Source organism: Aythya ferina (assembly GCF_964211825.1).
Source record: "Aythya ferina genome assembly, chromosome: 13".
In the NCBI taxonomy this organism is placed as follows: Eukaryota; Metazoa; Chordata; class Aves; order Anseriformes; family Anatidae; genus Aythya; species Aythya ferina.
Genome location: NC_140311.1, coordinates 6,527 through 145,474, shown reverse-complemented (window position 1 = coordinate 145,474; position 138,948 = coordinate 6,527). Strand labels below are relative to the sequence as shown.

At 41.8% G+C, this 138,948-nt stretch overlaps 4 protein-coding genes, 4 long non-coding RNA genes and 1 pseudogene across 20 annotated transcripts; 3 read left to right on the top strand and 6 right to left on the bottom strand.

The window, feature by feature from the left end:
• Positions 1-18,618: 18,618 nt before the first annotated feature.
• On the bottom strand, positions 18,619-24,694 carry LOC311444206. Its single transcript, XR_014697727.1, has 3 exons — positions 24,599-24,694; positions 22,984-23,193; positions 18,619-19,617 (listed from the first exon to the last, which is right to left on the bottom strand). It is a non-coding gene; the product is annotated as an uncharacterized lncRNA (long non-coding RNA).
• LOC311443665 (voltage-gated potassium channel KCNC1-like) lies at positions 21,806-22,763 on the bottom strand (annotated as a pseudogene). Its single transcript has 2 exons — positions 22,701-22,763; positions 21,806-22,606 (listed from the first exon to the last, which is right to left on the bottom strand). The product of its transcript is annotated as a voltage-gated potassium channel KCNC1-like (transcript).
• Positions 24,695-24,924: 230 nt separating the features above from the next.
• Positions 24,925-26,618, bottom strand: LOC311443668. Its single transcript, XR_014697391.1, has 2 exons — positions 25,647-26,618; positions 24,925-25,239 (listed from the first exon to the last, which is right to left on the bottom strand). It is a non-coding gene; the product is annotated as an uncharacterized lncRNA (long non-coding RNA).
• A 10-nt stretch (positions 26,619-26,628) lies between these two features.
• Positions 26,629-55,837, top strand: LAS1L (LAS1 like ribosome biogenesis factor). Its single transcript, XM_084533998.1, has 13 exons — positions 26,629-26,786; positions 27,428-27,553; positions 27,740-27,809; positions 28,909-28,990; positions 30,206-30,421; positions 31,483-31,529; positions 33,083-33,192; positions 39,862-39,947; positions 40,868-41,083; positions 42,241-42,376; positions 43,375-43,754; positions 46,650-46,791; positions 55,431-55,837. The coding sequence occupies exons 1-13, from the start codon at positions 26,713-26,715 to the stop codon at positions 55,519-55,521; spliced, it is 1,776 nt and encodes a 591-aa protein (XP_084390124.1). The 5' UTR covers positions 26,629-26,712; the 3' UTR covers positions 55,522-55,837.
• A 1,741-nt stretch (positions 55,838-57,578) lies between these two features.
• On the bottom strand, positions 57,579-89,708 carry ZC3H12B (zinc finger CCCH-type containing 12B). Of its 7 annotated transcripts, XM_084533994.1 has the most exons (9): positions 85,687-85,772; positions 85,137-85,431; positions 83,885-83,958; positions 82,038-82,121; positions 70,769-71,543; positions 66,588-66,727; positions 65,603-65,837; positions 65,405-65,511; positions 57,579-64,864 (listed from the first exon to the last, which is right to left on the bottom strand). In XM_084533994.1, the coding sequence occupies exons 5-9, from the start codon at positions 71,377-71,379 to the stop codon at positions 63,444-63,446; spliced, it is 2,514 nt and encodes an 837-aa protein (XP_084390120.1). In that variant the 5' UTR covers positions 71,380-71,543; positions 82,038-82,121; positions 83,885-83,958; positions 85,137-85,431; positions 85,687-85,772; the 3' UTR covers positions 57,579-63,443. The 7 variants fall into 7 exon arrangements, with proteins under 7 accessions (XP_084390120.1, XP_084390117.1, XP_084390121.1 ...); XM_084533991.1 differs by having other exon boundaries at positions 83,885-85,431; XM_084533995.1 differs by lacking the exon at positions 82,038-82,121.
• Positions 89,709-94,399: 4,691 nt separating this feature from the next.
• On the top strand, positions 94,400-104,310 carry ZC4H2 (zinc finger C4H2-type containing). Of its 2 annotated transcripts, none has more exons than XM_084534339.1 (5): positions 94,400-94,621; positions 99,757-99,928; positions 100,533-100,705; positions 101,873-102,035; positions 103,175-104,310. In XM_084534339.1, exons 1-5 carry the CDS (start codon positions 94,569-94,571, stop codon positions 103,286-103,288), a joined length of 675 nt encoding a protein of 224 aa, XP_084390465.1. In that variant the 5' UTR covers positions 94,400-94,568; the 3' UTR covers positions 103,289-104,310. The 2 variants fall into 2 exon arrangements, with proteins under 2 accessions (XP_084390465.1, XP_084390466.1); XM_084534340.1 differs by lacking the exon at positions 94,400-94,621 and adding an exon at positions 97,677-98,153.
• On the bottom strand, positions 103,177-110,256 carry LOC311443824. Its single transcript, XR_014697522.1, has 2 exons — positions 109,924-110,256; positions 103,177-109,829 (listed from the first exon to the last, which is right to left on the bottom strand). It is a non-coding gene; the product is annotated as an uncharacterized lncRNA (long non-coding RNA).
• Positions 110,257-111,720: 1,464 nt separating this feature from the next.
• Positions 111,721-114,768, bottom strand: LOC311443823. Its single transcript, XR_014697521.1, has 2 exons — positions 114,643-114,768; positions 111,721-112,996 (listed from the first exon to the last, which is right to left on the bottom strand). It is a non-coding gene; the product is annotated as an uncharacterized lncRNA (long non-coding RNA).
• Positions 114,769-115,992: 1,224 nt separating this feature from the next.
• Positions 115,993-135,558, top strand: LOC311443857 (uncharacterized protein). 5 transcript variants are annotated; one of them, XM_084534412.1, is made up of 30 exons: positions 115,993-116,321; positions 116,495-116,735; positions 116,876-116,930; positions 117,281-117,335; positions 118,603-118,668; positions 118,834-118,883; positions 118,983-119,035; positions 119,269-119,362; positions 120,098-120,140; positions 123,398-123,458; positions 123,619-123,669; positions 123,801-123,877; positions 124,423-124,488; positions 124,577-125,838; positions 126,003-126,050; positions 126,150-126,202; positions 126,442-126,535; positions 127,214-127,306; positions 128,694-128,888; positions 131,878-131,988; positions 132,438-132,498; positions 132,659-132,709; positions 132,841-132,917; positions 133,158-133,198; positions 133,463-133,516; positions 133,617-133,660; positions 134,810-134,875; positions 135,040-135,087; positions 135,187-135,255; positions 135,481-135,558. In XM_084534412.1, exons 2-11 carry the CDS (start codon positions 116,521-116,523, stop codon positions 123,629-123,631), a joined length of 705 nt encoding a protein of 234 aa, XP_084390538.1. In that variant the 5' UTR covers positions 115,993-116,321; positions 116,495-116,520; the 3' UTR covers positions 123,632-123,669; positions 123,801-123,877; positions 124,423-124,488; positions 124,577-125,838; positions 126,003-126,050; positions 126,150-126,202; positions 126,442-126,535; positions 127,214-127,306; positions 128,694-128,888; positions 131,878-131,988; positions 132,438-132,498; positions 132,659-132,709; positions 132,841-132,917; positions 133,158-133,198; positions 133,463-133,516; positions 133,617-133,660; positions 134,810-134,875; positions 135,040-135,087; positions 135,187-135,255; positions 135,481-135,558. The 5 variants fall into 5 exon arrangements, with proteins under 5 accessions (XP_084390538.1, XP_084390539.1, XP_084390541.1 ...); XM_084534413.1 differs by lacking the exons at positions 123,398-123,458; positions 123,619-123,669; positions 123,801-123,877; ... (16 more) ...; positions 135,187-135,255; positions 135,481-135,558 and adding an exon at positions 119,472-119,607 and having other exon boundaries at positions 120,092-120,141; XM_084534415.1 differs by lacking the exons at positions 118,834-118,883; positions 120,098-120,140; positions 123,398-123,458; ... (18 more) ...; positions 135,187-135,255; positions 135,481-135,558 and adding an exon at positions 120,049-120,081 and having other exon boundaries at positions 118,603-118,705; positions 118,983-119,049; positions 119,134-119,362.
• The last annotated feature ends 3,390 nt before the right edge of the window (positions 135,559-138,948 follow it).

Sequence of the window (138,948 nt, the reverse complement as noted above, 5' to 3'; positions counted from 1 at the left end):
ACCATTGGAAAGACACACTTCTCACATCTCTGTTCACCTTCTATAACCTATTTTTCTTGCCTGTCCCTTCTTCACAGATGCACATATTTTTGTTACAGAATTGAGTTTAAACTGGATCTAACTTTAACACCAGCCAGGAACATGATACATAGAGATGAGCAAATCACCAAGTGACTTCCTCAGAAAAGCTTCCTGGAGGAGTTAAAACGGATCTAACTGAACACAAGCGCACATTCAATGCTGGTGCAGGGAAAGAAAAATCTACTGACTCAGCATGGTTCATATTCTCACTTTCACTGTCTTCACATTAGAGTGATTATTAAAACTTACTTGCAATTGACTTGAAGTATGGAGACTGTCACCAATCAGTTAGGTAGCAAAACAGCTACACTGAAATGGCAGTAAAATGGATTCTGTCTTGAGGTTGATGTCTATTCCAAAGAACATGTTATGAAAGAAGAAGCAATTAAAACAAATCATTCCTAACCCTCTTTTTTTTTTTTTTTTTTTCTTTTTTCCCAATCAAATAAAATTCTGGATTCTGGCATTCTCCTAAACCTCATTAAAGATTTCCCTGAGCATTGTACCAACATCCATTAAAGTGTCTTCAAAAATCATATGAAGGAGAGTCTCTGGCCAGTAAGTCACTCTATGTTGCTGTAGACAATAAAGGAGAAAAGGATGGGTGGACAATTAATTTAAGATCCTGTTTTATGGGGATAGAAAAGAAAAACGAACAGGTAAATGAGAGCTCTGCAGGGATGGCAATAACAAACGTCATTTCTTAAGAAAACTTGACACTGCCACCAACACAGGACCTGCCTATACTGTTCAAACACCAAGGTTTCTTTTTTCATACAAAAATGACAAATTTGCCTCTCCCCAAGTAAAGTAAAAGTATCTGAGGTACTTAAAATTCACAACTTCCAGTATAAGAAAAATGAGGTTGTTGAAGTATTGTCCTATGGATTAGAGACGGAGACTAGAAGATAACTCTCCTCAGTTCTATGAGCTATGCCAGTCCCTACTGGATGATTTCTTGTTCTTTTTGATTAACCTGTCTATAAAACTTATATAATAATATTGTTTATCTTAGAGGGGCAGACAAAATTGTCTTCAGGTTTTGGTCAAGAGTGCAGATGCTGTACTTTGTGTTAATTATTTTTTAATAGATGTTTGTACATAATGGCTACATTCTGAATCTAAAATAATTAGTTCCTGAATATTTTTGAAAATAATTATTTCTCCAGAATCATCTATCATAAGTAGAAGTTATCTGCCCTGAAGCAGTAGCCAGCAAATAAGCTACATGCTAACACTCAGGCAGCCCTGCTTCTGAAGTTGTTGGTGGTTTGGGCTGTTATGCATTCAGCTGCAGGCCAATGTGGTATTCAGGATGTATTAAGAAGTTGGATTAAGAAGTTTTCTCCCCTCCTATCATCACTACATATAACTCTCCTGGAAATTAACAGTTCCTCAGGCAACAAGACTGTGTTGGTAAACTGCATCTACACCAGCCTTTTAGTTCAGATCAGGAGTTCGTTTTTGAAGTGAATTTCCTATTCACTGCACTTTGTTTCCCATCATGGTGTAGTCTCAAACCTGGTGAACTGAATTCCATTTGGATGAAAATAAGGCAGAAGATGCTCTTCAGGAGTACACCTAGAGTATTCCAGCTATTGGACAGCATTTGGTTAACAGGACCAGAATAGAGCAAGTGCAAAATAAGCTCCCTCTAAAACACGTTTCATGTGAATGTTCAATATTCAGCAGCAGCTGTTTTGTTTTCCATATCTGCTCCTATTATACCACACTACTTGTTAATGTTGACACACTGACCTGTCAAAATGATCCCTGCTTGCTTATGGGTCTATTGAACCTGTTCAAGCATTTTTAGCAGGACAGATTTTAGCTTGGATCAGAGCTGGAAGAACTAAGCTAGGGAGCAAGGACACGTAGATTTACTGGCACCTCTGTGGGGACAGTAACCTCCAAGGTAGCCAGTCTCGAATGGAGACAGAATAGCACCTTCAGTCTCAGGCCAGCTGAGACATAGCTGGGCACCAGGCTAGCCCATGGCTCACTTACCACCAAACTGAATGGAGGTGGCACCTAAATTCTCCTTTCCTCTACAGAATGGCACAGGCTCACCTATGGACTCAGGCTTCACTAACTGAAGTCAAATTCCTCCTGGAACACCAGTGTGCACTTTCCCAGAGGTCTTACCCTTCAGTTAGCCTTAGCTCCCTCTCATTTGATCTTTTTCTCTTGCCTGCTGTTGTGATTTGAAAGCCTTCTCTCCCTCACTCACAGAGTAGCTGCTTGTAATCCAACTTCCCTCTGCTTCTCCAGGGCTCCACATTAACTCACTGCTCCAGGCATTCCAGCTCTCACAGCACAGGAGCAGAGCAGGAGGGAACTCTCAGTCTCTCCACTAACATTAAGTCAATTCTCCCCACTGTACTGGAACTTTGTCAAGTGAATCGATGCACTGGAACATAGGTCTTAGCCATAATGAGGAGAAAGAAAACTGGCCCATGTTTCCAGGTAGTGGTGTATAATGTGGATGATGATCTCAGCACTAACTGTTTCAGGCAAACCACCCTTTACTAGTTCTTTCCATCCAAGTCTTGGCTCCATTCATTTTGCCTGAGATTTAGATCTATTTTTGGAAGTGTTAAAAATATACAGGGAGTTGCCAGACATTTTTATTCTAGTGCAGGAACATTATATACTGAAGACAGTAGTCTTGTCTCCTGCTTGAATTGCTTTTTTTTTTCCAGATGAGCACCAAACCCTGACACATAACAGTGTTGTTTAGGTAAGTGTAGGTAAGCTGTTTCTACGCTAGGACATGGAGTAGACTCAAAACCCAAACCAAACCAAAAAAAAAACAACAACCACCCACAAAATCCAGAGCACTATTTTGCAGGAGATGCCAAGGTCTGAAGTATAATCTGGAAATGTTTTTGTTACCTCTCCCACCCAACTGATTCACTCACAAGTGAAGGGAACTCCCTCCCACCCTGTTAACACTACAAGGTGTGATCTACAGTCAGGGTTGCATGGCTGTGGCAAGCAGCCCCTGGGCAACACTAATTCCCCCCCACATTCTGCAGTCAGTTCTTCTCTTTCCCACAGTTGAACACAATGACGTACCACATAGCACACACACGGACATGACAGATGGCATAATTTATTTTTCCTAGGTTTTTACTAAATATTCCCTTGCCATTGCATCTCTGATCCTAAAATGCAGAGAATTAAGGCATTTGGGATATTTGTTCCAGAAAAGTGAATAGGTAATAAAAAAGAGGAATGGATAGGTTGGATAAATAGATAGATAGGTGAATAGCAGATGGATAGGTAGGTAGATGCATAAATACATACATATGTACACAAACAGTTCTTAGCTATTCTCCTCTGTCCCAGAAGTGGCTGCCATTCAGTAACGGACATAAGGAGAATAGTCCTGATTTGACTGCTCTCTTTCATGGTAATTCTTCTCTCTTCATAGGGAACACAGACTTAACTTTTTAAAATCCAGCCATAACATTTTTTCTTTGTCTTGCAATTTTTCTCTCACTCAACCCACTTCTGATTTGGAGGTTTCTGTTTGTTTGCTTGAGTGATTGATTTTAAGAAAAGAAAATCCCCTGAGTTAAAATGACAAGGAAAAAAGCCCCCAGAGTCAAAACTAGTCTCCCAAGCCCAAACATATTTTGAGATGATCCCCAAGCCCAAGGTTGTCTTTTCCCACCCCCACCAGAAACCTTCACCCTCAGCAGCGCTGGAGGTAGGGAGGAATAGCTGGTGTTTGTACAGTGCTTTGAAAACACATAAATCCTCTGGATAATTCTCTTTTAGAAACCACACAGCCATCAGGATACCAAAGTTCCTCCCAGTGAAAGGCTAGTGCACAGCTAATCATTAAGCAAAATGGATGGCTCCTCAAGAGCACATGAAATATCGGAAGTCCTCACTGCTGCCAAGGAGCTAGATGGTCTGTTTGAGGTCTGAGTCACAACATATCAAATTTGTGTTTGTGCATGGGTCTTCTGACTTTCTGTGATAATCTCAGCGAGAAGCAGGGGCTGAGTCAGGCTACCTCTTCCCTGAATCACAGCACAAGGCTCCACTAACAGGTCAGCAACTCTCCCTGGGCTCAAAGTGCAGCATCCTTTCAGAGGGATGGCAGGGAAAACAGAGCATGCTGCTGCTCCCTACAGCACCAGTTACTGGCGTATTGGTGCAGGGTGCGGAAGGGAAGGGAAGGGAAGGGAAGGGAAGGGAAGGGAAGGGAAGGGAAGGGAAGGGAAGGGAAGGGAAGGGAAGGGAAGGGAAGGGAAGGGAAGGGAAGGGAAGGGAAGGGAAGGGAAGGGAAGGGAAGGGAAGGGAAGGGAAGGGAAGGGAAGGGAAGGGAAGGGAAGGGAAGGGAAGGGAAGGGAAGGGAAGGGAAGGGAAGGGAAGGGAAGGGAAGGGAAGGGAAGGGAAGGGAAGGGAAGATATGATATCCACATGTAACCAGTTCCAGGAGCTCAGGTTCATAAAAAAATGCTGAGGATATTAAAAACTCAAGATTAAATCCTAAAAGCTGGTAATATTTCTTCACTATAACCTAATGAATACCAAATTCTTTACTGGTACAGTTCCAGAGTTAAAATAACAGAAATTTTGGCTCCACGTCTCTGAAAGTGTTTAAACTACCATTAAACTCTAAAGGAAGCTTTGGTTCTAAACTTTATGCTATATTGGATATTCTCACTGAAGCACTGGTCCACACTACTGATGGTATTCAGTACTTTAAAACTACAAGCCAGTCTCTAGTAAACAATTAGGTATTTCATAAATCATGAGGTTTGGCTTTTTAAATAATTTTGTCATTTAATAGTTGTTTTTTTTTCTCCCTTGTATGTGACATATATCAACATTATAAAGAAAAAACATATTTTTTTCAGAAGTGAAGCTGAGATTCTAAGCTGGTCATAGTAGTCTAATGGGTAGATTTCTATTTCAAGTAAAGATTTTTATTTTAGATAAAAGCAGCAGAAAAAATGAGAAATTTGTCTCCAGCTCTCCAAGTTATTAATCAGAAGTTTTTTACTGTGTTCACTAGGAGTTGAGGAATGATGTAGCAGTAGCTTGTTGGGTTGATACTCCTCCACTGTGACATTTATTTATAATGGTGGACTTGGCAGTGCTAGGTTAAAGGCTGGACCAGATGATCTTAGAGGTCTTTTCTAACCTAAATGATTCTCTGATCCTATGATATTTCCACCTTCTGCTAAAGCTGATACCCGAAGAGCTAACAAACTTTCATAGGCCTTGTTTGCCTTTGGCAGCAATGAAACCCTAATGCAGCTGTAATGGTAGGGTTTCCTTCAGTTCACACCCAGGCTGCTTGTTTCCTCAGGGGATTCACACCAACAAGATTAAAATTGCACAGCTGAAATATACAAAAATCATTTTTTTTCTCTTTTTGGCTAGGAAAAATCAACAATAAGGAGAGCAGAAACCACAGCCCATTAGCTCTTTCTTTGCTTACTGGCATTCACCCACATGGTTGTGTTTGCCTTAGATTATTCTGCAATAGGAGCTGCTGACAATACAGGTGGAAGCACAATGGGCTGCCCCACAGTGCTCCTGAGGTGAAAATAAAAACAGAGTATTGCCTGTGTTCCCAGTGAAGACTTACAAAGTTACCTGCTTTGATCACTGATGCATGGAAGATCTGTTTATTATGGAAGTAAATAATTTTCTTTCACCTCCATACCTGTAGGAAGTAGCTTTATTTTTGCACTTGCAGTCATGTGAAGAGAAAGTAGGATTGTGAGGGGCCTCAAAATATCATCCAGCAGTACCTGATCCTTGTTTTGTGGACCACTGGTGGACTGCAGAACATCAGACATGCACACGTTGTTTCACACAAAAGCAGACAAATTACAAGCAATATGGGAATGTTCACAGTTGAGCCAAACTGGTACTTCGCCTTTGAATGAAAAAATAAAAATAATAAATGTAAAATAAATAAATAATGACAACACAGCAAGAAAGGATATAGGATTCTTTTACCCTTTGATTAAAACAATTGAGATAAACTGATCAAATCCAGTTCTGTGCACTATGGTGGGATTAACTACCTACCCAAATCGTTGAGAAATCTAGTACTGACCCAAGGCTTCACAGAAGTGTTGCCAAAACAGATTATTCCAGCCTTAAGGAGTTATTTTGCCTACATCCTGTGAAAGGCAACATGATATAGTGAGGGGCTGTGGGGAGGAAGAGAGAAGGTTAAAGATGGTGAGGAGGTCATAGATGTAATTACTGGAGACTGAGGAGGCTGAGCTTCAAAAGCCTTTCAGGGGAACTTGAGGTGGAAGACTGAAAAGTGTGATTTATCAGACAGCCTCACGGGGATCGTCGTTCTTTTCTTCGTTCCTAGGACTGCCTCCTCTTTTCTTTCATTCATTCCTTTTTCCTGCACTGTCACCCTTTATGAAGCCTTATAGACCACTCATACTGTGCCTTTGAAAGCTGTTGTTCTACAGGCAACAGAGGCAGTTCTGCATAGGATCTTCATCTTTCAGAAATCTGAGGATTCAGGAAGGTTTTAAAGAAATTTGGTTTGAATATTTTCAGTTTAAGGAAAGAAAAAAGAAGTATAGTGAGAAAGTCCATTGCACACTTAAGGGCAGGCTGGTCAATGAGGAGGTGCTAGAGGGCTACAGGTTTGGCTATGGGCACAGTTTCTCTCTCTCTTTCACTGTCTGAATGTCAGCATATTTCCACATGCATTGTTTTGTGAAGAAAAATGATGTAGTGAGAGAAGGAGAGGGCATTCCCTGCACTTTCCTGAAGGTAAAGCCTCTGCACATTGTGTGAACGCAACTGATTTGCTCCAGATAGTTTTTCAGTTCTATACTGAAACTGGGGCATGCCCCAGTCCCAGACTTGGCATGCAGATCCTGGTACTGCCACCAAAGGGAAGGGAGGACTGTGTTAAAAACTGAACTCACTTTGCCAAAGAGCTCCTAGGTCTTCCACTGTTCACTGCAGGGCCTTACTATTTCATTGCCTGCAAAGTGGTCAGCACTGTCAGAAAGATTGAAGTAGGATAGTTGAGCTTGCCTTACAGGTAGTAATATGTAGTAGGTAGTTTTCTGAGAGTCCATTCATGTTTTTTATTTTTCCTATTACTTGATGCATTTGTAGTAGCTGAATGCCTTTCAGAGGAAGTATAGGACTAGGATAGCACAGGGTAGAACAGAATAGCTTGGAACAGCACAGAAATAAGCCTGCTCTTATCAGTGGTCATCATGTCCTCATGCATTCATATTTGCAATGTCAACATAGTAAAGATTTCAGGCAATGTCATTTCAGTAGGGATTTGATTTCAGCAACACAAATACACTAATAGAGCCATTCCCACAACAACCAACACAGGATCTGAGGGTACCAGCATAGCCTGCCTAGATAATTTGAGCTTTCTTGGAACATAAATATAAACCCTGCATTGCCCCACTACAACATGCAAAAACAGCGAAGCGCATCACTGCATCACACTGTGTTTCATTAACCTACTCCTGAGCTGACGCCTTCCCTCTGAGGACAACAGATTGCTTTGAAAGAGTACTTCATTAATTAGGATTACTGCAATTCTTCCTGCCTTGCTTCAGTTTCCCAATTAATGCTTAATTACTGGGATGCTAACAGTCCTAATTAGCAATTGCAATGTACTCTGAGGGCCAAGAGTGGGAAGAAAAAAAAAAAAAGAAAAAAAAAAAGAAAAAATATGATGGCATTATTCAGCTTCCCAGAATTCATTTGTTATTGTGAGTATTCTGAGGGATTGATAGGGAGCAACAGCTGCATTTCCTTATACAGAACTAATTTATATCTTATTAATCAAACCACTGGTCCCTGGGGAATCCTCTGAGCATGTGGAATCTTATGGTGGGAGAGCATTAAAAGCACTGTTAGAAACACTAAGGACTTATAGTAATCACAAAAGGTTTAACACTCAGGTTTCTGCCCAAAATCCTGGATGCAGGGTGCCGATCCACTCCCTTTGTTCCAGCACTGCTGCTTGTGGTAAATAAACAGGGAACATAAAGCCTAGTTTCTCTGGACAAATAAAAATCAACAAGAAGAAAACAGATACTGATTACAAGTGGCTGGCTGACAAACACTGAGTAGCTGACAAACACTTTAAATTTCAGAACAAAGATGGCAAAGGTGTATGCTACTTTAACTGCACGTTTCTGCACAGGTGATGCTCAGTCCACATGTCTGATGGCTGGTGTCAATATTGTGCAACACAACAAGGAAGTTTCAAAGTGATTATATGCTCATCATGTGTGAAATTCATCCCATCTGGAGACTTCGGAGCCTGACTTTTGGGACCTTTTATTTTTGGCCAGAAGAGGCTGTTCCTTAGATATATACAAAACATGCCAAAAAAACAGTGCCTTCCTACTTTTCTGGAGTGCTGAACAGCTGATCTCTCAAGATATTCCTTGGTCTTGGAAAACCTGACCCATTTCTCCCCTAGATATAAACATAGACACTGACTTACACAAACGCTCTTGGCTTCTGACACCCACTTCAAACAGAACAAAATCAAGAAGCTGCTTTGGCCACCACACATGACCACAGAAAACTCTTTCTTTCCCATTTTTTTCCCTGCTTTCCATGAAGATGCACATAATTTTGTATTAATTTAAATGGTATATGTCTCAGCGTTCAGAGTTTCTATGCCACACGATACAACATATATCCTGGCTTGTCAACTTGAAAATATTAGATAACCCCTTCCAGCCCCCAAGACCCAGACCTGCATGATCTAACATAATTTATTAGTCCTACAACCATACCCTGCCATACTTGTTCACTCTCTTCCCTAGGCCTCTGCAAGCCTGCAGCAGATCAAAACACAAATACACTCGTAAACTACAAAGACTGAAAAGCCAACACTTTCCCTTTCTTCAACACTAACACTTTCTTTCAGATTACTTCTTGAGATTCATTTCTTGAACATAGACATTAATTTTATACCTATCCACTTGTCAAGTGAATCTTGCCCAAGGACTTTGGGACACCTAAAAGATTATGTGTGATAACTGAATCTACATGTATGTTCAAATTACCTGAATCTTCTTCCAAGTCCCATGAAAATGGCCTTAATCAGGCACGTTGATCTTCTGTTATCTCTCTGCTTGAATTTTGCTACTCACTTGTGTTCACATACCTAGATGCAGAGTGCCTTTGGGTCTCAGGGAGTCACAGTTACTTAACATGCTTATTCAGAGAAAGACACTGATCTGTACAGCCACACCAACCAACCAGAGTCCAAGGGCTTTCTTCTTAGGTAACAAGTGACTTTCTTTTCCCTTGTCTGTGATACCATTCAAGGACATTCACCATTTTGGATGCTAAGAACAAAATACAGAGAAAGTGTCCTGCTTCCCGCTAAGAAATGTGAAAGCCAGAGACACAAGAATCCAGCTTAGTGAACTCTTTTAGTGAATATACAATACAGAGGTATAAAATCTTAAAATAGGCTCTTTGGTAATATTTTTTCTTCTTCTAAGTTAGCAGATAGATGATGAAACAGCTTGAGAATGTTTTGCAGTTCCCTATTGTGACCTTTAATAATGTCAAACCAGCATTTACAACATTGTCTGGAGAAGTTCAACCAAGAAATCTTGGCTAGCTTCTTCAACACAGCCTAAACCTTCTGGTTTGTGCGACATTCATTCAAATGGATTTTTAGTCAGCTTTTTCAGAGTCATACTTCCTATCTTCATTGATAGCTATGGGATTGTCCCTGGAAGGAGGTATATTTGAGGTATTGATCCCAAATCTGCCCTAATGTGAAGAACTAATATGTCTTTTTCATGTCTCAGTGACTACATCATCAACACTGGGGCAATGGTTTTCACTGTGAGACTTAGGGCTTCAGGTAAAAATGTACATTGAATGTTGAACAACGCCCAGACAAGCTGTGGATGCCCCATCCCTAGAGGCATTCAAGGACAGGTTGGATGGGGCTTTGAGCAACCTGGTCTGGTGGGAGGTGTCCCTGCCTGTGGCAGTGGGTTGGAACTAGATGATCTTTAAGATCCCTTCCAACCCAAATCATACTACATGTATGATTCTATTCTCTAGTACATTCTGGTTTGCCAAACCATATATGTAAAGTGTGTCAGTTTCTCTCTGTTGCATTTTCTTGCAGTTTCTACTTTACAGTATTTAGAGGAAGTAGACTAACAAAATATATAGGGCATTTATTTCTTTTCTGAGGACTTCCTTGAACACAGGCTAGGTTTCTGTGAACACTAATACCAGATCCACACAGTTCTGGATCACTGACAGTAAACCTTTCATCTGGAGCAGGCAAAGATATGTCTGCATGATTAGCCAGGTCATTTTGAGTTTTGCTGACTTCATGCTTTTATGCTAGCACTCTTCAGCAGAGATTATCCAACATAAATCTACAGGTGGACAGATGATGTTTGATCCATTTCCCTGGGACAAACAAATTCAGCAATGTTTTGTTGTTGTTGTTTTAAATAAATTTGAACCAGATGAAAGACCCTCATCTTGTCTCTCTCTTTGTATCACTAGGCCGAGGTGTTTCCAGTCAGATATTATAGCCTTAAAACTGGATTTCCTGCACTGATGAATGACTGCTTTTACCGATTCTCTTCCACTTTGTTTTTGCCTGGCTTTCCACAATAAATGGAGTCAAACTTTCCAGGATGATTCACTGTGGATACGAGCAGACATTATCCCGTACAAATCATTGGGAATCAAGCATACGTTGCTGTTCTCCCACCCTGGTCCTCATAGTACAAACTACTATCACTTCTACTTTGTCATTGTTACTAATCTGCTCTCTATGCTACTTTTTATTTGTCAAAAAGGATCAAGTATTTTCATAAAGTCACCATGATATTACAGCACATTACTCTGCCATTTTTATCTTTGTCATACCCAGGAAACATGGCATCGTGCCATAAAGCTGAAACAGGAAGTATTTGTCATCAAAGTCTAGCTGTGTCAAAAACCTTGTGACACTAATCTGCCCTGCAGAGAATGTAAGTAGCCTGCAGTGAATACATACAAAGTGAAGAGCAACGTTGTGTAAAGCAAGTCATTCCTGTGCTGTGGGGATAAAATGAGAGAGAACCAGCCTGAATCTTTTCCTACATGAGAAGAGATTGATATCCTAGAAAAACACAACATGACATCTTAGATGAACATTCACACCACACCAAACCCAGCAGCTACCGTCATACTGCAATCATCTGTCTATCATCAGGTACGCATCCCTGCTTCTTGTTCCTCTGCCATGTGGCAGGCTGCATGTTTTCATATGACTCGGCAAAAATCGCCGAGCCAAAACTAATGCATGCTAGATCTGGTAAATTCAATGCTTAGAAGAAGCATCTTCTCCTCCCCTCCATTGCCAAGCCAACATGACAACCTCAGCCCTCAGATGAGGTACAGAATAATAGAAGTAAATTCAGGGCCTCAGTGCCCCACAGCTATCACAGTGGTATCAGAACAATTTGCTCTTCTGGTGCCATGCTTCTGGGTTCCTAGCTCTTGATTTCAGTGGACACAGGGTCCTGTCATAGCTGTGCATAATCTTAAGTTCACTTAAGTTCGCAGCGCTGCACCCTGCGGTATTGGCAATGAATAGTAAACTACTTAATGAGTGATAGTCATCTTGTATATATAGCTTTGAAAGGAGCTCAGCATGGTAAAGAAATGAATAGCTTGGTTCTCCTATCCAAAAATAGAGCATGTGGGACAACCCACTTTGTATTCCAGTAAGTCCAAGCTAGAGTAATAACAACAGAATTTATACACTGTTTTTATATTTACCCAGTAAACTGCAAGATCGTTCTGTTTCTTTTTAATGTCAGTCCCAAGCATGCTTTATTTACTAGACTTGCTTTTATCATTCTTCTCTTGGCTGACTTGCTCCAGATTTTTAAAATATTCTTCATGGTAAAACAAATATAATTTGCTGATCATATTTGGCAGTATGGAATTAGTATAAAACCACAATAAGAGAAAACATTCTATTCTGTAAGGTAGTGTTTCATTTAATCTCAGTGCTTCCATTTGTTTACATATAAAGTGAAAATAGTCATTTCTCCTGTTTCAAGAACAAAAGTTACACTATAATTATTGATGTTTGCAAAGCATTTGGCAGATTTCAAGGGAGGGTATGAGTCTAAATGATTACAATTATAGTACTGTGATTCTGAATTTTATTACCCTGCTTATGAAAATACAAATTTTGCAGATATCTCACTGTGGTCTTCCTGAAAGGCTGGCCACAGAAACTGTGGCTGAAGGGTGTGGTGTGGAATCAGCCTAATTATTATCCCTCTCAGAAAAGCTGTGAGAACCCATCACTGTGAACCTGATCTGTTCTTCCTCACAGTGGTGCAGACTGAGAACAGTGATTCAGGATTAACAGTAACTGAGACAAAAATCTGCCCCTTTGAGTCAAATTCCAGGATAGTTCATGTATCCAGGCTCAAAATAGCTTGGCTCTTCATTTTTCAGACAAATGCCTCTTGATGTAATGCACAGGAAAGGAGGAAGAACATTTCACTGGCAATATCTGCTATATTCAGGGTTAGCTTCACCTTTCAAAGTGATCAAATTTATTCCAGATTGGTCTGTTTCATATAATCCACAGTTTTTGACTTAACTATCCTGTCTGTAGAGTGGAAGTAGAGGTGGGTAGCATAAAAAGTGGATGCCCAGAACAATGAGCTGGCATGACTGTGGTGAGGGTGTCTGTGGAGGGGGATTTACCTCCACTTGTCCTCAGCAGAAAACATTTATTATATTTCAGCTCTGCTTCTCAAGCAGAGCCAGTTCCAGGCATCAATATGCCATGAGGCATAAACAGTTCCCTTGTAGGAAAAGTAAAAGCAGTTTTTCCTGTTTGTGAAATCCCCACATTGCCAAGAAAAAGAAAGCTTTCGAAACTCTATCTTTGCTGCTCACAGGGCTTCACTGCCTTATAGGGTCTGAATTCCCTGGATTCACACTGGGGGCGGGCTGGGAATGCTGGCTTTTCCTCCTTCTGGGTGATTCTGGGAGGCCCGCAAATGATGTCATGGTACATTTTAGGCTACAATAACAGGAAATCATCAAGTGTTTATACTGGCAGACTGGGCTGTGATGTGATTTTCCTCCTGTTCCCCCCTCCCTGCCTTGCCCCCACCATTGACTTCCTTGGTATAACTGTTTCCTACAATTAAAATACTACAACACTAAAGAGGAAAAGGAAAGTGGGGGAGGGAGATGGGAAGGCATATATTGAAAGGATGGTTCCCCCAGTATCACACACAGAGCATTCCCCCACACACACATGCACACACTGTGTTAGTACAGCAGCCCCTCCACAAGTCAGAAACAGCCCACTGAGGCACTAGAGGATACACCTATTCCAAGTTGCAGACACGAAACTCTCCCTTCCCTAGCACAGATGAGTCACTGAAGAGATCTCCTTGGCAAAATTTTGGTTCTGCATTTCTCTGTGGTGAGGGAAACTGTGCCACACAGACACAACTGAAAGTATATAGCACAGCCTGATGGACTCTGAGGAGGAGGAGGCTATATTTTCAGGGCGTGAGTCAGAGGAAGGATGCAAATGACCAGTACCCAGAGGCCATACCACAGCATGAGGCCCACATCAGTTTTAGTCAGAGGTGCTTGAAGGTGATGGTTTCAGGCACTGCGTGGGCCAGGGATGCACAGCGTAAATGTTACATGTTCTTTTCTTCCCAGCTTGCTAAGACAGAGAAGAATTAGGAAGGTAAAAGGAAATTTCCAAAAGACTAGGGATCCCTGTAAGGAAAAAGAGGATCACTTCTAGCACTGGCTTTGAGGCAGTTCAAGTTTCCCCAAAGGATATGACATGAATATATCCTTTCAAATCATTTTTACTGCAGTGGACTAGCAGAGCTCACACAAACAGCTCTAAACTGGTGGAGTAGGTAAGGGTGGTTGCCTCTAACGCATATATCAGGATGGCTGGAGCTGAAGGAGGATCTATGAAGAGACAGGTCATTTACAGCAATGTGAAAGAAAGTCTGAGGTGAGAAAGGTGGCAAATATAAAAGATGTTTCTTGTAAAGGAAGATGTGTACAAGAAGCATATCTCAAGATAAGACTGTATGCAAACTTACCCTTCTGCAAGGAAATGCTATAGACATGCAGGAGCCTTGCTTGAGCTCTCCTATCCCTTGGTTTTCCATAACATGGGAATTTCATAGCTCGCAATCATATGAAGGTCCTAGTGTGAGTCTTACATCTAGCCACCCTTGTGGCTAAAAGTCTTTTCTGAAACCTTCAGCAACTGTTGTAGATTTGCACAGGGTTTGCTTTCTGTTCTAAAATCCTAATTTTCTGTGTATGTTTTTTATTTTTATATTTTTTTCTTTTTAGTGTGTATTTGCTGTGAGCTTGTATGACTACAGCCAAGGCAGCAGAAAAGGCATCCCCTGAAACCATATGAGTGTCCTCTCCATGAAACCCTCTGCTAGAGCCTAACTATGTACTTCCTAGAAACAGGCTCAGGTAAGTTGGGGGACATGAAAGTGGGACTTGCAAAGTCCCACTTGACATGCAAGTAGGAAATTGCCTCCTGACTGAGGAGTGCATGACATCCATCTCCTAGCTTCTGTCCCATGGTAGGGTTTGCTGTCTTAATCCTGGCATGAATTCTACTCATCCCAAAAAAATTTTTTTTGAGTTCGCTTGGTCATAAAGTGGCACATCTGTTTATCCTTGCTGAGACTCTAAGTGGTTAACCAGGCCTCAGGCACAGCTGATAAAAATGAAGACAGAAAATGAACAGCCTATCTGAGGCCACACTTGTCCCAGTTGATGGAGGTCATGGTATCTTGGTTGATGCAATTGTGTTCTTCCCTTTTCTTCTGCATCTCCCACTCCTTTCTTGTCTCATTCTGCAAGGTCTAGACATGAATAGGGCAGAAAGGGAGAGGGTATCAGATTAAACAATTTCATTTCTATTGTTTCTTTCTTTCCATTCATGCAACATCAGCAACACTGGAAGCTTTAAATCAGGCCAAGAAGTCACCCAGGTGGAAAAGCAAAAAGGCTGAGACAATCACTCAGCAAAACTAGCCTAGGCTGCAGGGTCTGTCTTAGAGAACCATGGCTCTGTTTAGAGCACTAAGAAGGCGTAGATCTTCAGTTCACAAAACTCGAGAATAGAAAGACAGTAATACCTTTCAGAAAAAAAAAAAAAAAAAAAAAAAAAAAAAAAAAAAAAAAGAGAAATATATACAGTCCTTGTCACTGACACTGCAAGTGTAAGTGTGGTTGACAGCAGTGAGTGGAAGGAACAGGCACCATGAAGATGTGACTTCACTGTTAAGTTATTCAGATACTTAACTGTGATCAGTGGTAGGATGATACAGCCAGCAGTAAAGCCCATGGTGCTGTGTCCCCATTAATGTTATTACCTGAGGCAGCTAATTAGAGATGTGAGGGAAAGACCATCCTAGCAATGCTCACGCATTCGTTATCCTCCAGCATGGTCCTATCCTGCTCTGTAATAAATAGGAAGCTTTTGCCCCAGGCAGACAGCTGGGATCTCAAGCCCACTTAAACATTTACTTCAGACCCAAAATTGCTTACAAATAAGCATGACTTCAAATGCTTTTTTGGTGAGGGATCAAGTCTTTCCTCTTTAGCTAGCCCAAAGACAAATTGCAGTGGTCTGCAACTGGCAAGTTGTATGGACTAATTAGCTTAACTTTAGGAAATGTTTTAAAGATGACACCAAGCTGAATGGTGCAGGTGATACCAAAGGAAGAGATGCCATTCAAAGGGACCTGGACAGGCTGGAGAAGTGGGCCCATGTGAACCACATGAGGTTCAACAAGTCCAAGTGCAAGGTGCTGCACCTGAGCTGGGGCAATCCCAGACAGGGGATTGGAGGCTTGGAGAAGAACTCATGGAGAGCAGCCCTGCGGAGAAGGACTTGGGGGTTCTGGTGGACAAACAGCTTGACGTGAGCCAGCAGAGCATGCTTGCAGCCCAGAAGGCCAACTGCATCCTGGGCTGCATCAAGAGAGGTGTGACCAGCAGGAGAGGTAGGGGATTGTCTCCCTCTACTCTGCCCTTGTGGGACTCACCTGGTCTGGGGCCCTCAGCATAAGAAAGATGTGGAGCTGTTAGAGTGGGTCCAGAGGAGGACTACAAAGATGATGGGGGGCTGGAGCACCTCTCCTATGAAGAAAGTCTGAGAAAGCTGGGGATGTTCAGCCTGAAGAAGAGAAGGCTCCAGGGTGAACTCATTGCAGCCTTTCAATACTTAAAGGGATCTTATAAAAAGGATGGAGAGCAACTCTTTACCTGGGCAGGTAATGATAGGATATGGGGGAATAGTCTTAAACTAAAAGACCATTTTAAATCTTAAATTTGCACAATAAGCTTTCACCAGTGATGCTGCTGGCAATATTCAGGGTAGCTGAGAACATGACTTGTTCCTCTGAAAGTGTTCTGAGCTGTCTGAGGCCCCTTTCATCCATTTCATAGGTAAAGTCTGATGGCTTATCCCTCCTGTGAACTGCATCATACTCTAAAAAAGCCTTTTAATGGCCTTTGCAGGGGAAGAGAGAGAAGTAGATGGGGTTTTGACCTTCTTGTCATGAAGCACTTCACTCAGAAATGTCTTGCAAGGGACTTGTGACTACTTTGTCTAAGCCTTGGGGCAGTTTGGGTCCAATAACTACACCGTGTTCAAAGCACAGAGTTGCTACATCCCCAGAACATTCAGCAGCTTGGAGTATTTGGGGATGCCATGAAGTTAACATGGCTAAAAACACCAGAAATTCTGCCCATGAGGTGCAGACAATATTCAGAAACCGTTTATGGGATTAGGAGACAGAGAAAAGAGGGATGGGAACATTGAGCTTTTAACTGCTTTCCAGCTGTCAGTCTGGGGTGAAGGTAGGCATTAATATCATATGATAGTGTTGAATGGCCGCTGTGTAGCAAGCAGTCCTCTGAAGTTTGGATCCCATTCATCTCGCAACTTCTGCAACTGTCTCAGAAGACATAAGATCAAATTGCATCAGCTAACTTGCTGCCACTCTGTGGTGAAAGGGGTGGGGAGGTGTAGCATGAAATCATCTGGAAACTGATGTAAGAAAAGGGTGTGGGACATAACATGCTTGCCTGCCTTGGTCAGGCTACCAGCTGCAGCTTCAGCAGAGCCTCACTTTGTTGTTCCCTCTCAAAGGCTGACTTGAGCAAGAAAACTGGTAACCAGGATGGCTCATTTTGCCTTGGTGCAGAAGGCTTTATTCTTCTTTTCTCTGTTGCTCCTGATGAGTGGACAACACTAAGCTTGAAGTGGTTGGCTGGAACATGAAGCAGCCACAAAACACAAACTGTTACAAAACCAGTTTGGAAATCAGGATCAGATGAAAGTGTCAAAGGATGGGGGAGTCTAGAAGACCTTATGACTATGAATTTATTTATTGTGCATGCCATCATAAACACCTTGGTCCTTAGCCCACTGTAAGACAATTTAGGTTATATATATATATATATTTAAGTGAAAGAGGAAAGAGTTTTGAAATAGGATAAGAAAGCAAGCACTGGGGATGAATGTGGCAACCTAGGAAGACAGTGACTTCTAAATGCAGAGTGCATGGCATGGCTGGTTAAGGAAATCACCCACCTAAAAATAATGTCAGGGAGTCCACTACAGTCCATTGCCATCCAGACATGCCCATTGCACTGAGAATGATCACATTGCGTACCTAGTATGTACATCCATGTGATAGTCTGAAGGTAAGGTAAGGGAAAAACAGACCTTGTGGACGTTCAAAGTTCTTTGTAGTTCAGTTTTATTCTCCTCCCATTGCTCCCATCTACTTCTAGATCACCTGTGGCCTGAGATGTGACATCCCACTCCCATCTAAGCACCACAAATGAGATTACAAACCTGATCAGAGATTAAAAGCTGAACAGCTTCCCAGCATGGCCAGAGGGTAGACCATAGAGGTGGCTGAGCCTCAGTACTTTTCCTTTGTTGGACTAAGAAGCCATTCAGGGAATTGTCTCACAGACTGCCCTTATGGTGGATGACAACAGCAGGCACCTTACCAGTCAAACACAACTGCTCACAGTGCAACTAAGAAGTTCCACGAGAGAGAGGAGCATAGTCTACAGAGGGGAAGAGTCATCTGCTTTAGCAAATCTGTATTGCCAACAGCTAGCCATTTTTTCCCATCACCTTTGCACTGCCTGTAGCTGGTGTTGATGAGTTTCTCAGTAACAGGCAACTCCTCATCTTTCCATGCTGAGGAGCAGTGGGGACATGAAAGGAGAAGGAGCTGTATCTATTTCATGCTCAGCACAAGTTAGCAACACTGGTCAGCATGTGAAAGGGAATTTTCTACTGTGAAATCCAACACCAGGTTGTTTTGAAGGAACATGCTGTTTCTACTGATATTCTCCCCTCTCACCCTCCCAAAATATATATTATTTTTCTGATCAATAAATATGGACGGGTTTTGATGAGCCCAAAATGCCTCATTACACTTTTCTTATTTGGAATATCATGTCTTTATTAATATATTATTGTATTTGTATGTTAACAACATGTGAGCATTTCCTCTTGTTTTGCCTTTATTGCAATCAAGTGGCTTTACCTAATCAAAATTAGAAAAATAGATACTATCAAAGTGAAATGTTTTATGGTTTATATATTAGTAATATATAGAAACCTGCTTTTTCAAATTATCTGCTGATTGGACAAACCTCAAAAGAGACAACTCCAGCTTGTAGCCAAGATGATTATTTCTGTGTTTGTCACTTTGTAAATTGTCTAGATGATTATTCTCTGAAATTAACTACATAATTCATTGCACTGTTCTCTATGTTAATCATATTTTTAAGTCATTGTTTTTCTTATATACATAGTGCTTCAACTCTAAGATAATGAGATACTTTCCTCAAGGACACCATAATACCTACATTACTAAGATCATGAACAAGGCACTGAAATCTAACTAAAACTTGGCAGCTTAATAAATGACAATTTTCTGTATTCTTCTCTTTAACTGAAGAACAAATACCGATGAAGCAACTCTGCTTGCCACCAACAGCATGCAGGTTTTTTGAGCTATTCTTAAAATACATATTCTTCCTCAGTTAAACCAGCGCTAAATTCTCTGCAGGGATAGATCCAGGGGAACTACAGTGATCTCTATGTAGCTATCACATTGACTTTGACTTAACATTGCTGCTGTAAACTCCTGTTTTTATGACAAATAGGAGTAGACACTAACTGATGTGACAGGAAAGTACATTAGAACCTAAGTGGTGTTGTGTTACAGAGTGGTGAAATGCCCCATTCCGATGTGATGTTCGCATTGTGCTTCCTGTGCAGAAATGGGTCTGCAGTACATGTTTTGAGAGCACCCTCTCCTGGGGGCAGCGGTGAAAGCAGCTCTTCTCAGTTGTAGAAAATCTCTCATGTGAAGCGTCTGTTAAAAGATGCATGTACACCAGGAGGAGCAGGACAAACTCAGATCAGCACTGCACAAAACAAACCAAAAACAAACAAACAAACAAACAAAACAAAATACTGCAGCACTCTGAACCACCTCCTAAATTTGCACCCAGTACAGTGTAACTGTCCCAGTGGATTAGACTTGGATCCTTAAAATGGGGTCATTGCCTATGTTTATACCATGGATCATTTCCCAGACTGCAGAGAGCTCAAGATTAGGCTTGGTAAACCTCTGCTAAACTTTCGCTATTAATGTGAATTTCTAAGAAGACAACATGTGTCCATAGAAAACGGAACACCATTTTGATCCAATTAAGAATAATTCCTATGCAGCCGTACGCGTGACTTTGTCCTGTTGGCCCTCTCTAGTTGGTGCACAGCAGAGGTGAGTGGAGAACACCTAGAACTTCCTTCCGTTTCCAAGGTGTTTTCAGCTTCTCACGTGCTTCATGTTTAAATGCTTACAGTGTTTTTTCATTTTCTTTAGAAGAAAACTAATTCATTTTAATTGGATTGGAATAGGGGGAAATTACCTAGTGTTTCAATTAAAAAAAAATAAATATTTAAAATGTTATCCTGAACAGAAAAATCATACTATCAGAAAAAAAAAATAAAATATTGCAATTAAAATACAGCCTAAATGAAATTTAAACACAAAACTTATTGTACATAGCAGTTTTTACTTAACAAACAAAATAATCTTAACACTTCACCCTGCTGTATAAACAATGTGATGTAGGCTCTTTTCCATACCTCAACAATATTTGTTATTTCAAAACAAAACCTAGGTAACACTATCCAGTTAAAAGATAAAAATTAATAATTTATAGCTATGCCTTTATAAGGTAAATGACATTAAAACTGTACTGAGTACTGAAGATTATGTTCTTCTTCTTGAACAGGAAAAAAATATATATTTATATATCCACAGATATTTTGGTTAACAGCTCAGAGATTTTGTTACATTAAAAATCAAGTACTGAAATGAGTTGATCCACTGGAAATGGCCAATGAAATTTTGATCTCACTAAGGCCAAGAAAATGTTGCTATTGACTTCAGCTGAGCCAAAAATTTCTGCTGTTGGAGGGCTCCCTTGCTGCTACTCAAAAGCCACAGCATTTCCTGTGAGTGTGCAAAGCACATTATTGAACAGTGCTGGCTTTCAGGACCAAAGTCAGTTCAGCCTACTCCCTTCTTTACAATGGTGTGTGAGTGCAGGCAAATCAGATGTACTGGCTTCTTTACTACAAGGTAAAATGAGGAAACAGAACACTTAAAAAAAAAATAACCCCCCCAACCTCCTCCTCACTGTTAGAGCAGGACCCTTCACAGACCTTTTCAGCATGCAAAATGAGATTATGGCCTGTCAGGCAATGGAGAATACAGGTAGCATCAGGGGTTACATGCCAGCTGAGAGACTATGCTGTGGCCCCACATTATGGGACCGGGCTGTGTGAAGCACATTCAAGCTGTAGTGCAGCATCACAGCTTCTCCCCTCACAGCTAGATGAGAGAGTGCAACTGTGGCAGATAAAAGAGCATGTGATACACTACTGTATGGGAAAAACACATGGGATTCAACAGGTCTGATCAGCTGTGCATCATGTACTACAAAGTGATGCTTCACCCGTGGTTTGAAAATATGCTAAGGCAGCAACTAAGTGCAGTAAGAACTATACGCTCTCCCTTCCCACTAAAGTGAATAAGCTGTTGGGAATTGGCATACAGGACGTGGACATGTGCCCGTGGAACAATTGTTCGATTTGAGCTTGCCTTAAGCAACCAGAAGCAGGCCTTAGAAAATCTCAGGGCCTGCTGTAGTTGAGCAAACCAAGCTGCCAGAGTAACAGTGAGAAGCTCCCACGGCAATACTTCCCACATCGCCCAATTAAGGTGATAACAAAAATATTGTTACCAGCAGCTGGCCTCAAAGACTAGGTCTACGTGACCGCTAATCACAAGGGGGGTTGTTTTCTTGCAGGTGGGGTTGTTTTCTTATAGTTGTTTGTCTGAGTGCTTTTGACCAATAATCTTGTGTGGAACACTGTCCGCCCCTGTCAAGTTCACTATAAAAGTTAGGCTATTGGGGCAATAAAATGGAGCAGCATGATCTGACTCAACTGGTGTCTGTCGTGCTTTCGGCCATGCTTCGCAACAATAAGCCATGCTGAATCTTTATTGTTCCACGGCAAAGGGGAACAGAGGTTGTGATGTCAGTGGTGTTGATGCTTCTTGATTCTTTTCAGGTTCCGTTTGAAGATAGCAATGTCGTAAGAGTTTTTAAACTTCACCAGGAAAATGGGGATTGAATGATGATAGTTAACATGACAAATACTGCAGCTAAGGCTGCTGTCACTTGGCCAGCTGTGGTGAGAGGGATGACATCTCCATAGTCCACTGTAGTGAGTGTGATCAGTGCCCACCAGAAGCAACAATGAATGTCAGTGAAATGCAGCTTCTTTTTGTTTGATGGCTACCCAGCAACTCCCCATAGAAAAAGAGAGAGATAAAGAAGAGTGTCTGAAAGATCAAAATCATCAGCAGGATTCAAATCTCTCTGAGAATAGACTTGAGGGTGTAGCACAGAACTCTGAAGATCAATGCTGTTTCTATCAGGTTTGGTATCTCAGGAGTCTGAAGAAATGGACAATGCAAGCAAAGCCCAATCAAAACACCAGGCTTGTCATTCTCTGAATTTGCCCATCCACAAAGAGTTCAGTATAAACGGGGAAGAGGGAGAGGAAGTCAACCACATTCAAGAGATTTTGGAAGAACTTCCCGTCTGGACAGAAACAAAATTGCACAGAGAACTCAAAAGTAAACCAGAGGACACAGAAAAGCTCCAGATGAATGAAGTAGGCAGCCTGGTGGTAACAGGGCTCATAGTAGTTGTGGGAGACCTCAGCACTGCTAACAAAGGTGAAGTTAGCAGTAAAGAACTCAAATTGTGCCTTGGTCTCCTCACAGAATATGAGAATTCCAAAGATGAACAGCAGAGAAACAAAAGCCAGGCTCTGCAGAAGGAGGAAAGGGCATATGTACAATTAGTCCTACAAACAGTTATCGCGTAACTTCACAGCTCCACCACAACCCCATGATCCCCTCTACAGGCACAGTACAATTCCAGACAATCTTTTTCAAATCACCTGCTCGGCACTGTTTTGCACACATGAAATGTATTTTCTCCTTTCAAATTTGAAAAACCACAGAGAGGATTGGGTTCAAAGAAAAAATATACTTAACTCCTGTATCTGAATTTTGCACTGAGCAACCTTATGGCCAGACATCATAAACAAAGCAATAGCACAAGCATAATTCCCCTTTGATTCAGACTCTGAAAGCACATGAAGCATGTGAAATCTGTGCTAGTTCGGCCCTTCCTTCCATTTACCTCTATTACAGCCATCAAATTCTTCACATCTTTCTTGCTGTCCAGAGAGAGTAAGAATGAAAAACTCCTTTAAATTTAATCTCTGATACATCTCTGAGGATACGGAAGCAGGAACAGGTAGTCTGATCAAGTTTGATGCATCCTATCTGTTCCACAGCATTGCAGTATTTGGCTTTTACAGGCTTTGCATTGCAGTTGACTTCTGAAACCCTAAAAGAATTTGGAAAGAAAATGACACGATGTTCCTGTACTCTGTATAAGACCCCTTGATTGCAGTAAACAGCTTGTGATTTCAGAACATCCTTTATGCCAATGAAAAGTGCTACTCCATTTCCAGAGAATAGGGCCCTGCTCCAACTTCTGTCCCTGCCTCATACCTTCTGAGAGTTCACTTTCACTGCATGAGACACTGCAGGAGTTTGGCAACAAATGTCAAATCTGTTCCCTCAGCCTTACAGTTCTTCCGAGTAATGAAACTTCTGTTTCATTTTGACCTACCGAAGAACACAGCAGACTTTTGGGGGTGTGGGCATGAGGCTGAACTGACGTATTATTCAAAGATGGTATTTTAACAGAACTCATTCAGCTTTGCTGGACACTGAACTGCTTCAAATGCTGATGACTAAATCCATACACTAATGAAGTCTGAGCAACCTTCTTATTTTCCAGTTCCAGAATTTCTGTAGCACTTCTGTCCCATAATCTTCTATATTTAACAAATATTTTGTAATGGGCAGAATTTCTAGATTTTTTTTTCTATTGACTCACCTGGAGAAGCACATTCTGAACTATGCAATCAGGTATACTCATGTTAGTCCAAAATAGCATAGGCTTCATTAACTGCACTTGTGCTAGAATATAAAAGGAATTTTAGCTATCCAGTATAAGCAGAGAATGCTCATAAAAACCTGTTGAGGATGATTAACAATTCTGCAAACACGAACTTGCTTCTGAATATTGAATAAAAAGATTAAGCTACCCTAAAATCCAGACAGTCTTGGGGAAAGACAGAACCAATCTACAGAAGGGCCTGTAGCTACTCAAAACAATCCTCAGTACTGTTGAAAACAAGGGTCTGAAAGACACCTCATTTGGAAGAAAAGTCCGTTTGAGTATTTGTAACAAGCATATCCACCCAGTTTCTTTGGCGTCAGACATTCATTAAGCAAAACTGTTGATGGAAATTGCCTGTCCTCTTTCTCTTTCAACTTACTAACAGGTATTTAAACTCAAGAGGGTCACTGTTATTCAATATTTTCCTAGATATGGACTCCATACACTAAAGAACAATGGAGCAAGTAATCCTGGAAATCACTTCCATGCACGTGAGGGACAAGAAAGTCATCTGATGTTTTTGCTTCTCCTTCTGACTGACAAAAAAACAGGCAGACTTCACACCTCCTCAGCCTTCAAGCTAGGTAGCTGATTCCTGCAGAGAAAGACAGACTGTTCTTTTGATTTGTGGGATATTTTCTTGTAAAGAAATAAGATATCCAGAAGTCTGACCTGCATGGTTTAGCAGCTTCAACAAGTTTTGGCATTACCTGCTTGTATTCCATACGTTATATACGAAATGGGTGAATAGGCTAAAATCAGGATTACACATTACACTTACCTTTTCTGAATGTCAGGCTAGGTAAAAGTGTCCTTTTGTACATTGCTGTATGTTCTTCCTCAACAAGATAACATGCAAGAAGCTGAGGCACTAACTACAACATCAGTTTGCTCAGGATCATAAGGCCAGTTACATCCAGCAACAAAATCTAAGTCTACCCTTTCATCAGATCACAAAAGTTAAACATTTACATTCAAATAGAATGTTGTATTGTCACCCTTCACAATCATTTTTTACCTCTATATAGGCAGAAAATAGTTCTTTCAATTTTCTGCACAACTTGGTCTTATGTCAATGGGCAACATAAATATACAATAAAGCAAATATTTTCTTAGTACTTTTTAATTTCTGTGCTGCTAAAAATTACAGATTCAGCCATTCCCCAACTTAACCTCTCAAATACATTTAGAGAAGAGAAACAATGCAGCAGACAATGAAAAATTACCTACAAACTGTTTTTCAAAGAAAACGGTACACTGCAGAATTTTATATAAGTGCAGCCATAAAATCAAAGCTTTTACTAAAGAAGGGGGAGGTGAGTGGTCATCCCCTTATTTTGGAAAATCTATGCGTCTGTAGCCCATCCGTACAATGATGATTTTGACCTCCTGATGTACTCAGCTTAAGAAAGGGAAGTAAGTCTGGAAAAAAACCACAGGTGGATACATTAATCCAGGTTACATTACATAAACCATGACCTTTGATCAAACTCCAGAACACATCTAAAACCTGTATTTATAACACACACTATACAATTTATTATGGACCAATGCAGGAAAGAAGCTGTACTGCAATTAGAATTTTACTGTATCAGCACATGCCTTTGTTTATTACTGTCTCTGAGGAGCACTATCTTAAGAGTTCCCTATCTGCTTGTTTGGATGCAGGTCCCTATTCCCCAGGCATGCAAAATGATTTTCCAAAGTGCCAATTTTTCAAGTTACAGCTGCATGAAGAAGGCAAGGTGGCACTCTCAGGAAGGTACTATCTGAAAGAAAATATTAACAGAAATACTTTTTCTGTGATCTCATTTACAAAGCTTATTTACCACAGTAGTAGAAGGATTGGATTTTGGTCAATTTCTGCTGTAGCTCAACTTAATTTTTATCCACTTCTTTTGCTTAGGGTCTTTATTCTCCTTAGTAACAGAAAAAGAATCAATCTAACAAACAAACAAAAAAGGTCCTTTTTTATTATGATTACTAATTTAAAAAATGTTAAATTTAAATGACATCTAATATGATTTGACTCAGATCACACACCAAGCTCCTGGTAGGGCTGAAACCCCCCACATCTTGTGTGTAATACTCTGTATTTTCCAACGGGTCTTCCTAAGTAACCAGAACCTAAAGCTTAGCTTTGCTGCTGGCAACGTCGCTGCGATCAGCTCCCATGGGCTTCCAGTTCCAGCACGTTTTTCCCATCCCACCTTGCAGTTCTGTCTTCTCCTGACCTCTAACATAAGCGCGTTCCTGGGATGGCACAAACTGACCGACAAGAATCATAGAATAACAGAATTATAGAAGATCCTGAGTCCTGAGTTGGAAGGGACCCACAAGGACCATCGAGTCCAACTCCCGGCACCACACAGGTCTACCCAAAATTCAGACCATGTGACCAAGTGCACAGTCCAAACGCTTCCTAAACTCCGACAGGCTTCGTGCAGTGCCTGCTTCCCTGGGGAGACCGTTCCAGTGCGCAACAACCCTCTCGGTGAAGAACCTCTTCCTGATGTCCAGCCTGAACCTCCCCTGCCTCAGCTTGACACCATTCCCGCGGGTCCTATATCTGGTGACTAAGGAGAACAGATCGGCGTCACTGGTGCCTAGAGAGAACAGATCGGCGAGAGAAGAGGCGATTGAAAAAAAAAAAAACAAAACAACAAAAACAAACAAACAAACAAAACACGCCACACGACCCAGCGCCCGCCCGCCCGCAGCCCCCGGGCAGCCGGAAGCGGCGCGCCCCGCCCCGGGCCGGGGCGGCCGGAAGGCGGGCGGGGGGCGGGCGGCGGCATGGCGGGCGGGCGGTCGTGGCTGTCCGGGCCTCGCAGGCGGCTGAAGCCGCTGCGGACGGTGGTGGCGTGGAGGGGCAGGGCGGAGTGGGACCAGGTGATGGTGGGGCTGTACTGCGGGGACGGCCGCCTGCAGCAGGAGGCGCTGGACCGGGTCTCGGCCTGGAAGAGCCGGTACGGGCCGCGCGCCGGCGGGGAGCGGGAGCGGGGAGCCGTCGCTGCCTCCCGGGCCGCCCCCCGCGGTCCCTGAAGCGGCCGTGCGGGGCTGCGCGCCCCGGGCTGCTTCGGCACGGCCTGGCGGGGCCGGCCGAGGCGGCGTGCGCAACCGCGGGCGCCTCGTCCTGCGGGGCCCCTTCTCTGGCAGTCGCCTTCGGACACGCGGGTGGCGCCGGTAATAGCGCGGGGCCGCGGGCGCCGGGGAAGGCAGGAGCCCTGCGTGCCCGCAGCCTCCCGGACTCGTTCTGCTCGGGACGGCGCGCCGCGCTGAGCGCGTCCGGGGCCCCCGCGTCGTCTTAACTGTGCGTTGCCTCTGCTGCACCGTAAAGGAAGCCGGTCCAGTTACAGCGACTCGTGCTGTATGAGTGCCATGAGTGCTGATGTTTGGCACGTCAGTAGGTACTCATTTGACCTGCCTAGGAGCAGCTGTGTGATCGCTGTTCCAAATAAAAGTCTTCTGGAAGAAGCCTTAGTGTCTTTCTGCATACCTGTTCTCAGGCTGCTTAGTACCACAAAGCACAAAAAGTATTGTGAAGACTACCCTTTTTGTAGGGGGAGTGTATTCTTGCGAGGCTGCTCATCATTTCTTTAATTTCTAGGTATGGCCCCAAAATGCCTCTTGCAGTGGATTGTACTGCCGAACTGATTCGTTGCAAGGTTCTGGATTCATCTGGCAGACTGAGGTCACACGAGCTCATCCTGTCCTATGGTCTGGCCCTTGTAAGGTAGGACTCTGAAGGCCTACAAGGAAAAGAGAGATCTGGACAGAGAGCATTATTCAGCTGTCTCATTCCACTTTAGGTCTTTGGGACTCCATTGTTGTACAGTTTCTGGGGGATTTGACTCTGGGGTTCCAAGTTTCTTTGCAGCTTTTGATAAAGTTATTTATCTTTTCTGTAACCTGCATGCAGATTTGTCAACCTGATCACAGAAAGGAAACAGAAAATGGTCAGCATTCCGCTGAGACAATTAGCCATAGAGGTAAATATTCAATAAAAGTTAACCAATAACTTCTGTATATACAGGGAGCGTGGATGTTGGCTATTAATAACATCGGGAGGAGTTGTCAGGGTCATTCTTTCATAAGCAAAATAATGGATACAGATGCCTGTACTCTCCAACTGCAAAGCTCTGAAGGTGCTTGATGTTCTTTAAAGTCACATTAGGAGTAACAAAGGCTGGTGATGTTCACTAAAACATTTTGAATCCTGTGTGATTGAATTTTTACATGCAAATAGTCCCACTTGACGTATATGCCACCTATTTTTATTACTGAGAGATGGAAAAAGAGCTAAGTCTATAGTTTATAAATTCAACTCTTTGAGAACCAAGATAATGCATTAAAAGCACTTAGTTATATTTTCAGGCATTTTCATCTTGTTATTCTCAATTGTTTAAGGTGAGTTTCTGTTTGGAGGATGGAAGATTCAGGGTGTAGTGGTAACTTGAGTTCTTTTTCTGTCAGGTGCACTGAGCATCGTTTCTGGGTTTGAACAGCAAATATTGACAGGGATGAGCAGATAGTATTTGAGACTCCTAGATATGCAGCCTTGTCCAATGACTCTATATGCGAAAGGAGATTTTTTTTTTATTTGTTTTTTTAAAAAGGTGCTGCTACTCACTTCTTAACACTGATCAAACTTGCAAATAGAGACTTTAATTATTAAAAGTCAGTTATCCATGGGAAAAATGCAAATACAACTCACAGTGTATATGATCTGAGTATTTCATATGATGTGATCATATCTTCATTACAAACTGTCATCCAGCATGTTTCATCAGTTGAAATACAGTTTAACTGATTGATACATCGAGTTACACATAGTGCTTCTGACTGAAAAGACAGCTGTTGTTGCAAGAAAAGTTGAAAAATTTAAACCGCAAAATCCAGCGTTTGTATGGATGCTAGGCCCCAGGAGGACCGGGGTCAGAGAGGAGGGGTCTCAGCCCACCCTTGAAAGGGGAAGCTGAAGAAGTTGTTCTCACTCGGGAAGAGGTTGTCTGCAGCTTTGCAGAGCTGTGTATGGTTAGGCCCAATGCCATGGGAGTTGTGTGGTGATGCCTGTAGCTGCTTTTGCAGGTGGATATCCCCATCTGGGTCGTGGATCTGCGCCATGAGCTGACCCATGGGAAGCTGCCCCGCCTGGCTCTGTGCCGCAAGGGTGAGTGCCACTGTTGGAAGGTGTGGGAGGGCCTCGCCTGCAGTGCACTTAGGCAGCAGTGTCCCCTCAGGACGCATCACAGCTGGTACAGAGCCCTGAGGGAAGCAGCCCTCCCTACTGGGACCCTGCTGAGCAGGCTGCGGACTCATCCTTATGGGGAGCATTGTGGTGTGAAACACCTATGAGGGTGTGCTGCAGCCTTGTGGGGGTAGCTGAAGCGTGCCCATTGAGGAACGTGCAGAAGAGGAGGGGAAACCAAGGCCATGGAGGGGATGTTGCTCTTCACTTTCCCATGCCTTCTGTTGTTGGGAGAGGTGGGGCAGAATCCCAGTTTTTGGGAAGGGGAAAGTGCAACTGGATGTAGCCAATGTTAGGCTTTCAAAAAGGACTGGAGATTCTCTAACTCTGTTGGAAGGAATGACCTTCCATTTGATGGGGCAGGTGTTCAGAGATTTTCTCTTTCCCCTGAAAAAAATACTGGAAACAGTAGTTCAGCCCTAATGTTTCTTTACAGCACATAAAGTTCACATCAGGGAAGGAGGTGAATGCTTTTCCCGATGGTTTCAATGTACCCGAGACTGTTTTTAAAAAAAAAAAAAAAAAGCATTTTAGGGGGAGATGCAGTAGGTAACACAACCCTGAGTAAATGACCAGCTCATAGTCTATGAAGAAATTCCTGGGAATTTGGGGTTAAACACTGAGGAGGCAGAGAAATAACCTTCGGCAGGGTCCTAAATTGAATTTGGTAGCGAAATAGTGATGGGATTTTCTTTCTTTTAAGGGGTTTTTCTTTCCATTCTATCTAAGGTATGCCTACTGTAGTCTGCACCAAAAAAATACATTTTTGCTTTAGACGTTGTGTTGATAGCAGACCTATAAAAGAATTGACTTGTTTTCTCAGTAGAGTGCAACTGCTGGGACTTCGTTTCCACTTAAATGTGGTGTAGCTTCAGTAAGGAGTGTCCAATCTTTTTTGTTGCCAAAAAAGCAGTGGGTAGGTGTTACCAGGGCTGCAATACTGGATTGTGTGGGTTTTTGTTTTGGTTTGGTTTTCTAAACTCACTCACCTTTTCATTAATAGAATAGTATGTGATTTCAGGGTTTGTTAATGGTGTTCCTTTTCGCAATGCAAGTTAGCAATATGCCACCTGCGTTTTTTTGTTAAATGGGAAAGTAAACCTCACTGAGAAGAGAGTGTTTTATATTCTCCGTTAGGTTGTGATGTTGTGCTGGACTGGCTACGAAAGACATATTGGAGCCGTCAGTTGGGCAATAATTTGTGTGAAGAAAGTGAGGAGGAGGAGGAGGAAGAGGAAGAGGAGGAGGAAGAGGAGCAGGAAGCGATGGGAGCAAACACAGAATTGGACAATGACACATGGGAGGTTCAAACCCCACAGCATGAGGCCTGTCAGAAGCACAAGGAATTCCATGGTAGGTGTCCCTGGAACAATAGCAGATAAAAAGAATTAGATCTGTCCCATCCTAGCAAAACAGTGTCATCTTTGATCCCTGACAATGGATAAAGGTATACCTTCAGCTCACATTTTAGGATTGTTTTATGGATCTTGATGGATTCTGGGGTAACTGACTTTTCTGACCTAAGTTCACTGAATTAGTCACATAAAATCTTTTACTTTATTGAATATACAGTATTGTAATCAGTAACAGTAGTGACACAGGGATGGTTTAAGACCAAGCATTGTGAAAGTTAATTCTAGTGTCGTGACAGACATAATTTTGGGATTGAGATGGCTACCAAAAAAGTAGACTATGTGCCTTTTACAGACCTCAAAACATTATCAGATCATAACTTGAGCAGGAGCAGAATAAAGACAGTTCAGCTAGTTTCTATGTACTTAGCATGTAGGCAGGAAATCACTAGATGCCAGTAGTATGTTAAAAACAACAATAACAACAACAACAAACAACACACACACAAAAAACACAGGTTACTCAACCAGAACATAAGCTGGTAAGACATAAAGTGCAAAAACAATGGCAGAAGTTTGGTAAACTGTTTCACTGGTTGCTTTTTCATCGCCAGAGGTCTCTGAACCCCACAATCAGGAGCTTTACTCAACAGATTTGATTGACTTACTGGAGGAAGACTTGTAGTCTGTTTCAAGAGATTTTAGAGTAGCCTCTCTCAGGCTGAGAGAGTTGGGTTTGTTCAGCCTGGAGAAGAGAAATCTCAAGGGAGACATTATGGTGGCCTATTTATGTTTTTTTTTGAGCTGTCTGCATTTATCCAACTTGTCTTTGTCCACTGCTAGTGATAAAATACTGAACCCCTAGTTCAACACCACTTGATAAGATTTCCATTGCCAGAAAAATTGGGAAGTTGCAGGAGTCTTCAGAGTATTGTCTGACTAAGACAGAACTGCAGCTCACAGCTGTAGAACTGCAGAACTAAGCAGCTTGCCTATATACAAGAAAACATTGCACAGTTAATCTATTCCCTGCTTAAACTATGTATTTATGCTTATTTCTAGAAAAAGTCAGAGATGTGCTGATATCCTACAAAGATGAGCAATTTCGGGTAAGTATAGTCTGACCTTTTCCCTCTGCAGAGACAGAATTCTGTTTTACAGGTGCTATTTTGTAGAATCATAGAATATCCTGAGTTGGAAGGGACCCCATTAAGATCATTGAGTCCAACTTCTGGATTATGTCCAAATTATGTCCAACGTTCATCACTTAAAATTGCATTTAGAAGAATTTACAGTGTTGGTAGGTAGGTTGTTGATAGAATACAAACATCAGAAAAAAAAATCCTCTAAAGGATAAATTCAAGGCCTGAAGTCACTGAAGAAATAACTCTAGCTTTCAATTCATTTCTCGCCTGCTTTTTGAATACTTGAGTGTAGGATTCTGATGGGATTCTAGCGGTTGCATTATTCAGCCGTCCCACCATCACCAGCACCACCGGTTGTTTTGTCTTTAAAGAGTCTCAAATATTCCATTTTCACACTGTCAAGTCAGAATGGAGAGTGTTATACATGTATTTGCTTGCAGTTTAAGTGTGCTTTAAAGTAACTGTTCATAGCCAAACACCTGTTAGATGTACAATTCTTTTCCTTGCCTTCTGAAAACATATGGGGAGATATGAGAGAATTATTTTCAATCTGTACAGCTCTTTGGTATGGAGGGCTTGTCTTTTTCATTCATGCTTTCTTACTGCAAAGACATTTAATAAAGTATAACATAGCACAGTTCAACAGTAAAATGACTAGGCATGCATTAGGCCTTTCCTGTCATCTTAGAGGAAAAAGTGAGAATTTCATTACTGTTCCTGAGCAGAAAAACTAATTACTATTTCCATAAATTCAAGGGTGGTTTTTTTTGGATTTGTATTTTTTGGTCATTTTCCCAGGATTACTTTGTTTTGAGGGTAATGCAAAGTAGGGGAGTAGGAAGAAAGATTGTGTAGAAGGAGAAAACCTGGGCTTTGCTTTATTCTTAAAACTTCAAATGATAAAAGTTCCTGCATTCTTTCTTCCCATACTAGCTTTTCCTTCATTCTTTCCACAGTTCTGGGTAGGTTAAGACATTTATAGGAAAAACACAATTGTAATCAAAATTAAGTTTGTTTTCATCTCCTGGCAATCATGGGAGCATTTAATGACTAAGGCTTAATGACGTAATTCTATCTGCAGTCGAGGGGTTTATATATGCCAGTCTCTCTATCCCATTAACAGCTGTTAATGAAAGCACAGTACCCTAAGACGACCTCAGTTTGAACCATGTAATCTTGATTTCTAGGCGCCTGCTTTATTCTCTAATCCATATTTATTAGATGCAGCCAGATAGCCTTCCTTTTATACTGCTACTGCATTATATTCAAGGATGTAATACGTTGCTTATTTTTAGAGACTCCTTGGTCCTACCACCTTTTCAATGCAGTTTTTTTCTGAGTATGACATGACTTATATTAATTTCTAATATACCCCTAGGAAAGGGAACTTTGTGAGTCTTTTTCAAGTGCTCTTTATGAAGTACATATCACATGGGCATCTGGTTTTCATAGCAGCGCCTTTCTGTTGATCACTGGAGTATATTTTTTGTTAACACTTGGATTTTTCCTTCACTCAGGTTATGCAGACAGTCCAGTCTGTTTCAAAGTCTCGAGAATTGTGGTCTAATTCTTCTTCAGAGGTGGACTGGATTTTGGCTCAGATCAAAGACTTGATGCAAGAGAACAGGTACATCTCTGATAAGGAACTGAGGTGAAAGGTACAGTGCAGAGCTGAGCCTGTACACCTGTTGCACTACCTTTTCACTGTGTGTTGTTTAGCTGATCCTGGAAAAGGCAATAGGTTGATTTCCTCAACATCTTTGAGCACTGAGTTGTTAATCTCTGTTAATGAATAATGTTTCTCATGCCAGATGGTGTCCCAAGTGTGGGGTGCTGTCTCTCTTTTTACTCTGCTGACCCTTAGGCATGTCAACATCTTCAGTGTCTTCAAAAGCTCTCCCAAGAACCTTGGATAGACTTTGATTTCATAGTAACCTTTAGAATTTTTCAAAATTGTAGGGCGATAGTTGGCCTCTTCTATATTTCATATCCTTCTACTGCTACAGGGATACTGCTGGATCCTATTGGACCTAGCGTGCTGACACTTTGTTATTGTTGTATAAATTTGCATAAAGACCCTGTCCCACTCCGACAATCGTAATCAGTGTAACTAGAGGGGAGAGACAATCAAATTATAAACTTGAGCCATATCTTATGACGTTTTGAATATAAATATATATATGTCATGCAAGCTGCCAATTAGCTTAAGCAGTTATCAGATCTTGTGCCAAAACAAAACACTGAGAAAGAGACTTGCACCTTGCCCATCAGTGGCTGAGCATGGACAAATGAGCAAGAAGGCATGAAGTTTCTATATCAAGAAGCATACTTATTGAACACGGGAATTCTATAACAAACTGTTGCTAGAAGGTTGGAAGGTATTGGTGGAAGCAAGCAATTGCACCTATTTCTGATTCTGATACCCTTTCTCTAAGCATTCTCTCTGTTGGCCACTCTCAGGACACTGATGGACTAAAGTCTGGTCCAGTGGAGCTGCTTTTATAAAGATATTTGGGCCTGGCATCAATTACATGATAGAGAGGAAACAGATTGCCACAGTACAAAACAAGAGTTGTGAAAGGTCTGAGTGAGAACAAGAGACTTCAATCTTACGTGAAATGGATTTGATGGGGTATGTTCAAGCAAGGGGTATAATGTCTTGGTAACAGTTAAAAGATCTTAGAAGTACCCTTTTCATATAATGAAACTGAAGTGGTAAAGATCTTAAGGTAGTCATGTAGTTGGGGTCTTTCCACTGTTGCCTTGCTGGCATGCTCTCCTATTACTTTATGTCTGCAAGGCTTAATTGTCATGACAGTACTGTCCTAAAAGTATGTGATCAAGACAAATAGTTAATTTGGAAAATGCCACGCTTTTGATTTACTTGCTGTGCGCTGATTCTCAAAGATATGTTTTTGGTATCCTGTGAAAGTGCACTGAATCACATCCTAGCAGTTCTGGTCATTAACTTTGTATGAACCACTTGTTGCATCAGCTCTTGCTATTTGTCCCACGCAGCTGCACAAGCTGTATCCAGCCCCGATTGTGTGGATTTCCAGAAGAATCAAGAATGTGCTTCAACTATCAAATTAAATCTTCCCCCAGAATACTCAGAATCTAGATGCTTTTGACTCCATTTGTGGCCTTTGAGGCACCTGTGCTTCCAAGTTGTCCTAATTTAGCTGCGAAATACCATGTGCTATTAGATGAAGAGAGGGGTTGTGGTAGCTTCGTTTTTGAAACCTTTGGAACTGATGTAATATGTGAGGCTAGAAGCAATTGGAATACCCAGCCACTTTCCAGGGCTCTCCAGTACTTGTTCTTTACTACCTGCATAGCCAAACCATGATAACATTTTTCCCTTTCAGTAATTTCAATTTTCTGTGTCAAGTACCTCACACGCTACATCTTGCTTTGAATTTCACAGGTGATTCTCAGAACTCTTTAGGCTGAATTCACCATCTCATCTGTTCTTAAACTGTTAGAATGGACAGCTAGTGAATGGGATGGGATTCTGAGGCAGGGCTATTGATTAAAACTTCACTAGTGGCTGGGTACTATCAGGAGGGCAAGGATGTGAGGAAGCTGCTTTTGAGTTTGTTCAGTGAAAGGATAATGGTATATGTGAGTATTATGACATAAGATCCTAATATGGAGATACTGTTCACCCCAAATGTGTAGTAAAAAGAGGAATTTCTCTTTGGAAAGACTCGGAGTATTTATCTTTGGAAATATTAACTTTAATAAAAAACACCAACAACGACAACAAGCTAATATAAATAGCCAATTTTCTGCTTTGCAGTAGACTGAGTATCTCTAGAGTGTTTTCTAACTCTTAAGATACTGGTAGCAGTCTGACTGGAGGTGGTACTTGTGTACAGCATCAACAGTTATCACAGCTTGTGGTAAGTAGCTTCTCTGCTGATAAGGTTGGTTGTACTTTCCCCTCACTTCTGAAGGGTACTCTCGAGCAAATAGCAAATACTCTGAGAGCAGTATGGCAGGAGGATCCCATGTTAGCCTGCTTGTGCAAGAGTTTGTTTTCCTGCGATTAGTGTGGCACCTCTGCAACAATTTAACAGGCTTGAATTCAAGTGTGGCTTTAAGCTGTTTTAATCTACTTCTGTGGACTCCCGTTCTATTCAGCGTGATGTAACCAGAACATATGCATGTATATAGCAGCGTTTTTTGCATGACCGTAGAAAATACTCTGGTCTGGCAGATGTAGAGAAGACTTGTAAAGTAATCATCCCAACCCCAACTGCACCTCTAGCTTGGATGGAATATGTGCATTGTCATGTGCTGATGAGCAGCTTCTGTTTATATGCTCCAAAAGTGCATGCACATAAATCTGTTCTTCTAAAAAGCTGTTACTCTGGCTGAGTAGTTAAGATACCTCAGTGTTGGTGTTGTGATAGGTAGGCCTGTGTCTTTCCATGTTGGTAGGTCAAATGGAAGGGTTAGATTTTTCATCTTTAAAAAAGACCTACTTGTGGAAATATTCGGGATAGCTGTAAATTATAAATGAAACATTTAATTACTATACAATGTGTTGTGAATTGCACTACTTTGCGTTCATTTCTTGAGAAGTTAAAGTGATATTAGGATTAAATTGTTTCTACATCCTTCTTGCTTCAGGTGAATGTGATATCATGGATTACAGGGCAGCAGTAAATTGTCGTGCTTAGGAGAAGATGCGTCCAAAATTACAGCAGTTAGAAAATTTGTCGTCTGCTTGTGAAACTCTTAGCTATGCCTCAACAACTTAATTCTATTTTCCACTGACCGTTCTCATACCAAAGACTTACTTTATCTGTTCTCAATCTCTGTTTTTGCTTCAAGTAGGCCTGGTGCTGCCATGCTTCACCTTATTTAAGCCTTTTTTATGCCTACTTCTCCCATTTTAATTTTACAAGATGAAAGTTATTTGCATGAATTTATTTTTTTTCCCTGCAATGAGAATGTGCACCTGTTATATAGCAAAGACTGAATCTTGTAATGCAGTGAGATCGCTACCTCAATTACGCTTTTAAAAATACCTGTAAATGGGCTGTGTGTCAAAGCTGAGCTTGCATGGGAGAGTGGAGGGTGGATCCTGCTAACTGGTTGTCTCTTGCCATCTTGGCAGCCTGCTGTTGGAACTATGATGACTTATTCAAGTTTTGGAGTTTCTTTCATGCAGCAGGGTCATTGTCTCAAAAACACAGCTTGCAATGTTCTCCTGTCTGGATGCTTAAGGAAGAATCTTTATATGATATGACTGTTTGTTTTGCAACATGCATGTGCTTTAACAAAGAAGCCAGCGCCAGGCTGTATGCTGGTTTGCATTAGAAAGTTGCTTGAATGATATGTTTCCGCTTGAGAGAGAAACTGATTTTTCAATTAATCTGCATTTTCTAATGAAGACCTCACCTGTTGGAAGAGTTGCACTGTGCTGCGTATTTCAGAGTAGTAACAGTTGAAAGGCCCCACTGCATCTGAACAAAGCATTTATATGCTACACTAGCTTACATAAAGATGTCATTACCAACAAGTGCTAAATCCCAGTAAGAACAAGTTGAGCTTGTTGAACATGACATAAAATCAACCAAATCACAAGTACATTCCTCTTATAGAGGGCGAGACAGAGGCTGATTGGAAGCCTCAGAATGGTAGAGCAAACTCTAGGATTTGTCACTCACTCCCCTACTTCACTCCTGAGCACCTACTTCATCTCATGCTATTTTATTTTAGCATCCAGCTGCAACTTTTAAAGAACACAAGCTGTTACATTTATAGTTAATGGAAGGCTGTGCCTATATCCATTGTTTTAACCACCTACACGTTTTCTTTAAGAGCCTGGAATTATTAAAAGTAGTTCCCAGAAAGGATTCATACATGTGCCTTCTGCTTATTAATCATAGCACGTTAACTGTATTGAAAATGAGACCCTGTCACACTGGTTTCCGTCAACCTTCATATTGCAACATAAATACAATATTATGTCATGGGGTTTCTCTTAAGTGCAGATTCATCTTACTCTAGAGGTAATTCTCCATTAAACGTTCTTATGGGAATGGTCACAGATTCGCTTAGTCCTTCTGAAACTGAATAAAAGCTCTGCTTCTGTAGAGCCCTTTGCTACAAGTCCGTTCTCCATTTTTTGCCACATGACACTGTTGTTTGAGCAGATGAATAGTGTTATGCTACCAAAGCAACAATGAGTGGGCAAGTATGTATAATCAAGTCACTTTTTACTTAATAAAAAAGAAACTCCACAAGCTCTCAGCATGTGTTTCTGCGTATATTTTTATATAAATGAGCACAGTGGTTTTTAGAAATTATTTATGAATACTGTTGTGGTAATTGCATCTGCTTTGCTTCAACTCTGCACTGAAATGCTGCAGTTGTTTTATTCATTCTGTCACACAGAGTCTGTCATGTGTCACGAATGCAGCTGGGTTTGTGGTTCCTCAGTGGACTCTGTGAAGATGGTTTTCTGGAGAACTGACTGGTGGTGCTTTCCTTCTCAGCTGAAGATGGAGTTGTTCCAGCAGTCTCTTGTATTTCTGAAGATGTTTAAATTAAAGACCCTGAGAGCTTTTTGCTTTCATTTAGGAGAGATTTTTTTTTTTCTTTTGATATTTCACTCATGGGAAATAAACTAGCTGAGGAGGGAGGAAGGCTGATGTGGAATGTATTGACAATTTTGTGACTTCATTAGGTTTGGAGACCTGGATTATGGATTCGGCGATAACAGAGTTTATGAGTTCTCTTGAATATGTCAAGCGACTTACAAAAATAGTTTTCTAATTTCGAATACCTATGCATTTGCAGATAAAACCTTTTGTTTCCGCTATCAACATAAACTGTAATTTTGTACTGTTCAGAGGGCAGAAGATTCCTGTGACACTAAAGCACCATGAGCTAACTGCAAAGAATCCTCTGCTGTCTGCTTCAGAGAACTTACCCAGTGGACCTTTCTTAGTCATGTTATTCTACTTAGATGGCTCTCTACTGAAGCTACTGTCTGCATGGATATAGCCTTAAATAGTTGGTGATGAGCCGTCATTACATGTAGGAATAATGGTAATCATCCTGGAACAGTTTCCAGAAAAGAGAAGGATTAATTCTTGAGTTTGTTCTCAGAAACAAATTACATTCTGCTGCCTGCCTTCTGATCTCCCAGCACATTATCTACTAGTGACAAAGTGGCATAGTGTGTGTGTGTTTTCTTCTGCACTCAGAGCTCTTCAGCTCCTGTTTGTACCTATAAAAACATACATTGTATCTAAGTCATACCTGCATGTTTAGATTTGTAAATCATCCCTTTTGGAGAAAACAAATTTTCTCACCCATTCTATACCAAAATACGCCATGTTTGACATGGATACTACCATTCCAAATCCAATGATGCTAATGGTTTCAGCAGTTGTTTCTGTGTAATTTGTTCAGTGCCTGAAAATGGCCATGTTTATTTTTATTCTGAGAAGTGTTTATTTTAGCACTGTATGTTTGCTTGGATAGAAAAGTTCATGGATAGAAGATGGAAACATGAACGGAATAACTCAAGCACATGGCTGTATATGGAGGCAGTGGGAATTTTGATTTTGTCCATTTTGTTGTTTTACTTTCAAGCATCAGTTCAGCTTACCTGGGTGGGTGCCCTCAATTTCTCTCTTGTGTTAAGCCAACCTAGTGGTTAGATGGGTCCTTTAGCTAGAGAATTCAATGTTGTCAGGCCAACTGTAGTTCAAAGAATAGCTGTAATGGCAGGAGACGTTCAAAAAAGAGTTATAGTTGCCATAGGTAAGAATAATTGTGACCCTACTGTAGTGAATCTGCTGAACAACTGTGAATAGGGTGTTAAGAAGTGCCCTGCCAGCAAGCCAGCAGGGTTGGTTTTTCCACTTAAATTTAATCTAGCTCTTGGTCCTTGGATCTTGACTGATCTGTTGGCTGGCAACTTGAATCATGCTTAAAATCATAGGTATTTCAGTATGATAAATGGTTTATGACAAACATTCCTGGACTATTTTTAAAATACCAATGGCAGGTATTTCCCTCTGCACCTCAAGCAGAAGTGTTTTCTTCAGGGTTCTGGTTCTGCTCCACTTGGTGTAGTTGCATATTCACTCCAAGTCTAATTGGGATGTATGCAGCCCAAAACAGACATAAGGTTTTAGTGCCTTACAAGAAGCTACATCACCTCCACACAGCTCTAGTTGACTCACAAACATGTTTCAGAACTAGTGTAAGTGGTGTTTTGATATGGATGGGACTAAGTGGCATTAATAAGATTCTGTGATTGCTCTAGGGAGACAGTGGCTGAAGTTCTTCTCAGTGATGGTTTTCTCATCCCAACAGTTGATTGCCTGAAGATGTTAAATATCAAGTATGAAGGTTAGTGTGTTGGGTACCACATAGCTTACATAAAAAGTGTGTAGCCAATGTTATGTCCAGTTTTGTTCTTTTTTCCTCATTATATTGAAATCTCTAATTTGCTATATAATTTCTTTTATTTGTCTGGGTCCTTGAACAATCTACTGCTCCCTAGGCCCTGTTATGGACATGCTTAGTTATTGCTTTTGTATAAATCTCTTACTATGGAAGGATAGCTCTTCCACACTGAATGCTACTTGGCCAAAATGTCTTTCAAAGCTTGCATCTCTGCCCATATCCGTAATTGTTACCGAGTTAATGAACTCTCTCTAGTTTCTTTTCCACAATGAAGATAGCAAACAAATGTAAGTGGTGGCATTCTGAGCCTTAGTCACTAGTTGCATCTGAATTCCATGCTGCTGACCAATTGTGCATGGAGTTTCTGAAAGAGAATTAGTTAGGTAGAGACAATGAAGAGTAACTGTTTATCTACCTGAGAGCATTTAGGAAAAATAGCTAAACAGCTTTCTGAGAATGATCCTCAAATTTCTGTGCATATATTACAGTTGTAAAGTTCTAGAAGCTTTTTGATTCTTTGTTGCTTTGCTCAATGTGCCTTCCCTTTGCAAGAGAAAGATACAGGATAGCTCTTCATTATGTGTGAAATAAACTAGAACTGGCTTGGAATTAGTAAAGCAGAGTGAGGTTTTCCTGTGGTTTACTATGTGATTAGATGTAGGCATTGTATTTTTTGCTTTCGTTGGGCTATTGTATTTATTGTTGATTTGCTGCTTCTCTTAATATCTTAACATAAGAAAATAATGACTCCACATTCAAGGGTGATCACAGTGCAAACTACTGAGAACAAGCAGCACACCAGTGGTACACAAAAAAATTACTTAACAGTGATTTTTGGCTTCTCTTTTTCCTAATTATTGCAGCAAATAAAGCAGTATGGCAATTCAGAATTCCTCAGACGTTATACTGCTTCTGGCAGCCCTTGCTGACAGGCCTCCTTTCCCGAAGTTTTACACAGACCCTAATAGACAAAATGTTTATGAAGTTAAAGGAATGTTCTGATTCTTCAGAACTCCGTCCTCAGTTCCTGATCAACTGGATTTCTGAGATGCTGACTAGCATTGCCAGAGTTAACAGTGGTGAGTGTGTAATTTCTGTGTGGGGAAAAAAAAAAAAGTAGGAGTCTCTTCTGTACCATTGCAGGAATGGGGAGGGTGGTGGGTACTTTAGATTAAGTGCAATAAAATGATTAGTACATTTTGTCATGTTAACTTAGAGCTTTAATCGTTGCATTTCTACACTTTTTATGCTGCAGCTTATGTATGTTATGCATTTCTTAGCAACATTTTGAAATTACTATTTCTTTGGCAACTTGCTGTGGCTTCCTCAAGATACAAAAAGCTAATCTCTCCCATGAAAGACCAGTCCAGTACTTTCAGGAAATAACAGTAACAGAAAACAAATAAACATGTTATGTGCAAATTATTATGAGTTCCTTGTTCCCAGTTCTTTCCTCACTTAACATAACCCTAGCTTTACAATATACTTAGGTAGTCTTTCTGTCCTCCTTCAGTCCCATCTATGGATTTGTCATGCCTTTAAACTTACACAGAAGTAAAATTAATATTTTGTTTTTTGTGCCTAACTCCTTAGAAATGTTTAAATTGGTAAACTGTATGTTTAACTCCAGAGAGTGGCACAGAAGAGCTTTGATTATTTGAAGTGTGTCATAAGAATTCTGTTAACAGGACTTTTGTACTGTGATATAGTATATACCTGAAGGAGATTTCCTGCTGGTTAATTTTGCTACCTCCTCTGCTGGTCTGGCTAGGTTTTGCCATTATCTGTGGTAATTGGAGGTTCATGTTAGATGCTTTCAGCCAACACTGAGCATGTCTGTTACGCACCAAGATACTGAGCATTAGCAGTCCACAGCTGTTAATTCTACTTACTGCAGAGCTATCTGGAATGATCTCAGATCCCAGAAACAGTATACTGCATTTACTAGAGACAATACTGTACAAACACAGCCCTGTGGCTTTCCTGTATGGGATGCACAGAACAAGCTTGGGAAACTGCATCTCACTGTTGTCATATTTTGTGAAGCTAATTTAGCTGTTAGTGCATTGGCAAGTCCCTTTTAATGAGTTTGACATATTTAGTCAGTGTATCTGGTCTTGGACTTGGTTTGGAATGCCAGCTTGTGTAAGGATAAGAGCTCCAGTAAAAATGCAAAGGGACGAAGTGTGTACTTTTATGTATTTTGAGCACCTTGTTTTTGTTACCTTCTTTGAAGGGAAGAAAAGACGCCGCTGTAACAGACGTGTGTATGTGAAGGAGCTGTTCCTCCACAAAGTTCCTTTGCAGTGGATAAGACTAACTGAAAATTGCTTGGAAGCTCCTTGCTGGGCAACCCCACACCTTCTTCAGTTGTAAGTTTGATCCTGTGACCTAGAAAAAGGACAGTGAACAATGTTCTCTAACAGCTTTGGCAGCTTCCCTGTGATACGCTAGAAATTATGGCAGGTGTGTACTTGAAGCATTGCATCCAGGTCTGGGGCCCCCAGCACAGGACTGGAGCACCTCTCCTACAAAGAAAGACTGAGAGAGCTGGGGATGTTCAGCCTGAAAAATAGAAGGCTCCAGGGTGACCTCACTGCAGCTTTTAAATGCTTAAAGGGGGCTTGTAAAAAAAAAAAAAAAAAAAAAAAAAAAAAAACCACACTGAGCGACTCTGCTCAGATAATGACAGGACAAGGGTAGGGGAAGGGTATTTAGATTAGATGTTAGGAAGAAATTATTCATTCATAGGGTGGTGAGGCACTGGAACAAGTTGCCCAGGGCTCGTGTATGCCCTATCCTTGCAATTGTTTAAGACCAGGTTAGATGAGGCCCTGGTCAACCTGATCTAGTGGGTAGCAGCCCTGCCCATATCAGGGGGGTTGGACCTAGGTGATCTTTAAGGTCCCTTCCAACCTGAGCCATTCTGTGATTCTAGGTGTGTATAAAACTGTGTTTGTTGCTGCTCATCTTCCTATTGATTCTACAAGAAGGAGGAGAACTTAAAAGAATTGCTCCTTTGGAATGAAATTGGAAATTATCTGTGGATTTATTAAGAAAGCAACTTAGAAGAAAAGTGATGTAGTAGCAGAGATGTAATTGCTCATGCGGGTGATATGGGTTTAGCACAGGTGGCACCTTTTTCACATAAAAATAGCAAAGCACAAATTCAGTTAGAAGTATCCCACATCCTTAATTTTAATCACAAAGAAGGAGTATTCCAGCAGTCACTACTTAGGAATAATCAAACTTGCCTTTTAGTGGAGATACATGAGGAAGCTCGCACTTAAAAGGCTGCTCAGCTTGATAAACCTTCATTTAGAATCTCTTTTTGCTTTTAAAACTTTTACATTGCCCTTTTCCTTTCTAGGATCCTCACAAGCATGAGACCTCGTTTGCCACGTTCTTCACGGAAGAACCTTCTCTATCTCACATCCATTTACACGGAAGGAGGTGGTCCATTGTCCAGCCCAGGCCACTTGTCAAACTACAGTGAACAGCCAATTTACACTATAGAGAGCTTACAGTGGAGGGTGAGGCAAGAAAATCAGGTTAAAAATGAAGGGCAGGCTGCAGAGAATCAAGAAGATGTGCTGGAGAAAGATGATGGTGTAGAGGAAGTAGAGGAGGAGGAAGAAGAGATGGTAACTGAAACAAATCATTTGGAAGGACTTGCTCATTCTGATAACATGGTGGCTATTGCTGAGAAAAAGGCAGCACTACAAGGGTCTGCATGGCAGATCATTGCAGGTAAAAACAGTTTTTATAAAATTTAATGTTTACAAGTGGTTAAGATGGTCTAAGTGAAATGCAGAGGCATGTCAGCCCTCTGGGCCTGACCAGAACTGAATTGTGCTTCAAAATAATTTAAATGCCAAATCTCTGAAAACTGCTTTTTTCCAGTCTTCTGTTTATGTGCAAATGTCATGTCTCCCTAAAAGCTCTTAAAACACTGTGTTTTTTTCCAAGAGCACATTGTTACTTCTTCCTTAACTTTTTTATCAGGGGTCTCTAATCTCAGTGTTTAAAACTTCACCATATCCAGTTGATGGGACAGTGTATATGCCAGCTGTAAATGGCAAAGACAACAAAGATATTTCTTAACCTTTATTTGTCAGAATTAGGGATATCTGAAAGCACAGTTGGACTGCATTTGAAAGCACCAGTCAGGTTCTCAGAAGTTCCAAGCCCCAGGCAAACTGCAATCATGACATGGTAGCAAGCAAGAGTTGGAAGCAGGGCAAGAAGTTTGTAGAGTGAATAATGATTTATCCAGTGTTCTCTTAGCTTCCATACGATAGCTAAACTTTCATTGGGATGTAGGATTCAACAGCTAAGAAAATTTTTGGGTGAGTGGTTTCTGGAGGGACTTAAAGGCAAGAAAATGAGATGTGTAGAGGAGTTAGAGGCAAAGTGGTGTTTAAAGAAAGAAGAAAAATGCAGCCATTGGAAGACAATGAACTCTCATACCCCACTCACAGAGAAGATTTCCCAAGTTTAAAAAAAAAAAAAAAAAGGAGGGTAAGATCTGCCTAAACAATTCAGCTTAGTTATGCTTATGTGAACAGCTTGTTAGAGGTGGATGTTTTGAGAACAGAAGCAAAATTGTCCTCTACATCAGTGACTTTGGTTCTGAGCAAGCAGATCTTTTGCCAAAGGAACACACATTGTGTCTTGAACCACAAGCTTTTCATGAAGATTGTGTTTATGTAGTTGGTTGTGGGTAAATTTAATTTCTGTTTGAATAACACCAAGGATGTGTAGTTACCATCCTTAAACAAATTGAAAACTAAAACTACTGTAATGACATGTGATACATCAGCTATTTACTAGGTTGCTCTCTGAAGAGAAGGCTCAGCCTGTTCATTGTATATAACTGTAATTTGCCTTACAGTTGAGTTGGATGTTATAGAATCATAGAATATCCTGAGTTGGAAGGGACCCTTAAGGATCATCAAGTCCAACTCTTGACACCGCACAGGTCTACCCAAAAGTTCAGACCATGTGACTAAGTGCACAGTCCAATCTCTTCTTAAATTCAGACAGGCTCGGTGCAGTGACCACTTCCCTGGGGAGCCTGTTCAGTGTGCAACCACCCTCTCTGTGAAGAACCCCCTCCTGACGTCAAGCCTAAATTTCCCCTGCCTCAGCTTAACCCCGTTCCCGCGGGTCCTGTCACTGGTGTTAATGGAGAAAAGGTCTCCTGCCTCTCGACACCCCCTTACGAGGAAGTTGTAGACTGTGATGAGGTCTCCCCTCAGCCTCCTCTTCTCCAGGCTGAACAGGCCCAGTGACCTCAGCTGTTCTTCGTACGTCTTCCCCTCCAGGCCTTTCACCATCTTCGTAGCCCTCCTCTGGACACTTTCCAACAGTTTCATGTCCTTTTTATGCTGTGGTGCCCAGAACTGCACACAGTACTCGAGGTGAGACCGCACCAGCGCAGAGTAGAGCGGGACAATCACCTCCCTTGACCTACTAGCGATGCCGTGCTTGATGCACCCCAGGACACGGTTGGCCCTCCTGGCTGCCAGGGCACACTGCTGGCTCATATTCAACTTGCTGTCTACCACGACCCCCAGATCCCTCTCTTCTAGGCTGCTCTCCAGCGTCTCATCGCCCAGTCTGTACGTGCAGCCAGGGTTTCCCCGTCCCAGGTGCAGGACCCGGCACTTGCTCTTATTGAACTTCATGCGGTTGGTGATCGCCCAGCTCTCCAACCTATCCAGATCCCTCTGCAAGGCCTTTACACCCTCATTCGAGTCCACAACTCCTCCAAGTTTGGTGTCATCAGCAAACTTGCTCAAAATACCTTCTATTCCTACATCCAGATCATTTATAAAAATATTGAAAAGTACCGGCCCTAAAATGGAGCCTTGAGGGACCCCACTGGTGACCGCCCGCCAGCCTGACACAGCCACATTTATCAAATACTATTTCTGCACTTTTCAAATTGTGAAATTATAACGTTTAGAAACCACCGTTATATGTCAGGAGGTTTAGTTCTATTAAATGCCCAGGAAAGACGTAAAAGAAAAAAAAAAAAAAAAAGAATAAATCTGCTGGTACTTTAAGGCAAAGTCTGGGTTTCTGGACAGATGTCAGTTAACCAAAACAAATCGTTTTTGGTATTATATAGTGCAAAGGTGCTGTTTTGTATCTTCATGTGTGTGATAATTGCTTATTCCATTTACAGGAGTATGCAGAGTGAATATTTGTATAAACCTTTTCAAAGTGAATTTTAAATTATCATATAGTAATCAGTACATCAGTTTCATACAAAAGTATGCTTTAATGACAGAGGTAAGTATTAAGGGTTGCTCTAGAATAGTGGGAGGTTTCTTTCAATGGACATTGCCTCACAGTGGTTTGGATAAGCTGTACTGTGTAGACAGCATGATCATGCCTGACTCCAGATGTGTTCCTATTGTCTCACAAGGTGTAGAGACTTCCTTTGAAAGAGCTAATAAGGTTAGAAAGAAAGTTACTTAAAACTATAGCTCAGTCTTATTTTTGCTGAGTACCTGAGGTTGCTCGTGTTTGCTGAGTTGCATGAGATAGTATTTTTGGCTCTGGGGGGAGTCTTGCTTTTTGAAAATCTCTCTGGTGAGCTCGGACTTCTTGTTTATGTACTGTGTTTTTACCCAGATGAAATACAATGGAAAGACTTTCCTCTTGGGAAACTCCCAGGTCAGACAGATGACCCTGATGGTCTCATGTTGGATAATTATTCCATGATGTCTCTGCTTGATCAGCCAGTGAGAGATGAGTGGAAGTCTCCTAGTACAAAGTGAGTAATATGGGCAAGACTTTGTCCCTGAACTATGAAATTGATTTATTTCTATGTGCCTTGTGCTGTGATGTGAAAAATTCAGGACTAGTTTTCAACCTGTTATTTGTGTGATAGCTTGACCAAAATATCTACCAATATTTGTAATATCTACTAACTGCGCTTCTCTCATGCATTTTTAAAGTAATGTGTGTGTTTTGAAGAACCTTTGTAGTGTTGATGTAATAACATAATAGTCTACTCTTCAAACTGTTTCAACTTTCACTGTTGTCTGATACTGTTAGTAAGATACAGTATGCTGATCCTCACGAGTTACTAACACGCAAGTACAGAGTTTTTAAAACAAGCTACTAAGAGCTGGTGCAGAGTCTGCCTAGTGATACACTGGGATGAGTAAGTTTAATAGGAAGAACTGTAGCCTTGCAATTAAAGCATTCAGGACTGGAAGCCAGGAGATGCAGCTAAGAATGTTAGCTCCCCAGCATTCTTACAGCCTGACCTTGGAGAAGTCATGTAGCCTCCCCCAATGTCAGTCTTCCCAGACTAGCTAATCTTGTACAGGAAGGGAGAGTCATTTTAAAATGTACAGTGGTCTGATGAAGCACTTTGAGGTGCAGTAGTGGGAAAGCTTAAGTGCAAGCTGCTGCACCTGAGCTGGGGCAATCCCAGACAGGAGTACAGACTCGGAGAAGAACTCATGGAGAGCAGCCCTGCGGAGAAGGACTTGGGGGTTCTGGTGGACAAACAGCTTGACGTGAGCCAGCAGAGCACGCTTGCAGCCCAGAAGGCCAACTGCATCCTAAGCTGCATCAAGAGAGGTGTGACCAGCAGGTCAAGGGAGGAGATTGTCCCACTGTGTGAGGCCCCACCTGGAATACTGCATCCAGGTCTGGGGCCCCCAGCACTAGAAGGATGTGGATCTGTTAGAACAGGTCCAGAGGAGGACTACACAGATGATCAAGGGGCTGGAGCACCTCTCCTATGAAGAAAGGCCGAGAGAGCTGGGGATGTTCAGCCTGAAGAAGAGAAGGCTCCAGGGTGACCTCACTGCAGCTTTTAAATACTTAAAGGGGGCTTGTAAAAAAGATGGAGAGTGACTCTTTGCTCAATCAGATAATGACAGGACAAGGAGAGATGATTTTAAACTAAAAGAGGGGAGATTTAGATTAGATGTTTGGAGGAAATTCTTCACAGTGAGGGTGGTGAAGGCACTGGAACAGGTTGCCCAGAGAGGTTGTGGATGCCTTATCCCTTGGACAACCTGATGTAGTGGGTGGCATCCCTGCCCATAGCATGGATGGGTTGGAATTACGTGATTCTGTGTGCTTGAAGTGAATACTGTAGTCCACTGTCCTGACTACATTTTATGTCACTGCAGTCCCGATTATTCACTTTATTAACCCAACATGAAACAAACTCTCTTCTCCTCACCCTCCTCCATTGAAGTAAGAAACTGTTTTGCTTGTTTTTGCCCTGTTAGCCTGACACTGGACTTGTATTGTTGATGGACACAGTGAGACTGAAATAGCTACTGTGACAACTCACCAGTGTGGTAGGAAGTTACTTTATGAAGGTGTAACAGTCATCCTTCTGACCTGAGGGAACACACACAGTACAGAACTCTGCATTCGTCTCCTTCATTTTTTACTCATCAAATCTGAGAGCTGCTTATTATAATTACTGCTGTTCTCTTTCTCTTCTGGGAATGTACTTTTGTTCTGCAGTCCTGGGGCCTTTTACACTAACTGAAAGTGAAATACAAGTGACATCAGTGGCAATCAAAAGGTGATTTCCATCTTATATTTTGTGGAAGCCTGCTTATGTTATCTTCTTTCCTGGTCTTTCTACAGGAAACCGTTGGTAGGATTATGAGATACTGCTGCTTAGCAGTTTGGAAGTTATTAACACAGACTCAGCAGGCGTCAAAACTCTCTTAATGGGGACTCAGGTCCTCAACCACAGTATGTTGCCATTGCCCAGTGACCTTTTCAGAGCTCCAGCCAATAATTTAAGTTGCAGACCTGACCTCACTGAAGAAAGTCAGGTTGCCATGGAAATAATGGTAGCATTCTATAAGGCTTTCATTAGATCATCTCTGTTACTAAGTGACACATGTCCAGTTAAACAGTTCCATTGAAGATGTTTTCACAGGGTCATTATTTCACTCTTAGAAGTCAAAGGATCTTGAACGTTGTTAGCTTTCAAATAAGTTTAATCACATACCCTGTGTGGGATTGGCCGTACATGTAGTTTAATTTTAAACCAAGGAATGCTTCAGAATATAAATGGATAGCAGTTATTTTCTTAAACATTTGATGGCTTAACTTCTAAATCAGTGATTCTTTCCCTGTAGTAGATGGGCCCAGTCTACTAGCTTCCAAAACAAATGAGAATAATAATCACAGTTACACAGTTTTCCCACTGCAAGGTTGTGCAGTGGGAAAAGCTACTACATGTATTCATGTTTTCACATATTCTGAGTTGTCTTCAGATTAGTTTCCAGTTCTGAAGAGCACGGTTTCCATTCTGACTCCATTCTCTTCATCATCTTCCCCAGAACTAGTCTACTCTTTTGTCAGCTCAGGCCTGAAGTGTAGGGGTAGGCTGCTGAGAGAGTATTGTTTGTATTTGATGGATCCAATCAAAATGTAGAATTAAAATCTTGTAGATTGCTACATAATAAAAAAAGATATCCTTTTCCGGTGCTCCTCTTTCTGACAGTCCAAATAGTTCGTGAACTGCTTGGTTCTAACACCTCTACAAGAGACAGCACCGAATCTGTCTTTCTGCATATCAGGAGGTTAAATGAGTCATCCTTTCTGAGTCCTTTTGAACAGTGTTCATCACTGACCCATACTTGGAGCACTACATGAATTTCCTGTCAGGCTTTAAAGAGAGTAGGTAACCATTTATCTCCTGATAGTTTATCATCCCCCAAAGAAGAGTAAATTTATAGTAGATACAAACAGGAAAAAAAATAATTGATTCAGCAGAACCTTTTGATGTCAGTCAGCCATGAGTCATGTTGCTTGCAACATGTTCCACATTGGGAATTACGACAAATTCCTGGAACTTGCAGATCTGCTTCTAGTCTGCAGAGCCCTGGCACTTTCACTGTAGGCAGAAATGACAGAGTACTTGATCTCAGAGACTTTAAACATAAGCTGTTTGGTATCCAGCCAGGAGGCTCTGACAGGAGATGGGGTTTCTGTATTTGTTCCTCGTTGGCTCAGTTGATTTTGCTGTGCACAATAGATGGAATCATCATTACGGAGGCTGTAATGAAGTGTATATGGAGTAGTATGATTCACTATTCTTGTTTGTAAGCTGCTACTTGAATCCAGCTGTAGCAAGTTCCCTTTCTGTCCTGGCTGTTGTAGGAGTCAAGTGTTTGTAATCCCACTATATTTCTTGGAGTGGTCCCTAGAGTAATAGAAATTAAAAACAAACAAACAAACAAAACAAAACAAAACAAAAAACACCTAATGATTCCAGGTGCTGCTCTACAAGCAAAGGAATTCTTCCAGATGTAATCTTTGTCATACCACTGGTTTAGATGTAGATGCTAGAACTTAGCCATGCTACTGTCTGAAAATCCACAGCACATATTAGTCAGTTAATTTGTTAATAAAAAATCACTAAAATTACGAATACATGTTTTTTTTTGTTTTTTTTTTCCATCCTGCAATGGACATGAAGTAAATCCTTGCTAGTGTCAGTTCATAACAACTGGAAAGCAGAATGATAAAGTAAGAACCATGAACGTAAGTGCACCTGGTCGTGCTGAAGTTTCAGTATTAGGTTCCTTTCTCTTTCTAGTTAGACTTTGATGCTTGCAGCTACTTTTGTGATGCTTGTTGTTGTAGGGAATCATATGAAGCAGTTCAAGTGTTGGCAGTTTTACAGTACTGGCAAGCAGTATTTCAGTGTTATGATTCAGTGGTGACTTGGTAAGGTTTTCAGTCTGTCCTTGACATAGGCTGATGAAACATCACAAATGACTTTAGAATAAATGTAATTTAATTCTTTGGATTTGGAGGACATATAATGGAAGTAGGAAAAAGAAGTTTGAGGGTAAAACTTGTTAGGATTTTTGCAAATCCATTAAATGTGCAAAATTAGAAAGATGTTACTTATTTTCTAAAACTTGCTTTCCTTGATATGCTTGAAGAGCAAAGCATTGCAGAGTCATTAACATGGAAGGTGGAAATGCAGTGCTGGGGGTTAAAATGTTTGTAAAGATTCTTTGAGATCCTTGCCTGAGCCATCTGCAAAGATACATATTTAAAGAATCTAAAAAAAAACAAACACAAAACAAAACAAAAAAACACACACCCACATGTCAACAAAGACATCTCAACACTTCGCCTCAGCAAGTTTCTGATTCACAAACTACTGGGAGGTAGGAGAGTAATAGGGGGAAGACTGTTCTCTTGTGCTCATATGCTCACTTATGCATTAGCTTTTGAACATAGTTGGAGACTGGCCATTCAGACCTTTAATTTCAACTAGTCCAAACACTTGTGTGTGCTAGAACTGAAGTGCAGTTAAATCTGTGAACCTAACAGCATGAGGCACTCTCTGGAATATCTCATAGGGATGCATTCAATCTCCCTTCTTCGTGAATGTTAGTAGTCTAGGAAATATGCATGGCTGTTATTTAAAAAGGCCTTTTCCTCATAATCAACTTGGGGTGTTCTCTTGGCTCCATAGTGTAAAAAGCATTGGAAGATCAGATTTGTACTTGGTTATAAATAGCCTGCAACATGCAGACTTAAAAAATGCATAGCTGTAGAGTTGCACTAGTTTTAAGGATGAGAAAAAGACTCATACTGCTAATTAGATGCTGAAACGGATTCTCATGCTTAAAAATAAAGAAAATGGTTAATTTATAAGCTGTTCTTTGAAACAGCTTCTTTTGTACTATTCAGTGATTTTTCACAGCAGGTGAAACACCATTTATCCATATTTCAGGTAATATTCTCTAGGTTTTACTTCCTAGGACTTATGATTCCATTGCTTGCTACAAATTAGAAGGACTCCTTCCTTTCTGGGTCATAAAAGCAAGTGGCGAGACACACAGAACAGCCATGGTTACAGGGAAATGCTCGGTCTACCTGTCTGTACACAGAGGAGCAAATTATGTTGCAGTAGGATAGAAAAAACTGTCAGGCAGTTGAAAATTTCTAAAGAGGTTCCTGACCTCAAGGCTTATCTGAAGTATATAAATTTCAACTTGACTTTGGACCCTTCCTCGATTTGGAGAATGCTCTGCCTGTAGCCAGAACAGAAATGCATGCCCAGGCACACAGTTCTGTTCCTGGAACAGACAAACCTGATTTGCATTATAAATTCTTGCTCACATATGCCAAAATATTTCTCTTGGGATCTGCAAATGGACAGCTGAAAGGACCTTTTTTTTTTTTCTTTCTTTTTCATTTTCTTGGGGTTTATTTTGTAGGTAGATCAATTATTATTTCCTTCCCTTATCAGTCACACTAGATTTCTTTGGGGGATGATGCCTGGACTGCCTTTTGAAGTATGATTTAGTCATGGTAAGAACCCAGTGTATATTAATTGCAAACCAAAGTGTTACAAGTTAGGTATGTACGTCTCAGTGCTACATTATACAGACTCAGATAAGCAAAGCAGGCATTGCTTTCCCCTGTGCCATTAATAATTGCTTTCCCTGTCACCTAAGATGCTGAGAGGAACAATTGCAAAAGCTTTTTCTATACTCAGCCAAGAAGGTGGTTTTCTTTTTCTCCTCGTATGCAGCTTCTGTTTGGCTGCTTTTTGAACTAGTGGTGAGTGTATAGTGTCACACAGCTTCTATGATTAGAAAATAACCATGTAGAAAATGAAAATGCACATATCAGACTAAAAATAGTAAGTGTTTCTCCATTCATCTGTGTAGGTGAAAAGGAGCAGAGTTTCTGGTACTCAAATCACAACCTGGCAGGAAAGGAAGAAGCTCAGAAAGATGAGGAAAAACTGATCTGTTTCTGTAGCTGGGCCTGGAACTAATCTTTAGTTTTATCGGGAGTGCTATAACTTGCTCATTCCTCTTATTTCTCTTCCATTGTAGCTTCTCCTTTTGCCAAAATCATCCGGAAGGTTTTCTTGACTTGCCCAGAGGAAGAGGGGGAGCAGAGTTTCTTGGTTACTTCTCATGTATTCTTCTGTTTGGAAACTTCATTCACTGCCTTGCAGCTACATGAGTTTTCAGCTTCCCCTTCAAATGAGTGGTATATATGGCATGTTGCAGAAGGGGTGTTTGCTGTTTGCTAACTCCTGGTAGTGGTCTCCAACTTCTCTGTAGAGAGCTTTTCTGACAAGCTCAGTGTTGTCATCATACTCACAGTATGGTATGAGAAACTGTGAAAATGTGATGGTGTACTTTGGAAATATCTATAAGATGCTTGGAAAAAAGCATCTGCAACATAGGCAGTGGGACACAGTCTTTGTAAAAGCTACGGCTATCTTTAACTTTCTATTTGGCTCCCCAGACTTATGGCAAATCAAAGTAATGAACTACATTAAGGGTTTCCTGAAAAATCTGGAAAAAGGACTCTGAACGAGTCACGTAGTAGAAGCATGACCTTTTGCTGCAGCCCTAATTCACCAGGTCAACAGATGAGAATGGAGCAGTACATTTAAGGCAGCAAATTATGTCAGTGTCTGTCCCCAGAGTCTCTGTCCTGGGAATGAGTGAAGTCATGAGTAATGAACAGTTAGCATCACAAAGAAGGAAGAATTATCTCATTAGCAGGCTGAATTCTGGGTAGTTTCCAACAGACAGAGAAAGAACATCAGATCATTACTGCTGGGTGCGATACCTGTGATGTTTCTGTGTTGACTTTTTTTACAAGGTCCCTGGCAGTGTTTCATCTGTGGAGGGGGTGTCTAGGGAGGTGTTCTGACACTAAAGGAAAAATTGTGTGTCCCTGAGGAGCTCTGAGCAGCAGCCTCTGCTATATTCCAGTTATTCCAGTACCAATCATTTGGAAAAGGCATTGAGTTTTTCAGTGTATAGCTTTTAAGTTGCTGTATAAATAAAGCTTCCCAAACATCTCCATCTTGTTTACAGAAATGGTTCTGGTTTAATGTGAGACATAAGTTCCTGTGATGCTTAGATGCATTGGAAAATCTTGTAGAAATCTTGTAGAATCCTTCCTCCCTGGTCCCAAAAGATAGTGTTCTTCTGTGGGTTTTCTGGTGTGTGCTTTGCTGTTATCAAAGTTTGTCCTTAGGGTTTGCTGCAGCAACCTCAGAAGCTTTGAATAGCTGCTGTCATCCTCAGGCAGACGTTTTGTTTTTGTGGTAAGCATATGTGCCTTTTGTTTACTCCCAGTGTTAGTTTTATGTGACAGCTGGGACAAAGTGGCAGTTGGCAATGACAGAGAGTTTCCTGAGAGTAGAGCTGCTACCTGCAATTGCTTTAGGGATTGTATTGAGATTTTCACTGACATTTCAGAAATGGCATTCATCGTTCAATGGTCATGGATAACGGCTGGATTTTTTGTCCTTAGAATGAGATGCATAAGCAGGTGGGTGAAAGAGGGAAATAAGGTGCTGAAAGGTAAAGACCTTAAAGTAGACAGGTAACATATTCATATCCTGGGGGATGCTAGGTTGTAGCTGGGACTGCATGAACTCTCCTTGAGCGTACATGAAAAACACGCAGATGCCGACCAGGTTTTCCCTTTTTCTTCTTCACAGTGTCAGATAGCAGGTTTCAACTGGCTCATTTATAAACATCTTATTTTTAAAATATAGCTTTTAACTTCCTATTCTCATAAAAATGAATTAAAGTGTTAAACCCTAGTCTGGCCTACCTAACAACTCAGTAGTTTTTTAAGTTTCTTCACATAGTACAGCTTTGGATAGGGAATGGTTTACCTATGTTCTTCAACTGCTCTTTGAACCTTGAGCTTAAGGGTGCCTTATGTCTGAGAACACTGAGAAAAAAGAAAAAAAAAAAAAGTATTTTTTTCTTTTATGTGCTGTGTTAGTGAGTCATGGGGGACTCAGCCCTAACTGGGTAACTTCTGCAAGGAAAAGAGATTTTACGCCTGTTTGAGACTAAGCCACTTTCTGCAGTTAGAAATGACTTAGCATGCCGCCAGTGAGACCAAATAACTTCCTTTAAACTTTTTGTAAATGCTCTAGATTCTGTGACTTCTGTGTCAAGCCATAGGAAGGGCTTGTTTCTGTGTGCAGACATACAAGCTTTCTAACATTTATAACAGATTGTTTTTATGTTGACTTCTTGCTGCATTAAAGTTTCACGTGATTACCTTGTATTGTTAGCTGCAAAGGACAGATGAGACAAGAATTGTTGTGTGGTTGGTTGTTTCTGGAGTCATGTCTCCCTTGCAATTGTTAGCAGCTGGTAATCTTTCCATTGGTTTGTGTTTTGGTACCGTTGGTACTCAGACTGTTCCCTCTCATGAATGAACTGATTAAAAATTAAGGGCATTCCATCAGTTAAACGATCAGAGCTAGAAATGAGAAATAACATTTTAGTTTGGAAGTAAAACTTCTTAAAAGTTTAACATGCTAAGAAATTTGCTTTGGTGATGTGAGCTTCTAAGTCAGCTCAGTGCTTATGTGGTTTATTTCTCATCCTCTTGCAGCTCTGCAGAATTGAATATTCCTGTGACAGGAGGATTGCTATGGACCCAGAATGACTTCCATAAAATAAAAAGTGGCCTTCAGCTTTTCTAAGACAGCAAAGTGCTCTGCAGCTTTCAGCATTGCACAAGATAAGTGACACGGAGGAACTAGTAATGGTGATATGGAAATAGCCACTCCAGGATTTTTTTTTTTTTTTTCATGAGGACTTACTACTTTTGACCATGTAAAATCAGTGTTTTATCAAAGTGTTATAAGTTCCATGTATAGCAGCTATTGTCTGCTTAACTACTGTCATGGGCTTCTAACTCTAGCTGATGTTTATGAAATATAGTTAGTATACTTCAGAATCCCTCACTATTCCTTAATTTTTTTTTGTGGTTAATAAAGGTCACCAACTGAAGGCAAACCTTTCTTTTCTTCCTTTTTTTTTTTTTTTTTTTCTTCTTCCTTTTCCATCTGTCCTTACTGGCCAGACTATTAAACCCTTTCATTTTCAGTGACATTAATATTGTCATGTATGAGTTGAAATTATTTTGCCAGGATAAGACTGTGTTACAATTTTAATCTAGCAAGGATTTCACATGAAGCTCCAGGAATCAAGTGAATTACAGCATGGCAGAATGCACTTCAGTGCATAAACATCTTCAGCTTTTTTCTTCTCATAAGTTTTTTCAAGTGGTGCTCTTGAGGTTATGATTTTGCTGAGGTTGATAAATAATACTTTGGCCCTTGCTGGAAGCTATCATGATTACTGTAGAAATGGATTTGATTGTCATGCTAGAAAGTTGGTGAGAGCAAGGACAGCTATTTGTCTAAATTCATCTTTCTTTACTTGTATTTAAGGTTCTTGGAACTTAGAAGCTTCTACAATAACCTGTCGACATGTTAAGAGTTTAAGCATTTTTATTTCAAGACTTCTCAGTAATTATCTGTTGGATTATATCTGCTAAAGGATAAAAAGAGCCTTTCTCTGAGTCAGTCTAGTAATTGGCAGTATTTAAAAAATACACAGAAGTAGGAAAATGTCAGTGCAATGTCGTGAAATGGCATCATTTTAGTTTCTTGGCATTACTGTTCTCATTATATCCTAATAATCCATTTAAAGAGACACAAAAAGGGACATACAACTTTAGCAGTATATCGGACAAGATAGAACTACAAGTTTAGAACAGCAAATACGTGGATGCCTTGGGCTGGCTATCAAGTAAAGGCTTTCCTAAGTGTCCATAATGTATTTTTTCTTTTCTATTTTTTTTTGTCATCCTGTCCTACTCCAGTTAGTCTTCCACCAGACAGCCAACAATTATTTAGAATGGAAGATATGTCGTACATTTCTTTCTCTAAAAACAAGCAGTACTGGTTTCACACAAAGCAAAAGAAAGCAAACTTCTTTTTCTGTTATGGGGGATTTCTCCTGTAAGCCTCTCCTCTTTTTAGTATTTTAAGTTACTTCTTTTACTCAGTAGTTCCTCAAGCTTATTTAGGAAATATTCAGTGAAAAGGATTTGTGCTTTTATTACTGTACAAAGTGGAGTATTAAATTTCTTAAAGTACCGTGTTTGGTACTTCTGAGACCTGTCAGTGCAAGCATAACAGTTCAAAAAGGAAGGTGCAGTGCTGGCAAATACTGTGCTGTACGTGACCTTTTTCCCCTTTGGTAAAGGTTTACTCAGTAAAATCACGTCCTATTATAGTTTCTTTGTCAGCTGTAGTTACTGCCTTTTCTATCTGCCATCACCCCCACATAATGAATTACAGAATAAAGGTCCTGGGTTTCATCTAATTGCAGAGTCAAACAAAATAGCTAAATCCAGTGCTGTGAATAATTGTAGAAAAGAACAAAACTGCTAGCTGATATACACACACACACACACACACATATACCATATATATATGTGTATATATATACATATATATATATGTGTGTGTGTATATATATATATAAAGACTTAAGGAGAAGCTGTAGTAATGGCATGAATTTTAAACAGCGTTACTGATGGGAAAGGTGGGGGAGCAGGCATAGAACAATGGGGAAAAAAAAAGAAGTTGTGAATGGCTGGAGAAAAGAAACATAAGTGTTTCAACTTCTATAAAGAAACAATAGTGTAACACCTAAATAATTAAATGACAAAATTAGTATTAATAGCATATAATAAAATGCACAGATAATCTTAATATTTAAAGCTGACCGGTTCAAGTGACATAAAAAGCAAGTAATGTAACAGTTAGTGTATTTGGTACTCAGAAGTCAATGCAAACAACAGTATGAAAAGCGAAGTATGATGCTGGCAAATACTGTGCCATATGTCACTTTTTCCCTCCTTTGAAAAAGGCTCTAAGTAAATTTTCTTTTTCGGCCTGCTGTTTATTTTCATTACTAGAAACATGTTCTGAATGGGGACAAGAAAGGTGGTGTTTATGTATTCCTGAAATACTTTATGTTTTCCTTTGCATTGGGCAGGATTGCTTGAGACTGCCTTCTCCATGTAAATTAACCTTTCCAGACAGGTTTTTATTGTCCGGTGAAAAACAAACAAACAAACCACCAAACAAACGAAAAACCTCCAAAGAGAAGGTACAGAAGGGATTGGAAATAAAGTTCCATCTCCTATGGAAGACTGCTAGGATAAACTAAGAAAATAGGAATTGCTGAAGGACGAAGTTAGGGCCTTGGGACTGCCACATTCACAACCTCTGATCCCTCTTGTCCCTTGCCATCTTTTGAATTTGTTTTCAATGTAAGTAACTGGATGGAATAGTGGAAACATTAGGATAATTTATTCCTGGCTCTTCAAGTCTTTAATATTTTGTTTTGTGAATCCTAAAGGCAGCCACTCTCCAATTGACTTCACTAGTACAAAGGGTTACAGCTAGCTGGCCATTGTGGGAACAAACATGGTGAGATGTTCAAGCAAACTCAGATACAGATAAAGATCATTTTACATCATTTTCCTTCCACTTCCTTTAATTTTTTCACCAAACAATTTAAAGCAATTTTGAGTGAAAGCAGTTGCACATTGTATCACCTGCTACCCAGTAAAGGAAATTATTAGGTGTTTAAATGGCCGAAGAAAATTTGTTTAATACAGAAATTGACAAGCGAATGGGATCTAAATAGTATGGAGAGGGCTCTCCTCTGCTGTAAAGTGGATACCTTTATTCTTGTCCTTTTCCTACACAGATTCAAATGCAGACAGAAAATCTAAGCATTATGTATGATTTCAGAATCTGGGTATTTTTCCTGTAAATCATCTACAAAAAAAGAGAAATAATTTGGACAGACTGTGACAGTTGTTTTGGGCAAAACAGTTCTTCAGGGCTCTCTCCTAAAAAGGGTTGAAAAATAAAAAGCTAGAAACAAATAAACCAGTGGCTCTCAGTTTTATTAAATAAGCAGGTTTATATGTATATATATATAAAGTATAACGTATTTCATATATATTCAATAGTTGTGCAAACCTTTTACACAGAGCAGGGAGGTACAGGTTACAGCCTATATTTCTTTTGGATTCCTCTCAATAATTTCAATATGTTTACATAAATACCAAAGACCAAAATCATAGATATTGTATAAGGGCTCTTCAAAGGCTAAGCAAACACTGGCATGAGAGTAATTTAAGTAACAGTGCACTTGTATTTTTCTAGTTGAAATATTGCAAGAAATACAGTTAATAGCGCTCTGTCACACAGACTGCTATGGGGTACATAAGAAGGGTATTAAAGCTGAACACTTACCATAGTAATAATAATGAGATTTGACTATTCAAGTCTCACGATCTGACTAATATGAGTCTGGTATTAGTAGTGTTTCGGGTAAACCTTTGGCAAGTCAAGAAAAAGTAGTATTTCTGTGGAGCAAAGTGTCACAGAAATGATGTCTGTCCCTTCTTTTTTTTAGAATGGATTTTTTTTTTAAATTACTGTAGTCAAAATATATCCCCTGAAATGTTCCCGATTCTAGTTTGGTATAAGTCACATGTATACATGTATGCCACCAACCAAGTATTTTCTTAGACTTACTTGAATGGATTTATTGTTTGCATTTTCTGGCTTTATCATTAAGAATTCCAAAATGCCATAATTCAGAGTTTGAGGCAAATTGGCTTTAAAAGTATGTATGGAGGACGTGTCTAAATAGATGCTTTTGTGTTTTGTTACTTTTTAATGGAGAATTTTTCTGCTTGTTCTAAGCAACCATATGCCCACTATTTTCAAGTGTTTAAAATTTAAAACATTTTTACAAAAAGCTGAACATAAACAGACTCATGCTAGTGAATGAAATACATGCAGCTGCAGCTAGAGCATTGCACACTTACTACAGTGTTTTAGAAATACCACATAACTGGTTTAACACCCATTTTTCACTCATTTTGTCATTGAGACTTACATTATATTTGGGTCAACCAAAGCAACCCAAAGAGATTTATAAAATTTTACAACAATTAAACCATAACGTTTAATTCTACAGATGAATAAAGCCCACTACTGTAGCTCAATAAGACAACAACAGGACTAACGTTAGTCAAATATACTGTATGTACAACTGAATATATCACTAACATGTAATTCTTACAAAAACACATAAAATAACTTAGGCTGACATCTCATAAAGCATTTGATTTTTGAATCATGAATTTAACATTGTGAACTTAAGTGATAAATTATGTGAAAATGATATAGCTAAAGATTAAAGATCAGTAATTCAGAACTCCCGAAGTGTGCCCTGGCCCTGCTAAAGTCTACTGCTTAACTCTTGCTGATTGAAACAGGCCAGGATTTCACCTTTCCACTTTCTTTTTTCCCAGTTTCTCATCTAGGATTTTGTTAATTCTATGGATTTTATTAAAACATAGTTTCTAGAACTGTTCTCTTACAGTTTTAAAAACATTTAAATACCATGCTCTCAAAAAGAGCATTTATACAAAGTCTTATATTTACAATATAGACAGTTATGGTCATGTATTAATAAGATCAACTCTTCCATGTAAGAAGAAATCTAAGCTTACGCACTGAAGGTTAATTAATGTGTCAGTGTTATGAATTGGCTTGTAAACATATCTCAGAACAGATGTGGATGGCAAAATTATCACTTAAACTAGTTGATTAGGAAAGACTACGTCACATATAAAAGTTTCATTACCTCTAAGGAAGACTAAACAAGCACAAGATTTGCAAATTATTTCCACAAGGCTACACTGCCCAGTCTATAACTCTACGCAGGATGGATGCAAATAGCTTCTTAGAAAAAGACAATTTTGCCTTGAAGTGCCTTTGGGAAATGGTATGCTGGGTTTGCAGTAGCATAGCATTCCCGTTGTTCAGAATAATTCCTTTTTACCAGTAAGACCAAAGTTAGTGAAAATTAAAATAACTAGACAAGTCCTACAAAAACGAGTTTCTCCAGAAACCACCCACAACTTCATACAGTAACTTCTGCTTAGGCTTCCACATCTGAAAGCATCAAAAACACCTACCAAACCCTCTTAAGATAGCTTATCTTTATAATTGGAGAAAAAGGGAACAAACATTTTTCTACATACAAGTATTTAATTCCATGCAAGATGGAAAACGTGAGTGCACAATAAACTTCATTTTAAACCTAAATAATTTATAAATGAATCTGTTAAGAATAAAGCAGTGTCTACAGCAATTATATTGTTACATTTTAAACACATGCAGATGAGCTAACAGCAAGATTTTTACATAAAGTTTAGTGCAAGAATGTATCTGCTTAATAGACTAAAGATAATCATGTAATGCTTTGAGGTGTACACACAGTTTCTGTGCACATATTAAACTGGTTCTGAAAAGTTGTCCTTGTTTGTCTATAAACTACAAGTGCCCATTTTAAATAAAAAAGATTCATAATTACTCATGGGCTACTTCCCTGTGACACACAGTGTCACAAACATTGTGGTGAATATGTAATACTGAAGTTTATCTAGAGGTTTATGGGTTGTGGGTTTTTTTTGGTGTGTTTTTTTTTTTTTTTTTTTTAAAACAGTTTTTATACAATCAAGAAAAAGAGATACAATTTGTATCAACAAACAAAAGGTCATTTCTGGTTATTTGAGGCACTGCTCTCAGCTGCTTATACCATGCAAGAGAAGAGAATAAGAATTAATTGCAAATTAAAAACAGAAAATGCTGGTTCCTAAGAAACATATTTGAATATTGGTCAAGAATTTTCTGTTTTCTCCAACTATTATAAGTGTCCAAAGTCTTATTTTTCCCATTAACCAACTAATTAAAACTTACTTGTTTTCAAACATCAAGTGTAAATACAAAAATCACCTGCAAGTTAATTAAATTGAAATACATAATGACATAGTCATTATATATGTTACCTGTTCCAATGGAAGAATATTTATCATGTGTGAAACGGTACAGTTATCAATTATCCGTATGTTAATTGTCATTGCACATGTTAATTGTTTTCTTTGCTGTTGGTTTGGTTGTTTTTTTTTGACCTGACAGGAACACATGATAAATAGCCTGCAAGATATTGTGAATCAAACCAACCATTATTACAGTAACACAAATGGAGGAAATAATGTTTTGTTCCTCAGACAAACAGAGAACTAGAAAGCAGCATGCAAGCCATTATCAAAACACCAGAAACAACCCTGACTGCAGCCTCACGTTCCGTGTGTTTCACAGTAAGAAACATTTAGGCAGTGTCACACCTTCTCATGAAGAAACAAAAGGCCATAAAACCAGGCCTTCTCAACTTTCATGAAAAAAACTACAGTAGAAGTCAACAAGTCCTAGCTCGAGACATATCGAGTTAGTAATGGTTCAAAATGTTGAAATATACAATGGATTCAAAAAAGGGCGTTCAGTCAGTGCAGCTTAAAAAACAATAAACGCCTCTTTTGGAGACATTTAGCTACAAAGGTTCCCACCCTGAGCAAAATACCAGTTGCGCAAGCAATGCCACACAAAATTATCTCACCTGTTGAAACAGGACTCTAGAAACCATCATGAGGCAAATGCACACCTTTGCGTGGAGCTGAAGAGCAAAACGAGGCCAACCTTGCTACAAGCCCAAACTGTAGCATCTCTTTTCAGGAAACAGCCTCTCACACTCCCTTCTCAAGATCTTGCATGTTAGTTTCATCCAAATACCATCCTTGCCTCCAGAAGGGCTTAGTTACTGATAAGCTTCCACGTTAACATTCAGTTCCTGTTGCTTGAGTCTGAGTAATCCAATTTACATAAAACTGACAATTTTCTTTTGTCTTCTCTAATCATCTAGAACAGCAGCTGTTCACTGCACAGTTGACAGGCAATTCTGAAGAGGGAAGCTACAGTTAAACATCTTTTTGTTTACTGAATGGTGCTCACACCTTCATACTCCTTAATGGTTTGGTCCTAATTTAATAAAGTATTTGGCTTCTGTTGGATTGAACTAACATACTGGACAATAAACTCTTGGGGAACAGTTTTGAAATTTAAGAAGTACCAACAATACTGACATTCAAAAGCTGAAAGAGATTCAACCAGTTTATCCTTCTACAAATTGAGTAATTTTTTTCAAGTTTATTTTTCCGCTATTTGATGTACCAATAGGCAGTGTCAAGCGGCAAAGCTGAAACCCTAAAAGTCATCTGGGACTGTATAGAGCATGCTTTGAAAGGCCAATTAGGTATTTAGAATCAAATTGAAAGTGTACACTAATACATGCAATATAATTTCTAACAATAATTTTGTATTAAAAGCTTTGAGACACTGAACGTGACATTGTAGTTCTTAATGAGCTATCCATGCAGCAAGGTATGCATTTCCTGTAAAACACTATTAAAAATCCCTATATTTAAAATCTTAAAATTTACAATATAATCAACTCTTATATAGTGCCTCTATCTATATATATGATTGCTAGTGTGTACAGGACTTTATACTAACTTATTAGAAAATATTTACAGTAGACTGGCCCACTCCCGTCTTCATTTTAATTCCAGTTCCTATGCACTGTATAGTTTCATTTATCCAAAAGAGGCTAAAGTAATTTAACGCCCTGTTCTTAATTTGGCAACAATCATAGCTGCCAGCTGTTGTGCATCTGTCATGTGGGGATTCTTTTCCATCACAGAAAGGACAATGCTTGGTGGAAATATATTGCAGAGGTTCTTGTATGTTTGATACTGATGTTCTGGAATGATATGTGGTTCCCGTGGCTCACCACATATCCCAATCCATGGATTCCTCCAGAGTTGCTCCATCTTCTCAGGCATGCTTCTTACCATTACAGGTTCATAACATGGCTGCATGAGGTTGTTACTCAATGGATACGAGTGGTAAGTGTAAGAGTCTGATGCACATGGTAACGGATCCCAGCTAGCATGCTGTTCTCGACAGAGAGGTGGTCTTCTCTGCCGTGCAGGATTACTTTCATAAAGCCGTGAGTCAGAAATGCTGTCCATTCTTGTCATGACCAAGGCACGGCTTGGTTGTGCAGTTGATGGATGAATATTTTGAGGCACAGGGTATTCTCCTGGACAACTGGACCGTGCTCCAACAACTGAATGCTGGGCATGCAGGCCTAAGTGGGAAACTGACTGTTTGCGAAGGGATTGCTTAGGCTCTTCAGTTCCGTAACTCTGAACTCTATTTAAGGCTTCATGGTAACCATGGGAAAAAGTCTGAAGACGATTTTGCGATGGCAGTCTATGGATCTTCACATTGTCTTCTGGACTGGCATCTGCTACACCCAGATACAAGTCATTGTAAGAGGAATAAGAATCATTACTTGTATGGCTTAAGCAATTGTCAGGACAGGGGCTTGAGTTTCTAGAATACATCCCCTGGTCCGTATCAGCCCCGTAATAATCTGTGTTATGCATACTACTTACGCTCAAGTTGGAGAAATCACTGAGTAAGGAGTAATAGCCATGGTCCCCTAACGATTCGTATTTGGGATACTGGTCAGTGTAACTAACTGAGGTGCCATGGCTATTGGTGACTAGTATAGGAGGATATTGCACACTGGACATGTGTTCCAGTGAGGATTTCTGATGCGTGAACTGTGAGGAACCTGGCACCGGACTGCTTGCAGAACGAGTATTTAATGCACCAGCTGCATGGCTTTTTGGTGGAGGGAGCGTTGGTACACTTAATGCAGAAACCAGAGACGGGACAGAGCTGGCCTCGGACTTGCGGGCTACTGTTAACTTTTCCTCAGGCTCCACAGCTACTGATCTAATGCTTGGATCTGACTGGCGTTTGGGGGCAATGCGTTTCACTTCAGAACTGATCTCTCCTTTGGAGCTGGATGGCCCTGTGCCACATTTGGCCAAGGCTCCCTCACTCATAGTTTTCACAGCAGATAATTTGGCACTTATCCGAAGCTCATCCGCTACTGACCTTTGAGGTTGGTTTGCCCGTTCTGGGTGGTAATATTTACATTTGTGCCCATAGGTGCACTTCTTACCTGTAAGAAAAGTATTCGCAAGATAAATAAACCAAAGGTTAATTGACACTACTATCTTTCTCTTTAACTGTTTCTTACTTGTAATGTTTCTTTACTATAACTGTAAGGAATAATTATATAAACAAGTAGTCAAACTCTGTTATTACCTATAGCCAGGTATATCACTGTCTCAAGGGCAAGACACATAACTTTTCTTTCTACTGTTCATGATTTCAATACTGACACCATAATCAATGCTATACAAAACAAACAGCACTCTAACATGGTCTGTATGGTTATGAATCTCCTTCCTTGAATAAAAAACAGAAAAAAAAATAGCAAAAAGCTGTGATATACACAAGCTATATCTGGTTGGCCTTAATTTTCTGCTATATTGTTTTTATTAATATTGGCATGACGGGTATAAAAAATAAATACAGTGCTTGGATGACAACAAGAAAAATAAGTTGTTTCTTTTTTTAAAGTAAAGAGATTATGTTAATTAATTGCTTGCTTCACCTACCTTCAAATACAGCAAATCAATCTGACTTAGGCACTTACCGTAAGGACACGGTTGTTTTTTATGTTCAGGAATAACTGGCCTTTTCCTTAAGAAATTTTCAAGGCTTGGACCATGGCGTCCTAAAGGATCATCAGGAGGCATAAATCTGATGCAAAATAAATGAAATGTGAAATTCAGCTTTTAACAAGGATTCTGAATTGGCAAATTTGGCTAACTTATGAAGAAAAAAAACATACTTGTCATTCACAAAAGAATACATTAGCAGTCGCTCCTCTATGAACTTCTTCCATTCTGGTTTTTCGTTCTGAAGATCCCTATAGTTGTCATTTGATACAATGATGCCATCTGAGTCAAAAGCAAGTTTTACTATGAATCGGTCATCATAGCAAACTACTCTTCTTCCTTGAACTCTTCGAGATGGGGTGAAAACAAGAATTTTTTCTTTCTCCAATTTACGTAAGATTTCTTGATCTGTAAAATAAGTTTAGTCAAGAAGCTTCTTTAAAGTCCTTTTTTTTTTTTTTTTTTTTAATGCAGCTTTTATTTCTCTTCCTCTTTTCTGAAGTGGTATTTTGTAACTATGTGCATATATGGTCCTCATTATCATTTTAAAAAAAAAGAGCATGCCACTTTTTTTTCTGAGCTTTCAAAGCAATAGATAAATATTCAACATTTAACCTTCATAACTGCTCTGCTCCTGTGTAAACAACTATGTTCAGAAAGAGGGAGAAAACATACATGTCAAGAATTCAGTTGTTACTGTCTTAAAATATCTTTCTTGTTAGCCTAGAATAAAATTTAAGTACTGTCTATAGGTCAAAGCACATTCTGCTTCTTCAGTGTTCAAGATAACACTATTAAATTAGTCCCTGCCCTTATACAGCTTATTTTTATACTAGCCCAGCAACTAAGAATCAGTTCCTGTATACTAAACAATGTTTGCTAGTGGAAAAATTAGGAATACCTCACTCAACAGCATTGACATGATCCATAAATACTACAAAACCTACCATTTTTTGCAGATGCAAATACCAAATGTGTTCTTCACCGGTGAAATTGTCATATTTTCAAACGAACAATTGAGTTGTTGGGGCTCAACCCAGTTGAGTATTGTCCACAATCCAGTATGTAGTACCCATTAGAAGGATGACGCAGTTCTGTTTTACTACACCACATTTATTTATTTAAACCAAGGGGTCAAAAAAAATCTTGATCCATTACCTGTAATTGGTGCATCAGGTCGAGACTGTTCTTTTCTCCATGCAGGTACAAACACAGTGATATCTTTATGTCCTTTTTCCAGAAACCAATCAACAGCTAGTTGAATTCCCCGACAGGAAAATCCTTCTTTATTTCCATGGCTGAAAAAAATGCAGAAGTCTTAGAAACAGCAAAGACAAAAGATACATTTGACTTTGGGTTTTGTTGTTCTTTTCCTTTCAAAGCTGCTGTGGTCTATGGATATAAAGGAAACAGAGTTTGTAAAGACAAGTAAATCTTTTTATTAAACCAGCTTATATAGCTGGAAAATGACAGTTGTCCAGAGCTATTTAATCATCAGATTACAATGCTGATACTCAGGCATTAGAAATGGTGACATTTGACTGCTTTTTCTGCTGGTGAAATTTCTGCTTTTTCATTCTATTAGGTGACCTGATGAAAAATTATTACCTCCCCCAACAAATTAAGCTTACCTTAAGTAGCACCATAAAAAGATAGTTATAATAGAAAAGAAAGAAACTAACCATGCTTGCTGTCATGGGTAATATAGTTGCTTTTAAACATCTAGATTAAAAAAAAAGAAAAAAGTTTACAAAAGTTTAATAAACATTCTGCTTTTTTCATTACTTTATATATTGATTTATTTCTCTTTCTTAGACAGAAATAATTAAGTTGTTGGAGCTCCTTCCTTTCTTCCCACCAAAATCAACAATTTGTTTTCTGAAACAAACTGGAGTCTCTGAAACTGCAACTAAGTGAGAAAAGGGGGGTTTAAAGTAGCTTTACATCACTTCATTTTCAAAGTATATTTAGAGGCTTGGTAGAATCTAGTTAAAATTTTATTTACGAATCTCATTCAGTCTACCTCACAGGTGTACCTGTCTTGATTTGCTAAACATAAAACCTGATTCTTCAGTTCATTGTAAATCCTCTCGGGAAATAGTTCAGGAATACCTGAATAATACATGTACATGAGTACGTATATTAAGCATTACATCCTTAGTATTTGGCCTCCGAGGAGGGCCAACCACATCCTAGGGTGCATCAAGCAGAGCACTGCTAGCCCGTCGAAGGAAGCAATTGTCCCACCCTACTCTGTGCTGGTGCAGTGTCACCTCAAGTACCGTGTCCAGATTTGGGCACCACAATATAAAGGACACAAAACTAATAGAGATTGTCCAAAGGAGTGCAACAAAAGTAGTGAAGGCTCTAGAGAGCAAGACGCATGAGGAGCAGTTGAGGAGGCCCTTCGGTTTGTTCAGCCCAGAGCAGAGCAGGCCGAGGGTAGGCCTCATGGTGACCTTCAGCTGCCTCACGAGGGGAGTGGAGGGGCAGGCGCTGAGCTCTGCTCTCTGGGGCTAGCAACAGGACCCAAGGGACCAGCATGGGGCTGGGACAGCGGAATAGGGGAGGGTCAGGCTGGGTGTTTGAGCGGGTTCTGCACCAAGGGTGGTTGGGCACTGGAACGGGCTCCCCAGGGCAGTGGTCACTGCACCAAGCCTGACATAGTTCAAGAAGTACTTGGACAACACTCTCAAGACACATGGTCTGATTTTTGGGTGGTCCTTTTGGGAACCCAGGGTTTGGACTCGATGGTCCTGGTGGGCTCCTTCCAACTCAGGATATTTTATGATTCTACTTATTCTACACAGGTAAGAAAGACATACAGATTGCCTTATGTCTGGATTTCATATTTAGAATCAAGCCTGTTTTCTTTACCCAAAAAATAGTGTAAAAGTAGAGTAGGCTGTATGGCCCGGCCCAGGAGGCTCCCAGAACACTGGAAGGGCCATGTGCAGTGATGACACCCCTCACCAGAAATAACCAGAGGCCTAGCTAGCAGTGTGAAATACAGGAGATGACTCCTCTATAGCAGCCCCACAGCATGTGGGTAGTCCAAGCAGTTGGCTGTAATTAAGGAGGCTCTGTGGCTCTATACAATGCCATGAATGCCTCCCACTACTTAAAGCAGTTGGCACTGGCTGTACACAAAGTGGCATCCAGTTGCTGTACCATCCTGTTCTAAGCTGCCCCCAAAACCGGGCAAGAAAATTCCTATACTGGAAATGGAAATGGTTCTTTCTAGACACCTTTCAGATACAATATATATAATTTACCTTCAAGGCAAGGTTGCCATTTACATCACCAACGACTGCACTATTTATAAACATAAGAAGTATATTACCTTTTTCAGGTATTCTCAGCCTGTAGAGCAATGCTGCATAATTAAGAGATTTGCATGTTATTGAAATTCTCTTTAGTATCATTCTATAGATAATCACTCAAATTTTACTTTAATAATCTCATTATTATTATTGGAAAAAAATCACAGATTACCAGAGTGTAGCAGGATATGTGCTCTTCTTGGCTCAAAATGTCATACAAAGTAACACTGAAATAGACTAAAGGCAGACAGGTATCTAATATCTATGGTATAACTAAGGCCTATGGTTCACCAGCATTTTCCAAATCCTTGCAACTTAAATTAATAATTTGTACAACAGCAACAATGTTACTAAAACAATTTTCTTTAGATGTTGTACATTTCAGATTTTACAGAATTTAATATTCTTGTAAATTTTCATACGCTTTTTTTTTCAGAAACAGAGTGTCAGTGCTAAGCTATGCAATCAGAGTACATGCACACACTTTCCTTTAGCTGCTGTCAGGAGTAATTCAAGCAGTACAGAGGTTGAAAATAAAACAAACAGAAAAAGAAAAAGAAAAAAAAAAGTTAAGAAAACTGGTATTGGTGATGTTGCTTTACAGAGACATCTTTTGGATGGTGTTGTAGTTTAATACTGATAGGCAGCTAAGTACCACATAGCTGCTCTCTCACTCCCCCTCCTTAGCAGGACAGAGAAAATGAGATGGAGGAATAAAAACCATGCAGGTTTGAGACAGGAGAAGTTTAATGAAAGAAAAGCAGAGGAAGCATAGAAGCAAAAGAAGGAAAAAAAAAATCGCATCAGCAAGTGATGTTCAGCCACTTCTTAGGAAGCAGGGCCTCAATACATGCCACGGTTGCTCAGGAAGACAAATGCGTACATAATGAGAGACACAGAATCACAGAACAGCTTGGGATGGAAGGGACCTTCAAGATCATCCAGTACCACCCCCCTATCACAAGCAGGGACACCTCCCATCACACCAGGTTTCCTAAAGCCCCATCCAGCCTGGCCTTGAGCACTTTCAGGGATGGGACATCCACAGCTTCTCTGGACAGTCTGTGCCAGTGTCTGTACCTGTGCCTTCAACACCCTCCAAGTAAAGAATTTCTTCCTTGTATTTCCTCTACACTCTTTCAGTTTAAAACTACTACACCATAAAAACTCAATACACCTATAAAAATTTGAATTTTCTTAATACGTAGAAAAAGAATCTTAACACAAATTCTTTTAGAGCAAAAAGCTGATACTAAAGGACATCTTCATAAAAAAAGAACCTCAAAAATCTTAATACCACTGATCACCAGACAGTTTAAACAACTCCCTTATAGAAAAATATACTTTCCTCAATGAAAAGCAAAAGCATTGTCTAGCTAACTGTGTGTTCTACAGACATGCTCCTACGTGGCATGGGACAGAACTCTCCTGAGCTAGTGTTTACCCAAACAGCCATGTGCATGTGTCCACACGTGTCTGAATTTACAAGCACCATAGGTGTGTGAGTCAGCATGTTCAGCTCATGCACAGCCCTGTACTGACACTGCTAAATCGCCCTGAATTCCAAGCAAGCTTGATCAGCAATAGTTCAACTTCCCTGAAGTCCACTGCATATCATCAGCATATACTACATGTCATTTTTGAAAGAACAAGGTTTTCCTCTCCTATTCGGTTACTTCTGGGTAATAAAGAGGAATAATTTGAAACATCGTTCAAGGACTTAAAAAGGAATTAAACCCATCCACTCAAAAGCACAGCATAGTTAAATTGCTGGAACAACAGATTTGAGGGGAGAAGTTGGTTTAAAGAGGGGGTAGGGGGAACAGGGATATAAAGGAGTGACATACAAAGGAGTGACATCATATTTAAAAGCCTGGAGTAAAGACTCCATAAGGAAAATTTGCTCTCAGTGTAAATATACTATACAACTTAAAATGACTTTACAGTCAATATCAATTCTACTCAAAAATATTTTTGTGATTTATTATTTTCAAATGTTGTGACAGGGAGACCCACCTCATAGCCACATTGCTTCCATCAATGACGATTGGCCTCAAGTTATCACTGTTATCCACAACTTCATCTTCAAGTGACAATTCAGGGCTTGCTATTTCCTTTGGACAAGGGCCTCTTGGCACCAGAGTACTAGTGGTACTGCTGGCACTGTTCTGTCCTTCTGATTCGCTTTTGTTGCCAAGTCTCACAAGTTCAGCCAGAACATCATTGATGAGCGCATCTGCTCCCAGTTTATTCAGTACAGCCTGGATCTGATCTCCTGCATACCCAAGTTTTAAAGCAAAATCCATTTTAGCTTGGTATTCCTTGTCCAAACTCGTTTTGCATTCATCTAGCTTCAGGTCTTGTGTTATACTGCTCTGTGAAAAACTTGGGCGATCCAAACAAGGGGAGCGACAGAGTGGCCGATGTGGTTTAGTGGAAACCTCCTTTTCTCTCCACTGAATATTGCTACAGCTGCTTCTGAAGTATGGTTGCTCAGGTTCACTTTCTGAACTCGTCCATTCCTCGGATTCAGCACTGCATTCCCCAGCATCTTGTTCCACGTTTCTGTCTTCTCTGGAGTGCCTCTTCTCCATTTTCAGCTTCCCTACCATGGACCAGGCCGTCATCACGTTCAGCCTCCAGCCAGAGAGCTCAGAACTTCTCTTTCATTTCCAGAGCAACCTGGAATTCATACTCAATTGCATCGTGTTGGCTAGATAAAAGTTTACACAAGTCTGGAGCTATGCCTTGCTTACTATGTTCTGGCATAAACAACGCCAACATGAAGTTCCTTTAAAAAATAAAAAGATAAAAATTAGCTTTCGTTGAATTCTGCAAAATACTTCACTATGCTAACTTTGTTTACAAGTCAATAGAGGTCCCTAGTCATTCAGATTTCCACATGAAGATTGATCATATAAAGCACATAATTTTGTTGTCTCTTTACACATGAAAAATTTACTTTCCTCAGTATTAATTACAGCTGTAATTACTGGAGTATCTTATTAATACTTACAGAAAAAAAAAATGAAAAGGGTGACCCATGACTTTCACTAGAAAGCTGTCTTTACAGCCTTCTACTGCAGAAACAGTTTGTACACTTCAGCAACAATTGTGTGGAGTTCCAGTACACGTAAGTTCTACCATAAGCCATTTCAGTCTCTTTCAGTAAGGTTTTACAATCAGAGTTGACAAGCCAAACTTTCTTAAGTTTAGTGTAAACTGGCTGCTAGACATGCAAAGGTAAATACAAACATGCAAAAAGGTTCTACACAACAATAATCTTGCGTTTTTTGTTTACTGTACCTACTACACTGAAAATTCCAAAATCAAGGATGGGTACTACATTTTGTCAAAAAGTCAGGATACATGCTTGTAATTCATGTCTTATACCAGAAGAAAAAATGTTCAAGGAATCCTGTTGATAGGTCTGCAAAAGTAGAAGGTCAAGGTGACTTATGAAGTGCTGAACTGACGTCATGGAGACTTTGAAAAATATTTTTTTAAAAAGAATTGCAAAACATGTTTTAGAGAAAAGGGTCATCTCAGACCTATAGATAAATACAGGTAGCTGGAGAAAACTAATGGAGAAACATGGAATAATAAAAGGAATTAATAAATTAGCACTAAAGGCATAAAAGGGATTTCAGCTTCAACCAGCAACATTGACAAGCTGATGAAAGTAATTAACAAGATGCCTTCTTTCAGACAGTTGCAAGCCCCACTCCTCTTTGTAAAACAGCAGACTGAGAAAACAGAATTCAGTGTGAGTAATGAAAAATAATGATTTAATTGTCATGATGAAGGCATTTATTTTAAATCCGGTTCCTCATTTTAATACATTTTGCTTCTGTTAAAGTAATCTCCTTAGGTAGCTACAGACAAAAATAAGAAAGAGTGAAAGAGAAAATGAAAAGGTACCCAAGTCTCAAAAGAGCATAAACTGTTTTAAAGCTACACCTGTAGTAGAGACTTCTGTCAGCAAATATGTAGTCTGAAGAAGCATGAGGAACATGATCCTGCATTTAAACAGCAATCACAAATGAAACCGTAGTACTGACCTCAGTTTTCAAATATACTTCTGCCTGTTACCTTTGTGTTCTGCAGAATTCTGTAAATGTAAGCTGTGGACACATTAAAAGGTCTTTCCCAGGATTGTTATGATAATTTTTGTGATACAAAATAAGCATGACTTCGGCACTGGAACACAGATCAGCCAAAGATGTCCTCCTCTAATAATGCACCTCACTGATGTAACTAAGAATAAATTTACATCTCTGTCATGCACTTTTTTCGTTTCCTCTCACATCTCTTCCACTCCTTCAGGATTTAAGCTAGCATTAAAAGACAACGAAGCTTTCCTCCAAAAAGTACTCAAAAAAGCATGTGAATCATTTATATGCAAGATGTTACCAAATACACTTGTATTCAAAAGCTTTTAAAAAATCTCATTCCCATCTTCCCAAGAGACCAAAGTGGCCCTTACTTAGTTACTGCAGTCTACCAAAACAGAAAGCAACAGGAGAAATACTCTGTTAATGTACGTCAAAGGAGTTACTGTGCTGTACAGCATTGCTAAACCTAAGGTATGAAAACAAGTACTGGAGTCTGCATTGGAAGGGAAAAGGTGCATCTAGCATGGCTAAAATAAAACCTCTGACACTATTCATTTTATTATTTATTTGATTTTCTTCCTAAAAACAGAATCTTAGATTGTTCCACAGAGCAAAAATCGTTAGATGTTTAAATCAAGAGACTAATAATGGAAACGCTGACATGCACTAACATTTTAATTTGCTGAGATAGATATATATCTATATAAAAAAAATATCTTGCACACAAGGTATTTTTAAATGAAAAAATGGTTTCTACTTTTTGCTGAAAAACGAGGACTGTTTACAAAGCATTATAAGACACAAAGAAAATGAAAGAACCAGCAGCGTGCACATAAGGCAGAGATTGTTCATCCTTAGTTTCATATCCTTTCACTTTTAGGTGATAAGATGCTGAAAGTCACAGCCCCCTAATATACCACCCATCTCAAAAGGCTTTCCTCCTTCGCTACTTCTCTACACTAAATGGTGTTTTTCTGTTGCTTATGAGAAAATTTCAGAGAAAAACAATTTTAGAAGAGTGATAAAATTTGATGATCAAACCCACTAAAATGTCAAAGCATTTCCAAGACAGATCCTTATTGGCTTTAAACTGTTTCAAGGTGAAAAAATATTATTTGTCTATGGAATGCTTACATGGTAATTTTTAATTACCATAAACAGGCCAAGCAGTAAAAATCTACAAGACTGCACTCTAATTTACGCTCTTCAGTTATACATTTCACTTAGCTGTGGTAAATTTACACGCTGGTAGAGATGGGAGATATTTACCCAGAATACAATGAGCTTCAACCAACACTTCCAGTGATACTACCTAACGTCTCAAAACACATATCTACCTACAGACATTCTAGTTGTGATTTTAGACCTGAAAGGTAGGAGGTATTAAAGAAAATCTGTGTTTACTAATGAGCAATTACAGGCAAGTATCTTAGATTAAAATTTTATGATTGTGTGCTTTGTTTGCTTTGAGGAAAAAGTCTTTCATATTTTATTCAATTCACTGGTGACCTTGTAAAGTGGTTAAGAGGGAATTACTCCAATCATCAACCGTGAAATGAAAATAAGGTTAAGAAGAAGAAAAAAAAAAAAAAAAAAAAAAAGCACCTTCTAAAAATATAGTCCTAGTTCTCATATCATGCAGAGTGGCTAGCTTGACTAATGACCATTAGCAATCTCAAAATTACTCCAAATAGTGACAAATGTAACAACTCTCACTCATTCATGCCCTTTTTGTGATGCACATATACATACAATAATCCACTTAAACTAATTTTTACAGGACCAAATTTACATTTTCTTACAAGTGCTTAGATAACACTTTAAGCTGCAAGCGAAATATGTTCCCACCCAACTGGAAGTGAAATCAACTGGATCCACTTTAAAACAGACCATGATTTTTTTACAGTCAAAAAATAATCTGTTTAGGATTGTCACTATCACTTATGACTATTTATTCCACATTTAGATTTTTCAACTTTTCTTTTTTTTAAAGGCAACTGTAAATGTTTGTTTGTTTGTTTGTTTTCCCTCTTTCTTAGCTGGAAAACAGTATCTCTTATTTGCACATATCACCATTTTGTTGCATTCTCCCAGTTAGATATACATATATTTAGTTTTCTGTTATTTAACATCATATAAGCACTTTATCAAAAATTTTATTTTTCCTTCCCTGAAAGTAAGCTCCTATTTTAACAAGAAGTCAACAGTTAGATCATAGTTAGACCTAAGTAATCCTGAATTCAAAAATAATTTAAAATATAAACACACAGGAAAAAAAAAAAAAAAAAGTATGTAGGCATCGTAGCCTCAGGAAAAGCCACAAGGTTTTCTCATTTTCTTTGAACAACCAGCACGCAAAGCTGTTTTCACAACATGCAATTTTTTCAAATAGTTTAGGTAACCTGTTCTAGCATCAACTGCCATGTTACCAGAAAATGAGGGAAGCAGTCTCCAGAGCGCATGTTTACAAACTTACGCACTTTTGTACAGAGAGCTCCTACAAAACCAGTCATTACCTCTCCACCTACAGCATCAGCATGGCAAGCATTTAGTATATTATCCCTTCTTATTGGACCACATGCTTCTCCTTAAAAAAAAAAGGAGTCATCTATTATGTTGGCCCATCAGGAAAATTATTTTCTCTTTTCTCAGTACCTTCAAACACTTAAGCACAGGGTGTCTTGAATTCACCACTTATGTCCATTGTACAACTGCTTCCTTTGCAACAGCCAAACTAAAGAAATTTCTGATTAAAAACAGTAAGTAGGAACTTACAAAATTGCTTTAACAGAAGCTTGATGCTGAGAGGAAATAGAATCATAGGATCATTTAGGTTGGAAAGTACTCCTAAGAGCATCAGGTCCACCCATCACCTAACACTGCAAGTCCACTGCTAAGCCCTGTAGCTAGCCGCCACACCCACGTCTCTTAAATACCTCCAGGGATGGCGACTCCACCACTTCCCTGGGCAAACTGTTCCAATGCCCAGCCACCCTTCCCGCATAGAAATTCTACCTGACATCTAAACTAATCCTCCTGTAGTGCAAATTGAAGCTGTTTCCTTGTGTCCTAATAAATAAATAAAGTGATAACATTTTCAATCTCACTACTTCAAGTCCAAGAACCCAGAGAAGAGTCATGGCCACCGCCGTTTATACCTTCTCGCAGGAAAGGTGAAATGGTGTTAAGCAAACAGAAGATTAACATTTTATCTTGACATTAAGTCAAGTATAAGTCCTCCAATTTTTTTTTACTGCTTTTACAATTTGTTTTGGATATTTTTATTAAGCTTTTCATAATTAGCTTACTACCCCTCACTACCCCCTCACTACCTCGTCAACTGAGATTCTTGTTTCATCATGTTTGCACTTATTGCCATTGAAGCCTAACTTAATAATTTTAAGGCACTTTTATAGTTGCTAATGTTGTTTCTTGCTTCTCATGCTGCTTACAGGCTCCTAAATATCACTTGTCAAAAACACACTATATACTGTACCGAGTAACCATGGTTTCTGTTCAGAAAACACTGAGCTGCTCCATAGCCCCAGCTCCAACCAGTAGCAAGGCTGATCACATAATCCTAGTAAGCGAAGAGAGCAGAGCACAGATCTGCACAGGCAGGAACATGCAGCACTCTCACAAACAGCACCAAGGGCTTTCCCTCTTGTTGCCTTTCCTGTCTGATGCCCATTAAGGTTCATTAAAGGGAAATGCATACAAACATACAATGCAAAATACTTTTTGCATTTATTTGCCCCTTTAGAACTCTGCCCCTTTAGAACTTTGCTTTATTTGTTAAAATATATGTATTTACATACATATAAAATATCATTTGCTAGTTCACATTATCCACATCCATAAAAAAAACATTTCCTGGCTGTTAATCTTCCTGCTTCTTGCTTTAAATGACAAAGTTCAGCATTTTTTGACACGTGGCACTGAATGTAGTTGTTTTCACATCTTTGACAGAGCTTCCAATCAGCAGCAATGTATGTATGCAATCAACTTACTGGCATTTAGACTAAAAACTGAATGCTGTAATAATACATAGATATATAAATATATATATATATTTTTTTTTTTTCTACACTGCACTTTTCAGTAATTCAAATACATAATCTTATAGTGGAATACTGACAATATTATTTTATTTCTGATTCATATTATCTGTTGGGGGTAGTACAGACTTATCTAGGGACCTCAGTCAGTTCCTATTCTATTCTAACCATATAGTCCCTTCTCAGATAAAACATAATCTAGAATTATGATGACAAATTACAAATGAATTAAACAAGCGATAATTTGAACAGAAGAAAAACTACAAGGATCATTTTGGTATTGTTGTGGGTGAGTTTTTCCAGGCAGCTTTAGTAGTAGTACTGTGTGCACTTCTGGGCACCACAGTACAAAAAGGACGTGAAACTGTTGGAGAGTGTCCAGAGAAGGGCTACAAAGATGGTGAAGGGCCTGGAGGGGAAGACGTACGACGAGTGGTTGAGGTCACTTGGCCTGTTCAGCCTGGAAAAGAGTAGGCTGAGGAGAGACCTCATCACAGTCCACAACTTCCTCACGACAGGGAGAGGGGGGCAGACACCAATCTTCTCTTTAGCGACCAGCAATACATGTAGGACCCGAGGGAATGGTGTCCAGCTTCAACAGCGGAGGTTCTGGCTGGATATCAGGAAGAGGTTCTTCAGTGAGAGGGTTGTTGCATGCTGGAACAGGCCCCTAAGGACATAGTCATGACACCAAGCCTGTCAAGAGTTTAAGAAGCATTTGGACTGTGCTCTTTGTCATACGGTCTGAATTTTTGGGTAGACAAGTGTGGAGCTAGGAGTTGGACTTGATGATCCTCGTCGGTCCCTTCCAACTTGGGATATTCTGTGATTCTATGACTTTGCAGGGACGCCAAAGGAGTCTAAAGGAAGGTTCTAAAGGGGCAAGTGAAAAGAAAGCATGTTTCTAACACACTTGTTTTGCAGAGACACATATGCACATCAAAACAAGCAGCTTAGGGCAAAATGTCAATATGAATTCAGAGCCTGGATAAACAATTTGGTGGATTAACAGGAATGGAGGACTCAATCTCAGCCATCTCCCTGACCGTAACACTGGGAAATCTTAGACCCACGCAGCCAGACTACTTCTAAGATAGACTAAGAAGTCTAAGGGGGCTCCTAGATTTCAAGCCCACATATCTAGGAGAAATGAAAGCACTATTTCAGCCAATTTCACTTTATGTTAGCGGCTGAACGTTTATGAAGATTATCAAATTCTCCACAAGCCACAAGTTTGAGAAAAGGGAGAGATCTGTAGAAGAGAAAGCTATGAATCAAAGAAACAGTTCAAACCATTTGAATTAACTCCCCAGTAACAGGGTACAGAATAAAAACTGAAATCAAACTGTGATGAGACAAGATGAGACAAGAAAGTGAAGAGATAAAGTGGTGTCATCTCAGTGCTGTATATAAAGCCTGCAAACACGATACATCTCTATCAGGACAGTATCAGACTCTGAACAGTAGAAGAGCGAACTGTTGATTACAATTAATCTAGTGTAAGCAATTCATGCATCACGTAGAATGAAATGGCAGGTTTCAGGCAGTCTTTGGCCAAGCATATGTAAGCTGTGTTCTGTTTCTGGTAGCAATAGGTGCTTTGCTGAGAGTTCTCTGCTGTCTTACTGCCTTTATGCTCACTTTGTCCTTACCCACATAGAAAGAAGTTACTGGAAAAAACATTAGTCTTCTGCCTGTGAAACTCACCTTGTAGTTAATTTTCTACTTTTTTGTTTTGTTATGGCTTATACTGTAAACTTAGCACAATTAGGTTAAACTGTAAAGTCAGCGCAGATGTATTAAGGAGTAGATTTAAATCTACACGAGGTAGATTTAAAAATAAATATTCTACTTACAGGTTAAGACAGAACAAATATTACACAAATAATTTGAACAACACTTGATTTTGCTGATAATTACTAAATTGAGAAAAGCCTGTGTGCCTCAAAATTTTCTCAAAGATGGAATAAAAGCTCGTATGGATCATAAACAAGAATATTAAACAAACTGAAATTTTAGTGGTTATTTAGTACAAGTTACATTCTCTCCAAGACAGCAAAATAAGCACAAACACTTAAGGAGAGAAACAAAAGATACTCCAAGTTTCTTATCAGAGTATATTTTAACTATATATTAGAAAAGTATATTCTGCAGCTTTAAAAATCTGAGTCTCTTGATGGTCATTGCTAAGCAACCAAGTTTTCTTTCCTAAACACTTCTTTCAGCACAGTCACGACCAACTAGTAGAATTGGTAATGTGATTCAGAGGACCAGTCAGGCAAAAGCATCTCCATATTTTGTTCATAAAGCACCAAAATGTAAGCATCCATTTAACTTTGATGGTAATAAAACATAAGGAAAACGTCTGCTAGGTAATGAAGTATTGAAATGTTTATGAAAAACATTTGAGAATTACTTAACAATTACTATTCAAATGACAATGACTATGAAAGACCTTGTGCTAGAAATAGCTCTACTCAAAGCCTGCTGATTTCAGCAGAACCAAAGGAAACAGAATACAGGGTGAAATAATGAACTGATTTTTTTTTCATCCTTTATGAAACTGTATCTTTCTATCACCTCTGTGCTCTGAACCACAACCTTCAAAACCAAAGGGACAATTACATGATGCACACATCTAATATGAGGAACAACTTTTAAATGAAAAAAAATATGTATTTCATTAACTTATTTAATCAACTTTAAAGCAGGTTTGCCTACTGTCTGTCATTGTAGATAGTAAAAAGCAGGGTTACAAAAACACAACCTGAGTATTTTCTCAAATTCTCTCACCTGGAAAAAAAGTACAGATTACAATGATTCTGTAATATTTATTTTAATTAGGGAGAGCAATGTGTGTTTGTTTCTTGTATATTTTGAAATATATGCAGTTAATAAATTATTTCTTATGGTAGTTTGTGAAAAAATAAAAAAAAAAAAGTAACCACATAGTAACCATGTAAAACAGTAACATCTAGGGAAGTTCTATATGCACAGTGAGGAATAAATATCACAAATTTCTCCTTTTATATTTCTTAAACTGTCAAACATCTTCACAAGAAAAAAAATATGTAAATCATTAAAAATGAAGCTATTCCCTCCATTGCTTCATGATGAATTCTAATGTCTTAGTTTCTCTCTTCATTCTTCATCTCATTCTGCTATCGTTAGTGTGCTACTCTGTGCAGATTCGTCCCTGTAACACAGGCCTACAAGGAAGAGGCATCCTTCTCGAAGTCAGCCATTCTAAACAACAGCCAAGTCTTCAGTTACTGTGAATATTTTCAGATTATCAGAAAGTGACTGAACTATACAAAGACATAAATCCAAACTGAACATAATAACATGAACTTCAAAAGACAGTATAAACCTAGCACAATCGCAGGTTATTTATTCTACTGTGAATGACTGAAAACCCTCCTACAGTCTTCACAACTAAACGACAGGTAAGGCAGGCATACTATCCATTTACTGCAACCTCACCTCGTGATTACAGAATAGATGTCGCATAAGCCTGCTAACATAAAAACTTCCTGGTTACACACATACCAACTCCAGTAAAGTAAGAGACTAAAACCATGGAAACAATACGAGTAGAGGTAAAAAGAAAGAGAAGCGTTTAATTACGATTCAGTGTTCAGAGACACTAAATCCAACACGCTCTTCAATGCTACGGAATGCTACAGCACGGACTAGCGGTTACTAGAAAGAAATGCTGCCAGAGCACACTTGGGTCGTTTTCCCTAACACCTGACTAATTGCCATTTTGAAGACACTACAATCTGGGTCTGAAACACAAAACAAACAAACAAACCAAATAGAAACACTGGAACCAAAACGCTGGCACAGGTTGCCCAGAGAGGCTGTGGATGCCCCATTCCTGGAGGTGTTCAAGGCCAGGTTAGATGAGGTCCTGGGCAGCCTCATCTAGTGGGTGGCAGCTCTGCCCGTGGCAGGGTGGTTGGAGCTAGATGACGTTTAAGGGCCCTTCTAACCCGAGCCATTCTAAGATGCTATCAAATGCATTAAACAACAGTCTTCAAGAGTATGACAGAACAGTACTTATTATACAGTAGTGATCGTCAGAGGACATCTGAACTTGGAATTAGCTCTTTATTTTGAAAAATGCATTTTTACAATGCTCATGAAAAAGTGACAAAACTCAACACTGGTGTTTTCATGACAGTGAAGAAACAACCTCCTTGTAATCTTACTTCAGCAGTGTAAAAATATTACTCATCACTTATTGTTGCTTTTATTATTTTTGGAGGTAGTAGATTATTGTATCTACTGATACAGACTTCATTGTCAGCTTTAAGCCACAAATAAAAAAAGAGCTTTTTCGCATTCTGGGTATATACTTTTACTCATCTGCTGGGAAAGATTCACAACTGAACAAGATCTTAGAATATTCTAAAAGTAATGTTTTGGTATTTCAGAATGTATTTTTAAAAATGTAAAGAGCTGCACTGTGTGCACTGTGTGTGCACTTTTGGGTGCCACAATATAAGGGCAATTACCAGAGAGCATCCAAAGGAGCACTATAAAGATGGTGAAGGAAGGGTCTAGAGGGAAGATGTATGAGGAACAGCTGAGGTCCCTGGGTTTGTTCAGCCCAGAGCAGGGGAGACTGTGGGGAGGCCTCACGGCAGCCTGAAGCTCTCTCATTAGAGGGGAGCAGAGGGGCAGGCGCTGAGCTCTGCTCTCTGGGGGCAGCGACAGGACCCGAGGTGACAGCATGGAGCTGGGACAGGGGAGGGTCAGGCTGGGGGCTAGGGAAAGGTTCTGCACCCAGAGGTGGTCAGGCATTGGAATGGTCTCCGAAGGAACATGGTCACAACACCGAGTTTGGACAATGCTCTCAGACATAGGGTCTGATTTTTGGGTGGTCCTGTGTGGAGCCAGGAGTTGTGACTCAAACCTTGTAGGTCCCTTCCAATTCGGGATATTCTGTGATTCTACATTATGTGGAATTCTTTTGTCCCTGCTAAAATGAAAAAGGTGGGATGTGTTTTGCTTGTGTGTTTATACACCTTGACCATACTAGATTTCCATATCGTCCTTATTTTAAAAAGAGATGATAAGGATATATTACAGTTTACACACACTTACCATAATGCATATGCTGTAATTCAGCAGGAATTAATCATTTTCACCAATTTATTTTTTGAATATTAGTAATGAATTATTTTCAGCCTGAAACAAACATGGTAGGTTTAACATAGTTAATTTTCATCCACTCTGCCAAGTGATGCAAGACTGTAGAAAAACAGGACAAAATAGATTTTGTATAAAAACTACCAAATCATATTGGCCATTTTGAAATTAAAGTGACTACAAAATGCAATGCTTTTGCAAAAATGGAATCTTTGATAATTTATAGTACAGTTTGAAGTGTAGCTCTAGGTAACGTCAACAAGATCACATGTCTAAGCACTCTGAATTTATCTAGCAGGATTCTGCTTTTTATTCTTTTTAAAACTTTGTTTTTCACATTTTTTCTTGAGACTGTCTTTAGAGCTTTTGTAGTTAGCAAACAACACTTGTATAAACATCAAGCCATTCAAAGATGTATAGCACATATATTCTGATACAGCTTCCTTAAAAAGACTAAAATACATAGGCATGAGTTAGTAAAGGAAGATCATTATGCCAGGCTTTAACCAAGGTAAAAACATCTGTCTTTTGCCAGCATCAGCATTACTTACAGTACCTTCTCCAACAAGGAGTGAGGAACCTTTGTTATTTAAAAGGAGCAGTCTTACTGTAAAATACTTTAAATGAACACAAGTTCAAATACTTAGTCTAATAAAGTACACCAACTCACTCATCCATGAGAAGATATGGTAAAACATAGAAGAGATGGTCTAAACTGAAGACCTGAGCAGAGAACCACAGCTCATTTACATATTTAGAGACATGTGTAATCAATATTCCCAGAGCATGCACTAAGTCAAACTGCATTTGTAACAGAAGTATTAAAATGGCAGATTGGTTTTCAGTCCTGCAATAATTACAGCCATATAAATGACAGCACTTTGATTCAGTTTAATGGATTTTTTTTTCTTAACTTACTATGCAATGTCAGTCTCAACACATTAATGGGAAGTTTCAACACTGTCATTTTGATGGAGAGAGAAACAAAGTTGCATGAATCAAAAGCCTAAAACAGTACGGTCCTTTATCAAGCAAACTGAGAACAACAGCAAGAAGCATGTTTTACTTTTTGTATTCAGTATGATTTCTCTGAAATAAAACACTATACTATATTACATAATATATTACATAGTATATTACATATACTATATGATACTCATCATCTAAAATAAAGTACTAACATGTAACAACAACAGCAAATGTCCTTAAAAACTATATTGAAACTATAGGTGAAAAACAGCCTGCTGGCTATGGATAAAAATAATATTTTTAGAAGCTTATTCCTTTCTGAATCAATTCAGATATAGTATTAAAAAAAAAAAAAGAAGAAGAAGAAAAAGGCAAGTTTGCATTTCTGTTTCACATTCCACATGAGGAATGTGGCTTAGCACACTTGTGTTAGAGGCAAAAAGTAAGATTTTCAGTGTTGATTCACCAGTTAAGATGTACATAATTATCATTACCACCCAACCTTTAATATTCTTTCTTAACAATGCTGAGGGAACCCTGGCAATGGTACAAGAGGTTCAGCTGTGCATACAGGACCATCCATTTCACCATTGCTGAATGCAAGAAAGAGACTGGTCTTTTGAGCAAGGCATTGGAGTGACAATTTCATTCAGCACTGAATGAAATTCAGCCAGACACTCAGATGAGTATCTGAGAGCCACTACTTTCTTCCTAATCTGTGAAAGTTAATGAACACAACCCTGAGTCTTTATTGGTCTTTTTTATTTTGTCCAAAATTAGATGAAATGCCACAATTCTAGTGACCAAGCCTAAAAACAAAGAATTTTCCGTACCTATTACTGAGTTTCAGTGGGTTCAACGATTCAGATCTTTTCTAGCTGACGTTGATGAAAACTTCCTTGTCCAGCTTTGAGGAAAGGGTAACGAGTTACAATTCTGCTCAACCACTCCATAGCAAGCAAGACACTAAACAGAACAGCACAATGCTCCTCCTCTGCATCAAAAATATTATCTCAAAGAAGATGCTCAGAATTTCATTTTTCTGCCTTTGATTATGTATCTACCTGGCAAGTTTTTCTGAAAAAATTAAAGCATATGAATGAACATCTGTAGCTTTTTTCCATAGCTAAGCTTTCATAAACGATTCAGAAATTAATCTAGAGGCAATGCCAGTAAAAGGAAAACATTACCCAGTTAACAAACAACAGGGAAATGAGTAAAACCATTTTGATTAGCTAGAATTTTGAGAAACAATGGCCACTTCTGAAATCCAGAGTAAAACCTCTTTAACAGGTCATGGCAGATTTGGAATACTAAATAAAACAAGGTATTCTTTGCTGCACAGATATGCAATGAATCCCAAGGCCCCAAAGATGTTACTTTGCTTTGGTGAAGATTACAGGATTTAATTCAAAACACAGGATAGAAACAATGCAGTAGAAAAGAAAACCTGTGTTAGAAGTTTATCCCTCTTCACATCACTCTTAGCATATTGTCGAGTTTTGTTAAACTGAAAAACAATAATATCACTATAAACTACGCCTCATTGCAATGTCTAAGATATTTCAAATTTATTTCAGTAAATACTTCAAATAATCACGGATCCCAGTATTAGAGTATACATAAAAGCAAGCTGTGTGTAGCACTACACATAAAAAGAGGATTTCAAATTGCTTAAGAAGAAGGAATACACCACAAATCAAGTTGGAACTAAGAGACACAAAGTCAGGGTAGAATTTAAGCCTTATACCCCAGACTTCATTCATTTTGTGACACTCCTAAGTATGAATTTAAAGGGGTAGGATGGACATAGTTGGAAATATAAATACAGGAAGTGGCTTTTTTCCATCTGTTTCTTAAGATATGTGATTTGTGCATGAAGTCAACCAACTTCTTCACCTAGGTAGTGCTGAGCACAAGACAAGTATTAAGTACAGGCCTGACTTCTGGAGGGAAGGAAAGGGAGCATTTCTTTTGCACCGGGTATTGCATTTGACTTCTTAAGACAAAGAAAAGAAGACAGAAAAAAAACACCACACCCTAGACAGTAAACATGCGTTCAAAAAAAGGGAGTCAGAACAATACCTGGTACCTCTTTCCACCAATCTTCTCTTTCCAATAATTTTAAGTAATTATGGCTAGCATATTTGCCACTGAAAAAGTCTGTTGTCCCTACCAAGGCAACATTTATGCTTCAGTTGACATCCTCACGTAAAATACGAGCACGTAATAACCTCTCAAAAGAGCAGTTGTTAGTAGTTCCATATGAACTGAAATCATGGACTGAAACCTAAAACCAAAGCAATACTATGCTCATTCTTCCAATCCACATTCAGATAGGAGGCTGTTACCCTGCAGATCCATATGATTCATTAATGCTCTAGGAAGGAAAAGAAAACATAACATTGTAAGTGCAGCTAAGTCAAAGACACATCAAACATGTGATGCATTTTATCATTTTAACTTATACTGACTGTAATTTTGTAACTGAATATTTATAACTCTACTTTGCTAGACTAAACCAACTCTTCCTTTAACCAAAAATCTCATTTAGTAACAAAGCAATCTTTGAGAAACCTGAAAAACAAAGTGCATTCGGTTTCTAAAGGCCTCAATACATTAAGTGGACCCCTACCTGCTATGCCATCCAACAGGAAGTGGGATGAACTCAGCAGCTAGCATATATGCTTCCTGATACACAACCAGCCTCTTCAGAAGCTACTAAAAGAAAGCATCGGAACCAGAAAGACACCTCATTGAGTTAGCATCAGCGTACCTTTATGGAAAGCAGTAAGAAGGGTTTAAAAGTGACTTGTGGCTGGAGATTTTCAGACTTGCTACGCTGCTTTTGCAAAAACAAGGTCAGTCACTAATTAGGTCTGCTTTAAGCAGAGTGTTGGACTAGATTACCTCCAGAAGTCCATTCCAACCTAAATTATTCTTTTTTTCTAAGACTCCTTCATTCCTAATATGACAACACGGTTCATTTCCAAGGCAAAAAAGCCTGAAAATAATTTTCAAGAAGACTACAGGAAAAGCCTACTGTTCTGCTTTCAAAAATTAAAACAGCAGATCCCTATGCTCTGGCAACTGTATCTTACTCTTTAAAGAGAGACGATCTACATGTGGACTAGGCCTGAGAGAGAGGAAGATTCCCCCCCAGTCAGGACAATCTATAAATCAGAAAAAAAAAAAAAAAAAAAGACTTGGCAAAGAGTCTAAAATTAGTGTTTGAACTTAAGAAAAAGGAAAGAAGGAAAGAAAAGAGGGAAGAGAGAGGGTTGATCTCATGGTTTTTAGTTTAAAATTCTGACTTTGACTTTGTATGATTTGGCTGAGGTGTCTGTGGTCTCATTAAAGGCGCAAATACATCAAATTTCTTGCGGATGCCCTTACTAAAAATAATTTTAGTTTGATTCTTTGGTTTTAGCCTAAGGTTTAATATTCTGACTGTATTACAGCATTGCCCCCTAGAAAAATGAACAAGTAGACTCAGCTAATCAGAATTGATATTAATCTTGATGAGAGGACTCTCTCCAGATGAACTGAATGTGGAAAACGAACTCTTATATTTCAGCTAGGTTACCAACAAGTACCTTGGCCAAAGCTAGGATTTGTAAAAGCTTCAGTATAGTGTACTGTTATAGCCTAATGAAATTCCAGAGGAAGCCCACAACAAACGATATAAAGTCTAGATTTTACTTTGACATGGTGATTCAACCTGGTTTGCTAGCAAGCAAAGTCAAAAATAACTCAAGTAAGAATACGAAATACAACAGCTTCCTTTAAAACTGAAAGATACTTAGCTAAAGTACCATTTTAAATATAGAAAGAATATATATATTTGAGTTGAGACTGACAGCTAATGAAGAGTTTCTCTTATTATGGCCAATTTCATGAACAAGTTGCTCACCTCAGAACAATAAAGCTACATCTTAGGGGATCCTATACTGATTAGCTCTGCACTTCCACACGTGTTTCCTAAATCTGAAACATATCAAACAATGCTACATGTCATGGAACCAGTAAGCCTAGATTTTCAAAGCTGGCCATGGTATTCTTACTTCTAGATTAATTTTCTATGTTACCATAAAATACATCACATCAAAGATGGCTTATAAAAAGAAAAAAAAAAAAAAAAAAAAAAAAGTAGGGGAAAAAAAGAAGAGCTCCAGTGCTTATGCCCTTGATGTAAATAGTAACAGAGAGCAAGTGACAAAAGCAATTTGTTTTATTTCTATTATTTGCAGATCTATAATAGAAATACAAACGTTTAACAAAATGACATCTCAGTTGCAACCTGTAAAGTGGTTAGGAAAGCCAAAAACAGTAGATGACTACAATCGAATAATTTGCATTGGAAAAGGCATCCCAAAAGATCAAAGAACAGAAAGATGGAACTTACTCACCACAATTGATGGTAAGAATTGACTTTCCTACTAGTTCATCCGCACATAGTGTCACTGATACCCATTCACCCTCTTAACGTCTTTTGTTTCCATTCTTTTATTAGTGACTTTGGGTGCTGTTAGATTTTTGAAATACATCTTTAAGGGATTATTCACATGAAATTTAATAGCTTTACAGAAGCTTTAAAGAGGACTTCTGTTAAAACTCAGTAACCATTAGAACATTTTAGAAGACAGGTCCAGAAAATATCAGTAGCTACAGGACCAATATACAGGTAACGTGACAGTCAAGAAAGGAATAACACGTTCCAACCACGTTGAATTGTTCTAAATGTGAAAATGACCTTGACATCCCCACTAACCCACTTTTCCATCTAGACACAAAGATCATTTTGTAAGCAATGTTAGCTACACTTGTAAAATGTATCTTTCAGTTCTACATACCATAGTCCATTTACAGAGTCTGGCAAGTAAAAGACACATTTCTTTAACAAAGGGTGCTTCCTGTACAAAAGCAACTACTTCATAGACAACTATTTAAATGAACAAACGAGCTGAACATATGAAATCAGATAAATCCGGACTGCTGCACATTCCCAGGCACACCAAACTACTGATATGCTCAGCAGAAGTTCATAAACAAGCGGTACTTTCATTTTCCTTCTATTCCTCCTTCCAATTTATGACAATACCTGCCTATCACTGAAATACAAGACTTAAAAAAAAAAAAAGACAGTATACCACATGGAGGTCATTAAGCAACCAGAATATCCACATTTGTCAACTTAAGAAGACACAGTATAGCTTTTGCATTTCATTTGACTGCTTTGTTACTTGGGAAGGAAATATACAGGTCTTGTGAAACACAGCCTCAAAACAGAAAAGCAGAGAGCTACGAAAACCAACATTTTTAAATGAGCTCGTGAGAAAGCTGCCTTAAACCTCACCTATCCTGCCGCAAGTCACCACCTCTCATTGACACTTGCGCTACAAAGAGAAACGGAAGGCTGTGAGCAGCGACCATCGGACACCCTCTACAGAAGTAATTTCCTCATTGGATCACCTTGCTTTTATAACGCACGTTTCTCGCTCCCCGCCTTATGCCCGGGCGCAGAGCACCTCCCTGAGCAGCGCACTGCCGCAGCCTTGCGCTTGGCATCGCTAAACGGCACCGCGCGCGTCTCCCGGTCCCGCAGCCCCCGCCCAGGCCCCTTCCGCCGCCAGGTCACGCCGGGCTCCAGGGCCCCGCCCGCACTCCGCGGAGTGCAGGGCGCCGGCAGAGCACCGGCGCCCGCTCCAGGCCCCGCGCCCCCCGCCCGGGCACGCACCCGGCTCGGGCCGCGCGTGCGGACAGAGGAGGAGGTGGAGAAAGGAGGAAGAGGCCGCGCTCGGCCGCGGCCCGGCCCGGAGAGCACCCGTCAGGCGGCAGGGGGCGTCCCGCCGGCCTCGCGGGTCACGCAGAGCGGAGCATCCCCCCCCCCCCCCCCCCTTTTCTCCCCCCTCGCCGCGCCGCCGCGGGGAAGCGGTGCCCGGCGCCTGCTGCCGCCCCGCGCCCACCCCTGCCCGCAGCCGGGGCCTCACCCGCTGTTGTCGCTGCAGACGCCGCCCGCGGCTCCCTGCGGCGGCTGGCGGCGGAGAGTCGAGGGGCGGCGGGGCTCGGTGCGGCCGCGGCACGGGCCCCACTCCGGCCGCTCCCGCCGCATGGAGGGGGGAGGGCAGGCTGGAGCGAGGGGAGAGGAGCGGGGGGAGCGGGCAGCGAGGCCCGGGCGGGACGGGGCGGGAGGGGGCTCAGCGGCGGCGGCAGCGCGGGGGCCGCTGCCTCCGCCTCATCCCTGCCCGCGCCTCCGCCGGGCCAACGCCGCTGCCCGGGCGCCGTCGCCTAGCAACCGCGCCCAGCCCCCGCCGCTGCGGGCGCCCGGCTCCTCGCGGCGCCCCGCGCGCTCCCGGCGGCAGCGCACGCGCCGTCGACGCGCGGCCGCGCGCACCGGCCTTCCGCTCCCGCCCGGCGCCAGGGTGCTGCCGGCGCGTGCCCGGCCCCGGGCCCCGCCCGCGGCGCAGGAGCAGAGCCGGGCCGCGCGGGGAGCGAACGCCTGGAGGGCTGACGAAGACGGGGTGCTCTTAGGAGCCGGGGGCTGGCGTGTGGCTGCCGAATTTGGAGCGAATGCCGTACCTCGGGATGCGCCATTTTGACTCCTGCTTTCTGAGGCCTGGCAGCGCCGCTCCCCGTGGTGCTCGCGGCAACACGCCCCCAGCCCCGCGGCACGCCGGCCCGCGGCCGGTCCTGCTGCGTGCTGGCGGGGGGGGGCTTTTCCATCAGCCTGCCAGCGTGCTGTACCAGGCTTTCTGCTAGCGCAACTGCAATTCCTGGGTATGCCATTTCTTTCACAAAACGTGTTACACACTTTTTTTTTAATGTCAGTCCGCACAAATTCTCACCTGCCCTCACATCTCCCAAGTTTCCCCTGGCAGCTGGACGACCTTATAAAATACTAACTGTCTTAACAACAAAAAAAAAAAAATCAAAACAAAACAAAAAAAACACTACATCTTCCAGCTTGGCTGCTTTAACTCACTGATATTTGTCTAGAAAGATGTTTCAGATGCTCTGATGAAGATACAGAAAAGCTGACAAAATGTACAATATTACTGTATATGTCACTTGTTACATAAATGAATCTATCACAGTGGCTCATTTTATAGAACTTAAAAGTTTATCAAGGCATTCTTTATAACGCAAAAACTTTTCTGTAATAATGAGCAATGTACACAGAATTTAATGGTATTTTTTAAACAGTTAAAAATAGTTTATGAAGAAAATATATATATACATATGGTAATGTGTTAAATCCAGCACATGCTGAGAAAATAAGAAAAAAATATATATATCTTTATGTCCAGCTTTGTAGAATTGATTGTTCCAGGAGGGATGATTACCTAGGGGGGGAAAAAGTCGTTCTTGCAGTTGGAACTGTTGTGTATCAGACTTCTTGTCACAGTGGTATCAGTGTATGGAATTAATTTATACTAAATAGAAGTGTCTAATCTTTTTAAATGCAACAAAATTCAAACTGGTGCTCAATGGGTAGGGTAGTACTTAGGCATTGAGTTCGGTCTGCATACTACTAAAACTTGTTTTGAAATGTATCTGCCTATTAGCTCTTGGTTTAAAAAGGATCAAATAGGAACAAGGATGAATTTTTCAGGAACAGATGACTGGGAGTTTTTTTTCAATGGCAGTTGTTTGCTTTAGTCCCACATCTCCCACTGAAAAAATCTTACCTGTGTGCTGGGAGAAAACTGATCGTTATTTATATCCGACACATCAAAGTTTATACGTAGCAGCAGAGTAGATGTGAAACATCAGTGCAGTGATTTCTGATAATTTAAAGAACTGTCAGACCTATTTTGTATACAACAAAAAGTGAAACACAGAGAGATTAAGACACTTGCCCAAACCTACTAAGAAAAAAGTTGAACGCCACCTTTTGAATGTGCTTGGACTGCCAGTATTAGCATCAGAGCTGAAAGAGTAATCCAGATGGACAAAACCTGGCCTTCTGCTCTGCCCATAAAACAGCATGCCTCATGACATACCGATTCTTCACTTTACAATCTGGAACAGGATTTTTCATCTCTATCTCTAGAAACAGTAGGGATCTCAGAGTGCACAATCAGGATACTGACCTATCTCTCAAGGGTACAATGCGCCTTTTGCTCACCTTGTTACCTCTGATAGCAGTGGTGAAAGTACATATTCTCCTCTTCCTCTTTTGTCACTTTGCTGAAAGTTTACACTGAAAAAGTCGTTCAGAAATTTGGCAGCAATAGCAGAAGCCTCATTTAAAGGACTGTATTCTTCATCAACGAAAAGAAAAATGCCACCGCATTTCAAAAAAACAGTGTGAGCTGAGAGGCTAGAAAATGCCAAGCAGATTCACTGTACTTCAAAGGCAGCATAGGGAAGAGGGCACAGGATGACAGCCATGCTGATTCCACAATCGAGGAAAGAGGAGGATATCTTACTGCAGCAGGCACTGATTTCACGCGGATGCTGAACTCAAGATAAATGCATGCTCCAAAAGACTACTTACTATTTATCTAGAGTCTGACTTACGACCTAGTGAAAGCAATGGGAATTTGCCTACTGATATGAAATGGTTTTCCTCAGGCTTTCATTTCTTTTGAATACTTCTGAGGATTGTTTCTTCACTTTGTTATTCTGCAGAGGTTTTTAGTTTTGCACAAATGGTAAAGTTAACAAATTCCTACCATCATGTGTATAGCACACCTATATTTTTAATTGCTTAAAATGAGACCTAACATACCTCACGCTCACATGGTTGACTTTTGTGTGTTGAGTACAAGTGGTATTTCTTTGACCTTGCTTTTATATAAACAGATTTGTGTAAATAAAGTAAGAAGAAAAAAATTTAAAATAAGCTATATAAAAAAGTTAAAGTCTCACTCTTCTGGGAAAATGAAGGAGAGAGAACAACTTGCATAAAGCATGTGCTAGTCCCAGGAGATTGTCTCAAAAATGCTCCAATAATGTTTTAACGGGCAGAGTATTAAACAAGAATAGCACAGACAGAAAAGTGATCTGAATTTTAACACTGGAGAGGTGGATTAAAGATTCTGTCCTGGAGGTAAGGAAGAAAGGGTAGAAAGAATTGTTTCTCATATATTGTTTATCTAACATCAAAAGTATCCCTACATTATTAAAAGTATTCTATCCCTACATTATTAAAAGTATTATCAAATCCACATAAATTCTTAAATCCACACTGTAAGTATCAACCTTTGTGACCACTTTGAAGTAAGTTAGAGCTGCTATTTATTCATTACGGGTTCCAGAACTATGTCTGCAAGAATACATTTACAAAAATTGGACTTGTATAATGCATATAAATCCTCAAATCATTAATTGGAAGATTCATAAGAGAATCTGAAATATGTTTTTTATAATGTTTGAAATTTTCAATATATTTCTTAATTTATTGTCTAGTGGAATTGTTAGAAAAAGAATGTAGATGTTTTGTGCAAGTCATCCTGAGTTTTTAACTCTCTTTAACTATTGATTATTAATTATTAATTATTATTAGTGATAAACAGATCCATAATCTTTTGTCTGAGAAGACTGACCACAGCTGCCAGTTGCTCAGGCACGAGGTGAACCTCAACCAGTGCTCATCGTGATGGCTAGTGCTCTGTGGCACATAAAGAGATTCTAAGATCAATTTTTAGCTCGGAACCAGCTATTTTACTTGGACTGTCTGAGTTCAGTTAGCAACTACTGCAATAATGCATGACATTCTGAGCTTTGTGTTGTTTTTATGACTTCATGCAAATTGATATTACTTCACAGGTGAGTATAAAAATGGGGTCTCTGCTCCAAAGCAGTGTAAATAGAAGCAGCAGCAAAATCACTCAGAGAAAACATACTGTCATAGAGAACAAGAGAATGTTAAAGACCAAGTCACAGAACGCAGGTAAACCAAAGAGAAAAAAAAATGTTCTGCTTACCTGTGCTTAATGAAAAACGATAATTTTTGCTATTTTTAAATAAATGGAGATGTGAAACTGGAGTCTTTGGTCATTCCAAATTCCCATTTACTTCACTAGAAACTAAAAGCATTTAAAAAGATGACTAGATATATTATGAAAAAAATAAGCAGGAAGCTGCAGTGCACTGGTGCTGATATCATCCATGAGTTCTGAAGTTTTCGTGACTGACTTGATTTGCTGGATTGCTCATTCCCACTGATCAGTGAAAGCAGGAAGAAAAAAAAAAAAAAAAAAAAAAAAAAAAAAAAGGCCAAACTGCAGCTCCTGTGAAGAGAGTTAGCTTCTCAGCTTCTCACACTGCCTGAAACAGGGTCTGATCTGCATCACACAACATTGATTATTCAATGTAATTTGCATAAGAAGAAAAAAATCCCACTGACAAACATTTGCTGCCTCAGTTACAAAAGGTTTGCTTAAACATCTTTGTTAAGCAGGGCAGGGCAGGGGAGGTATATACTAGCATAAATTCTTTGGAGACTGGCTGAGTAGCAGAATTCAGGAATTTAAGCCTATTCTTCCTTCCCGACAAGAACTCAGAAGAAGGTAGAGGGAATGTTAGTCTGTCACATTCCCTTCTACAAACCTCCATCTCTTTTGTAATACAGAACATTTTGCAGTTTTATTGTTTGCTTTCATTTTCATGGCTGCTTTCTCATCAGATTCTCTGTATTTATTTCAGACAATGAACATCATTTCCAAAGGTAGCAAGCGCTATTTCTTTTAACCTTCCAAAGTGTTGAGATATAACTGGTATCTTCATACCTTAAAAAATAATTATTAATACACTGTAGAAGCTGAAGAAAAATAATTGCCTATCTGAGGAATGACTGACTCTATTCACCAACATGTGAAAAAGCAAAGTGCTTTGATATTCGTGGCTAGAATGTCCTTAGAATGGCAAATGGTCACTTTTCTCAATTTAGCTGTTTTATTTGCATTGTTATTCTTTTCAAAACTAAGACTGCTATGTGTAGTGGCAGAAATAAAAAAGAAAATCCTAAAGAACAAAATGTATCTGTTCTGAACTCCACATGCACTCATCATCACTCAGAGTACCTACAAGAAAACAGCATGGTAGTAGTAATGGCTACAGCATGTTTTTATGTTTTACGTCAAAATTACAAACACATCCAACGATTGTAGTGCTTATTCCATAATTCCAATGATTTAATTAAATGTTAATTATTGCATAGACCTCAGGAAGTCACCTTTTACTCTCTTTGCACTACTAACAACCTTTGACATAAGGTGTGACAAATTGATTCCAAATGTAGTTGCAGGAAAAAGGGCAGGAAAGCTCTGCTTTGCCTTGTGGGTGTTGTAGTCTTTCTGCTGACTATCTGCCTAGTCAGAAATAGGAAGCTGGACTCTAAGTCCCATAGCTCCCACTAGAGCCTACTGCACAGGCTCAGAGACCATATGCTCCGAGGGGGTGACTACATTGTGTCTATTGTATGGTTGTTGTTTTTTTTTTGTTGTTGTTGTTTTTCCTTGGCATTTTGTACGTTTCACAGGAGGTTTAAATCGGGAGGTTTAAATCGGCATGGCAGATGAGCAAGAAATTATGTGCAAACTCGAGAGCATCAAGGAGATCAGGTACGTTTGCTTTGTGCCGCATCAGTTACATGAAACGGCTTTCTCAGGGGAGTGGAGGAGTTGCATCGATCTGAAAGTACCTATTGTGCCCCCGAGGGAAAGCAAACCACCCCTGGGCTTTATGATAAGAGATGAAATTACATTTTTCTAAATAGGGAAGGAGCATCTGCAACCGGGAAGTGGCAGCAGAAGGTGCAGCAAAGGGCAATGATGGTCATACATTTCCAGAGAATTAGCTCAGTGACACCGTAACACGAGAGGGAAGAGTGTGGGAGTGGTGTTGGGCTGCAGGTGTTTTCTTTTAAGCGTTTTGAAGTATTATTTCACATTCCTGAGTCGCTCTGTCATAAATCTATTATTTTGCCTTGCCCACTCCCATCATTCCCTGGCAGGAGCCTTAACAAGCTGGGAAAGGAAGGGCAGAAAGCAAACAGAGCATGACAGCAAAAGACAAGGATGGATGTGCCCCTGAGAGTGGCATGTTTAAGTGTCTGAGCAGGACATGTATGTCTGTGCACAGCCAGGCAGAGACCAGTGGGAGGATGTGTGGCTGCTCAACTGTCAGGGTGGCCGATCTCCCTGGGCAGTCAGTGCAGGAGGTCAGCTTTAGCTGGGATTGCGGCCTGCGAGGGAGTGTGGAATTTGTGTGTGTGCTAGGAGGGGGGAGCATCTGAGCCTGTGAAGCAGCCAGTGTTTACCTGGTTTCTTTCTACTCTCCCTTTCCTGTGCAGAGATGTGGCCCTCTACCCAGAAGCAGAGAGATGGCTAAGGTGGGCAGGGAGAGCAAGAAGTCTTCCTACCTGCTGTTTCTGGCCACCACCCTGATGTGGTGAGCAGGGCCACATGTACTGGGGTGACAGAGTGCCATGGTGGTGATGGATGAGGACACGACAGCATGGGCTTTCTCTGCCATCATCTTGAGAATCTGCCACAAGGCAGGCAGCTGTCTCTCTCTGCTTTTCTGTGCAACAAGACACATGAAGAATTTGTACATAGTGTTCTTTGTATGGTGAATTGCAGAATGCCTTGAAGAAGGGGGGGAGTCATGAACAATGAACAGCACCATATGTGCCCATGTTGGATGTATGTATTTTTCTGAGCTTTAGGTAGGACATTTTCACTCTTTGACACAGGACACTGATATTCAGGATAGGGCCTGAGCTGTCTATATTTAGCAGGAATTCATGCACCCAAAAGCCAGAATGCATTACAAAGAAAGTGATTTGGTATGTAGCCAGGAGCTGAAAGGTGAGGTGGTGGTGGGTAACCCCAGAGTGGAAGGAAGTGTTTTGGGGCATGACAACTGAAGACAGGCTATCAGTGGGGATATTTGCGAGAGAAGCAGGGGACAAAGGTGCTGCTGCCTGGCCCTGCACGCACATGGCTGCAGAGACATCTTTCTGGCTGTTAACAGCACCTCTAGCAAGCACACTTCACCTGTGAAAAGAGGTGAATTAGGCAGCAATGTATGGGCCTCGGCCTTCTTCACTTGATACCATGAAGATGAACCAAGATCAGGCAAAAATTTTTATCTAACATCCCAAAACTACATGTAGAAAGAGATGGCATAACACATGCTTTTCAGAAAAAGAACAACACTTTTCTACGTAACTGTTATTGGACGGGCTCCTTTAAAATACAGATCTAAATATGGCCTATTACTGTTTGAGGTACAAATATTCTAACACTGGCTTTAAATATCTAATTAAATTATCTTTCCAGACAAAGTGGTATCCTGTATTTGGAAATTTATGGTGCATTCAATTTTATGACAGTATATTCAAATGGGACATTTAAACTGTAATTAAGACATTTTTTATATTAGTTTATGGTATAAGGTACTGTAAAGCTGACATTACTACCTTTATTGTACAATGAGGTATCAAGAAATTTGCTTGAATATATTTTAATTTAAAAAATCAAAAACAAATCCTACCTGCAGCATTCTTGTCAATTTTGAGTCTCCTTTCACAAAATGTGTTCAAATAAGCTACCTATTTAAAATGTCTTCTCATTCTGTGAAAAAAAAAAAAAAAAAAACATTCAAAATTGCTATAAGAAACTCTTATCTTTACAAAGCAAACACAACTTTTGATGGATTTGGCAGGCTTTATTTTAATTTGCATTCCATGTACTATTCTATAGATAAAGGAAAAAAACAAACAAACAAAAAAGTCCTCACAATTAAAATCAAAGAAATTGCCAATTTCTGTAGCTGCACTCTATCATTTATTAAAGGCAGCTCAGCTGGGTTTTTGATGGAATTCTGGAAAAAAAAACACACTATATTCTCAAAACCTGTATACATAGATTCAAAAAAAGACATAATTTGCTGGAATTGCTGTTGTCAGTAAATGTATATATGTGCCACCAATCCAAACGTATCTGCACATGCTTATTGATATGCATTGAGTAGTTTCACAGAACTAACCCTAGTTGTAAAATTAAGCAAATACAGAAAGGCTGGACCTCAGTGTTCTGACTGGGAGGAGATCAAAGAGAATGAGAGCGAATTTACCCATCACAAATGCTATTTTCACTGTTCAATGCCCTACTGTGGCATTAAGTAGTCATTTAGCGACTACCATTACCATTGCAATCTAAGAACTTAAATAGAAGGGCAAAGAACACGAGAGAGCAGAATTCATTAGGCAGTGTAGAAATCACAACCACAGTTTTTGTCCCAAAACATCACAGCATTTTGCCTGATGCTAACAGAGTTCTAATTTGTATGCACTTTTTCTTTCCTATACCAAAAGCTAATCATTTGGTCTGAAACAATCTCCTGCAATGCATTTGTTGTGGCAGTTTGGCAGAGCACAGAGGCCAGTGACTAGTAACAGTGAGGAAAGTGATCAATTTCCATTTTCTCGGGTGAATGCATTCCATAAATACAAGAGAGGAAACAGGGATAAAACTGGGGACAAGTACTCCCAGTTTCAGTAATCAAAGCTGGTATTGCTAAGTATATGGAAACAATGAGGCTGAATGAAAACAGGAGTAGATGGTTGGAGGATACTTTTTAGTGGGATATTGCCACATTTAAAATAGAAGACAGAGATGATCTCTTTTACTGGTGTAAATCCAATATTCATGTTCAGACTAGTAAATACTCTTCAGACTAGTGAGTACTGAGATTGAGGGACTACCTCATTGCAGCCTACAGCTTCTTCTCAAGGGGAGCAGAGGGGCAGGCGCTGATCTCTTCTCTCTGGTGACAGTGACAGGACCTGAGGAAAGGGCATGGAGCTGGAACAGGGCCAGTTCTGGTTGGGTATTAGGAAAGCCTGCCTGAGTTCAAGAAGCGTTTGGCCAACACTCACAAACATACAGTCTGATTTTTAGCTGGTCCTGTTTGGAGCCAGGAGTTGGGCTCAATGATCCTTGTGGGTTCCTTCCATCTGGGGATATTCTGTGATTCTAGGACATTCCAGCTAACTTTGATAACTTTTGTGGTCCTCTTCTGGTCTGGCTTTAACAGGTCCACATCTTTCTCGTGCTGAGGGCTCCAGAGCTGGATGCTGTACTGCAGGTGGGGTCTCACAGGGTCAGAATAGAGGGGGAGAACCAACTCCCTCTTAGTTCTGAATATGTTTCGAAGAAGTTATTTATGATACTGTTTTTATTTCTTGTAGCTTTATAAGCTCCTGAAGTGAGAGAGAGAACAACTTTGGCTATAATTCTTGAAATAGATAACGAGAATTAGTTGTCCCAGGGACTGACCCAGCTTTCTGCTATTCTCTAAAGCAAATGGTGGAAGACTGTTGTGCCAGTTCCCTATGCCAGTTATGTCTGAGGCAGTCAGTAAAAGGATTAACAAAACTCGGGGCATAAGTGTTTACTGTACTCATTGAGACTGATTGGGAGAACAGGAACAAAGGATTCAAAGGCACATGTGAGTCTTCCCAAGAGGGAGGGTGACAGGCGAGATCTGGTAGGAATAGTCAGAAGCAAGAATAGAATCTATACAGACACTTTCCATATACTTTAAAGAAGAGTCCTCAGGCTAGCTCTAAAATTTCTTTTGGAATCTTGGTTGGAGCAGGAGAAAACAGTAACTCTGTTAAAGACAAGGATAACAAGGAAGGTCAGAGGTGGTACTGTACAATTACCTGAAATGTGACATTGCAGGTTCTTGTTATAAACATTTAAGTGTTGTTGACACCTGGGTTATGGCATATCATATTCTAACCTAAAGTACAGGAAAAATAACTAAGGTTTCTTGGTTAACTAAATCACAGAATCACAGAAACAAGACCAGGAACAGGAACAGTTTGTTTGCTCTGTTCAATGACTAGTACAACTGCTGAATCACAAGAGCAGTAGACTGTTCTGCTGCTTAAAGCTGTCTGATGACTGAAACTCACACCCCTTAATTGTTAGCTTTGAAGAGGGAGAAATGGACTGGGTTTCTAAACACTTTTGCAATGGAATGACAGATTGGCCCTTTTTTTTTTTTTTTTTTTTTTTTTAATTAGAATGCAGGACACTTGTAGAAACATTTACAAATACGTGAAATGTACGAGATTTTACAAAGAACCAAGATCTTGTCACGGTGTACCTACAAGTGGGATGTTGGTGGTGAATGTCATCTTGAGTTTTTACTACGCTGACATGTCATTGCTCTGGAATTTGCTTTAATCTGAACTTGAAGTTAGCATTGTAGCAGTTCAAATTACTGTCCACATAGTAGTAGTCAATGTATAGGATATTATAGTAACTTCCATTTCATTTTAAATATCTCAGAATCCTGTTTTAAATCTTTCATATTTTCTGGATTTCTCTACTTTGGAACTAGGTTTTAATCTCAGTTAATTGATACAGTAGAACTCTCAGTACAAATTCTCTGAATCTTCAGTAACTATTACATTTTTACAATGTACTCTTCATTTCATAATTCTGTATATGCAAGTTTGATATAATCTCATACATTAGAAATGCTCAGCAAAAGAGCTGGGACCAGAATTCAGTTCTCTCATTTCACCTTATGTTTTTTCAGACATGCTTAGTTTCATTCTTGTCTATTACTGCTACCTGCTTCTTCCATCTATTCATGTATAAAGTGACACCTTGACAAATATTTTGCAGTGACTTTCTGTTGTCTCTCTATATTTGTAATTATCACTTGGATCCAGGAATAAGACTTTGCAGATGGAAAAAATAAAGGCACGACTGAAAGCAGAATTTGAAGCATTGGAGTCTGAGGAGAGGCACCTGAAAGAATACAAACAGGAAATGGACCTGCTGCTGCAAGAGAAGATGGCCCATGTGGAGGAGCTGCGTCTGATCCATGCTGATATTAATGTGGTATGCAACAGTCCAGCTGCAGGCAGTCTAAGACAGTTGTATATGAATCAAGCCACAGGTTGTAGAATTGCATGCATCAATGTGCAATTCACACACCAAACTATGATTGGTTGAATAATCTGGACTTTACAGCACCATCCTAGGATCCTACAAAAAGTGCCAATTAAATTTACTTCATGCTAATTGTTTTTTTCCTGTCTGAAAGGTGGGATATTTTATAATGTGAGCTTAGAAAGCATTTGGACGAAGGGGTTATATTGCCAAGCCCATTCTAGCTATTACCTCACTATTAGTCATAGTAACATCATTCTGACAGTCCCATAGAAAACCATTCTTCCTGTTAGTCTCTTCTCATACAGCACCTGAAGGCAGCTAACTGGGACTTTTGATTGCTTTTTGTTTTGGTTTGGTTTTTATGTTTTGTATTTTTTTTCTGAAGAAAAGGGATTTGGGGAAAACATATGGTATTTGTGAAGTTCTTAGCAAGAGTTTACCTTCATCACTGAGTAGAACCACCAAACATTACCAGAGTACAGTAAGAAGCACCAGCCAGAAGGAAATTAATACAATTATAATTAATTAATTATAAGAGAATCTATTTCAGATGGAGAACACTATCAAGCAATCTGAGAATGATCTCAACAAACTCTTGGAATCTACTCGTCGCCTGCATGAGGAGTACAAACCCCTGAAGGAGCATGTAGATGCTCTGCGGATGACTCTGGGCTTGCAGAGGCTGCCAGATCTGTGTGAGGAGGAAGAGAAACTGTCCCTTGAGTAAGTCTCCAAAGCAAACATTATCTGGGTTTATATTTATAAATCTAACTAATAATTTAGCTCTTAATTTTATTCTTTGGTTTTGTCATTCTACTTTGGTAGGTGGAAGAAAGAACTTAAGAGGTATGCATGAAAAGAAAGTTATCAAAAAGGAGATGTGGGAGCACATGTATATGATAACATTATTTTAATTTGTTGGAAGTTAGATTATTCCAAGCTGCAAACTCTACATATGATGTGTAAAAATTCGAGAGTATTTGTTTCTCTAGATTTTATATTGTATATTGTTTTTTCTAACAAGGTATTTTTTTCCTGATTTTTTTTTTTTTTTTGCTTGTTTAGCAGAGATAGAAGACAATACAAGAAAGGCATACAAAGCAATTATTCTTCAGTTGATTTGTGGTCCTGCTAGTCATATTTGATTATTTTTTTTTGCTGCATGCACATGGCAGTGCCATTTAGACATCTGCCTGTGACCATAAAAACTAAAAGTTTACCCTAGATGTGAAATAGATTTGGATAATGACATCAGTTTCATTTTTCAAGGCGTAACCTAGAAGGTGGCAGAATTAGCTACTATTCAAAGAGCAGTGTCCTTTGTTTAACAGATCAGTTTTAAATGCAATTGATGTTTTAAGAAAACTGCATTTCTTAATGCCCAGCACATTTGGCATCACTTTAACTGATACACAGTTTTCAAGATTTCTCAGGATTTCTTCAGAAATGCAGTTTTCTGTTCAAAGCAGCTTGACACCACAAAGAAATGCATAAATCTGTTGCATTAAAAATATTAACAGAATATAAATAGAAATAGAGAGTTTGACAGTGGTACATCTAAAGCTGTTAAAGATTAAGTATGTACAGTATATATTTTCTAGCCTATTAGTTTTATATTTAGTTGTAAATCAAGATGCCTTAGAAGCTAACAGTCATTTCCATTCTTCTTAAATCTGTCTGATGTGCTCAAATGTAGAGGAACATACCAGCAACTCTATTTAAGAATTAGTCCAAGAGGTGTCTAAATGTAGGCAATTTGATTCTAATGGGGAAATGTAATAGAGAAATATGGTCCATTGTATCTTAACACAAATTATCCCTTAAAAATAATGAAATAGTCCAGAAGGTGTTTATCTTTATTTATTTATTTATTTATTTATTTTGGTCTAGCTACTTTGAAAAGCAGAAAGCAGAATGGCAGACAGAACCACAGGAGCCTCCCATTCCAGAATCTCTGGCTGCAGCTGCAGCAGCTGCCCAACAGCTGCAAGTGGCTAGGAAACAAGATACCAGACAGACAGCAACTTTCAGACAACAGCCACCTCCAATGAAGGTCAGGAGATGGAATGTTCTGTTTTTTCTCTTGTGTCATTGAAATATACAATCTTTATAAAATTGATCAGTAGTTACAAAAAGTAAAAATGATGCGTCCTGATTCTGATTTTTTTTTCTTCAGGAGTTCATATCAAAAGCAATCCCAGCAGACTTAAACTAGTAGCACCAGTCATCAAGGGTTCACAAGGCTTTATTTTGACTCCTTTATGACCTAAGAATCTCCATAGAGATGCAGGCAATTCTCACTTTGTGTTTCATGTGAGAGAAAGGCATGGAAGAAAGATGCTGGGTAAAAGAAAGACCAATAGCTGGGAGGTAATCCACAATGGATACATATTAGAAGCAATGCACATATTTTATGAGGAAATACAACTATTTGTGGTAGAAATTACCAGAGAAGGTTATTGATTCTGTACTTCTTGGTATCTTCAAATCAAGATTAATGCGTGGATTAGTTCAACCTAACTATAAGCACTTAAGTGAGGTGTACTACTTTGAACAGTCATACTCAGCTCTTTCTGTAGTCAGTAGAAACAGAAAAGTAGTTGCATACTATCCATCCCACCCTAGTTTCAAAGATTCATGGACTAGGAAGGCAAACTCAGGTATGTGTATTTCATAGTTATGTACTTACTATCTAGAGTTAGGTCAGCAAAAATCCTTTCTGAGAGTAATACACTTCAGTCAAATGGAAGCTTGAGGGCTGAGTATGGAACAAAAAGGTAGAGTGCTGTATCTTGTGTTAAATATGTAGAATTAATCTAATCACCCTCTCTGCCTTGAATGCTGTGAAATTGCAGTCAGACTTCACTATAACTTCTCTGACTCAGTGAACTATTACCCTTGTAGACACATGGAAAGCTTAAAATGAAATGGAATTTAGTTCTGAGATTATTGATACAGGCCTGACCCATGTGTTTGCTGAACTGTAGTTTAAATACAATGAGATACGTTACTTTTTCCTTTGGCCTGAAGTTACTGTACAGTCTAGAGACCTGGATATAAAATTTAGCATTGAATTGCCCTTAAAGGCAAGAAGTCTTGCCTTGGTTATTTTTTGCAGTATTGATACTCAATAACCCATGTATCAATGCCACTTAAATGTTTATAACAAAAGGCTGCGATGTCGCATTTCAGGCATGTTTATCGTGTCACCAACAAATTCATCGGAATGCACCCATATGTCCACTCTGCAAAGCAAAGAGCCGATCTCGGAATCCCAAAAAGCCCAAGAGGAAACAGGATGAATGAAACCCAGAAGACTGACAAGCAAAATGTGACCTCTTCCAATACCCTTCCAGTAGAACTGTAAATTTGGCCAGACTTTACTGAAGTGCAGACTCAAGTATGACCAACCCTTTGTTTTCTATCCAATGCAATGTAAGCACAATGTTCCTGTCCTGTCTTAATTTCCTTCTGGCCCTTAGGATTTAGTTTTAAGAAAATAAGTACTAATGGTGCTACAATTTTAACATTTCAGTCATTCCATGTTTTGGACTCATAAGCAACACAGAATTCGTACACAGGTATCCTAAATGCCAGACTACACCTACTGGCCAAATGTGATTACTACAAATGCTTTTATGTCTAAAAACAGATGTTACTAAAAGATTATTCTTATTTTCCTATTTTCTGATAATAGGAGACTATTTGAGATGCAGAAAAATCTGTTTGTTTGTTTGTTTCACGAAAGAACAATTTGTTTTCCATGCTGGTATGATTGTGTAGGCTTGGGTATCAAGTAGAACATTTTTTTTTTATTTTTTTTTTTAATATGGGACATGTTCAGGAAAAAAAGAAATGGTTTATACAAGAAACCAGTGTATTTTAGGCCACAAGTGAATTTTGATTTACTGGAGTTTGATTGTATCGTTCCATCAAATTTGGCTTAAAATTTGGAGGAGGGATCCAGTTATAGTCTGTGTGTGAAGTACTAAAAATTACAGAATTTGTGTCATCTTTAGCATCTTAATGTGATATTATTTTCAGCAGTCAGAAGACTAATTTATTTAAATATAAGGTTTAAATGAATACATCAGTAGTCCTCCTAGGCTCTAGGGCAAACAAGCTCACTGTAGTTCTCTAGGAAACATGCATCAAATACCCCAAACTTCTATGTCCACAGACTGCAACGGTAGTCATTCTGCATGTCTCCCCTTTCTGGTTTCTATAGCAGAAATCTTTGGCAGACGTATCATCTGTTGGATCACAGGGAAGTTTAATAACATGTGCTGGTAACAGTATCAACTAAAAAATGATGTATTTCACTAGAACTGCCTGTTTTTTGCTTCTTTTTTTTTTTTATTATTATTATTTTTATTTTTTGGGGGGGGAGGGGTTGTTTTTCTCCCTGACCAAAACTTCCCATTATTGTATCTTTTAATAAGCCATTATGAAGTTAGTTTTATTTCATCCTGTTTTTTTTTTTTTTCTTGCTCTGCATGTGTGACAAAAGAACCCCAATTAGAGGATCCTGCAGACCCCTCCATTTATCTCTGTCTTCCCTATTTCATCTGATGCAGCTGCAGTTTCTCCAACAGGGAGGGTGGCAGCAACCCAACTACAGAACAGGGCCTTCAGACTTACTTATTTCTAATTCCAGTTTTGTCACCAACTTTTTTGACTAAACTGATCTTAAGTATTATATATTCTTTTCACTAAGTTCAGGAGACAGGGACTGCCTGTTTGCATTCAGCCTCTCTTTTTAGCCCATGTTTTCTTGTATTATTATGCTAGAGTGGATATATTGAGAATTTTGCTTGTTAAAAAGGAAGGACAAGGAAGTCCCAGGTCTCTGGTCAGAACTTTGCTAAGTGCTATGGACTCTACAAATACACATAAAACACTTTTGCTGTCCAAATCACAACATTGCTATTAATTTCCAAACTCATCCATAAAATACATGAATATTTTATTGAATATAGCCTTATAGCTTATGCCAAGTTCAGTCAGTATTCTCCTATTTTAATGTTTGATAGCCAAATAAATATCTGTCAACAGCAGAGGCAGAATATGGACTATGTTTCCCTGACAACATGTAAAAAGCAGATTCTGTGAGCTGCTTTACTGGGATTTGGTCTCTGAGTGATGATGGAGAGCATGACCCCATCCTCCCTTCACGAGAATGCAGTAGTGTCCTAACTATACTTCTGCATGTTTCCAACACAAATACTGGGTTCTGTTTTTAAATGTCATAGAGGCCATATGCTGTGTATCCTACTCAGAGCAATTCCTACTGAGCTTGAAGGAAAACATACACAGAGTTAAAGAACAGCATATGGACTCTTTCCTCCAAACTGCACGGATGGAAGCAGCATACTTTTATGGTAGATGTTGCTAAGTTTCAGAAGTAGTGACAATGGAGAGTGGGTGAATGGCTTGCAATGAAGTAGTGCATGAAGAGGCACAGATATGCAGAACTGACTTACAGTCCTGAAAGTTCCAAAATAGATGGGGTTAGTCCTAGCTGTTCTTACTTTGCTGTTACTTTGCCAGGTTCTTTGTTTCTTTGGAGATCTCTAGAGCTCTAAACTGAAGCATGCTTAATGGTTCCTAACATCATTCCTAAACACCATTTCCTAACTCTGTATTTTTACTTTTTTATTTTTTTGACTAGTCCCTAGTGCCCTCATGTTTAACAAGTTTTTTTATGATTATCTTTAAAGAGACAAAAAGTGTGTATGACACAGTGTGTTTGTATCAATCACATACTAGTGTTTAGACATTTGTTTTCACATCCTTTATGAAGTTTAGTCACATGAATAGTTTTTGTTGCTGAGGATGAGTCAAACTACTTCAAGAAGACAAAATCCGTATTATTTAATAAGGGATACTGGGAGCATAGGGAGGGGGGGAAGCAGTATCTTTCTTAGGGAACTGTTAATCTTTTCTCTCACAGATTAATTAAGAAAGTTAACTGAGGAGCTCTTCTTGTGACAACCTTGGCCCTTTTTCTCCCTGCCACCTTTCTCAAGAGACTTGAGAGATAATTATGAAATCCTGAATCCTTGTTCTGTTAATCAGAGAAGGAAGCTATCTGAAGAACGGTTTTTACTATAAAACTATGGCACTTCTGCACTGTGAAGCAACAATGGCCTCTTCCTTTGTACCTAAAGTTTTTTCAGGATATTTCTTCATTTGTCTTAAATTCATTCTTATTTAGCTTAGATTCTCTTGATAGCCACAAAGAAACCCCTCTTGTGGATGCTGAGAGGCTATTTAAGCCTTGAATAGTTTACAGGACTTTTATATTACTAACCTTTTGTTTGACCCTGGCTTTGTCATTCCCTTTTCAATGAGTAATCAAATGATAACAGAATCACTGGACTCTTTTGTTGTAGATGGTTTCCAGGGCTGTTCCCTACTTCCTCACTTGCTTCAAATGGTATAGTCCTGTTCTTTTGCAACCAAGTGGCACAGAATTCACAAGCCACCACCCTGCCATAAGAGCACACTAAAAGGATGAGAGCATTGTACTGTGTTTAATGACTTCAGAAATATTCACACCCAGGTCAGGGTTGAGTAGTTGTTCAAACTTTAGTGCCAAGGACACCGTTATCTGTAGAGAAAAGCCAAATTCTAACACTTGCGCTTACTGAATTTTAACTTTAGCTTTCTAAATAGCACACTTGCGGCTGACTGAACCTGCTGATGGCTTCAAGTTACAGAATCTGCTTGTGAAAGAATAGCAATAGAGGTGCTGTTCTAAATACCCAACTAATCAAGAAGTCAAGACTTTTTATTACTGCAAATAAATAAATGAAAGTACTTATTTTACAGTTTTCTAAGTCCTCCAACATAGGTTTTCCATGTTAGCATTTAGATATTTTAGCAATACCTGGAGTTTCACTGGCTTCTGTGTTCTAAATATTTTATTCTTCTGACCAGGAGTAACCTGTTAAAGTTGTCTGTACAGTCCTTTTTAATAAATGTTTGTTACATGTCATGCTTTCTTCATGCAGAGTATTTTCACAACTGTTATTTGCTTTTGCTACTGAGAAGCAGCTGTATCCTGAAAGGTAAATCCCAGATCTCTAATTTTACAGTATGCAATTAGCCCCAATTCCGTTACACCTTCATAGAAACTTTATGGTCATAAATATGGGGAAAGAAATACCTGTGAGCTTAGAAAGTAGAAAGGAAAAGGAAATAGCAAGACAGACTTTAACCTAACCAAAGTTCTCAGTAACATTTATTGAACACAAAACACTGTGTGCTTAGGCTCCAAGATCTCTGCAAATGCATAACAGTCACAGAAACAACATCCGTTTTCATGTTTGTTTGTTCTTTTTTCTTGGTCTTACCCACATGACCTGGGCTTGGCATGGCAAATGGAAGTGCTAAACCTTGATTGGGAAGGTGAGTGGAGAAAAGTGGAAAAACAGGAATGTTTTTTGGTTTGGTAGTCTATTTGTCGACCTCTTTGTGTCTCTTCAGGTGATGAAGAAACTAGCAACATCCTTGTAGTTTTCTGTGGTCCACACTGAGGATGGATTCTGACCCCTGAGAATTAAGTCAAGGCGTAAATACTGTGTGTGTTGGGGGTGGTTGGCAGGGGGAGGCGGGGAGTTGCCTAGCAGATTGTCTATCTGACGTCAGCAGCAGAGCAGGTCAGTTGACTACCGTTTTGCTTCTGAGGAGGGTGTTGCACTGGAAGCAGCTTGGCTGGCGTGTCATTCCTTAGAAGGAACCATTCAAAGGAAACAACGGAGAAAAAGAAAGGGTGGGAGGAGGAGAGAGGAGGAGGGGTGGTGTTTAATCCCCACCAGAAGAATTCTTATTAGTTTATGATTTTGGTTACTTAATAATTATAGGGGGTGGGGAGAGAGAGAGAGAGAAAGATGATGCATTTTAAGCTCATCTAAGTAATGGGTTAGTGATAGGATGGAGAGAAAATCAGCATTCCCAATTAATCCAGAACGTCTCTCGAGTTCTGTCTCGCAACGTTGTTGGATTTGCACCCAGATGCCTAGAAACACTGAAGAGGCCTTGTCCCCGATTGCTATTCTGTTAGCAGCAGTAACTGTGTCTGGATTCTCTAGAATTCTAAAAATGATGCATCATACTCAGTCCCGGGCAGGAACAGATTTTGAAGTTGAGCTCCCTACCCATAATCCTGGCTACAACATAGCATGTTGTCAAAGCTGCATTCTAAACGACACTGATAAAAACTCACGGGACAATAGTAGTGACCCCTGGGTATGGAAATGTTATCCATGAGTAGGGAATTATCCGTACTGTACCAAGTATGGTAGCTATGGGGATGCTAATATACATAATGCACACCAGATACAACGGGAGAATCCCGTAACCGAATGGCTTGTCCCGAACAGCAAGGGGCGGTATTGGCTATGTGGCAATCAAGCCAGGACAGTGGGAGGAACTTAACATGTTGGAAAAACTGTTGGAAAGCTGTGTAAATGCATAAAGATATGAGTGGTGTTTTTTTTTTTTTTAACGTTTTTTCTTTTTTTTAAGTTTGCACATCAGCGCTGCTCCGGGAAGCCGTGCCAGCCACTCTGATTCTGCACATGTGCGGAGACGGCTGCCTCGCCCAAGGAGGGGGAATCGGGGGGGGGCGCTGCAGTATCCCTGCCCGCAGCAAAAAGGCAGCGCCCTTCAATGGAGCAGGAGCTGCACCGGCCGAATTTGTACCAGGCTGGGAACCAACGCATGCCTGACGTTATGTCCACCCTGGGTTCCCAGCCAATCGGGGTGATTCCGCCCTCAGGGAAGGTATTCCGTGATGCAAATTCCGCCCTGGATTCGCAGCCAATCAGGGAGTGTTTCCGCCCTCAGAAAGGCACTTTGTGATGGCCCATGCTGCTGCTGCCCGGTGCCTCCGTGTCGTGGTTTAACCCGGCCGGCAGCTAAACAGCACGCAGCCGTTCGCTCACCCTCCCCCTCCCTCTCTGGGACGGGGGAGAGAAATGGAAAGTGAAGCCCGTGAGTTGAGATAAAGACAGTTTAATAAGACAGGAAAATAATAATAACAAAAGTAATAATAACAATAATAATAATAATAATAATACAGTGGTGATAATAGGAAAATAATAATAATAATATGTACAAACAAGTGATGCACAATGCAATTGCTCACCACCCGCTGACCAATGCCCAGCCTAACCGAGCAGTCCGGCCCCCTCCCCCCGGCTAGCCACCCCTATATATTGTTTAGCCTGACGTCAGATGCTATGGAATACCCCTTTGGCTAGTTTGGGTCACCTGTCCTGGGTCTGTCCCCTCCCAGCTCTTACTGCACCCCCAGCCTGCCTGTTGGCAGGACAGAGCAAAAGGCTGAGATGTCCTTGGCTTGGTATAAGCACTGCTCTGCAACAATTAAAACATCGGGGTGTTATCAGCACTCTTCTCATCCTAAGCCAAAACACAGCATTCCACCAGCTACTAGGAAGAAAATTAATTCTGTTCTATCTGAAACTTCTCTTCTAACTGAAACCAGGACACTCCGAGGTGCAGTGCCACAACGAGGTTGGTGGTCGGTGCCGCCCCGGAGCGAGCCGGGCGTGCGGTGGGGTCTGCACTGCGCGGGGCTTCGGGGGGCTGGGGGAGAATGGACAGGGGAGAGGGGGGCGGGAAGCGGCTGTGTGTGGGGTGGGGGGGGGGGCAGAGAGGGCGGTGGGAGGAGGTGCGGTTCTGTGCACATGGCCGACGCCCCTCTAGGTTGGCTGGACTGCTCCGTCCCGAGGCATGCTGGGAGCTGTAGTCCTGCGGTGCCGGGCGGCCACGCGGGCACCGGGCTGCACGGCCAGTCTTTCCCCAGGCTGGGGCTGGGCTGTGTGCGCCGGGAGGTGCAGGTTGCTGCTGGGTGTAAATTTAAGCTTGGAAATAGAGGGGGAGTGAGGGAAGGAAAAAAAGCAAAGCCTTACAGAGCATCAGCTCCACCGAGGAATGAATAACAGTCTGTCTGCTTCTGGAAGAACAGTACTGATGTATCAGCAGACTCATATGCAAGCTGATCCAAACTGGGTGCATCTCGGGTGTACCTTGTCTATTAACTATCTCTGACATTGTGCCACCTCAATAATATCAGTGGATGTACCCAGCACCACCTTGGGGCTGCATAGAATGTGGAAATTTCTAGTATGTTAATGTTACTCTGTTGACAAAATTGACGTACTAGCCGCTTGCTGTTTCTATTTTTTTTTTCTGTTCAATAGTCTCCTCAGAAGTTGTTGTGGACATGTTGTGTATCTTTTCCGTTCTTCCAGGATTCATTCATCAGTAAAGACGACCATGAAATCCGATGGCTGTGGACAACCATCTACCAGATGGTTGCAGATGCTTTTGGTCAACTTCATTCGTCTTCTTAGCTCACCTTTTCCTTTTTTCCTTTATCTTGAGTTGAATTTTTGTGCAGTGCTATATTTGCAGTGTTAACATTGCGGCCGAGGTGTTTTTGAATAAAAATGATCTTATCTGTAATAGTGAATTCACCGCATGTGGCTTTGTGGAATGACTCCCACGATCATAACGTTTTTCTCCTTTGTCACAGATATGAGAAAAGCTCTTTGCAGAGAGATGGAGAAGGAATTAATTATACCTCTGCCTCATCCTGTGAGACCAGAAGACATGGAGTAAATGGAAATTGCGATTCTCAGGAGACGTACTAAGAGTCTTGGGTTCCTTTTCTGCCTTCCCCCTAAGGCCTTGGGTACATTGGGTTCACCCTGGGAAGGACATATTGCTCAGGGCAGTTATTTCCTACCTGAGACAATGTGGGGTGTGTTCTTCTGCTGTTTTCACTTGTGGTTTTCAGCGCGGTTTGCACTGCTTCCGTTATTGAGAACATGGTTTGGGAAGATATCTGCCGTTTCTCAGGATTTTCTGCCACTGCCTGCTGGCAAAAAAAATCAGTAATGCAGGTGGAGCCATGTAGGACTTCCACGAGGTAAGCCTTCAACGGACGGGGACCCTAAACTCGTGCGCTGAGCATTCAAGACAAATGTCTGTGGCACAAAGATCAAGGACGACTTCTCAGAGGTAAGCAGCTTTCCCTTTGTCTCCCCATCCTCTCAGGAGCCATCTTTACTATGGTTGTACACACTTCAGGCTCACAACACTCATTTTCTCCTCTACTTAGTATTCCTAGTCCCTGCCTGGTGGTGGGTCAAAGTCTACGGGTTGATGTGTTTCCAAGTTGAAAGAGATAAGTACGTCTATTTAAGGTGACATCTAGTAGGATCATTTAAAGTAAATTAATCTATATAGTAGTAGGTGCCTTTATTGCATGCAGCTCTTCTTCAGGTGAGTAATTCTTATAGCATAAATAATTATTTTCCCATGTTTCATTCATGATGTTTGTAGCGTGCCTCTTTATGTGTGTGTTTGGCCTGGAGGTGTCCTGCCTGGCAATTAATGATGGTAGCTAAAGTGGTGTTCCATCAGTGCAATAATACATTGTCCTGACTCTTTTGGAAAAGACATCTGGTCTGTCTGTGGGTGAATACTCAAGCTCTGGGTGAGTACTCAAGGGCAGCTGACACAGAGTCTTTTTGCTTTTTTTCCAGCAGTAGGTAAACATTAGGAGGAACCGGTCAAAGGAAACAGCGCTTTCTGGAACCGTCAAGTTCGTGTTCGGCAACTTAGTGACTGGTTTGATCTACTTCACAGATGTAGAGACAAGTGGACTGCTCTTTTGAAATAATAAAATTAAAAACACAAAGTTTGTCAAACATGGCAGTGCATGTTTGCAGTCTGTTTATTGCTTTTGCCAGTGGTAGATAACATTTATAAGGAATCGGTCAATGGGAAGAGCGCCTTCTGGAACTGTGAAGCTCTGTGTTGGCAACTCGGTGACTGGCTGGACCTACTGTCCATCTCCAGAAGGAAGCAGACTGCTGTTTTGAAATAAAAATAAATAAATAAATAAAAATAAAAATATGGTGCTGCTCTATGGCGCCTGGAGGACTGCCACTCTGCATGGCAGTTAAAAATAATGTGTTTTGGAGATGGAGAGCAGCAGAGGTAAAGCAGCTGGGAAGAGAGAGATAAGTATTGCAGTAGGTAGGCTGTGGTTATGAGGTGCCTCAGGATGTGCTTTTTTTTCTTGTTTCCGCCCTTCCCTCGTGCAGCCTTGGAGAGGTGAATTCCCCATGTTGTGGAGTGGTGCAAAAAGGTGAGAGGGTTGTCAGCCCAGTCAGTTTCCTTCACCAATGCTAAGGCAAGTCTTTGAAGAGAAACAGCCTGGTTGCTTGTGCTGCACCCTGTTGAACTAAGCCAGACCAAAAACAGGGCTGCTGTTCCTCCTGCTCTCTTTGCCTCTTCTCATCTTGCAAAGGAATGGTCCAGCAATTTGGGTCAATAGGGGATAAGATAACAAAGGGGTTTCAGAATAACTGCTAACTGTTATGACTATTGCATGGGGCACTATGCAAGTCTCTAACATCCAGCCAAGATGGACAAAGGAGAAGGACAAGGGAAAAGCCTGGGAGGAAGACTAAGCCTTCAGTACGAGAGACCCCCAGAGGGACCACCAGAGACTGATAACGCATGCGCCAGTGGGCAGGTTCGGATTCCAGGAACTAATTATAATAACCCTGCCTTTTCTATAAGTAGTAATGAATATGTATTAGCCTAGGAGCATAAAAAACAGCTGCCAGATGTAACTTGTGTGCGTCTTGGTGGAGCAGAGACTCCCGGTGCACCCAATTCTGTTTGCTTACCTCTATTCATTTAATAAATTGTAAACTTTGATTGTAATCCTATTTGGGACTTAGTGATTTATTACAACAGACAACCTTGTAAAATGCAGACAACCAGAATCCTTACCGCCATTAGGTGGAAATCACGGTGTAAGAAACATTACCACCTCGAAGAGTAAAAGCCTCAAAAGAAATGTGACTTGTAACAGGCCAGCAGCTGTGTATTTTCCATGAAGCACCAGGTAGAGTATGAACCTGGATTGCACAGTTAATGGGGAAATAGGGGAGGGTCCCGGTCCTTGGGAGGAAAAAAAAAAGGTATATAAACTGTGTATGGAATTAGTAGGCACCCTCCTGCTTGTGGGACGCCCACCATTGTAATCTTGAATAAAAATGCTACTTTACTGAGATCCTCTCCTGAGCCTATGTTATTTTCCAAAGATTGATTCATGGTTTTAAGGTTTCAGGGGTAGGGCACTAGGGTTGGGTTTCAGGGTAAGCGTTCTCAGGGTTTATGTTTAGGATTTTAAGTTTTTTAGGGTTGGATTTTTAACGGTTAGGATTTTAGGGATTTGGGGGTTAAGGTTTTAAGGTTTTCAGGGTTAGCATGTTAGGGTTTTAGAGTTTTTGGGTTGTAGTGTTGATAGGTTTTTTAGGGTTAGGGTCTTAGGGTTTTCTTTTAGGTCAGTTATTTAGGGTTAGGGTGTTAAAATTTTATTTATTTATTTATTTATTCAGGTTAGGTTCTCCAGGGTTAGGGTTTTGAGTGTCCTAATTTTTTGGGTTAGGGTTTGGAGCGTCTTAATGTTTTGGGTTGGGTTTGGGTTTTGAGTGTCCTAATGTTTTGGGTTAGGGTTTGGAGCATCTTAATTTTTTGCGTTTGGGTTTTGAGCATCTTAATATTTTGGGTTAGTGCTTTGAGCGTCTTACGTTTTTGGGTTAGTGCTTTGAGTGTCTTATTTTTTTGGGTTAGTGTTTGGAGTGTCCTCAATTTTTGGGTTTAGGTTTTGAGAGTACTATTTTTTGGGTTTGGGATTTGAGCGTCTTAATTTTGTGGGCTTGGGATTTGAACGTCTTAATTTATTGGGTTAGGAGTTTTAGGTATAGGTCTTCAGGGGTTTAGTGTGGTAAATAGTTTGGGTTATGTCTGTAGGGGTTTCGAGGTTTTTTAGGGTTAGGGCTTGAGGCTTTTTTGTAAGGGCGGTAAGGGCTAGGGTTACAGCGTGTGCTGTAAATGTAGTTCTCGAAAACTCGGCCTGTGATTGGCTGTGCCGGCTGTCCAAGGAATGCTGGTAGGTATAGTTTTCCGGCACCAGGCTTCACCCCCAAGACCCCTCAGGATGTCCCCAATTCCCCCCAGCCCCCCTGAAACACCTCAGGACCCCCCCCCAAACCCCCTCAAGACCCCGCAAACCCCCTCAGGACCCCCCCAAACGACATCAGGACACTCCCAACTCCCCCCCAGCCCCCTTCACGACTCCCCAGGACCTCCCTCAGCCCCCCAAATCGCCCCTAAAACCCCTCAGAACCCCCCCCAAAAACACCTCAGGACCCCCTCACCCCCCCCAATCTCCTCAAAACCCCCCAGGACTCCCCCAAAACCCCCCAGGACCCCCCCCAAACACCCCCAAAACGCTCCTAAATCCCCTCAGGACCCCCCCCAATTCCCCCCAGGCCCCCTCAGACCCTCCAAACCCCCCAAAACATCTCAGGACCCCCACAAATCCCCACAAGACCACCCCAAACCCCCCACAGTCCCCCTCACGACCCCCCAGAACCACCCCAAGCCCCCCAAATCGCCCCTAAAACCCCTCAGAACCCCCCCCAAAAACACCTCACGACCCCCTCAGACCCCCCCCAATCCCCTCAAAACACCCCAGGACGCCCCAAAACCCCCTCAGGACGCCCCAACCCCCCCCAGACCAACACAGGACCCCCGAATACCTGCTCAAACCCCCAATTCCCCCGAAATTCCCTCAAAATCCCCCCCAAAAAGCACGGCCAGTCCCTCACCGCCCCCCCGGGGGCGTCCCCAGCTCCAGCGCCCACTTGAAGCGTCTCAGCCCCACCGCGGCGGCCGCCATTTTGTGCAGGCCGGAAGTGGGGGTGGGCCTTAAATACGCCAGCGACGCGGCACGTGACGCGGAAGGGGCAGTGATTGGACGGCGAGAGGCGGAAGTGCGGCCCCTAGCAACGCCATAGCAACGATGAGGAAAAAATGGACTTCCGGGAGGCCATTTTGAGTGCCCAGAACATGCCGGGAGATGTAGTTCTCGGACTCTGGACTTCCGGGAGGCCATGTTGAGTGTCCAAAGCATGCCGGGAGATGTAGTTCTCGGACTCTGGGCTTCCGGGAGGCCATGTTTAGTGCCCAGAGCATGCCGGGAGATGTAGTTCTCGGACTCTGGGCTTCCGGGAGGCCATGTTGAGTGCCCAGAGCATGCCGGGAGATGTAGTTCTCGGGACTATGGGCTTCCGGGAGGCCATGTTGGGTGCCCAGAGCATGCCGGGAGATGTAGTTCTTGGACTCTGGGCTTCCGGGAGGCCATGTTGAGTGCCCAGAGCATGCCGGGAGATGTAGTTCTTGGACTCTGGGCTTCCGGGAGGCCATGTTGAATGCCCAGAGCATACCGGGAAATGAAGTTCTGGGACTCCAGACCTCCGGGAGGCCATGTTGAATGCCCAGAGCATACCGGGAAATGAAGTTCTCGGACTCCGGACTTCCGGGAGGCCATGTTGAATGCCCAGAGCATACCGGGAAATGAAGTTCTGGGACTCCAGACCTCCGGGAGGCCATGTTGAATGCCCAGAGCATGCCGGGAAATGTAGTTCTCAGAAACTAGGGTTGGTGTTAGGGGCTAGGGCTGGGGCTAGGGTTAGGGTTTAGGGTGAGGGTTGGGGTTACGGTTAGGGCTAGTGAATGCTGGTTCTGTGTTTACAGATGGGAATGAGCGTGATTAAACTAATTCCAGTTGAAGAAGTTTCAGTTACTTGCTTGGTGATACTGTCAGTTCAATATTAAAAGCTGCAGCAAAAGCACAGGGATTTTTGCTTTGTCTGCTCTCTGCATGTTTTTGAGATAAAGCAGATTAAAAAAAAAAAAACAAACAAAAAAGAAAAAAATAAACAAACAAAAAAACATCACAGCTGCTGCTGTGCCTGCTCTCTTCCTACTTTCTTGTGTTTTGCCCCTCGTCTTTACCAGGTGATTGGGTTTGGGTGCTGGGTGGGGCCAAAAGGTATATGAGCCCCAGGCATGGCATCAGAGACCTCATTCTGCCTGGGCAGCTCCTTGGAGTAAGTGCTTTGTTTTTCCGTCAGTCAGTTGCAGGGTTGTTTAGGCAGGCTGAAGTCTATGGATTTCTGGGTTTTAAGTGCTTGGAATTCACTTAATAGAGGAATATTTAGTGAAGGTTGCTGGCTCACTGTTTTTTGGGATGGTGGGATACACTCTTGTTTTTGAGCTGTATTTTAATCTGTAGATGAATCAACCCACTTGTGTAACTCTCCTGAGGACTACCAGAGGACTAAAACCAGCTTGATCACATGCTACAAGAGGCTCAACCACGTAGTTGCAGTATTACCAAGAGACCGAGCAGGTTCACCTTTTTCATCTGCAAAGGGTAAGTCTGTGGCTACCTCTGTTGGGGCTCCTGTGCATTCATGGCCTTTCAGCATTTGTGGACTTCAGGGTGTTTTTTTTATTTGTCTGGCTCTGGTCTCTGAGTTTTCTGCAAGGAGCTGCACTGTTTGCGTGTCCATTGTGGATGTGGCCTTCTCTCTTTGTTTCTTGTAGCCCAGGGCATAGGTACGGAAACTTGAATGAAGCATGAGGATGAGTGGACAGCAGTGGGGGCCCTGAGTTGTTCTGTTGACTACTTCACCTGTTGCGCCAGCTTTGCAAGCACCTTGCGACAGCAGAGTACGTCTCCTGCCACGTTTCTGAGACGTGCCAGACGTCAGCGGCTCCTGAAACGCTGGAGCTGCTCAGAGCACAAGAGGAACTGGAAGTGCGATGCATCTCCTTGGGATGTTAGGTGAGCATAGCGGTGGTACTGGGTTGGAGCACGTGGCTCTGGGGCTTCTGGGCTCTTGTTTTACAGGAGGAAAGAAGAGGAGTGGGTATAGACTGTTTTGTGGATTGTCACGTGTGCCTGTTTTTTCTCCTTGGACTAAGCCCTGTGAACTTGGCTCAGCACAGTGAATGGAAGCTTGATGCCTGGATCGGGAAGGTGAGTGGAGAAAAGTTATAAAACGGGTATTGTTTTTGGTGTAGTAGTCTATTGGTGCACCTCTGAGTGACTCCTCTTTTCCTGTTATGAATAAGGTACTGGGAATATCCTAGCTGGCCTCTGTGGTCCACATTGATAGTGGATTCTGAGCCCTGAGAATTAAGTCCAGGGGCAAATATTGTGTGTTGGGGAGTGGTTGGCAGGGGGAGACAGGGATTTGTCTAGAGGGTGTCTGTCTGATTTCAGTAGAGGAGCAGGTCAGTTGACTAATACTTTGTTTCTGAGGAGGTCGTTTCACTGGAAGAAATTTGGCTGGTGTGCTGGTGCGTGATGGCACTTTATTTCTGCAGGTGAAGAGGAGCCTTGTGCCTGAAGCAATGTCCTGGCTAGGCTTTGTGTTCCTTGGTGAGCATGGAACCTGCCTCCCAGCATTCCCAAGCTAAGTAGGGGGGCAAGTGCTATGTTTGAGTTGGGGTTGTGAATGGACCCGTAGGGTGAGGGTCTGTGCTTTTAAGTCATTGCTTTGGATGGGGCCTTTCAGGATCGATAAGGTCAGGCAGAGAGATTATGTGTGGGGAGTTCTGTCGTGTACAGCATGAACATGTGCCAGGCAGGGCAGTCCCAGCTTGTCATCTGTGTTGTCTGTGCTGTACCGTGCTGTTGTTCTTGGTGCTCGGCAGGCCCTGGAGACGCCATCCTGATGGTGTTGAACACGTGACCTCCTCGGAATATTGCTGATGTTGAACTGGGAGCTGAGTACCTCTTGCCTTGCAGTGGGAGCTTAAAGGGATCACTTCTGTGCGTGTAATTTTTTTATATCAAATGTTTTCTGATATGATCATCATATGTTACATTCTCCTCATGTCTTGATATCTGCATTGCCTTCCACTGGGCAGACAAGACGTGCAACATGGTAGCCACACCAAAGGTCCTAAATGCTTGTTTCGTCATCGTAGGGCTGATGCGAGCACTTCTTGTCTTGCAGTCACTGCTTAAAGAGCAGATCTGTTTCAGGCCGTGTGCATCATATTTGGTTTCAGATCACATCTGTTTCCATCCTCACTCTTGCTGAAGTTATCTGGGCCACATCAGGAGCTCCTGCTTAGGAATTGATGTCCCAAGTGTCTTCCTACGGGGTTTTCAGTCCCCATCCTTCTGGTCTCTTGTCTTGAAGGCAGGCTTTTAGGTCTCCATCATCCCAGTTCTGGCAGTTGCTTCCAGTCACATGTCGTGACATTTGAGTCTCTCCTTGGGTCTGATGCAGACCACCTGTTCTCACTTGCTGTTCTGACTTCCCTCCGGGGGTCACTTTTTCTTGCGCCTTGTGTTGTGTGTTTTGTTTGTGGTGTTTGTGGTGTGCCTGTGTTTGGTCTGGAGATGTCCTGCTTGGCAGTTAGTGATGACAGCTGATGTGGCAGTGCATGGGTGTACTAATACATTGTCTGGACTGTTTTGGCAAAGACATATGGTCTGCCTCTGGGCACGTACTGAAGGGCAGCTGGCACAGTCATCTCAGTGGTGTTTGACAGATGAGGGCGGGGAGAGTTGATCTGGTTGCGAGCAGCTGCTCGCATAGCGCTTGAATGGTGTGCTTGAGGAGGTCTGTTGAATCTTGAAAGCTTATAGATATGGAGTTTTGAAATTATTATTTTTATTTCTATCATGTCCCCAGTAGAATGTAAACCTTTGGAGGAACCTGTCACAGGAAAGAGCTCCTTCTGGAACTGTTCAGCACTCGGTGGGCAGCTCGGTGACTGGCTTGATGTACTTCTGAGGTGCTGAGGCAAGGGGGCTGCTGTTTTGAAATGATAACATTGTCAATGGGGTCCCTTTTGTTGTTGAGGGATGGGTGCTAATGCTGGCAGCTGAATGATTCTATTGTGACTGTTTTCATTTGTTAAAGCTGAAACACAGTGTACAATGCGGGACTTGACCAGAGCTGCTTTCGGCAAGGTGAGCAATGAACAGATGTAGCAGGTACTTTAGTGGTGCAGTTGTCACTGCAGTTACTTAACTGCACAAAGTACAGTAAAAATCCTGTTTATATTTCAGGGGTGTTGTAGCTGGCCTAAGAGAGCAGATGGAAGCATCTTCCTTGAGGGCAGGTGAGGGGGCCGAGGTAAGGGAGCAGATGAGAGTAACTGTCCTAGCTGTGCTGTGGCTTTGGATGCTGCTTCAGCCTATGCTTTTCTTTGTTTCACAGGTGTCTCGCACAGGCTCAGAGGGGCCAAGCTGCACTCTGAAGAGCAGCATGAGAAGGGCGGGCTGTTTGCTGGATTGGAGCAGAACTGCCAAGTAGCACAAGGTGACAGCGAAGGGTATCCATCTTGCTTTGCAGGTGCCATGGCAGGCTCTCCACAGAAGTGGTTAAGGATTTGAGAAGAGGTTGCAGATCATCAAGGAGCGACACGTGCAGGGATGGCTTGAAAACGGTATGGCTGCTTTCTCTTCTGTTTATCAGGTGTCCCAGGCAATGTGGGCTGTGATGTTAGTGTTTAGAATTGGAACAAAGCAGGTGCTGATGGCAGTCTTCCTTGGTAGGCAAAGAGGTGCCTGAAGCCCTGTCCTGTGCAGCCTGAGCACTCCTCGCTGAGGATGAAGCTTGCTTTCCAGCAGTTCCCAAAACTGCGTTGAAGCTGAAATGCTGCGTCTGTGTTTGTGTTGACGTTGCACCTTGGTAAGTGTAGGGATGGGTTTTAATTCAGTGCAGCGGAGGGCTTGGCCCCAGTGTTCTGTAGTGTGTTTTAACCCATCAGCATAGCCCTTTGGTTCTCAGCCTACTCAATTAAGTGATTTTTCCTGCGAGTGGAAAGGAATTTTTTTTTTTGTTTATTGGCGTGTAATCTATTCTGCTCCTAGTTTTTTCTTTCTACGTAAATAAAAGATGGAGCTAATTCCAGATGGGAAAAAAAAATCAGTTACTTGCTTTGTTGTTTTGTCCTTTCAATATTCAAAGCTGCAGCAAAAGCATGGGGATTGTTGCTTCTAGAAAGACCCCAGTTCTCATGTCTGCACTCTGCATGCTGTTGAGCTAAGCCATATAAAGAAGTTAAAAACACCACAGCTGCTGCTCCTCCTCTTTCTGCTTTTTTTGTGCTTTCCCCCTGCATTTTCCCAGGTGATTGGCTTCAGGTTCTAAGTGGTACCTAATGGTAACTGAGTTGCAGGTGTGCCATCAGAGAGCTCCTTCTGCCTGGGCTGCTCTTTGGGGTAAGTGCTTTGTTTTTCCTTCAGTTGTTTGCAGGGTTCTTTAGGTGGGTCAGAGTCTATGGATTAATGCATTTTCAAGTAGAAACCGGTACGCATATCTTTTTTGAGGTGGTAACTGGCAGGATCTGTCATAGTAAAGCAATCTAGTAGGAGGTGCCTGTATTGCCTGCAGCTCTTCCTCAGGTGAGTAGTTGTTATAGCAGTTTTATGGATAGTATAGTGGTGTTACTTTGTGTGTTTGCTTTGTGGTTCTGGGTCCCCTATGATTTTTGCAGATTTACGGGGCTTTTAGAGAGTCTTTGCCTGTATGTCAAATATTATCAAAGGCAAAACCTTGCTGTTGAAGTGATGGAGCAGGGTTTAGGAGAAATGTATCATGGAGGCTCCCTATGGGAGCATGTATCTGGAAATGGCAGAAGTGGGCATGTAAGGGGTAGTCTCTTTCAGGTTTAGGGACAGTTTGTTATATTTCTGGAGCTTTTGCCTGTGTGTTTGCTGTCTGTTGAGTCCTTAGACCTTGCAGCCCTCTAGTCCTGATGTCCTTGAATTGACATATTAGAAGTATGTTTATGAGGGGTTTCCAGGTAGTTGTTCTTGGGAAACAGTGGGGTAATGCCTCTTGACCGCATAAGTGCAGTAGTGCCTAGAGAGTGAGCAGGGTCACCTCCTTCATCTGTAGAGAATAAGTCTGTTGGGGCCCATTTCGGCGCGGCGCCGCCCGGGCCCATTTCGGCGCGGCGCCGCCCGGGCCCATTTCGGCGCGGCGCCGCCCGGGCCCATTTCGGCGCGGCGCCGCCCGGGCCCATTTCGGCGCGGCGCCGCCCGGGCCCATTTCGGCGCGGCGCCGCCCGGGCCCATTTCGGCGCGGCGCCGCCCGGGCCCATTTCGGCGCGGCGCCGCCCGGGCCCATTTCGGCGCGGCGCCGCCCGGGCCCATTTCGGCGCGGCGCCGCCCGGGCCCATTTCGGCGCGGCGCCGCCCGGGCCCATTTCGGCGCGGCGCCGCCCGGGCCCATTTCGGCGCGGCGCCGCCCGGGCCCATTTCGGCGCGGCGCCGCCCGGGCCCATTTCGGCGCGGCGCCGCCCGGGCCCATTTCGGCGCGGCGCCGCCCGGGCCCATTTCGGCGCGGCGCCGCCCGGGCCCATTTCGGCGCGGCGCCGCCCGGGCCCATTTCGGCGCGGCGCCGCCCGGGCCCATTTCGGCGCGGCGCCGCCCGGGCCCATTTCGGCGCGGCGCCGCCCGGGCCCATTTCGGCGCGGCGCCGCCCGGGCCCATTTCGGCGCGGCGCCGCCCGGGCCCATTTCGGCGCGGCGCCGCCCGGGCCCATTTCGGCGCGGCGCCGCCCGGGCCCATTTCGGCGCGGCGCCGCCCGGGCCCATTTCGGCGCGGCGCCGCCCGGGCCCATTTCGGCGCGGCGCCGCCCGGGCCCATTTCGGCGCGGCGCCGCCCGGGCCCATTTCGGCGCGGCGCCGCCCGGGCCCATTTCGGCGCGGCGCCGCCCGGGCCCATTTCGGCGCGGCGCCGCCCGGGCCCATTTCGGCGCGGCGCCGCCCGGGCCCATTTCGGCGCGGCGCCGCCCGGGCCCATTTCGGCGCGGCGCCGCCCGGGCCCATTTCGGCGCGGCGCCGCCCGGGCCCATTTCGGCGCGGCGCCGCCCGGGCCCATTTCGGCGCGGCGCCGCCCGGGCCCATTTCGGCGCGGCGCCGCCCGGGCCCATTTCGGCGCGGCGCCGCCCGGGCCCATTTCGGCGCGGCGCCGCCCGGGCCCATTTCGGCGCGGCGCCGCCCGGGCCCATTTCGGCGCGGCGCCGCCCGGGCCCATTTCGGCGCGGCGCCGCCCGGGCCCATTTCGGCGCGGCGCCGCCCGGGCCCATTTCGGCGCGGCGCCGCCCGGGCCCATTTCGGCGCGGCGCCGCCCGGGCCCATTTCGGCGCGGCGCCGCCCGGGCCCATTACTCAGGTGGAGCTACTGAGCAGGTGAGGTAAAGGAACCGGGAACAGAGAAGTATTGCACAATGGTATGTTGCATTAGTTGTAGTGTGCGTTGTGCAGGACATGGGTATTAGGGCTTGCATGGTAGTGAATGCTGGTTCTCTGTGTTTACAGATGGGGATGAGCCTATTTAAACTAATTCCAGTTCAAAAAGTTTCAGTTATTAGCTTGGTGATATTGTCAATTCAATATTAAAACCTGCAGAATAAGCCAAAGGCGGTTTTTGCTTCTAGAATCACTGCAAATATTTGGTCTGCTCTCTGCATGCTTTTGAGATAAAGTTTATTTTAAAAAAGAAACAAAAAGAAAAACAGCTACTTCTCTTGCTCTATTTCTACTTTCTTGTGCTTTGCCCCTCCCCTTTCCCAGGTGATTGGGTTTGGGTGCTGGGCGGGGCCAAAAGGTATATGAGCCCCAGGCATGGCATCAGAGTGCTCCTTCTGCCTGGGCTGCTCTTTGGGGGTAAGTGCTTTGTGTTTCCTTCAGTCAGTTGCAGGGTTCTCTAGGCAGTCTGGAGTCTATGGATTTCTGGATTTCTAAGTGGTTGGAATTCTAGATCTCTAAGTGCTTGAATTAGAGGGATATTTAGTAGAGGCTGCTGGCTCACTTTTTTTTAGGATGGCCGCATATTCTCCTGTTTTTGAGATGTATTTTAATCTCTGCATGTTTAAAACCACCTGTTTTAGTCCCCTGGAGAGTTACAACAGCTTGATTACATGCTACATGTGGCTTGGCAGTGTAGATGCAGCATTACCAAGAGACTGAGCAGGGTTGTATCAGAGTCACCTTTTTCATCTGCAAAGGGTAAGTCTGTGATTACTGCTGCCGGGGTTGCTGTGTGTGCATGTCTTTTTGGCGTTTGTGGAGTTGTGTTTTTTTTTTTTTTTGTTGTTGTTTGTGTGTGTGTATGTTCCAAGTTTCTGGTTTTCTGAGGGGTAAACAGTTAGTGTGCTGAACGTGGTAGGCAGGTGGAGGTTGGGAGCTGCTCAGGACTGGTAGGTTTGGTTTCTAGGAGTATGCGGCATCCATCCTGTGCGATGCGACTGATTGTTGGGCGGGAACGTTCCAGCTTGTGTGTCCTAAGCAATGTAGCTTGTGTAGCGTATGTTGTGTGGCCCGGGCAGAATTTGCTGTGGCGCTGTGAGCGAAGAATCTGAGTTAGAGCTGTTGAGCAACTGAAGTAAAGGAACTGGGAAGAGAGAGGTATTGCAGCAGGTACGCTGTGGTTGTGAGGTGCCTCAGAGTGTGCTTTTCTCTCGCCTCTACAGGTGCTTTGTGCAGTCGTGGACAGGGAAGGGAAATCCTCCTGTCACGAAGCACTGAGGGAAGGTGAGTGTTGTCAGCCTGGTCATCCCTTATCCGAAGCGAAGGGAAGACGCTCAGGTGTTTCCCTGTGAGGGTCCGAGGTGAGGCTGTGTGGGATAGAGGAGCAGTGTGGCAGGTGGTTGCTTGCAAGCACAGTGGTCATTGTGTCCTTTTGTGTTCCCAGGTGGCGTGGGTGATGCTGGCCGCTCCTTTCAAGCTTGGACCTAATTTGCAGGTACAGAGGCAAGTGGCCTGCTGTTTTGAAAGGATAAAACTAAAGATGGGGTCCCTTTTGTTGTTGAGGGATGGGTGCTACTGCTGTCAGCTGAATGTTTATCTTCTGCCTGTGTTTTTCCTTTTGTTCAGGCTGAAACGCAGTGCGCAGTGCAGGACGTCTTGACCCGAGCTGCCTCTGCAGTGACTCTGGTGCGTGATGAGCAGAGGTAACTGTTGTTTTTGGGGCGCGGTTGTCACTGCAGTTATTTTCCTACAGCCAATAGAGTAAAATTCCAGTTTGTCTTTTAGAGGTGCTATAAGTGGGTAAAGAGAACAGATGGAAGCGTGTGCCACGTGGGGTAGGCAAGCGGCTGAGGTACAGGAGGGGATGAGAGTATGTGATTTTTTTTTTTTCTGGGGATGAAATGGAATTAATTTTGTTGGTGTATAATGTGTTCTGCTCCTAGATTTTTCTTTCAATGTGAAGAAAAGTTTGAGCTAATTCCAGGTAAGAAAGTTCCAGTTACTTGCTGGGTCGTATTGTCCTTTTAATATTCAAAGCTACAGCAAAAGCATGGGGATTGTTGCTTCTAGAAACACCCCAGTTTTCTTGTTTGCACTCTGCATGCTGTTGAGCTAAAGCAGACCAAAAAAAAAAAAAAAATAAAGGAAACACACACACACACACAAAAAACCAACAATAACAAAAAAAAAACACCATTGGGTGACGTGTTGTGAACGCAACGATCATTTAATCCCTTTGTTTTCCCAGGTGGTGTGGATGACACTGGCTGCACTGTTGGAGCTTGGACTCGGAGAGGAACACGTGAGCACAATCGTATGTTGCATCAGTAGTGGTCAGCATTGTGGAGAAGGTGAGCAATGGGGCTGGCGTCCTAGTGAATGCTGGTACTCTGTTTTTGCAGCTGATGATGAGCCTGGCAATTGACTAAGATAATGACCAGTGCCTGTGCATTTCTTGAGGCGGAGGGAATTTACCATGCAGCAACCTGAGAGCTAAGTTGGGGGGCACCTGGTATTTGCATATCTGGGGTGGCTAATGGGAGCTGGGAGCCAGAGCAGCGTGGAGCCAGCTGGCTGAAAATACTTGGTGCCACTGCGAGGTTGGTTCAGGCTGGGTCATGTTCAGGCTGCTTGTGGCCGGGTCACCAGGCTAATAGAAGCAGTGGGATTATTTTGTAGCGTGAGTGCGTGCGCCAGGCAGGACAGTTTCCTTCTGTTCGTCTGTCTTGTAGTGTTGCTTCTGCAGCGTCTGTTCTGTGCTTCTCGGGTCTTGATATCCTCCTAGCTTTTGACACTGGACTGACCAGACAGGGGACTTGGTAGCGGTGCTGAAGGGCCTCAGTGCTTGTTTTGTCATCGTGGCTCTGATCCGAGCACTTCTTGTCTTGCAGTCGCTGCTTGAAATGCAGTTCTGTTTCAGGTCTCGTGCATCCTATTCGGTTTGAGATCGCGTCTGTTTCCATCCTCACTCTTGCAGAAGTCATCTGGGCCGCATCAGGAGCTCTTGTTGGGAATTGATTTCCTAAGCATCGTCTTATGGGGTTTTCAGTCCCCATCCTTCTGGTCTGTTGTCTTGAAGGCAGGCTTTTTCGGCCTCCATCATCCCAGTTCTGGCAGTTGCTTCCAGTCGCGTGTCGTGACATTTGAGTCTCCTCTAGGGTCTGGTGCAGAGCACCTGTTCTGACTTGCTGTTGCCATAGGGCTTCCCTCCGGGGGTCACTTTTTCTTGCGCCTTGTGTTGTGTGTTTTGTTTGTAGTGTTTGTGGCGTGGCTGTGTGTGTATGTGTTTGGTCTGGAGCTGTCCTGCCTGGCAGTTAGTGATGACAGCTAACGTGGTAGTGCATGGGTGTGCTAATACATTGTCGGGAGTGTTTTGGCAAAGGCATCCGGTCTACCTCTGGGCACGTACTGAAGGGCAGCTGGCAAAGTCATCTCTGTGGTGTTTGGCAGATGTGTGTGGGGGGGGAGAGTATATCTGCTTGTGAGCAGCTGCTCGCATAGTGCTTGAATGGTGTGCTTGAGGAGGTCTGTTGAATATTGAAAGCTTACAGATAAGGGGTTTTGAAATTTTTATTTTTATTTCTATCCTGTCCCCCAGTACAGCGTAAAACTTAGGAGGAACCTGTCATAGAAAAGAGCTCCTTCTGGAACTGTCCAGCACTTGGTAGGCAGCTCGGTGACTGGCTTGATCTACTTCTGAGGTGCTGAGGCAAGGGGCTTCTGTTTAGAAATTATAATATTGTAGATGGGGTTCCTTGTGTTGTTGAGGGATGGGTGCTAATGCTGGCCGCTGAATGATTATCTTGTGACTGTTCTGATTTGTTTAAGGTGAAACAGTGTACAACGAGGGACTTGAGCATAGCTGCTTTCGGCAAGGTGAGCGATGAACAGATGTAGCAGGTACTTTAGGGGTGCAGTTGTCACTGCAGTTACTTAACTGCACAAAGTACAGTAAAAATCCTGTTTATATTTCAGGGGTGTTGTAGCTGGCCTAAGAGAGCAGATGGAAGCACCTGCCTCGAGGGCAGGTGAGGGAGCAGAGGTAAGGGAGCAGATGAGAGTAACTGTCCTATCTGTGCTGTGTCTTTGGATGCTGCTTCAGCCTATGCTTTTCTTTTTCTTTTGCAGGTGTGTTGCACAGGCTGAGTGGGGCCAAGCTGCACTCTGAAGAGCAGCACGAGAAGGGCGGGCTGTTTGTGAGCTGGATTGGAGCAGAACTGCCAAGTAGCACAAGGTGACTGCGAAGGGTATCCATCTTGCTTTGCAGGTGCCATGGCAGGCTCTCCACAGAAGCGGTTGAGGATTTGAGAAGAGGTTGCAGATCATCGAGGAGCGATACCTGCAGGGACGGCTTGAAAACGGTATGGCTGCTTTCTCTTCTGTTTATCAGGTGTCCCAGGCAACGTGGGCTGTGATGTTAGTCTTTAGAATCTGAACAAAGCAGGTGCTGATGGTGGTCTTCTTCGGTAGGCAAAGAGTTGCCTGAAGCCCTGTCCTGTGTAGCTTGAGCATGCCTCCCTGAGGATGAGGTGTCCTTTCTATCAGATCCCAAAACTGTGTTGAAGCTGAAATGCTGTGTCTGTGTTTTGGTTGGGGTTGCACCTTGGTGAGTGTAGGGATGGGTTTTAAGTGGGTGCAGCGGAGGGCCCGGCCCCAGTGTCCTGTAGTGTGTTTTGACCCATCAGCATAGCCTTTTAGTTCTTAGCCTACTGAAGTAAGTGATTTCTCCTGCGAGTGGAATGGAATTGACTTTTTTTTTGGTGTGTAATCAGTTCTGCTCCTAGATTTTTCTTTCTGTATAAATAAAAGTTTGAGCTAATTCCAGCAGGAAAAACTTCAGTTACTTGCTTGGTGGTAATGTCCTTCTAACATTCAAAACTGCAGCGAAAGCATGGGGATTGTTGCTTCTAGAAACACCCCAGTTCTCATGTCTGCACTCTGCATGCTGTTGAGCTAAGCCTTATAAATAAGTAAATAAACCACAGCTGCTGCTCCTCCTCTTTCTGCTTTTTTTGTGCTTTCCCCCTGCACTTTCCCAGGTGATTGGCTTCAGGTTCCAGGTGGGACCTAATAGTAACTGAGTTGCAGGTATGCCATCAGAGAGCTCCTTCTGCCTAGGCTGCTCTTTGGGGGTAAGTGCTTTGTTTTTCCTTCAGTCAGTTGCAGGGTTCTTTAGGTGGGTCAGAGTCTATGGATTAATGCATTTTCAAGTAGAAACCGGTACGCATATCTTTTTTGAGGTGGTAACTGGCAGGATCTGTCATTGTAAAGCAATCTAGTAGGAGGTGCCTGTATTGCATGCAGCTCTTCCTCAGGTGAGTAATTGTTATAGCAGTGTTACGGATAGTATGGCGATGTTATTTTGTGTGTTTGCTTTGTGGTTCTGGGTTCCCTTATGATTTTTGCAGAATTACAGGGCTTTTTGTGAGTCTTTGCCTTTATGTCAAATCTTATCAAAGTCACAACCTTGGTGGCAAAGTGATGGAGCATGGTTTAGGAGAAATGTATCATGGAGGCTCCTTGTGTGAGCATGTATCTGAAAATGGCAGCAGTGGGCATGTAAGGGGTATTCTGTTTCAGGTTTAGGGACAGTTTGTTACATTTCTGGAGCTTTTGCCTGTGTGTTTGCTGTCTGTCGAGTCGTTAGACCATAAAGCCTTCTAGGCTTTATGTGCATGGAATTCACATATTTGAGGTATGTTTATGAGGGGTTGCCAGGTACGTTGTTTTTGGGAAACCGTGGGGTACGGTTTCTTGACCGCATAAGTGCAGTACTGCCAAGAGACTGAGCAGGGTCACCTTCTTCATCACTGAAGAATAAGTCTGTTGGGGCCCATTTCGGCGCGGCGCCGCCCGGGCCCATTTCGGCGCGGCGCCGCCCGGGCCCATTTCGGCGCGGCGCCGCCCGGGCCCATTTCGGCGCGGCGCCGCCCGGGCCCATTTCGGCGCGGCGCCGCCCGGGCCCATTTCGGCGCGGCGCCGCCCGGGCCCATTTCGGCGCGGCGCCGCCCGGGCCCATTTCGGCGCGGCGCCGCCCGGGCCCATTTCTCAGGTGGAGCTACTGAGCAGGTGAGATAAAGGAGTTGGGAACAGAGAGGTATTGCACAACTGTATGTTGCATCAGTAGTAGCGAGTGTTGTGCAGGAGGTGGGTATTAGATCTGGTGTAGAGGGATGGTTAACTGAGATAGGTCACGTAGACATAAAACAGCTGAATCTTCACGAGTTGGACAAACATCGCACACAACTTGTCTGAGCCAATCAGACACAAGGACACAATATCCGTCGGCGGTTTGGGAAAGTACCGACTGTGTTATTTCGGTCGAAAGGATGAGGAAGAAGCTGATACGATAAGGACGTAGGGGGACCAATCATGAGCTTAACTTTTGTAATATGTATGAGCTAATTATATGTTAAGGAATAAAAGGCGTCTGAGCTATCCAATAAATCGAAGCTTGCTGATCACTCATAGTGAGTGTCCCTGTCTTCCTTCTGTCGACAACAAATGGCGCCTGAACAGGGACCCCGCTGGCGGTGAACCTGCGAGCCACGGATCGACGGAATAAGGGAAGGAAACAGGTCCTGCAATGCAGCTCAGGAGGTGGAAGGGACGAAAATGCTGAATCCTCGCACCCGGGAGCACCTATAGAGGGTCCCGCCGGCCACGCGTCGCCGAGGTCTTGCAAAGGCTGCAACAGCGCTGACGTAAACAAAGGTATGGAGAGACAAGCGACGTATGATCTGCTCAAGTGCTTTTTAGAAAAGCAGAGCACGCAGGGTATAGACTGTAAAAAGGAATTGCGGAGGGACGCGGAAAAAGGAATTGCGGAGGGACGCGGGAAATTGAAGTAATCGCGGTGCGATGCGGGATATCCGAGATCGAGTTGCTACAGTAGACCAGAGGCATCAGTGGACAACGGCAGCTGACCCTCACTGTGTGGTGAGTCGGCACAGAGCAGAGGGGTGGACATCAGGACCCTGCAGACTGTCAGATGTAACCATGGAAGCAGCGGCGGCTGTGCTGCTTCTCTCTGGCATTCATTTTATAAGAGGTTTATCTTGCAATGCAAAAAAGACTATTCGTCCCCAGATCGGTGTTATAACTATGTTTCTGGATAAGATTCCGTGGGGTTGCCACATTCTATGGATTAGTAATGACGACTTAGCTCTATTGCGGGGCAGGAGTGCAGAGATGCAGATTACACTGCCAAATGACCACCGGCAGACTTGAGGAGACACTGCTCGGCTGCGGGGATCGGCTGCAGCGTGGACGCCCCTAGGTGCACCCTGAGCGTTTTTGCTCGGAGGGGACTCCACTCTCAGCTGCTCACCACAGGAGCAAAGATCTCCTGAAGCTGCAGACAAACAGTATGTTTTCAGCTGTTGGAGGAATACTAACTGAAGTGTTAATAATTGTATGTGTTATTCTTAAATGTCCAGGTATTTTGTGTTGAAAGTATTTGTGTAAGGGTAAGGTTTTAAAACAAAGTGTTGCAAGTCACTTCACGAGGAACACAATGAGAGACAATACTTATTTGTTGGGTTATGATTCTAAATTATATTGGCCGCACGTATTGTTTGCTTATCATTCTAAATTATATTCTCGTGGTATGATTGAGGTTGTGGTATGATTGAGGTTGAGATGTGCCAGAGGCCTCTGGGTGTGCAATTGTGCTGTGTGTGTGCGAGTGTGCTATGTACTGTGTTAGTGAGAGCGTGCTTATTGCCATAGTGCAGGTTGCCATAGTGCAGGCTGAAATCATAGGAAATTAGTGCCGGCAAAAAAATCATAGGAAAATGAAGGACGACGTAGCCCTAGATTCATTACAGTGCTTTTTAGAAAAATGGGGAGTCGATTGTAAGCAACTAGCAGGACTAGTTGCGATCGGTCGAGCAAAATCATATTTCACAAGTATGGAGTCAAGGACTGGGGGCTTTGGGAGCTGAAGCAAAATCTAATAACAATCCGATGTGGAATAATGACACTGCAAAGGCTCTGCCACCTGGCATGTTTTTGATTTGCGGGGATCGTGCATGGCAAGGAATACCTGCCAACACGTTTGGGGGTCCATGTTATCTAGGGCGACTCACATTGTTCGCCCCGGACTTATACAGTCTCCGGAACCAGAGCTTGTCGCAGAGATCCAAACGAGCTCTTAAGACTTTAGGTTCTGACTGTGATGATGGTGTAGAATTATGGGGCGCTGCTGAGAGAATATTTGCTTCATTAGTTCCAGCAGTGGGAACTGCACGTGTTTTGGCTAGCATTAATAAGCTTGCTTGTTGGGCTGTTAAGCAATCAAATGTAACAACTGAAATTATTACTGAAATGGCACAAGATATGGATAGTCTTAGGCATGTTGTGTTACAAAATAGGGCTGCAATTGATTTTTTGCTTTTAGCGCAAGGATATGGATGTGAAGATTTTGAAGGAATGTGTTGTTTCAATCTTTCAGATCATGGTCAATCGATTCATGACCAGTTGAAATGGTTGATGCAGCACACAAAGAAAATTACAGTACAACCTAGTTGGCTTGACAATTGGTTGCAGTCCATCTTTGGGGGTCTGTCTAACTGGTTAGTGAGTCTAATCAAAGAGGGATTTCGCTTTCTGCTTATAGTTATATTGATAAAAATAGCTGCGCGAATAATTTTTGGTTGCTTAACTAAGAAGCTTGAACAAGTCACAGAAAAGGTATTAGTAGTCCAAAATAAAAACGGGGGAATTGTAGAGGGATGGTTAACTGAGATAGGTCACGTAGACATAAAACAGCTGAATCTTTACGAGTTGGACAAACATCGCACACAACTTGTCTGAGCCAATCAGACACAAGGACGCAATATCCGTTGGCGGTTTGGGAAAGTACCGACTGTGTTATTTCGGTCGAAAGGATGAGGAAGAAGCTGATAAGATAAGGACGTAGGGGGACCAATCATGAGCTTAACTTTTGTAATATGTATGAGCTAATTATATGTTAAGGAATAAAAGGCGTCTGAGCTATCCAATAAATCGAAGCTTGCTGATCATATCACTCATATTGAGTGTCCCTGTCTTCCTTCCGTCAACAACACTCTGGCATGCTAGTGATTGCTGGTTCTCTGTTTTTGCAAGTGATAATGAACGTGTTTGACGTAATTCCATTTGAAAAAGTTCCAGTTACTTGACTGGTCGTGTTGTCCTTTTAATATTAAAAGCTACAGCAAAAGCATGGGGATTGTTGCTTCTAGAAACACCCCAGGTCTCTTGTCTGTTCTCTGCATGATGTTCAGGTAAAGCAGATTTAAAAAAAAAAAAAAAAAACACAAATAAACAAACAAAACAAACAAAAAAAAAACCAGCTACTGCTCCTCCTGCTCTGCTCCTACTTCCTTGTGCTTTGTCCCTCCCCTTTTCCAGGTGATAGGGTTTGGATATTGGGCGGGGCCAAATGGTATATGAGCCCCAGGCATGACATCAGAGAGCTCCTTCTGCCTGGGCTGCTCTTTGGGGTAAGTGTTTTGTTTTCCTTCAGTCAGTTGCAGGGTTCTCTAGGCAGGCTGGAGTCTATGGATTTCCGGATTTCTAAGTGCTTGGAATTCACTTAACAGAGGAATATTTAGTAGAGGTTGCTGGCTCTTTTTTTTTTTTGATGGTGGGATGCTCTTCTTTTTTTGAGCTATATTTTAATCTCTAGATGTATAAACCTACTTGTGTAATTTTCCAGAGGACTAAAACCAGCTTCATTTCATGCTACATGTGGCTTGGCAGTTTAGATGCAGCATTACCAAGAGCCTGAGCAGGGTTGTATCAGAGTCTGCTCTTTCCTCTGCAAAGGGTAAGTCTGTGATTACCTCTGCAGGGGCTGCTGTGCGTGCACGTCTTTTTGGCATTTATGGATCTCAGTGTTTTTTTTTGTGTGTGTGTATATTCTAAGCTTTTATTTTTTGAGGGGCAAATAGTGTGTGTGCTGAGCGTGGTTGGCAGGAGGAGGTGGGGAGCTGCTCAGGACTGGTAGGTTTGGTTTCTAGGAGTGTGCGGCAGCCTTCCTATGCGACGCGATTGATTATTGGGTGGGAATGTTCCAGTTTGTGTGTCTTAGCCATTGTAGCTTGTGTAGTGTGTGTTGTGTGGCCCAGGCAGAGTTTGCTGTGGCACTGTGAGCGAAGAATCTGAGTTAGAGCTGGTGAGCAGCTGAAGTACAGGAGCTGGGAAGAGAGAGGTATTGCAGCAGGTATGCTGTAGCTCTGAAGTACCTCAGAGTGTGCGTTTCTCTTGTGTCTGCAGGTGCTTTGTGCAGTCGTGGACAGGGAAGGGAAATCCTCCTGTCACGAAGCACTGAGGGAAGGTGAGTGTTGTCAGCCTGGTCATCCCTTATCCGAAGCGAAGGGAAGACGCTCAGGTGTTTCCCTGTGAGGGTCCGAGGTGAGGCTGTGTGGGATAGAGGAGCAGTGTGGCAGGTGGTTGCTTGCAAGCACAGTGGTCATTGTGTCCTTTTGTGTTCCCAGGTGGCGTGGGTGATGCTGGCCGCTCCTTTCAAGCTTGGACCTAATTTGCAGGTACAGAGGCAAGTGGCCTGCTGTTTTGAAAGGATAAAACTAAAGATGGGGTCCCTTTTGTTGTTGAGGGATGGGTGCTACTGCTGTCAGCTGAATGTTTATCTTCTGCCTGTGTTTTTCCTTTTGTTCAGGCTGAAACGCAGTGCGCAGTGCAGGACGTCTTGACCCGAGCTGCCTCTGCAGTGACTCTGGTGCGTGATGAGCAGAGGTAACTGTTGTTTTTGGGGCGCGGTTGTCACTGCAGTTATTTTCCTACAGCCAATAGAGTAAAATTCCAGTTTGTCTTTTAGAGGTGCTATAAGTGGGTAAAGAGAACAGATGGAAGCGTGTGCCACGTGGGGTAGGCAAGCGGCTGAGGTACAGGAGGGGATGAGAGTATGTGATTTTTTTTTTTTCTGGGGATGAAATGGAATTAATTTTGTTGGTGTATAATGTGTTCTGCTCCTAGATTTTTCTTTCAATGTGAAGAAAAGTTTGAGCTAATTCCAGGTAAGAAAGTTCCAGTTACTTGCTGGGTCGTATTGTCCTTTTAATATTCAAAGCTACAGCAAAAGCATGGGGATTGTTGCTTCTAGAAACACCCCAGTTTTCTTGTTTGCACTCTGCATGCTGTTGAGCTAAAGCAGACCAAAAAAAAAAAAAAAATAAAGGAAACACACACACACACACAAAAAACCAACAATAACAAAAAAAAAACACCATTGGGTGACGTGTTGTGAACGCAACGATCATTTAATCCCTTTGTTTTCCCAGGTGGTGTGGATGACACTGGCTGCACTGTTGGAGCTTGGACTCGGAGAGGAACACGTGAGCACAATCGTATGTTGCATCAGTAGTGGTCAGCATTGTGGAGAAGGTGAGCAATGGGGCTGGCGTCCTAGTGAATGCTGGTACTCTGTTTTTGCAGCTGATGATGAGCCTGGCAATTGACTAAGATGACAATCAGTGCCTGTGCGTTTCTTGAAGCGGAGGGACTTTGCCATGCAGCAACCTGAGAGCTAAGCTGGGGGGCACCTGGTATTTGCATATCTGGGGTGGCTAATGGGAGCTGGGAGTCAGAGCAGCATGGAGCCAGCTGGCTGACTAGACTTGGTTCCACGGTGAGGGTGGTTCAGGCTGGGTCACGTTCAGGCTGCTTGTGGCTGGGTCACCAGGCTAATAGAAGAAGCGGGATTATTTTGTAGCGTGAGTGCGTGCGCCAGGCAGGACAGTTTCCTTCTGTTTGTCTGTCTTGTGTTGCTTCTGCGATGTCTGTTCTGTGCTTCTCGGGTCTTGATATCCTCCTAGCTTTTGACACTGGACTGACCAGACAGGGGACTTGGTAGCGGTGCTGAAGGGCCTCAATGCATGTTTTGTCATCATGACTCTGATCAGAGCACTTCTTGTGTTGCAGTCACTGCTTAAAGAGCAGGTCTGTTTCAGGTCTTGTGCATCATATTCGGTTTGAGATCGCGTCTGTTTCCATCCTCACTCTTGCAGAAGTCATCTGGGCCGCATCAGGAGCTCTTGTTGGGAATTGATTTCCTAAGCATCGTCTTATGGGGTTTTCAGTCCCCATCCTTCTGGTCTGTTGTCTTGAAGGCAGGCTTTTTCGGCCTCCATCATCCCAGTTCTGGCAGTTGCTTCCAGTCGCGTGTCGTGACATTTGAGTCTCCTCTAGGGTCTGGTGCAGAGCACCTGTTCTGACTTGCTGTTGCCATAGGGCTTCCCTCCGGGGGTCACTTTTTCTTGCGCCTTGTGTTGTGTGTTTTGTTTGTAGTGTTTGTGGCGTGGCTGTGTGTGTATGTGTTTGGTCTGGAGCTGTCCTGCCTGGCAGTTAGTGATGACAGCTAACGTGGTAGTGCATGGGTGTGCTAATACATTGTCGGGAGTGTTTTGGCAAAGGCATCCGGTCTACCTCTGGGCACGTACTGAAGGGCAGCTGGCAAAGTCATCTCTGTGGTGTTTGGCAGATGTGTGTGGGGGGGGAGAGTATATCTGCTTGTGAGCAGCTGCTCGCATAGTGCTTGAATGGTGTGCTTGAGGAGGTCTGTTGAATATTGAAAGCTTACAGATAAGGGGTTTTGAAATTTTTATTTTTATTTCTATCCTGTCCCCCAGTACAGCGTAAAACTTAGGAGGAACCTGTCATAGAAAAGAGCTCCTTCTGGAACTGTCCAGCACTTGGTAGGCAGCTCGGTGACTGGCTTGATCTACTTCTGAGGTGCTGAGGCAAGGGGCTTCTGTTTAGAAATTATAATATTGTAGATGGGGTTCCTTGTGTTGTTGAGGGATGGGTGCTAATGCTGGCCGCTGAATGATTATCTTGTGACTGTTCTGATTTGTTTAAGGTGAAACAGTGTACAACGAGGGACTTGAGCATAGCTGCTTTCGGCAAGGTGAGCGATGAACAGATGTAGCAGGTACTTTAGGGGTGCAGTTGTCACTGCAGTTACTTAACTGCACAAAGTACAGTAAAAATCCTGTTTATATTTCAGGGGTGTGTTGTAGCTGGCCTAAGAGAGCAGATGGAAGCACCTGCCTCGAGGGCAGGTGAGGGAGCAGAGGTAAGGGAGCAGATGAGAGTAACTGTCCTATCTGTGCTGTGTCTTTGGATGCTGCTTCAGCCTATGCTTTTCTTTTTCTTTTGCAGGTGTGTTGCACAGGCTGAGTGGGGCCAAGCTGCACTCTGAAGAGCAGCACGAGAAGGGCGGGCTGTTTGTGAGCTGGATTGGAGCAGAACTGCCAAGTAGCACAAGGTGACAGCGAAGGGTATCCATCTTGCTTTGCAGGTGCCATGGCAGGCTCTCCACAGAAGCGGTTGAGGATTTGAGAAGAGGTTGCAGATCATCGAGGAGCGATACCTGCAGGGACGGCTTGAAAACAGTATGGCTGCTTTCTCTTCTGTTTATCAGGTGTCCCAGGCAACGTGGGCTGTGATGTTAGCCTTTAGGATCGGAACAAAGCAGGTGCTGATGGCTGTCTTCTTCGGTAGGCAAAGAGGTGCCCAAAGCCCTGTACTGTGTAGCCTGAGCACACCTTGCTGAGGATGAGGTGTCCTTTCTACCAGTTCCCAAAACTGTGTTGAAGCTGAAATGCTGCGTTTGTGTTTGGGTTGGGGTTGCACCTTGGTGAGTGTAGGGATGGATTTTAAGTGGGTGCAGCGGAGGGCCTGGACCCAGTGTCCTGTAATGTGTTTTAACACATCAGCATAGCCTTTTGGTTCTCAGCTTACTGAAGTAAGTGATTTTTCCTGTGAGTGGAATGGAATTGAATTCTTTTTTGGCATGTAATCAGTTCTGCTCCTAGACTTTTCTTTCTATGTAAATAAAAGCTTGAGCTAATTCCAGATGAAAAAAAAAAAATCAGCTATTTGCTTGGTCATTTTGTCCTTTTAATATTCAAAGCTGTAGCAAAAGCATGGGGATTGTTGTGGAGGAATGGTTAAGTGAGGTAGGACACGTGGATGTTGAGCAGTTAGGAGGTCATGGGCTAGGGAGGTACCGTACTCAACTCATATGAGCCTGGGCACGTGCGCAGCCGGTTGAGAACCAATCAGGCCCAAGGACACGATGCCCTTGTGTGGTTGGGAAAGTCTTTAAGGCGGGACAGTAGCTAAAAGAGGGAGGAACTAACTGACAAGATAGGAAAGTGTTAGCCAATCCTGAGCTTAGTTTTTGCAATATGTATGAGTTGATTATGTTCGAACTAGATAAAAGGCGACTGAGCTATCTATTAAAGTTGAAGTTCACTGTTCACTCATATTGAGTGTCTGTCTTCCTTCCGTCGACAACAAATAGCGCCCGAACAGGGACCGATCTGAACGGGATTTGGATACTGCTGGCGGTGATCCTGGGCCACGGTTGGACGGAATAAGGGAGGAACCGGTCCTGCAACGCAGCCCAGGAGGTGGAAGGGACAAGAATCCCCTCACCCGTGTCGGGAAGGTGAAAGGGACGTGGAGTCCCCGCACCCGGGAGAGGATCCCGCCGGTCACGCGTCGCCGAGGTCTGAAAGGTGAAAGGGACGAAAACTTGGAGTCCCCGCACCCGCAGCTCGGAAGGTGGAAGGGAGTCCCCGCACCCGGGATGAGCCTATAAAGGGTCCCGCCGGAGAAGTGCCGCCGAGGTCTTTGCAAAGGCTGCAACCGACGTATATAAAGGTATGGAGAGACATCGGCGTATGCTTTGCTCGAATGCTTTTTAGAAAAGCGGAGCACTTCAGATATAGACTGCAAAAAGGATTTACCAGGATTATTAGCATATGGAGTAATGCAGGGTTGTTTTATCAATCCTGATACAGTTTTTGAACAAACAGAGTGGCGTAAATTTGGGGACAAATTGTTTGATGAAGTTATTAATGAAAATAAGGCTGCTAAAAAATTATTGAAGCCTTGGAGAGCAGTCACTAACGCCTTAGTTATGCATCAGGCTGAGCAGAGAGTCGCTACTGCCGCTACAGAGCGACTGGGATTGCCGGGAAGTGTTGGAGCTGGGGATTGCCCACTGCTGCCTTCAGTGAGAACGATAACGCTGCCTCAGGGGGCTATGGGGCAGTGGGAGCCTCCCCCGCCCTCAGTCACCGCCACGAGCAGTGCTGCGCTCGGAGTTCCGCGGAATCGAACGGCAGCTGACCCTCACCATGTGGCGAGTCGGCACAGAGCAGAGGGACGGACATCAGGACCCTGCAGCCTGTCTGATGTAACCATGGAAGCAGCGGCGGCTGTGCTGCTTCTCTCTGGCATTCTTTTTATAAGAGGTTTACCTTGCAATGAAAAAGGGATACTAACTGGAGTGTTATTAATTGTATGTGTTATTTTTAAATGTCCAGGTATTTTGTGTTGAAAGTATTTGTGTAAGGGTAAGGTTTTAAAACAAAGTGTTGCAAGTCACTTCATGAGGAACACAATGAGAGGCAATACTTGTTTGTTTGCTTATCATTCTAAATTATATTCGTGTGGTATGATTGAGGTTGTGGTATGATTGAGAGTGAGATGTGCCAGAGGCCTCTGGGTGTGTGAGTGTGCTGTGTACTGTGTTAGTGAGAGCGCATTTATTGCCATAGTGCAGGCTGAAATCATAGGAAATTAGTACTGGTCGAGCAAAATCATGTTTCACAAGTATGGAGTCATTGTGCGAAGTAGCCACTTGGAGAAACTTAAGGGAACGTACTGTTTAAAACTTTTTGATCGTAATGAGTCAATTCACAAATCCATTACTTTCTTGAAAGAGCACGTGAGAAAGAGTCAATATGGTATCAATCCTTTCAATCAATGGTTCACTGATATAATTGAAACAATGCATAGATGGTTACTGGGATTAATCAAAGAGGGATTAAGGATTTTGTTCACTGTGGTGTCAATCATCATTGCATGTAGTATTGTGATAAATGTGGTTAAAGAGTTACTTGCAAAAATGTTATAAAATGTTATAGAGATTTTGAAGTGGTGCCAGAAACAGGTACCCAGTGGATCACTGCAAAGTGGACTGAAGCAGCTTTAGAATCTGCACACGCCGAAGACGACCAGGAAGAGGTTCCTGATAATCATTCTGACAATGACGTGGGCTGTGACACCTCGACGACTATCAAGAACAGCCTTTGATCACCATCAAGTGATTAGGTTTAAGTGTGTTACTACTAAGTTGTGTTACTTACTATTAATTGTGTTACCATTAAGTGCTTACAGTAATTGTAGTGTTATTAGGGTTAAGTTGTGTTATGTTATGTACCCTTTCAGAACATGCTTGTTTGGGGTCCCGATAGGGGATCCAAAGGAACTGAGTGAAATGTTAGCACCATACTCTGCCCGTATTACTCTGCTTAATGGATCTTTTTCTGACTGTAGGAACTGCACATGCTTTGGCTAGCATAAATAAGCTTGCTTGTTGGGCTGTTAAACAGTCAAACGTAACCACCCAAGTTCGTTCTGAAATGTCGCAAGACACGGAAAGCCTAAGGCACGCTGTGCTGCAAAATAGGGCCGCTATTGATTTCTTGTTCTTGGCTCAGGGACATGGGTGTGAAGATGTAGAAGGAATGTGTTGCTTTAATCTTTCCGACCATGGTCAGTCAATTCACGACCAGTTGAAATGGTTAAGGGATCATACACAAAAAATTGTAGTACAAGATAGTTGGTTTGAAGGTTGGCTTAAATCTGTTTTGGGGAACATGGGTGGACGGGTTTTGTTAGTTAAAGAGGGACTTTGCTTTCTACTTATAATTATATTGATTATAATTGCTGCATATGTAACCTTTAACTG

Coding starts and splice junctions, on each gene's coding strand:
- LAS1L (XM_084533998.1), top strand. CDS start 26,713: ATGGTGGGGCTGTACTGCGGGGACGGCCGCCTGCAGCAGGAGGCGCTG. Junction 31,530..33,082: donor ACAAAGATGAGCAATTTCGG/GTAAGTATAGTC, acceptor TCCTTCACTCAG/GTTATGCAGACAGTCCAGTC. Junction 46,792..55,430: donor TGGAAGTCTCCTAGTACAAA/GTGAGTAATATG, acceptor ATCCTCTTGCAG/CTCTGCAGAATTGAATATTC.
- ZC3H12B (XM_084533997.1), bottom strand. CDS start 71,379: ATGACGGCCTGGTCCATGGTAGGGAAGCTGAAAATGGAGAAGAGGCAC. Junction 66,728..70,768: donor GGAAGCAATGTGGCTATGAG/GTGGGTCTCCCT, acceptor CATTTTTTTCAG/CCATGGAAATAAAGAAGGAT. Junction 64,865..65,404: donor AAAACAACCGTGTCCTTACG/GTAAGTGCCTAA, acceptor CTTTTCTTACAG/GTAAGAAGTGCACCTATGGG.
- ZC4H2 (XM_084534339.1), top strand. CDS start 94,569: ATGGCAGATGAGCAAGAAATTATGTGCAAACTCGAGAGCATCAAGGAG. Junction 99,929..100,532: donor TCCATGCTGATATTAATGTG/GTATGCAACAGT, acceptor AATCTATTTCAG/ATGGAGAACACTATCAAGCA. Junction 102,036..103,174: donor AACAGCCACCTCCAATGAAG/GTCAGGAGATGG, acceptor GTCGCATTTCAG/GCATGTTTATCGTGTCACCA.
- LOC311443857 (XM_084534412.1), top strand. CDS start 116,521: ATGAAGCATGAGGATGAGTGGACAGCAGTGGGGGCCCTGAGTTGTTCT. Junction 116,736..116,875: donor GCATCTCCTTGGGATGTTAG/GTGAGCATAGCG, acceptor CCTTGGACTAAG/CCCTGTGAACTTGGCTCAGC. Junction 120,141..123,397: donor TGCCTGGGCTGCTCTTTGGG/GTAAGTGCTTTG, acceptor TCGCCTCTACAG/GTGCTTTGTGCAGTCGTGGA.